Genomic DNA, 129,784 nt, shown 5'->3' on the forward strand with positions numbered 1-129,784 from the left:
GCAGGAGTACCAACCAGGGCCTGCTTCCTGGGACAGGATTTCTGTGAGTAGCCTTGGCTATCCCTGAACTTGCTCTGTACATAAGCCTGGTACAACCGAGCTCAAGGTTCACCTTTAAGTCTCCCATTGTGTGTTTGTTCATCTGTGTACAGTGAACACATTTTCACATCACTTCTTTGAGTCCCTAAGTAGATTGAATTGTTTTGACACTTGGTAGCTTTTCTTTACCCTCTGTGGGATGTTTTATAAGTTGGTCTGTGTCTGGGCCAGTTTTGTGTGAATGTATCTTCCTCCACAGGAGGCAGAAACGCTTCAGCTCCTGAGAAGACCCATTCACGGACAGGAGCCAAGAGCAGGGCTACCTTACGGAAGAATGTCCTAACATCTGGTAAAGCGCACTTTACCAGAGCTACGTCTGGGAGGAAACTGGACAAAAAATCTGAAGCCCTCCAGAACCAGACATATGGGAAATCCCGCAGGAGGCAGCCAGGCCTCAAGGAACAGGGCAAGAGTGCAGCAGAGGGACACCCATTCATCTGCGGCATATGTGGGAAGGCACTGAGCTGCCATAGCCGGCTGGCGGCTCACCAGACGGTACACACAGGAACCAGGTCCTTTGAATGCTTTGAGTGTGGCCAGACATTCCGCTGGGTCTCAAATCTTCTGCGCCACCAGAGAAATCACACCAGTGAGAAACCCTTCTGCTGTGAGGTATGTGGACAGGCCTTTAGCCTGAAGGACCGCCTGGCACAGCATCAGAAGATCCACACGGAACACCGGCCCTATGTGTGCAGTGACTGTGGGAAAGCCTTCAGTCAGAAGTCAAACCTCTTGCGGCACAAGCTTGTTCACACGGGAGAGAGGCCTTTCTACTGTGACAGCTGCGGCAAGACCTTTCGAACTAAAGAGAACCTCAACCACCACCAGCGGATTCACAGCGGAGAGAAGCCCTATAGATGCGGTGAGTGTGGAAAGGCTTTCAGGTGGCCAAAGGGCTTCAGCATCCACCAGCGGCTGCACTTGACCAAGAAGTTCTATGAGTGTGAACTGTGTGGGAAGGGCTTCCGCCACCTGGGTTTTTTCACAAGGCACCAGAGAACTCATGGGCGAGGAGAAGTGTAGGGTCTCCTGTGGCAGCCCGGCCTCCTGTTCTCAGCTGTGGGGAAGAACTGCAGCAGGTGCTGTCAAGGAAGGCCAGATGGCTGGTTCTCGAACCAGCAGTTTTCACTCCTTGCAACCCTTGTGGAAATTCTGACACAGGGACAGGATCAGTTATGTTGTCAGAGCCAGCAACGGCCATTCCCTTGGTGCTCCTTGCCTCTCTCTGGCTATGTTTCTAAGGAATTCGCAGGGCCTGAGTCTTTTCTATGCACTTTAACTCTTCCCTCCCAGCACTTCCATGTCTCCTGTCTTGTGGGACGGAGGTTTGAGGCAAAACCTACGGTTGGAGATGACAAGATGGCCCAAAGGGTAAAAGTCTGTGAAACTTGAATTGAGTTTGATTCCCAGGGATCCATATGGTGGGAGGAGAGAACCAAATGCCATAAGCTGTTCTCTCTGACTTCCCTCATGTGTGTGCATACAGACACAATAAATACTTATTTGGTTTCATTAAAGTATAACCAGGTTATTTCACAGTCGAGCCTTGCCGGGAAAGTAGATGAGCCCTTGCTTCACGGATGACCCTGTGTACCTGCAGAATGACCCCACTGGACCATCACAGGGTGTGGCTACTGTGGTGGCCGTCAGGTTGTTCTCAGAGCTGTCTGCTGTCTAGACACATACCAAAGTGATGGCTTCACCTGCCATTGCCCTCAGTGCTCCTCGTTCAGCTCTGACCCTAGCGCCCAGGGTCATGCCCCTAGAATTAGGCTGGGCCTTACAGCAGTGTAAGGCGGCTGTGCACCCCAGGGGATCTTCGGTTCTAAGTCAGCATGTCAGCTTTGCAGTCAAATTTGTCTGCCAGGTACAGGTCATGGATACAACCCTGCAGTCCACAAGCTTGATCAAGGGACCAAGCACGGTTTCCCCCTTACCAGGTCATCTCCAGATCCAATGACAGATTGGAGCAGAGAGATCAGAGCAGTGACAAGCACCCACTGCTCTTCAGAGAATCCAGGTTCCAATCCCAGCATCCACATGACCCCTTCCAGCAGTCTGTGTAACTCCATTGCCAGGGCTTCCAACACCCTCTTCTGGCCCCTGTCACAAGGCCACAGATGTATGTGCAGTTTATAGGAAATGGGGACCAGAAGATCGTACTAGAAGATAACCCAGTGTATCAGATGGAGCTGGGGATGGCTTTGAGCTTAAGCCACTGCAGGTTTTTAAGATTCAAAAATAAATTTTTATGTATGCAACGTGTGTGCCTGGTACCCACAGATGTCTAAGGGACTCAGATATCCTGGAATAGGTTTACAGATGGTTTATAGATGAACACAACCTAGGACCCACACAAGTGCTCTTCTCCCCCAAGGCATTGCTCCAGTGTAAAAGGCTTATTTAGGCCAAGCCTTGATCCTCCTGAATGGGTTTGGGGCACCGCCGTACAGCTGACTTGTAGGGTTGGGGCTCAACACCAAGTGCACCAAGGCCTAGTGCATTCTGGTCCACTTTTGTGTGATTGCAACCGGGCTGGGTCACTTGTGAGTTTGCAGTTCCATCATAGAACTGCTAAGTCCACAGTTTAAGTCAGGAGCCTGCATTTCACTTCCTAAATGTACATAAAAACGTGGATAAACAAATACAGTTTCGCCTTCCACCTAAGGCCTCCCAGGCAGATAGGTGTCTGTTCCTGTCCTGGAGTTGGGAGGGGCCTTCTTAGGTGGGAGTGGGCAGAAAGGCCTGCTGTGCGGTATTTCCCTTGTATCTGAGGAGTGGGCACCGTGACTTGTAGTTTTTCTTGTAGTTCTGAAGAGTGAACCTACCTAAGAGCCAGGCATGTACTGCTGAACTACTGCTTCCCCTGCCCTCTGAGGCAGTCACATTGTCCAGGCTGAGTTGAACTTTCCATCCTCCTGCCTCAGGCCCCAAGTGGCTGGGATTGCAAGCCTAAACCACCAGTCCCTTGAGTTCCTCTCTAGACCAGCTGGCCTCTATCTACCTTGTTTAGTGTGTGTGTGTGTGTGTGTGTGTGTGTGTGTGTGTGTGTGTGTGTGTCTGTCTGTGTGTGGTAATGAGCAGCAGAGTGCTTGTGTCTCTCTGCACACTCACTGACCTCAGCAGGTGTTTTTTTTTGTTTTTTTTTTTTTGTTCTTTTTTGGGGACTGAACCCAGGGGCCTTGGGTTCTGCCAGTGCTCTCGGACTGAGCTCATCCCCAACTCCTTGTTTGAAGGAGTGTTTTAAAAAAAGCAGTCAAGTGGCCAGCAGTGTCTCCTGTCACATCAGCCCTGTAAAGGTGTGCACATGGGGTTACGTGGTTGTCCTATGGGCCGGATCCCAGCCAACACTCACTTGTTTAGCCAGCAAGCTATAAGAAACATGGCAGTCACTGGTTACCTTGATCCAAAGATGAGGTCCACAGATCGAGGAAACATACATCTCCAGTAGGACCAGCACTGCTCCACCCATCCCAGCATCTGGAAGCCATAGCTAAGCAGGTTCCTTAGGTAGAATACCAAGTAGATGAGGATTTGGGGCTCATAGCATATTGTGTGCTGTGTCCACTTTTGGAGCCTTAAATCCACAGGAACTCAAGATGGGAGAGAGCACAGGTCCATCCCTAACAATCAGCTTGTGTTTATATCTGGTACCTACATTGTGGCCTCTCTAAATGACAGAAAGAACTGGCTCTTGAGTGACTTAATGACTTAATGTTGGAAGCACATTGGATCCAAAGGTTGAAAGGCATCTTTTTCGAGGTGCCAACCACCTCTTCACAATGCTGTGGAAACCGAGATCCACTCACAATGGTAACTTGGAGACCCTGGATGGCTGGGGCCGCCTCTCACCTGAGTAGAGTTGTTACTTCACGTGCCCATGTCCAGCCAAAGCACACTCGTGAGGGCATCTGACAGCCTGCCTCAGTCTGCAGTGCTCGGTGGCAGGCAGCTGCAGAGCCATTTCCCATTTCAAATCTGAGGGCAGATAAGGCTGAACCCACAGTGACATCCATCTTCCATGCTCACTGACTACCTAGCACCAGAAGCCAGTGGGGTACACTGGAGCTTAGAGTGTTCTGGTGGGTTTGTCCCAGCTTGGGGTATCCTCATAGAGGGGCTGGGAAGACAGATGGCCAGCAGCACCTTACCCCTGGGTCTCCCCTATCTACAACTGCAATGTCATTTTGTCTCACTTGTTTGAGATAGTCTCTTGCTGTGTCGCCCAGGCTGGTCCTGAACTTGATCCTTTTGCCTCCTCAACCCAAGTGCTGCCGTCACAAGCCTGCACCACCATAGCCATCTGCAGCTGACTGACCAACTCAGCCTTCCTCATGCTGTGACCCTTTAATACACTTCCCTATGTTGTGATGCCCCATAAAATTATTTTTGTTGCTACTTTACAACTGTAGTTTTGCTACTCTTGTGAATCATAATGTAAATATGTGATTTCCAGTGGTGTCGGGTGACCCCAGCGAAAGGGTTATTTGGCCCCCAAAGGGCCACAGGTTTGATAACCACTGGTCTGCCCGGTCCTGAGGCTTCATCTAGCAGTTGCTGTGGCCAACTCCTCCCAGTGTCCCTTACATCTCCCTCGCATTCTCAGTCACAGGCCGTGGGGAAAATGACAAAGCCTTATACAGAGGAAGAGGAGAAACCATGGCTTTCGTACCTTTAAAAAGGTACTTAAGAGGTGAGAAGGGCCCTGAGTGTCTCACGACCTTTGAGATGCTGTAGTGGTTACCTCTCTGTTGCTGTGGTAATGCAGCAAGGCCAACAGTGCTTAAGGAAGAGTTTACGTTGACACCGTTCCAGAGCGATCAGAGTCCATCTTGTCGGGAGGCATGGCAGTAGATGCAGGAAGCTGAGAACAGCCATCCACGACCACATACACTCAGCCAAGCTAACATTGAAAGTAGGATGGGGTTTTTTATGGAAAATCCGCCCCTAGAGACACACTTCTCCAGCAAGGCGGTGCCTCCCAAACGTCCCAAAACTGCACCGTCACCCGGAGGCCAAGGGCTCAAAACACCGAAGCCTACGGGAACCATCTCATTCAGTTTGCCACAGAAGCCGTGGTACCTGTCATTGACAACCCCAGAGTTCAAAGGAAGGATCCCACTCAAGTTTAACCTGGTGAAACAGTATTTTACTTTATGGGGAAGCTTCACACTGAGTCCCACCTTCAGTTAACACCCCACCTATATACGCTGGGAACTGCCTGCAGCTGAGGTAATATCAGATGAGGTTGGGCACTGGCAGCAGGGAATGGCCAGAATCTTATTATTATTTTTTTTTTGGCAGTTTTTGTGGTTTTATTTGAACACATAACAGGCACACAAGCCATCTATTCATTCTCTTTGCTGCGTAGCCTGGCGTTGGAATTGGTGACTCTGATTGGCCAGAATCTTAGATGTGGTCTGATGACCTACCCCTTTGCAGAAAATGTTGGTAGGATTGAGTTGGTGAGGATGTTTGGGTAACCAACTCAATGGCGGTAGTAATACCTACTGAGTGTTTCACACTTACACTGTAGCATCTGAGGGCTGGGGGATGGCTCACTGGATAAAACACTTCCTGTGCATGCATCTGGTCCCTAGCACCACATAATATGCTGGATACCCACATACCCATGCTGGGTATGTGGCTCACCCATAATGGTGGAGATGGGATTCCTGGGGGCAAAGTTGCTGAGCTAGCTTAGTAAGTTCAGCCAGAGACCTCATTCATACAGCCGAGGGTGATCAAGGAAGACCCCTGATGACGTCGAATCCTGGCCTTCACAAGCATACTCACATGTATGCCAACATATATCTAGACATATGCAGCACAGAGATTTCAGTGTCTGATGTTAGATCTGTCAGAAGTCTGGTCACGAGGCGTCTCTTGGACACCAGGACATACAGCCTCATGGTCTACCTGGTCCTCTTTTCATTGAGCAATTCTGGAGGCCCTGCAACTAGACTATTAGATAAAAGATTCCTTGTAGGCAGCTGTAGAGACAGCTCAGTGGTAAGCGTTTGCTGAGGACCCAGGTTTGGTTCCCAGCACCCGCACAATGGCTCACAATCTGTAACTCCAATTCCTGGGGATCGGACTCCCCCTTTCACCTCGGCAGGCACCAGACACGCATATGGTACACACATATACACGGAGGTAAAACTCCCATACATGTAAAAATCTAAAGAAGTCTTTAAAGATTTATTTATTTTCTGTACCTGGGTGCTCTGCATGTACAGGTGAAGATGTCCAGTCTCATTGTAGATGGCGTGAGCATCATGTAGGTGGTACTCAGAATCTCTGGAAGAGCAGCCAGTTTTCTGGACAGCTAAGCTGTCTCCCCAAGCCATAAATATTTTTCTTTTTCTTTCTTTGGTTTTATTTTTGAGACAGGGTTTCTTTTTGTAGCCCCTGGCTGTCTTGGAATGCACTCTGTAGACCGGGCTGGCTTCAAACTCAGATGCACCAGCCTTTGCCTCCTGAGTGCTGGGATTAAAGGCATGAGCCACCATCACCAGGCAAATTACTATTATTAAATACAGTCTTGTTAAACCCTAAAACTGTCTCCTGAGGGGGCTCTAGCATTTGCATGATCCCTCACCTTGGGTGAGCGGTTGACATTTGATTAGTTATGCCTAGGAAGGAATTCCACATTGACCTCTTAGTGAGGCGCCTCCACTTTGCTAGTCCCATCCAATCTTGCCCAGGAACAGCTGCATCAGAGTTCTGTCTAGGTGACCTACCCTGGTGCAAAAAGATGGAAGGTCCATGGGGATTTCTGCCGACGGCTGTGTTCCTGGACACGTTAACTTGAGGATCCCTAAGGCAGTGGCAGAAGTATCCAGGCTCTGGGCTTCCTCCTCCTGCATCTGTCGCCTGCCCTGAACTTCCTGGACGGGAAAGGTGCCCAAAGTCAACAGCGTCCAAACCTCAGTTAAGGAGCATCTTAATGACTGGCCTTGCACAGTAAGACAAGGGCTGGAGAGATGGCGGTTAGGAACACTGGCAGTTCTTCCTGAGTTCAATCCTCGGCGGCCACATAGTGGCTCACAACCATCTGTAATGAGATCCAACACCCTCTTCTGGTGTGTCTGAAGACAGCTACAGTGTACTCATATGCATAAAATAAATAAATCTTTAAAAACAAGTTAAAAGAAAAGACAAGACCGGGGTAGGTAGGTGGTGGTGCACACCTTTAATCCCAGCACTGAAGAGGCAGAGGCAGAGGCAGGAGGATCTCTTGGGTTCAAGGCTAGCCTGACCTATATAGAGAGATCCTTTCTTTTTTTTTTTTTTAAAGATTTATTCATTTATTATATATAAGTACACTGTAGCTGTCTTCAGACACACCAGAAGAGGGCATCAGATCTCCACAGATGGTTGTGAGCCACCATGTGGTTGCTGGGAATTGAACTCAGGACCTCTGGAAGAGCAGTCGGTGCTCCAACCACTGAGCCATCTCTCCAGCCCAAGAGATCCTTTCTTAAAAAAGAAAAAGACAGACCAGCACAATGGAATGTAAGATGCGACCCAAGTAAGGGCCATAGCTAGCTATAGACAGCAGAGGGACAAGTGACAGTCTGGCCAGTATGATTTAGTTTATAGTATTCTCTCCAAGATGCATTTCCTAATTTTAATCATGTCTTGAAGAAAGTTGGACAGGGCTTGGGATGCATGTAGCTCAGGTGGTCGGTTTATTTATCATCCATAGAGCCCTGGGTTCAACACCCAGCACCAGAAGAAAACAGGTCCAAGTCCTATCCAGTAAACACACAGGGATTTGAAATTAGGGGGCATGACAGAGATCTCCGACAGAGTCCCAGATGACTGAAAGTTCCAAATACACATGTCCCTGTTCATCTAGATAGATGGTAATGGGAATCCCCAATAAGTCTTACAGTATTCCCTAAATTAGAATATATATGTATGTGTATGTATATATGTATATATGTGTGTATGTATATATGTGTGTGTATATGTGTATATATGTATATGTATATATTGGGAAAGCCCAGGAACTTCTCCCCTGTGCTGAGAACAGAATCTGCTCTCTGCTGCTGAAATTACACTACCTAACTTCCCCTGAGCATTACCTATGCCTGCCTTGCTGGTTCTCTACCCAGGCTGGCTGTTGGTGGAAGAACATTGAATTCCAGCAGACAAGGAAACATCAAGTTCACTTGTGGCTCGAGCTGCAGGCCTCTGCTCACTTAAAGTACAGGGTAAATGACAGAGCGTCACGGAGTTCATTTTACACTTTTATTAACATATTTATGCACCAAGAAATCTTCCAAAGTATGTCTCCCCACTCCATGACCTATTGGCCTGCCCCCTCGTGTATGTTCAGGCTTGCTCCAAGACAGTTTCTGTGTTGTCCACAGTGTTTTTTGTCTCTTCCAATTGTGGGCTGAGAGGGAAGTGATCTTCCGACAGCCCTGAAAAAAGCTTGGAGCTGGATTTTGCAGCTGTGTCAGTTTCTGAAGACATCTCACGCAAGGAGGACTGCGGAGAGAGTCGAGAGTCCTCCCGTTGCCGCAAGGTACCTGAGGTCATGGATGGAGCTGTGGAGCCCTTGCGTGACGGGGTCACGGATGAGATCCGCGAGCCCCTGCGTGATGGAGTCAGAGATGAGACTCGAGATCTTAGACCGGATGAACTCCGGGGAGCAATCACAGACCCAGCCTTAAGAGACCGGCCCGGGAAAGACTCACTGGACAGTACGGATGGACTCCTGGAGGCTCGGTGCGACTGATCCACCGATGGAACCCGGGAGGACGGAAATGATTGGGGTGGAGCCTGGGCTCTTAACATGTGTTGTGTTGAGTCCAGCGCGGTGACAAATGACTCAATGCGCAAGTTAGGTTGGTGGCTTTGGGGTGGCTGCCAGAGTGGTGGCCCTCCGGGACCCCTGTGCAACCAGCCGTGCATTTGATCCAGGTTCTGCACGTCCACGTGCTCCCGGCGCAGCTGCTCCCGCTGCTCCAACAGCTGCTGGCGCAAGTTCTGCAGTAACTGGGTCCTCTGGAGAAGCCTCGTGAGTTCTTGTCGGAGACGCCCATTGTCTGCCTTGAGGGCCTGTGCGTGGGAAATAAGGGAAAGCGCTGCCTCCCGCTCTGCGCGACGTGTCAGGGACTGCACGAGCAGGCGTGCCTCCCGCTCGAAAGCAGACTTATCATCCAGGAAGCGTTGCTTCACCTGGTGGAGGAGCTGCGTGTGCTCCACGCGCATATGCAGCAGCTCACGCTCCAGGGTCCGGATTCGTGCCAGCTGCTCCAGTTGCAACTCCTACATGGGGTGAGGTGGGGCGGGGGGGCGCCGATCAGAGCACCGGTAGGGAGCGTGCCCACCCCTCTCGACCCTGCCCGGTCCGCGGGGGCGCGCGCACTGGCCTTGTAGGGCTGCAGCTCCTGCACCTGCTGTGTCATGTTTTCTGCGCGCTTCTTCATTTCCTGCAGCTGTGCACGCACCCCGTCCTCGCGGCCGTGGTAAAACGACGCCAGCTCCGCTCGCTGCCACCGGATCTGCGCCAGGTCTGTGCGGTTCTGGTCCTCGAGGCGCACGATGGCATTGGCGCAGCGCAGAGCGTGCGCGCTCACATAACCGACAAAAAGCCGGTTTTCTTCCTTTAAGCGCTGCGCCTCGCTGTTCAGGAACGCATTGCTCTGCAGCACCTCGTCTATCCGCTGCTCACAGACCACCAGGCTCTCCGAGAGCATCGCATACTCGCGCTGTAAGTACTGCGCGCGCTCCGAGAGCTGTGGCTCCCCACTTTGGCCCGCCTGCTTGCGCCCAACGATTTGTCCGCGCTTCTTCTTGGGCGCCATGGCTTGAGGCCCAGGCCAACTGGACTCATGAGAACACCGTGCTCCACCCGCTCCCCCAGCTCAGTTACTCCCCCTCCTTAACCCAAAAATTCTGAAGAACCACACCCTAGGTTCAGGGATGTGTCTTCAGTTTATGAGGTTCAGAGCAGGCGGGATTAAGGATCAGAGAGCACCGTAGCCAATCTGTATATGAGCACTCCCTCTGGACCACGGCTTTCGCATCCTGGTGCGGACCTCTAGGAATGTTGACGTCGAGCATGCACATCCTCTATGGAGACAGAACTTGGTCACGGTGCTTCGCCCCATTCTGTTGCTCAGGCAACGGCTTGATCCAGTCTTTCATTCCCTATGGTTTCTTATATCCTTGCATTACTCTTTAGTCATAGCATTGAAGTCAGGCAAAGGTTCAAGACACTGAACTAACTTCCGACTCCCCACCCTTCACTCACCAGGATTTTAGTGCTCTAGCGTCACTCCACCAGACGCTCTTCAGGTACCACAGCATAAGGGGACTCTTTCCCACGCTCCCTCTGTCCAGCATTGAATGAACCTTCCTCCACCTGTCCTTGTGAAGTCTTCATGCTCTCAGGACGAAGCCCCCAGACACACATTTGTTTGTTTGTTTGTTTGTTGTGGAGACAGGGTTTCTCTGTATAACGGAGCCTTGGTTGTCCTGGACTCACCTTGTAGACCGGACTGGCCTTGAACTCGCAGAGATCAGCCTGCCTCTGCCTCCGGAGTGCTGGGACTAAAGGCCTTCACCAACCACACTCATCTGCACACATCACTTAGGGGACTCTTGGCATCCCGAGAGGCCTTGGTGGAATGCTACTGCTGGGAGGCACTAAGACCTTTCAGATAAAATGCATGATAAACACCAGTCTTCATTTCATAATTCGAGTGCTGGAGACTCAGCAGCAAATGGGAAATTTTATTTTACAACCTTGCAAAGTCTATGCAACCTATTGAAAAAGGCAAAAATAGGGGCTGGAGAGATGGCTCAGTGATTAAGAGCACTGACTGCTCTTCCAGAGGTCCTGAGTTCAATTCCCAGCAACCACATGGTGGCTCACAACCATCTGTAAAGAGATCCGATGTCCTCTTCTGGTGTATCTGAAGACAGCTACAGTGTACTTATATATAACAAATGAATAAATCTTTAAAAAAAAAAAAAGAAAAGAAAAAGGCAAAAATAGGGGCTGGAGAGATGGCTCAGTGATTAAGAGCACTGACTGCTCTTCCAGAGGTCCTGAGTTCAATTCCCAGCAACCACATGGTGGCTCACAACCACCTGTAATGGAATCCAATGCCTTTTTCTGGTGTGTCTTAAGACAACAAAGTGTGTACTTACATAAAACAAATAAATATTAAAAAAAAAGAAAAAGAAAAAGGCAAAAATAGCTAGTCTGCAAATTTGGTTCAAAACAGGGGTTTTTATACTCCTATACATTCCTCCCCCTCCGAATTCGTCATTGTCTAGGTTCTTCAGGGAGGTAAAATTTTCCCTACTCGTCTAGCATAATTCACATGCAAACTTTCCCATCCTTCCGGGGCTCAAAATCTGCCCCTCATTTCCACTTACATAGGCTCAGTCCCTTAGTAGATTGTAACTTTTAATCTATGATAGACTAAAAGGGGCCCATGTGGAAAGGTAACATCTGCTAGCTAGAGAAGACAGGGGCCTAGTGTCTCCTGCTTATCTGTGGGTCATTAATGAATGCTAAATGCCCCTCGGGTTAAAAATGGACCCTTGGGCTGGAGAGATGGCTCAGTGGTTAAGAGCACTGACTGCGCTTCCAGAGGTCCTGAGTTCAATTCCCAGCAACCACATGGTGGCTCACAACCATCTGTAATGGGATCAGATGCCCTCTTCTGGTATGTCTAAAGACAGAGACTGTCAGTGTACTCATAAACAATAAATAAATATTTTTTTTCAAAAGGACTCTTTTGTCCATTTTTTTTTAACCAGTGCACTTTTCCAAGAGGCCCACCCATCATACCTTCTTAGCGTTTTTTGCCAGTAGGCCAGTCATGTAGAGGATACAAGGGGAACACCAGGATTTTGATGTCTCCCTTTTTGCTATTGACTCTACATGGACAGCATGTTTACAGGATTCAGGCCTGATCAGAACACATTGGCAGTCTGCCAGTTTGCTAGTGGATACCGGAGGTGACGGTTCAATGGGAGATGCGGGCTCAGCACAGCGGCAGGTAAACCAGTGGCTTGCTTTGACTCTGTGCATCAACTCCATCCACCATCACCCTTGTCAACAGACAAGATGACCAAGAAGTACCCTGAGCACACAACACCCCATGTGTTTGCAATGTTTGACCAATCACAGATCCAGGAGGCAAAAGAGACCTTTAACATGATAAACTGGGCTGGGCAGTGGTGGTGCAGGCCTTTAATCCCAGCACTTGGAAGGTAGAGGCAGGAGGATCTCTGAGTTCAAGACCAGCCTGGTCTATAGACTTGAGTTCCAGGACAACTTCCTGAACAAGGAAGAACTGAGAATTTGTACAGTCTGTTTGCCTCACTGGGGAAAAATCCAGTTAGTGGCTATCTGGATGCCACACTGAACAAGATGCCAGGCTCCATCAATGTCACCGTGTACCTCTGTATTTGGTAAGATGTCACCTGGTAATAGATCCTGAGGAATGCTTTTGGTAGCTTTGGTGAAGAAGCAGCTGGGCCAAGACATCCCGGGAGACCATACAGAGGAGGAAGTGGGTGAGCTATACAGAGAAGCCCTTGTTCACAAGAATGGATTTCAGCTGCATGGAGTTCACACACAGCTTTCAAGAGGGAGCAAAAGACAAAGATGACTGGCTTCCAGATTGGCAGACAGACAAACATTCCTGCTGCACCTTGGGTGTTTCCTTAGAGTTACAGCTTTTTCTTGCCTTCCTTGTTTTGTATAATTAACCGTGTGGGGGCGCATGTGAAGGGTAGCTTGAGTTTGATGAGCATGTCTCACCAAGGCCTTTCCCTCTTCCCCTCTTCCCTCTGCCTTGCTAAAAACCATTAGATTACACTCCTAAAGCTAGATATCAAGGTCTGTTCCCGGATTTGAACTTCTAAGGTCCAGCTATGAAAGAATTGAAGTCCAGCAATCAAAAGCCCCCTTGGGCCCAATTAGAATTAAACACCTCATCTTAACACAGTGCTTTCCCTTGTACCTTTATAAAACACCACTCTCCTATCCTCTATCCAGAAGCAGCCCTTCGTCCTATTTCATTCAGGACAAACACCCTTTCCCCCTCTCCTTTGTTTCTTCCCCCTTCTTCCTTACCCTCTGTTGCCTGTGTTTGAATCTCACTCCCTGTCCTTCTGTCCTTCTGGGTCAAATAAATCTCCTTTGTGCCAAGAACTGGGCTGTGGGGGGCCTTTTGAGCCGATACTTTGTCTTTTTCAATGTGTTTTTTTTTTTTTTTTTTCTTTTTTTTTTTCGGAGCTGGGGACCGAACCAGGCCCTTGCGCTTGCTAGCAAGCGCCTATCACTGAGCCAAATCCCCAACCCCCAATGTGTTTCTTTATAATCAGACTGGAAACAGGACTGTCCTTTCAACCTTCCTGTCTCTCCCAGATAACCACAGCCCATACAGTGCCTTCCTTTTTCAGAGAAAGTTCTTCACTGATTTTGTTTTCCCCTGAGTTGATAAACTTTTAAAAATGGAAATGGTTCTCTAGGGCCAGGTAAAGCACCACCTCGGGTGCTGTGTGTCTGTTTCTCTGCCAGCTCAAAACCTCAGCCTTCAGGACAGCTCTGAGGGAAAACTTACAGGTCTGCTTATTTTGCTCCCTGTTGTTAGCGGTAGAATTCCTGCTCAGGTTTGTCCACGCTTACTAACACACTTTCTTAAAAAATCTTATAAACAGATCTGAGGACCACTGAGTTTATGAAATATATATATATATATATATATATATATATATATATATATATATATATAAAGATTTTAGTAGCCCTCCAATTGTGGGACTCTTCCTGGGGAGACATGAACAGAATCTGTTCCACCTAGGTCTAGCTTCATGAGCCACTGAGTTTACTGGGGTTACTTATAGGAACATAGACCATTTAAAGGCAACTGCATAACCCAAAGCCCACTCAGCATGTGGGAAGGAAATCTGCATCCCTGGGAGTCCCTATAGGGCTTTCTGGCAGCCCAGTAGGCTAGAATGGGGGCTTGAATAACCTTGGGCAGGTGGGGGGATCTCACTGTGAATGGGCAGTGAGGCTTAAGTACCTTGACATGGGCCACTGTGTATCTTGGAAGTTTCAGATTTCTGGAACCTAAGTTTCTTTTACTTCCTGAGCTTTAGGAGTTGCCTCCTTTCTCCAAGAGGCAGTGTTTCAGTTCTGTGGAATTTGCTACACTCACTACAAAGTATTCTTAATGCTTTGAGAACTTGTTATTAATTAGGACTGGCTGGGTAGGTAGGTGTGTGTGTGTGGGGGGGTCACCTCATAAAAATATATAAATACCACTGGGTGTCAGGGTTTGATCCTGTGATCTTAGCGCTTGAAAGATGGTGTCAGGAGGATCAAGGAGCTAAAGGCTAGCCTGGGCTACATAAGTCCTTGTCTCAAAAATAAAAATGTATAAGTAACTGGGTGGTGGTGGTACAAGCCTTTAATCCCAGCACTGGAGAGGCAGAGGCAAATAGATCTCTGAGTTCGAAGCCAGCCTGATCTACAGAGCAAGTTTCAGGACAGCCAGATCTGAACAGAGAAACCCTGTCTCAAAAAAACAACAACAACAAAAGACAAAAAACAAGTATAAGTAAAAATAGAATGATACTAAGTGTAGTGGTGTGAACAGGTATGGCGTCCATAGACTCCTGTGTTTGGTTAGGAGATGTGGCCTTGCTGGAGTAGGTGAGGCCTTGCTGGAGTAGATGAGGCCTTGCTGGAGTAGGTGTGGCCTTGCTGGAGTAGGTGTGGCCTTGCTGGAGTAAATGAAGCCTTGCTGGAGTAGGTGTGGCCTTGCTGGAGTAGGTGAGGCCTTGCTGGAGTAGGTGAGGCCTTGCTGGAGTAGGTGTGGCCTTGCTGGAGTAGGTGAGGCCTTGCTGGAGAAAGTGTGTCTGTCAATGTGGAGACTGGCTTTGAGGTCTGTGCTCAAGCTTTGCCCAGTGTGGTACACATTCTCCTTCTGCTGCCTGCAGATCGAGATGTAGAACTCCTTCCCCAGCACCAAGTCTGCCATGTTCCCACCATGAAAATAATGGACTAAACCTGAGAACCTGTAAGGCAATCCCAATTAAATGTTGTCCTTTATAAGACTTGCCTTGGTCATGCTGTCTGTTCACAGCAGTAAAACCCTATCTAAGACACTAAGTTCAGGGTCTGGTGAGATGGCTTTACAGGTTACAACACTTGCCACATAGTCTCATGACCAGAATTTGATAGTTCGAATCCACATTGTCCTGTAATGTTCTCACACTTGATACACATAAATAAATATCAAATTTAAAGACAAGGAAGAACCTGTTTTAGTATTAATATAACTTGACTATAAGAGTTTTGTAAGACAACTAGGTATTGGTCTTAAAATACTGTCTTTTAGGCTGGAGAGATGGCTCAGGGGTTAAAAGCACTGACTGTTCTTCTAGAGGTCCTGAGTTCGATTCCCAGCAACCCTGTTGATTCACAACAGCTATAGTGTATGCATATAAGTAAAAGAAATAAATCTTTTTTAAAAATACTCTTTTGCTATGAAAGTTGTACCCAATCTGTTACAGAAAACTGGGGAAAGCCAAAAAAACCACTGGGGAAGTGATCAATCCATGCCCTGTCTATGGCCAGACTGCTATAGTTGACTTTCCTCTGAGTCAAACATCTGCCATCTTCAGGAGTCCAGCCATGGCCACTTGCAAAAGACCAGTCTAGCTGGGCTTCTTGACTGTCTACATCCCCTCCTAGAGGGACAAGGACTGTCACGGGACCCTCACCTGAGTATGCAGCAACCTGTTGTCTGCAACTCTGCCCTTAGTTGCACATGGCCTAAGGGAGGAGCTAGAGGCTATAGGGAGGGAAAGGACTAGGACAGAGGGCTCCTCTAAGGAGCGATGATGGGAAAGCCACCAACCCTGTTGAGGAAGATTTTCCAACGCAGCCTTTTGGTGGGGGAAGCACCCTTGCCCCACTGATCCACTCATCCAGGCTCTGTCAGGAAGCCCAATAAACTCAGTAGTCTCCCCAGAGTGAACTCCTGTAGAACTGCGCTTTGGTTTATCTTTGGGTCTTAGGGGGAGAGAGGGATGTTGGTGAGGCTGCCTCCAGATCAGAATTTTAGCAGCAGGGGTTCTTACATGTTTTCTTCTCCTCATGACCTGTTCCTATGCAGGTCAGGGCAACCGATACACGTTTTAACCAGCTTTCATGAACTTTTGACACCACCTGATTAAGATAGCTGCAATTCCAAAAATGATTGAGACAAATCAAAAATGTAAGAGTCAAAGTATTGGGGTTGGGGATTTAGCTCAGTGGTAGAGCGCTTGCCTAGCAAGCGCAAGGCCCTGGGTTCAGTCCCCAGCTCCAAAAAAAAGAAAGAAAAAAAAAAAGAGTCAAAGTATTCACCAGGCATGAATTGATATTTTAAAAAAAAATTATTGAAGAAAATATGGAGCTGGAGAGCTGATATCCCAAGGTGCAGCAGGAATGTTTGTCTGTCTGCCGATCTGGAATCCAGTCATTTTTTGCTCTTTTGCTTCCTCTTGGAAGATGTGTGTGAACTCCATGTAGCTGAAATCCCTTTTGTTTTGATCAACAAGGACTTTTCTGAAGAGCTCAATAGCTCACCCACGTGAGACAACTTATGGAAGGAAGGGTTTATGTGGGGCTTCCTGTTTCAGAGAGTTAGAGACCATGGTGCATTAGCAAAGACAAGGTGGCAAGCCTCCATTAAAAGTGCACATTTTCTGTTTTCTGGCTTTTGTTTTTGTTTTGGGTCAAAGTCTCACTATGGAGCCTTGGCTGGTCTGGCATTTGCTGTGTAGACCACATTGTCCTCATAGAGATCAGCCTGCCCGTGTCTCCCTGAGTGCTGGGATTAAAGATGTATGCCAACACCACTGGCCTGAGAGCTCTGACACACCTCCTTCAAAAAAGCCACACCTCTTAATCCTTCCCAAACAGTTCAGCCACCTGAGAATCAAGTATTCCAATGCCTAAGACTGAGGGGAACATCTCATCCAAACCACACATTCTTCTTTTTTTTTTTTTAACTACATCTTTTCTTGCCTATCTGTCCTCTATTCTCCTACAAGGCACGAGGCATATTGTAATTAGTGACCCCATGATCAAAGAATGGGCTGAAGCCCTGGCAGGGCAGAGGAAAGGTATGTGCTCTTCCCTTCTGAGTATCAGATTATAATTATTCTTACTTAAAATATTGGGATATTTAATAGGCATGCAGGAGTTGGAGCCTGAAGTTGACTACCAAGGAAAAGGAAAAAAGATCCCACAAAACCTTCTTCTGCCTTACACCTGGTGGGCATTGGAATAAAGAACTCCACCAAGTTCGGGGAAGATGGAGATCTCACACAGGACCCTACAAAACTTCTGAGACTCCTTTCTCTTTTGAACATGGAGGAATCTTTTTTTCCCCTATTTTTTTTTTCTTTTCTTTTTTTTTCAGAGCTGGGGATCGAACCCAGGGCCTTGTGCTTGCTAGGCAAGCGCTCTACCGCTGAGCTAAATCCCCAACCCCTTTTTTCCCCTATCTTTATTAACTTGGGTATTTCTTATTTACATTTCAATTGTTATTCCCTTTCCTGGTTTCCGGGCCAACATACCCCTAACCCTTCCCCCCTCCCCTTCTCAATGGGCTGTCCCCTCCCCATCCTCCCCCCATTACCACCCTCCCCCAACAATCACGTTCACTGGGGGTTCAGTCTTGGCAGGACCAAGGGCTTCCCTTCCACTGGTGCTCTTACTAGGATATTCATTGCTACCTATGCCGTTGGAGTCCAGGGTCAGTCCATGTATAGTCTTTGGGTAGTGGCTTAGTCCGTGGAAGCTCTGGTTGGTTGGCATTGTTGTTCATATGGGGTCTCAAGCCCCTTCAAGCTCTTTCAGTCCTTTCTCTGATTCCTTCAACGGGGGTCCCGTTCTCAGTTCAGTGGTTTAATGATGGCATTCGCCTCTGTGTTTGCTGTATTCTGGCTGTGTCTCTCAGGAAAGATGGAGGAATCTTTAAGACAGTGTCTATCCCATTTTGCTCAGGCCCAGACTTGAACAAAACCCTGTGAGACAATAGAGGCGACCTGGACCAGCTACCTTTCCCCAGACAAGGATCAGCTAAGCTGTCTCTCAGTGAGATCAGCATCAGAGAAGGAACCTGAAGTCTTGAACAGCACACTGGTGTTTACATGGCGGTCAGTTTCTGGAGGCAGAAACTGAAGCAAAAGCCATGGAGGAGGCTGCTTGCTTGCTGCTTGCTCCCACGGTTTGCTCAGCTGCTTCCTTACAGGACCCAGAACCAGCAGCCAGCCTGACACAGGGACTCCCTCAGTAAAGGATTTCTCTTCCCAATGGCTCTAGTTTGTATCAGGTTGACAAACAGACTTCTAAGCTGAACACTCGTTGATTTCTGTTCCTTAATTGTTTAAAAAGATTTATTTATTTTATGTATATGTTGTTGGAATGGTGGATATTGAGAGCCATCAATGAACAAATGAACAGCGTTTGTTGATTCCTGTTATTTTATTGTGTGTGTGTGTGTGTGTGTGTGTGTGTGTGTGTGTGTGTGAATGTCTGTTCATTCCTTCTACCCCCTCTCTCTCTTTTATTTATTTATTTATTTATTTTTTTGCTGGTCTGAGGTTATTCTGTCACCCTCTTCAGACACACCAGAAGAGGGCATCAGATCTCATTACAGATGGTCGTGAGCCACCATGTGGTTGCTGGGATTTGAACTCAGGACCTCTGGAAGAGCAGTCAGTGCTCTTAACCACTGAGCCATCTCTCCATCACACACACACACCCCAGTTGTTTTTTTTTGTTTTTGTTTTTGTTTTTTTTTTTTTTTTTTTTTTTTTTTTTTTTTTTTTCCTTTTTTTTTTTTTTTTTTTTTTTTTTTTTGTTTTTTTCAAAAAAACATTTTTTTTTTTTTTTTTTTTTTGGTGTGTGGTTTTTTTTTTTTTTTTTTTTTTTTTTTTGTTGTTTTTTTTTTTGTTTTTTGGTAGTTCAAAAAAAACTTCTGTGATATGAGGGAACCTGAGTGCATGGCAAGATCCTGCAAGCCGCCCCTTTGTTTTGTCAGTTTCCTGCCCTCCAGCAGAAGGGAACAAATCCACCAGAGACTGGCACAGAGGGATGACAGGCCTGTGGAAAGCCATGTCTCTGTGCAAAGCTGCACCATCAACTATGGCATCAGCTGCCTTAGCTCTAATATACTGGTGTCCCCTTTAGTGTACAACTATCATCCCCACTTTGTTTTTTGGGGAACAGTTATCCCCTGAAACCTCTGAGAATAGGGTGATGGTCTGAGGATCTTTCCATATGTAGATTTCTTTACCGTGAGCATGGGTCCCAGAGAAAGTGCCAGAATTTGGTACATCGGGTTGATGAATGAAAAAAGAAACAAAAAGGAAAGGACGTGACTGCTCCTACGTGTGCAGGGAAAGCATAGGAGAACATAGCCAGAGGCAGACACATCTGGGAGAGTCTAGAGTGGTCACGACCCTGAACCCTGTGGCGGGAGGGGGAGGGGAGGGAGAGCACAGGAAGTACAGCAGCCAGGAGGCCAAAGGTACAAAAGGAGAGCAGGTAATCAAAATATCTGGATTGTATAGGGAGGAGCCTCTGTGGGACGGGAAGCCCAGCCCCTGGGCTGGAGAGTTCTGGGGTAGAGGGTGGGGTATGCCAGCCACACCCTGTATCTGGTAGAGACTGAGATATGTAAATAGGCACCTCGGCTGCTTGCGCCTTAATTTTTTTTTTAAATGAAATTAGAAACTCACAAACTGAAGAAGGCACAAATCTACTGTCAATTGTTTTTCTCAAGGCCAGAGAAATGGGTCAGTAGTTAAGAACACTTAACTCTTGTAGAAGACCCGAGTTCGGTCCCTAGCACACAAAGGAAAACTCACGATCATCTGTGGTTTTGGTTCCAGTGGCTCTTGTGCCCACTCTGGCTTCTGCAGGCACCAGGCACACATACAGTGCACATACAAACATTCAGACAAAACACTCATGCACATAACATAAAGTAAAACCAATCTTTAAACAAAACCCGCTAGGGCTTCGAAACCCAAACCGAAACTGGCCTTGAACAGAAATACTTTTCAGCTAGCATAGATTTAGATCTGGCTGTCCTGGAACTTGATATGTAAATCAGGCTGGATTCAAACTCACAGAAGTTTTCCTGCCTCTGCCTCCCCAGTGCTGGGATTAAAGGTGTGTGCTGCTCAAAGAACCAGAATGGGGGCCAATCTTGGGCCAGTGGGAAAATTCCTACCACAAACCTCTGAGCACACGGACCCCTCCCTTCCAGGAAGCAAAAAGCTGGGTCTCATTCAGGGGGTTCCAGAAGGGGTTCAATTCGGACCTCACACCACCATACCCAGTGAAAATAAATCATTTTTAACATTCCTATATTTTAAGGAAACTTGTACTGTTACATTGGAAACGTTTTCCCCAATTTTCTTTTTTTCTTTTTTTCTACATGGAGATGTTTAATGAGAGAAGAAGAGTAGAAAAGGGGAGGAACAAAGGCCAGCCAGGAGTATGAGGAGGGAAGGGGGTGTATGGGGAGAGAAAGGATATGGACAAAGAGGGCATGAGAGCAGAGAAGAGAAAAGAAGAGAGAGCAAGAGAAAGAGCCCAATTTTCTCTGAATGCACTGTATCCTGTGTTCCACCTAAACAAACTTGGAGATCCCAGTACAGTTGTGCTTGTGGGGTGTTCTCTTTCTCTCTGTCATTGTAGAATTTTGTTCTTTTAGACAGGGTCTCTCAGTGGGACGTGGAGCTTAATTAGACAGGCCAGAGAGCAAGCCCTGGGGATCCAGCTAGCCCCACCTGCAGGCAGTGGGATCGGCTCTTCCATGGTTCTGGGGATCACACTCAGGCCCCTTTGTCCTCACATCTGTACAGGTACTGAGGCAGGAAGTGAGGTTTTACTCCAAACACCTGGGGAATAACAAGGAAACGACAAAGTTGTGTAACAGTATGAATCCGGTTCTGGCTTAATCCCAAAGAGAAACTGGCCCGAGACAGAAATACTTTGCAGCCAACACAGAGTTTTAAGCTAGAACATTCCGCACTTGGACTTACCCGTAAATCTCTTTTAGGTCCCAGCCCCAGGTTACACTCTGGGCGATTCAACACATTTTACAGAAACTGTAAGCTTGGCCGTTTTGGGCAAACGGGGAGATTAACGTAGCAGAGATAGTTCCCAGTTATTTTGAAATAGATCAGTGTTGTTTCTAGGTCATTGTTAAGCAGCGTCATCCTGCCTGGAAAGATTGCACTCCTTTTGATATGGAAACAGATCCAAATGTCTTCGAGAACAAAACCTAATAAAAATGTACCCTCCCTAACCCTAAGTACACTAGAGTACGCTCTACGTTTCTTATCTTTCTGCAGTTCTTAAGAGGTCTGCTTAGTTCACTATGTATCTTCCAGTCATATTGGAAGCAGGTCTCCTTGGCTAAATTCTATTTCTGGGTAATGATATATCCTGAGCTTGTTTACTGACGAGTCCTTTGTAAATTCTGCTTACTGTCTCTCACTTTTTTGTCATCACAACCTCCTGAGCTATTTCTCCAGCCCCCAGTGGGGCATTTAGTCCTCCCCGGGATGCAGGAGGAGCACACTGTTTCTGCCAGTGGTCAGACAGACCTCACAGACCATGCCACCAGAGAGGCATTATACTTTGGCCACCAGTTGCCACAGGCCTGACGTGTCTGCTACCATGGTTGATGCAGACATTCAATGAAGCAAGGCAGAAAGAACAGGAAAAGCTGAAAGTTCTCTCTTCTTCTTCTTCTTCTTCTTCTTCTTCTTCTTCTTCTTCGTCTTCTTCTTCATATTATTATTATTACTATACTATTATATTATCATTATTATTATTTTATTTTTATTTTTGTATTATTATTATTATTACTACTATTATTATTACTTCAAATTGCGTGAGTTTTGCCTGCATGTGTATCTGTATGAAGGTGTTGGGATTCCCCCGGAACTGGAGTCACAGAAAATTGTAACTGAGCACCCATACAGCCACCAGGAGGAATCGAACCTGGATCCTGCAGAAGAGCAGTCAGTACAACTGAGCAACCTCTCCAGCCTCAAGAAACTCTCTTCAAAAGCTGTAGAACAGGGTAATTTAACTACTCAATCCACTAACTAAATGATGATGATGGTTTCTTGTGTAAGTTTGAGGTTTATAGGGTTTTTTTCTTGTTTTTTTTTTTTTTTTTTTTTTTTTTTTTGGGGGGGGTTGTGATTCACATTCACTGTCTTTTACACAACGTTTTGTGTAAACAATTTTACACAAATATTTATCTACAACAGATTTAAAGTTTGCTAAAAAAAAGGGGGGGGGGGCTGGTCCCTAAACATGCTGGCAATCTGACCGTGAATGTGAGACCCCAGAGCTCTGCCTGATTCTCTACTGTCCCCTAAGTGACATTCTAGTCCAATACCTCTTGTGTCACCTGCTCCCTCCACCATCAAAGCTCTCTAATACACACAAATTAACTCATCTACACCCAGGCTCACATAATTCCTGCCCTTGTTCTATGTACCACTCAGACTTGCTTGGCCCTGCTTATGTGACTCTGAGCTGTGCTTGTGGAAATGGTCCTTCATTCTCAGTGACTACACTGGGCCAGGCCTCCCCAGAGCTTCTGGTGGGAACAACAGAAGGGCCCAGAAGTAGGTGACTGACAAGTGGGGGAAGAATTGGGATCACTCTCCCTGTGGCTTCCGGGGGCGCCCTGGTGGTTACCTGCCTTCAGGGATGAGGTCCCTGGACGTCACCCAGTTTTTTTAAGGAAATTGAGGCAAAGGAACCTGGGAAGGCATAATCGGCATCTTCCATCTTTCGTTTTGTTGAGGGTGGTAGGGATGGAACTCTGGTTTTCACGCATGCTAGGCAAGCACTCTACCACTGAGCCACATGTCGTGCATTCTGGGTCTCTCCAGTCAGCCCAGGCTTGCCACCCCTCCCACATCCTAACAAAGGCCTGAATCCAGTTCCATGTACCGTGTTCCCTGCTCTTGTGCCAGCATAATCGCGACCTCCTGGTCCCTTACAACCTCCTCCCTTTCATCATTGTGCCCAGTGTTTTGGTCCTCTGGGAGGCCCATGCCTTTGGGCTCCATTCAGCTCCCCTGACAAGCAGGCCTGGAGCCTCAAAGCGTTGGGCCACTTTCCTAGTCACCTTCTCTAGTGCTCTTCCACCAGGGCCTAGGGCACCCACTTCACCCGGATCTCACCAACTTTTCATCCACTATTGCATCCAACAGCTTCGCTCCTGAGAGAGCCTGGCTCTGATTTCCCGATACTCAGCACCCTCTTGTGCCCTGAGATGTGCACAACTCAGGGGCTAGCAGAGCTGCCTCCCCACCTCAACCTCCACCCGGCGTGCAGCACTGACCAGGAAAAACAAGTGGACAGGTGGGGCTAGCTGCAGACCCCGCCCATTGGCGCAGGCGCAAGGGAGGAGCACCGCGACTGCCGGTTCCCAAGCCAACGGATCAACAGGTCCAGCTCCAAGGAAAGAATCGGTGGACCCAAAGAGCCAGCGTCTGCCTCTCACCATGTGTGCTGCCGAGGTGGACCGTCATGTATCCCAGAGATACCTGATCAAGCGGAGGCTTGGGAAGGGGGTGAGCGTGGGGACATCCTGTCATATGAGGGTCACTGCAGTCACTCACGGGTCTGGTCAGCCCCACTCAAGATCTAGTTCTTCTGATAATGGACGCTGATGCCTTGGCTCGGGTACTGCCTCATCCGAGGCTTCTAGTTTCCATAAGGAAACTAGGAAACCAGGTGGCACTCGAGAACCAAGCCCCGAAAGGCAGGCTCAGGAAGGTCTGAGTGGTATATAGAGTGAGAACAGGAATTGTGTGTGAGCATGGGTGTATTCGTGATTGTAACTGGGTCTGAGCATATTGGGGTTATATGTGTGAATGTGTGTGATTGTGCGTGTGTTCTCTGTGCATCATGGAGGGGATCAAGTAAACATCGATTGCAACAGCCCTGAAGCAAAGACCTGTTGGCTGTTGGAGACCGTTTTTATTCATGAAGGTAGGAAGAGTTGGGAGAGTGACAGCGATGGTCCCCGTTGTGTGGAAGGGATCTGGGAACCTTCAAGACTCTGACTTTATTTAATTGGTGAGCTGTAGCACTTGTTGGTAACGCTTTACAAAGCTCATCCTGTTAACTCTGGTGAAGCTCCTCGGTTGTAATGGGTGGGAGTGGCTGAGAAAGTAGGGAGCCAACCTATAGCAAGGCTGGAAGCCAGTGCACAGCTTAGATGGGAGAGAGGGAAGCCAGCAGGTCCTGGATACATTCTGAAGGTTAATTCAGCAGGTGGAATAGGGTTGTAGAGAAAGGGTCAGAAAGTGTGGGGAGCTGGAAGAGTTAAAGGTCATTGCAGAGACAGCAGGTCCTGCCCAGAAGTGTCCACTCGTGGCTTCACAGCTACATAGGGACCTCTCTAGCTCTCACCCCTTTTCCCACTTCAGAACATGCTACAGTTAGTTGTTGTAGGCTCTGTCACTCTGGTCCTGTCGCACTCTGACCGCTCCCAGTATTCAGAGCTGGATGGAGCTGCCTGGCTGGCTGGAATGTATATATATGTGTAGTAGAGAGCCCTTGTTCAGCAAGTTGACCATGTGTTCCCCAGGCCTACGGCATCGTATGGAAGGCCATGGACCGGAGGACTGGTGAGGTAGTGGCCATCAAGAAAATCTTTGATGCCTTTAGGGACCAGACAGATGCTCAGGTAAGTGGGGGGGGGATGGGGGGTGGAGCATAGAGGTGTGGGGAGGGGAGGACCCATCACAGCAGGATTCCTAGCATTTCTGGGTCAGCCTGGCTGAGCATTTCTGTTTCTTACAGAGGACCTTCCGTGAAATCATGCTTCTCCGGGTAAGTGGCCCAGGCCATCTTGCCACAACATCCTTTCCCTGGGTGTAGGTCCCCAGAGACAAGGGAGAAGCTGGCCCCAGTGGCCCAGGGTGGAGCCCTGGTTTCCCTGCAGCAAGTCTGTCTTCCTAGGAGTTTGGGGGCCATCCCAACATCATCCGCCTGCTTGATGTAATCCCAGCAAAGAATGACAAGGATATTTACCTGGTGTTTGAGTCCATGGGTGAGTGAGACCTTGGCCAGACCCCAGCCCTCCTTGAGTGGCCTGCCTCCCTCCTCATGCTCCTTTGCTGCCTGGCCCCTGCTGTATCTGTCACTCTCATCTGTCCCCTGAACCTGAGCACAGAGCTGGTGAACCCCCTCTCCCTGCACCGGTCTGGCAGTGGTGCCCCCTCCCCCTCCCCCCTGCATAGAATCCTTGCTTTGTCTTCCTTTGCTGTTCCCCCATCCTGCTCAGCGTGCATACCAAGAACGGCATGAAGTGGGATGAGAGCAATTCCATAGACCACTATGGTTCCGTTGACAGTGAAGATGGGTGGAATGGCTGGGTAGCATGGCAGAGACAGCCCAGGATGGGCTGAGGGCTGGTGCAGGCTCAAAGTAGTACAGACCTGCACTCTTCACCCTCCAGACTGACCTGCGTCCCCTTCCCCGGCTCCTGCCCCTTCGCAGACACTGACCTGAACGCGGTCATCCAGAAGGGCAGACTGTTGGAGGACATCCACAAACGTTGCATCTTTTACCAGCTCCTGAGAGCCACCAAGTTTATCCATTCAGGGCGCGTCATTCACCGGGACCAGAAGGTTGGGTCCACACCGTACCCACAGCTCCCCAACTGCCCTGTGCATCAGCCTGCTGGGTCTCAAGCCCATCCCTTTTCCAGCCAGCCAACGTTCTATTGGATGCTGCTTGCCGGGTGAAACTATGTGACTTTGGCCTGGCACGCTCCCTCAGTGACTTCCCTGAAGGGTCTGGGGGCCAGGCCCTGACAGAGTATGTGGCCACACGCTGGTACCGAGCTCCAGAGGTGCTTCTGTCTTCCCGATGGTAACAGCCGGACACCCAACCTACCTCCTCCCTTCAGGCCCCTGTGTCCTGGTCCTGCTTGGGCTCCCTTGAGTACTCGCTGCTCTATCCCTGCACTCCCATCCTGCCCTCCGCCCCTGTGCTCCCTGCCCTTGCACATGCCCCTTCCTGCCCCAGGTATACCCCTGGGGTGGACATGTGGAGCTTGGGCTGCATACTGGGAGAGATGCTTCGAGGGCAGCCACTGTTTCCGGGTACATCTACTTTCCACCAGCTGGAGCTGATCCTGGAGACCATTCCATTGCCCTCCATGGAGGGTGAGCATGTACACTGACCTCAGGTCCTGACCTCAGCAGCCTGTTCCTAGGCAGAGGATAATGAGTCAGAGGGCACAGCCCCAATATTGTGCATAGAAGGGAGTCATCTGCCCCAGAAAGACTGAAAGGGCCCGGGGGATTGGAGGGCCCAGAGAGCGGCTGCTGGGGGCGGCTGATGTAGAGAGGCCAAATTGGCCACAGGGACAAAGTTAAACAGTAACGGGAAGGAACTGACTGTGCAGAGGCTGATCAGAACAGGAATGACGCGTCTGCACTGGCTGCTGAGAGCATTGGTGTGGAGAGAGGGACATGGCAAGAGAGAGATACCTTCAAGGCCCAGCGGGGCAACTCTGTTCTCTCTGCAAAGTCGTGGTTTTTGGGTAGAAGCAAAGGGAGGTGTAACCCTCCCAGCATCCTCTGATCATATTGCAGTGTTTGGTTTCTAGGTAAGGTACAGCTAGCGGCACTCACAAGCCCAGACAGGACACGGGGCTGGCTTTTAGGGGTCTGAGCCATTCTAGACCACAGACTCTGTGCAGAAGCAATGGCTTCCCCCTCCACCAAACCTGCCTGCTTATACCTCCTTCCTCCACCCACCCACAGAGCTCCAGGGCCTTGGATCAGACTACAGTGCTTTGATTCTGCAGAATCTTGGATCCAGGTGAGTGGAACACTTAGGCACAGGGAAGGGGTGGCAGGTCGCAGGAGGGGGCTGCCATCTTGCAGCTGACACGGGAGCCAGTTTGTACCAGTGTAGAGCTCTGTGCTTAGCCCCAGCTTCTTAAAGCTTAGTTGTGAAGTGGGGTGGGGTGGCGCAAAATCTAGGAGATCGACAAGGAAAAGGGAAAACTAAGAAAACTGAGACCCATTTCCCAGAAATGAGAACACCCCAGCCTTAGAAAAGGGGGGAGCGTCCCACTGCGCGGGGAGGAGGGGGTGAAGTGATGACCCCTCGGAAAATTCGAAAAGAGGACTCAGTGGGATTTACACGAGCAGAAAAGCAGAGATCACGTACAGACAGAAGGTTCCGCGGGTGGGGCCCTAGAGAGGAGACGACAGGCGGCTGCCCGCAGGCCACGGCAGACGCTGGACGCCCTCCTGCCGCCAGACACCCCCCCAGAAGCCCTGGACCTCCTCAAGCGACTCTTGGCATTTGCTCCGGACAAGCGGCTTAGTGCAGAGCAGGCTCTTCAACACCCTTACGTGCAGAGGTAAGACGGCAGGGGTGGAAGCCCTGCCACTTGTGTCCCCATCGCACCTGCATCTATTTTTTTTTCCTGGCTCCTCAGATTCCATTGCCCCGACCGCGAGTGGACACGGGGGTCCGATGTGCGGCTCCCGGTACACGAAGGAGACCAGCTCTCTGCACCAGAGTATCGCAACCGCCTGTACCAGGTGCTGGGGCTATGGACTCCCGTCGTCCGCTCTCCACGGACACCCTCAACCCCAGTGTTGTCCACCGGCACTGCAACGACCCCAGTGTTGTCCGGCCTCCTCTGAGCGCCCCTCCCATTCCGCAGATGATCCTGGAGCGGAGACGGAACAGCCGCAGCCCTCGAGAGGAAGACTTGGGGGTTGTGGCCTCGCGGGCAGAGCTCAGGGCTTCCCAGAGGCAATCGCTCAAGCCCGGAGTCCTCCCCCAGGTCTTGGCGGAGACGCCTGCGCGGAAACGCGGACCCAAACCTCAGAATAGCCATGGTCATGATCCCGAGCATGTGGGTGAGCTTTGCCTGCCTCCCAGGCACCCCTGGCCCCTTCTGTGTAGGGCCACCAACGTGTGCACCAGCGGGGACCTAACTCCGGGGGTTGCTCTTACGACCCCACAGAAGTTCGCAGGCAGAGTTCAGACCCCCTGTACCAACTTCCGCCGCCAGGCAGGGGGGAAAGGCCCCCAGGGGCCACAGAGGAGCCACCCTCCGCACCCTCAGGGGTAAGTCGAGGCTGGGTGGGCACGGAAGAGCCGCTTGCGGTCCCTTTCCGTGACCGACTGGCGCACCCCTTCCAGGTGAAGACTCACGTTAGGGCGGTGGCGCCCTCCCTGACTTCACAGGCCGCGGCTCAGGCGGCCAATCAGCCTCTGATCCGCAGTGATCCGGCCCGGGGCGGTGGGCCAAGGGCTGTCGGCGCGCGACGGGTGAGCCCGGCCCCGGCCCTTCCCAGCTCCCTCCAGTGCGGTTCGTACCCCCCCAGATCCCTGCTCCCCTCTTCCCCCTCCTGAACAAGACCCTCGCCTGCGTGCAGGTCCCTTCCCGCCTGCCCCGGGAGGCCCCGGAACCCCGACCCGGCCGAAGGATGTTTGGCATCTCGGTCTCGCAGGGAGCCCAGGGCGCAGCCAGAGCTGCTCTTGGCGGCTACTCCCAGGCCTACGGGACCGTGTGCCGCTCCGCGCTGGGCCGCCTGCCTCTGCTCCCGGGACCGCGTGTGTGAGCCGCCCACCAACCTCCTTGCGGCAAACTGGCGCCGGCCCCCAGACCCCAGCGCATCATCTCCCTTCTCTGCCTCCCCGCCTTCGAGTTCCAGGAGGGTTCTCTGAGCCTCACTCCCCTAAGGGGGAGTAGATGGAGGTTTCCACTCCACCCCCAACAATTTATTCCAATAAAGTTTTATCTTTCCTAGACCAGCTAAGCCATCTTTCACCCACTACTATCCTCTTGCTACCTTTTGTGAGTGCAGCCTGTACCCTAACCCCGACCCCGACACCCACCCACACACACAGTGACCAACTCCTGGCCTGTCTCCAGGTCTTGGTAAAAAGGAGGTCAGGAAGACACCTTGAAGATCTTGTGGGGCTCTTCTGTGCAAAGGAACTTGGTGTGGGTTCAGACTTGTGTAGTAACCCAAGTTCTCGACATAGCCTCTGAAGCAGGACTGGCGTAGACCACAGGGAAGCCATTTCCCACCACCAGCTAGAGGAGCTGTCTAAAGCTGCTGGTCACTGTAGGGCAGATGGCAAAACGGACAAGGCTTGGGGAGGGCAGACTTGGTGCCTGCATAGTCGTGGTAACTGTGTGAAATGAGACAGATTTCAGAAATCAAATAACTGAATATAGGAGACGGTTAGGTATGATTCCAACGCGGCAGGGAGCCAGTCAGAGCTGGAGCCAAAAGGTTTGTCTCCTGCTGTGGCTAACTGCCAGCGGGGTCTGTGCATGGTTTCAAGAGTCTGCCGCATAGCTCCAAGTGGCTGACAAACAGAACAAAGGAGTCTGTGAGGGCAAACGCTGGAAACCAGTGTGTCTGCAAGGCCAAAACTGGCTATCAGGGCAGGAAGGGTTCGGGCTGGACAGGAGCTCCAAAGATAATGGTTGAGAGGGGTCTGTTGGTTTTCGAGACTGGAGACCCGGATGAGTGTGGATAGCCCACTGACTCAGATGTTTGAATGGGGTTGGCAGGTATGGGAGAGGGCACAGAGGCACAGGACTCATGGTTTTCCAGAAAGGAAACCAGGAAAGCCACGGGGTTAAAGACTGGCATACCCTGGACAGTTAGACCTATTTATGTACATGGCCGGTGTACTTTTTTTTGCCTTTTATTTTTGCATAGAATCTTGCTGTGTGTAGCCCCGGATGGTCTGGAGCTTGCGGTTCCAGGCTGCCCCAGACGGTAGGAACCGAGTTTGTGTGTAGTGTTTATCGCTAACGTCAGCAACCACATGGTGGCTCACAACCATCTGTAATGGGATCTGATGCCCTCTTCTGTTGTGTCTGAAGACAGCGACAGTGTACTCATGAAATAAATAAACCTTTAAAAAAAAAAAAAAAGGAGAAAACATATCGCTAACGTCAGAACACAGGATACTGTGATTCAGGAAATGTCCTTCTCAGAAAGGTGTGAAGGACCGTAGCCAGGGGGCTCAGAGGGCCCCAGGAAGGACTACCAGCCTCCAGTTTTCCATTGCAGAGCTCAACAGGTCTGAGCATGAGCAGTGACGCACAGGACACCAGACCATATGCCCTAAGACAAGCCTAGCAGTGAGCATGTCAAGACTAGGAAACACTCCAGCTCATCCCGTTCCCAGGGGACCATGTGCACCTGGCCAGGAACTTGGGAATCTTTGAGTGAAATGTTACAGCACAAATTGGATCACTGCCCAAGTCCCTGTATTCTCCCTTCTCCAGCTGCTGGAGTCAGAAGTACTTACAGTGGCTTTGTTCTGGAGTCTTTGCCCCCTTGAGATTCCTTAGACAAAGAGGTAAACTATTTGGAAAGAATAGTAGACAGAAGAAGTTGTGTGTGTGTGTGTGTGTGTGTGTGTGTAGGGACTCTATATGTTTGGTGTCATTCCAGATCAAAATGCTTAGCGGTGAAAGAAAAGTACCCAGGGACATACAGCCTCTTTCCAGACTTTGGATTAGGAATTTACTGAGGCTTGGGGGGTCACAGAAAGTCTGTTCAGATTCCTTTATTGTACTGCAAAGTCCAGTGCTCCCCAGTCTTGGCTCCTCTTCAAGTGCTACCCAGAAACTTGCTGGAGAGGGCAGATGTGTCTTGAGGCGCCTCTCTAGGTGTTTGGCAACTATTTTCCAATGGTCTGTCCTGTCCAGCGTCCCTCTCTTCCCTTAAACTGCCTGAGGCCAAGTCTGCCATCCGCATGGCAAGAGGGCAGATGCTGAGAAAGTGCTAGGAGGCAGCGAGGAGACAGAGCGGGAACAGGCAAGGTGTGTTCCAGAGAGAGACGGAAATGAGAGGGTGGGAGGAGGCGGTCACCAGAGGCAGTGGAACCAAGAGCTGTGAGCTGCAAACCCTGAGAAAAAAGCCCTGAGATAAAAGGCCTTAAGAAGGAATCGAGGCACAAAGCGATAGAGTTCCTGAAGAACTGGACAATAAGGCAGACAGATAGATCCCTGAGGTGAAATAAGACCCAAAGTAGACCTGAGCCCAGGAGATGGTGGAGGCTGAGGTGGGGGAGGGGATCAGGAAAATGCACCAGGTGGAGGGGCTGAGCCCCTCGTGGAAAAGCCAAGAACAAGAGGCAGTGCTGTAGCCAGGCGAATTCAAGTGGAGCTCAGTTGAAGTTGTCAGCCAGGTCCCAAACTGCTTTGACACCGACCTGGCAGCCACCTCTCCAGATGGGCATTGTGGGTACGGTATGGCAGTGATGCAGAGTCCTGACCTCCAAGACCAGGAGATCACTTTTTGCTTTTGAATGTGCCCAGGATCTTGGGAACAAATTTGCCCATTTTACTGTCCCTGGTGTCCTCATCTGCCAAGTTGTCTCCTGCCGCACTACTGCCAGCGTCTTCCTTCTTGCAGAAGACTTCGAAGCGACTGTAGACACGCTTCTCTTTGCGCATGCTCTCCATGCGGCGAAGGAGCCGGTCACGCTCCTCTGCACTGGCTGGCAGGGTGCGACTGAGCCGGCCTTGTGTCCCTAGGCTGTCTGAGCGGAAGATGGCTGAACACTTGTCCTTGTCAGACATGTCTGGTGCCAAGTCTCCTGCAGTTGTTGGGCGACCTACATCAGAACTGTTATGGGCTGGACCTGGAGCAGGGACTGCGCGGTGCTTCTGGCCATGGGCACTGATTTGCTCCAGAATGGCCTTCGTGTCATCTCGCAGGTTGCTGCTGTACAGAGCATTGGCAGTAGCTGAAGCTAGGCGGACCCTTGAGCCTCTCTCCTCTGCAGCAGCCTCTGTGCTGTCACCTCGACTCAGCGAGGGCCGCCGGGGACTCTCAGGCTGCCCATTCTCCTGCGGAGCTGGGAAGCTGACCTCATCCTCTCCGCGCCGCTCACTTTTGGGGCTCAGCAGCTGCCTGAGGCGGAGAGAACTCTTTCGCAGGACTTCCATGGGGCCGCCAGACACCTCCTCTGTAGGCCCAGTCTTCGAAGACTCCCCAGCGAAGGTGAGACTGCCTCTGCGCTCGGGCACAGGGGGTACTGGGCTACCCCTGCGCTCTGGCACTGGGGGCACCGGGCTGCTTCTACGGTCTGGGTAGGTCGAGGTGGGACTCCCCTTCTGCTCCATCAATCCTGTGGTTGGGCTGCCCCTCCGATTGGGAAATCCAGACGTGGGGCTCCCCTTACGCTCAGGGTAGGCTGGAGTAGGGCTCCCCTTACGCTCAGCGTAGGCTGGAGTGGGGCTCCCCTTGCGCTCAGGGTAAGCTGGTGTGGGGCTCCCCTTGCGCTCAGGGTAAGCTGGTGTGGGGCTCCCCTTGCGCTCAGGATACGCTGGGGTGGGGCTCCCTTTTGGCTCAGAATAAGGCAGCTGGTGTGTCCCAAGCCCTTCTGGCGGAGGGCTATCTCGACCTTGTGGAGACAAGGAGCGGCCCTGGGCAGAGAGGAAACGTGATGGCAAGCGGTCTGTGCCGCCCAGCGTGTCGAGAAGTTGCGCGGCAGTTAGCGAAGCGGCTCCTGGGTGTCGCTCTGCCTCTTGGTGCAACTGCTGGGCAAAGGAGTCGCGCAGGTCAAGCAAGCAACTCTCAAGGCTACGGCGCTCAGCTCCCGCTCCTCCTGGTGCTACCACCTCCTCCCGCCAGGCCTGGGACACTACAGCCTTGCTGTGGCTGGAGGCAGTGATGGCACCCCCTGCACCGCCAGGGTCTCGGGCAGGGCCCTTGTATTTCTCCAGTAGCTCCGCCACTTTGGCTGAGGCGCTGGAACGAACAGCCTCTCCGCTGGGGCCCAGAGTTTCACTGACTGTTTGCTCTTTGTGCATCAGCTGTACTTTTTCAGTGGTGGCTGCTGTGGTCCCAACAGTACCCTCAGCCTGTGACGCAAAGATGAGTGATGAGCGCAGCCTGGAGCTGCGCTGGATGAGCGGGTTTAAGCGTGAGCGGAAGGAGTCCTGCTTAACCAGGCCTGTCTCTTCTGGGCCCTCTCGCTCGGAGCTGTCACCACCACCGCTTCCTGAGCCTGGCTTTGGTCCCTTAGCTGGGAAGGGTGCAGGAGTGCGGAAGGTGGAGGGAAGTAGGTCCCGGCCTCCAGGAGCCAGCACCTCATCTTCACAGGCCTCAGCCTCCATGGGTAGACCCTCCTCTCCACCATCACCGTGGCAGCCGCTCAGGTAGGAAGCCAGACGCCAGTGACGCAGCCCAGCCCGGCCCTCGGGTCCACCCCTGCGCTCAGGCTCTGCCTCCGTAGTGGTGTCCAGGCCTTGCCTCAAAGTTGCTTGGCATGGAAAACGCTGGCCCAGATTGGGACGCGTGGCCCCACTGGGCTCCAGACCACGGGGGCTGGGTCCAAAGGCGGGATCTGAGCCGTGGCGTACCTCCCGAGATGCGCTGGATGGCACATATTCCAGTCGTTGGTGTATATCAGCACCGAGTTCTGGGAAGCGGTGCCCAGCACCTAGTGCAAAGTCGTCAGGGTCTGCAAAGCCAGGTCGGCCTGCTCGAAGCTTCTCGAAGAGGCCCTGTGGGCGCGCGGGAGCAAACTGTGGGTCCCATTGGTAATGCTGCTGGTAGAGCTGGTCCCGTTGGAAGTGGCTGGTCTGGAAACGGAAATCATCACCGTGACTGAGGAATGTTTGTCGAGACACCTGCCGTGCAGCTGCAAAGTTCTCCACTGCTCCAGCTCCATCCGCTGCTGTATAGCTGTGCCGCTTGATGGCATCCATTTCCAGGTGCCGTGACTGGAAGAAGCCCCGGGGGCCCGAGAGCTCTCCAAGCGGCCCAGCCTCACCTGGACGCATCAGTGGCCGGAGCCCTGTGTGAGGCTCCAGAGCACCCCCAGGCATCCGCTGCAACTCCTCTCGGCGGAATGCCGATAGGAAGTGGCGGTCAGGGTCTAGGAAAGAGGGGAAGCCCAGGCCTTCTTCCCTGGGCGGTGGGAACAGGAGGTGCGCCCGTTTAGGGAAAGAAAAAGGTGTTGGTGCTCCAACCCCGGGGACACCCACCAGGGGCCCAGCCCCGGAGTATGGAGCAAGCGCATAGGCATCCATGCGGGCTAGCGCCCCAGCTGAGGGCACCAGAGGCTCCGACTGTGCGAAGAGAATGCGGAACTCTTCATCGAAGCTGGAGACCAGCTCTCCCTGGAACACATGAGCCAGGCTGCGGTGGATTTTCTCGAAGGACCACATGAAGCTGTGAACAGGACGGCAGGAGTCAGGGAGAGGAAGTAGGGCCACAAAGGCTTAAGGCACCAGTTGGATAATCAGGGATCTGTAAGGATTTGGGCTGGTGGACTGTGGCAAGGAGAGTTTTATAGGAAGTGGGGCCACGGGGGAGGACTAGGCGGGAAGGGCCAGGGCTAAGGGAAACCCACTGGTCATACCTATAACTACCGCTCATCACTACAGCACAGTCCACAAGCAAGAACTTCTCCTTCAGATGGCCCTTGAAAGACTTCCCAGTGCGGCAGTAGTAAGTAGGGCCTGCCACTGTGCGCACGCGCAGGAACTGGAAGAGAGGGGAGTCAGGCCTTCACCAAAGGTATTTTCCCTCCACTCCCCTGGCTTGGTCACTCACATCCACGTGGTGCAGGTTGACGCGACACTTGTCGGCCATGTCTAGGAAATGCTGGGCGTTCATTTCATCCAGCAGAATGTAGACCGGGACTCGCCTTGCAGCAGCCTCTAGCACTTCACTGAGCAGATCCACGTCAGTGAACATGTCCATCACCACAGCCACCACCTGGGAGGCGGGTATCAGGTCAGTGGGGAGGGAAGAATCTCGCCATTCTGCCCATCTCTGGCCACATTTTTACCTACAAGCACTGTAAAATGACCATTGGCCTGTCCCAGGAGAGAGTGGCCATGAATGGTAGAAGGGACCCAGCAGAGGGACACAAAACAATTGACACTTGGTAGCCTGCAAGGGAGCGTGGAGCAGGGACTATACTTTTAGGGTGCTTCATTCAGAGGGGGCATATCTGCATCTCTGTGTTCAGATCCCAAGTTGTCAAGATGGGTAGTTAGGCCTGGGGGGTTTTTTCAACCTCCTGGAGCAGGGGCAGAAGCTAGGCCTTTACCGTCTGGCATTTCTACCTCTCTAATATTCCTGGGTTTTGTTCCTGTTTCTTAATACAAGACTGGATGGTTACTGTGTAGTCCAGGCTGGCTTCAACCTCCCCTCAGTGCTAAACACTTGGGTTTTTTTGTTTTGTTTTGTTTTTTTAGTTTACCAACTGCTTGGGGGTGGGGGTGGGGGTGGCTCTCAGCTGAGCAAGGCCCTAAGCTTCTGGGTACCGGCCATGGTTCTAGACAAGTGAATGTCTACAGAGCCCACTAACCAGGTCCCCGGTGAGAGTGAACAAACTCTACAGGGCAACCTTACTGCTGAAGTCTGGCTGGCCAGCCCTGGCACCCCAAGTACCAGGGATGCTTTTCTATCTCCCACACCCTCCTATTCATGCTTCAAAACCCAGCTCAGGCTGCCTTCCACCATCCGTCACCTGCTGGGCAGAGCGGATCATCCTCCGAGCTTCATCTTTGATGCTGGGGCTGTCAGGTGGCGGCGGCTGTACCAGTGTGGTGACCTCGGTGCCTTGGAAGCCAAATGTCAGGGGCCAGCCCAGGTCCAGCTCAGGCACAGCCTGGTCTGAGTTCACTGGCCAGTAGGTGCCTGAGGAACCGTCCATGTCCACATCAGGAGGAGCGCCTTCAGGGGGTTCCCGGGACACATACTGTGGGGGCTGCAGGTGACGGCTCACATGTTCCAGTTCCTCAGGGCACAGGAAGTCAGGTGCCCCTTCAGATGCCAAGAAGCGGTTGTAGGCTTCTTGCCCACCCTCAGTCAGTGCGTCCACCGCTAGGCGATAATATTCTTTGTAGTGAGGTGGCAGGTACCCAGGTGCCAATGGGTTGTCCCCCTGAGAGCTGCTCTGGGATCGACGGGCCATGTTGGGGCCGGGGGCCTGGAGGGGCAGGAAAATGCATTAACTGGGGGCAGTAGGACCCACTTACCTATTCCACAAGTGGACACAAACAGGTGATGTAGCTGCTAGATCTTGGGTGTAGCTCTTCCAGGCCCCAACAAAGACAGGCTACGATGCAACACTACAGGCCATAGCATGCCCCTAGCGGGGAAGACATGGGCCAATGGTACTTAGCCCCAACTCCCCCTCCTGGGGCTGACACCTTGTTTGCATCAGTCTCAGGGACTGCCAGGGTTTGCCCCATTCCATACAGGTAAGAGGTCCCACCTAGCCTCATTTCAGAGTCATGGCCCATTTACTTTGTGGCTCCCTTTTCCTATAAAAATAAGTTCTGGTTAAGATACAAATGCAGCCTGGTTAAAGAGATTATCCCTTTTTTGTCCAGAGTCTCCACTGCCTGAAGATCCTGGGCAGTGCTCTGGCCTGTCACCTTCACTGCACAGCTGGGAGGGGTGGCAGGACACCATACCCGGCCCAGGTGAGCACAGTGGAGATTGACTCATCCAGGGATGATGGCCTTAAGCCCCACCCACACCTCTTTCCTCAGTCCACACCTGCATCTGCCCACAGTCCCTTCACTGAGCTCCCTGCCCCGACTCCTCAACCTCCAACAACCTCTACAAAACTTCACTCTCAGCTAAAACCTCCCTGGGCCACAGTTTCTTGGGACCAGCCCCTCCCTGTCGGGTCTCTCCTTTATACCCTTCCAGACTCACTCACCCATCCGGATGGCGACAGAGACATTGCCAAGACCCTGGATCACCACCCTCTCCCCAATACACTAAGAATGACTCTTTATGAAATGGCTGGCGTGTGTGAGCACGCACACATACATGCACACGTGCGCGCGCACACACACACACACACACACACACACACACACACACACACGCACGCACGCACACGCACACGCACACGACCTTTGTGCCTTGGAAACCAAATGTCAGGGGTCGGCCCAGGTCTAGCCTGGTCTGAGTTCACTGACAAGTAGGTGCCTGAGGAACCGTCCATGTCCACACCAGGAGGTTCCTGGGCCACGCGGGTGAATAGCAGAAGCTTGTGTTTGAAGACGGCATTAGAAGTGACAACCAAACCCCAGGAAGCCCGCTGACCTCTGGCCTGGAAGTCGCCTTAGGTCACGCTCATACTATTCCCCACTGCTCCTCAGGTTTGAAATGGCTTTGGACTCATGCCCTGCCTAGCACACAGGTTCCTGGATGTTAGTCCAAACTAGGAAAGTATTTCTGCCTAGGAGGAGTGCCTTGAGGAATGGGCCAGTGATGTGGACAGAATGGCAGCTCTGGTATTAGGGGACACTTGCTCAAAGACGTTGGGGGTCGGCGGGACTCCGCTGTGTAAGACCCAGGGAGTTAGAGTGTCTGCCACCCCTAGGGGCATGGTCTAACACATTAGCAAGTCCAAGTGTGACAGAGATTGGAGGTGGGGACACTCCTATGTCTACTGGCCCAAAGAAGAGTACTCTGACTTCCCTCTGGGGCATTGCCCTGACTGGAGGCCATTGGTTTTCCTTCCTGTCTGCAATGTGAGGTGTGGCACACTGTTCTGGAGAGATCAAGGCAGACCCCCTGGGGTCGAAGGCTGGCCGGGACAGGTCTCATAGTGTACCCAGCTTTTGTAGGCAGCATTCCCACACTACCTGGGGCACTAGCATGCTCACTCTGGGGGGCACTCCCTGGTATAAGGAAGACAGATATTATGGGGCTGGGAAGTGGCCTTCATCCGGAGCGGCCACTGTGATGACCTCACAGCAGTCACACACGACCTTAAATGCCCTTGTACCCTTTCACCGGTACACATCACCCCTTGACTATGGACCAGGCGGTGACCACTCCTGTCAGCAGTGAATCCAAGAGCCTGCTCACTGACATCTGCCTATCCAAGCGGGGGCCCTGCTTAAGGAAGGCGCTTATCCCACCCAAACCAGTGACTCAGCAGGAATTTTTTGCTCCTGACCTCCTACCTGAAGCTAGTCCCCAGGCCCTTCACCACTAATAGCACAAGAAAATGACCCTTCCCCCTCCTGTCTGGCTGGAGGTAGTAGTGTTCCTGTGTCTGGAAGGGGGATCACATAGGGGAGGACCTTAGGCTACTACACAAAGAAGATGACTGTGATCAAGTAGGACTGAGCTGGTAGGGGACAAGAAGCTGGGAGGTGGGATTCGGCTCAAAGACCGGAAGTCGGATGAGTTATACAGCTTTCGGGTTAGGCACTGCAAGGCCCAAGGGTGTTACTGTACCCCAGGAAGTTAGCGGCTACCCAGGCCAGGTATCTTATCTGCCAATCCAGTCCAGGGATATGAGATCAGTTGTTTGGAGAGTCCAGTTTTCCCTGCCCTCCATACAAGGATCCAGTCCTAGACACCCTGGTTCATGGCGGCTTGGGGAGAGGCTCCGGGAAAGGTACAGGTCATGTCCCGACAACACCTATGCCGCCAGAGCGAATCGCACTCTTCTGCCTCCTACTTGACAGCGTGCCCCTAGGAAATCCCTCACCCAGTACCCCGCAGCGCAGTCCCCCTGTCTCCGACCCAGCCCCACGCACCCGCTCACTGCACCGCCCGTCCCAGGTCCAAAGACCAGACCCCGGTGCCACCGCGCGGAGGCCCGAGCCTCCCGTCCTGTGCGCCTCGCCGCGCCATGCCCAGCCCGCTCCGGGAAGGGAGCCCTACCTGGCCAGGTGAGCGGGGTTTCGGCACAGGGGCAGCAGGAGCCCACCGCCGCCCAGCGGCCTCGCGGTCCCGTCCGTCCGACAGCCACTCCCCGCCGCGGCCCGCCCGCCCGTTCGGCCTGATTCACGCTCCCGCCCCCGCCCCGCCCGCGCTCTGCCTCCTGCCTGCCCGGGCAGCACCTGGGCGGGGCGGCCCCACCCCGACGCGCCCGCATTCCTGCGCCCTCCGCGCCCCGGACCCCGGCCGCGATCCCGGGTCTCCAGTGTGGTCTCACTGGCGCCCCCAGCCCACACTCCAACCCCGACCCCCGAGCGCTCTGGTGGAGTCCCAGAGGTGCGCTCCGGACCCTGGCCAGCGTCGCTCCGGACTGCTAGAGCCTCTTCTTTCAGGACGCCGAAGCCCCTTGAACCCATTTGCGAACCGATCGCTCGAAGCCCCTACGGCCGACCCCTGACCCTCGCCCCGGAAGTTGGGGTGATTCGGAAGTTCCGGCTTAGTCGCTAGGAAACTGGCCAGCTCGACTCGAGGGGCGGAGCTTCTAGCCTCTGTGTAGTGAGAGGCAGGTGAGGCAGGTGAGATCGCAGACAGGGGGCCTGGGTACCCAGCTCACTCAGGTGACCGCCTTACCTTACGCAGACACACCTCTGGTTTCCCCAGTGCACTCCCCTTAGGCTTATCGCACATGAGACCGATAGCATAGGAACTCCACGGGCCTCCCCACTCACATGCCTAACCATATAGGATCCTGCACACATACCCATATACATAGGACCCCTCAGGCACAAGGGAATCTGGGACGATCCACAAGCAGATGTCCCTCTGCCGCACAGAATCCCGCACATCAATCCCTCCCAACCCCTCATCTCACATGAGGACCACTCTCTAAACTGCCCCAACAGTGGTCGGTCCTGGCACCCACGGAGCCTTTCTTTGTAGACACCAACTGAAGGTCCTGTCTTAACGCATGCACTTTGAAGAGTCTGCACCCAAGATGCTGCAGGTACTGGACCCTCTACAGACAGGGAACCTCATGCTCATATCAACCCCAGCACATCACCCGTATACCTAAGGGCTTAGTTCCTCCTAGGTCCCTAGTCTACCCAGCCCTCCCTCCAACCCTCCTCTACTTATGCCCCACCCTGAACTCCAAACCAGCTAACTCGCTATCTGCCACTTCTCCTGTTCCAAATTCTCACTGTCCGCCACCTGCCTGAACATTTTCTGTAAGACAGCTTACTTTCAGGTCCTATTTTTTAGGATAACAGTTCATTAACTCCATTTCCAAATGTACTATGGCATCCTGTGGGCACATAGGTGTATGGAGTCAGCAATTGCACTACACAGTTTCCTATCCATTGGCCCTGTGAGGGTTTCTAGGAAGACCCTCACCACAACAGGAGTGGAAAGAAAGTTCTTCCAAGGAGGAATGAATGGGGGCCAGCCTTGTGTGCTGGGGAGAAGAGCACTGCTTCCAGAACCAGACAGCAGAGTTTTCCAAGGCCAAGAAGAAAGAGGGCTTAAGGGTGGAGAGGGGTTGTGTTGACCCAAGTTGACGGTAGTTGAAGGCAAGCCTGCAGCGTTCAGGCTGTGGAGCTTCTAGCCCAGTGCTAGAACACAGCAGGACGGGCAGATCCAGAATTGCAGAGGAGGGGTATACAGCATTGCGAGAGACATCCTCTTGCTAGACATCCTCCCTCGAGCTACTGGGCACACATTCAGACAACCAGGGGCAGGCAGGTGGACCAAGAAGCTGGCTGGGGAATGGGCTGGAGGTCTAGACTCCTGCTGTGTATTAAATCCAGGGCCAGGGCAGTATGTCCACTGCCTTGTCCTCTGACCTCCTGAATGTACCATCCCTGGACTTTTCCTTCCCACCCTCAGGAGAATGAGCACTAAGAAGGGGGGGCCCAAAGGTGCAGCAAAGGGGCAGGCGTCCCTCTCTGGGTCCAAGCTTCGAGCTGCTGCTGGTGAGTGCCCCCTCTGACCTTCCGGGCACTACCCCAATGCTGACCGTGAGACCACTAGACACATAGAGCTCCTCAGAAACCCTTTCTCTCTAAGTGGTTTCCACGAGATCTTTCAGTTGGGTGCGGGTCTGATAGATTTGTGAGCTCAAAGCTCAGATGTCCACTGTGCCCTGAACCTCTAGGGCTGGGGTGGGGTGTGAGTACAGTGCTCAGGAGGGTACGATGTTAGGGAAAGGGCTCAGGAGGAGATTGGAGGGGCAGGTAGCTTAAAGACAACAGTGTAGTAGGCCATTGGTGGTGCACACCTTTAATCCCAGCACTCAGGAGGCAGAGGCAGGCAGATCTCTGAGTTCAAGGCCAGCCCTGGTCTACAGAGTGAGTTCCAGGACAGCCAGGGCTACACAGAGAAACCCCATCTCAAAACAACAATGACAACAACAAAGCAATATCGACGGAAAAGCGGGGCTTGAATCCGAGTTGGGCGTCTTCGTGCTAAGTGGTTGCCTGGCTCCGCAATCCTGCCTTCCCCTTCAGACTGTCTCTCCATAAGCACTCCCAGGATGAAACGTTACAGCTAGCCTGGGCTGGCTCCTGCAGAGCATCAGAAAAAGGACTCCCTCGCCCCGCTGCCTACCCTCCCGCAACCTTTATCACTCCTCCGCTCTGAGTCCCATCCATTCTGCCAGAGCTGAGGACATCTTTCCAGACTGTCTCTTGCGTAGCCTGGCTGGAGTCTTTGCCTGCTGCCCACCCAGACCCCCACGCAGCCCTGCATCTTAGACCACACAGTGCCAGATTTCCTGGAGCTGACAGGCAGTGGTGACTCCACACCACGCTGGGGTAAGATCCTAGTTGCCCAAAATAACCCCAGCTGCGTCTGAGGCCAGTCTTCCTCCTGGAATGAGGATAATGGGCACCAGCAGTGCGTTCTGCCTCTGTGATCTCAAGCCCTGGGAACCAAGCTGCAGTAAACACGGGGCAGGGCGGGTGGACCAGACGAGAAGTTGTCCAGGATCCTTGGGGTGGGGACTGCCCCTTGGTTCTGATGTTGTCTATCACCTGTGTACCCAGCCCTCATCCCACACCCTACTATGTGTACTGCCCTGGACAGCTCCTGTAGCTACTTATCCTGGTCCCCTGACACCTCCATCCCCAAACAAGTTCCCTCCCTCAGTGGCCTTGCCTACCAAGCATCGTGTGGTCTGGGCAGGCTTCCTGTGCTTCATCTGGGCAACATTCTCTGTAGTGAGCACTGGCCCCTCTTGGTATACAGGCCCACAGACCTTCCACAACCAACCTGGCCTCCCAACCGTCACACATCAATAAGATGCTTGAGTGCCTCACTGTACAGTCACTGCCCGAGCCCCTGCCCAATACCCCTCTAGGCCTTACCTGGCCTTGGGTTTGCAGTGCCTCGACTCCCTCACTCCGGAGCTGCTCCAGGGCCACAGCCAGCTGCAGCCCCTCCATGTGCACCCAGGCCTGCTCCTCCTGCAGCTGCTGCAGCCACAGCTGCTCCTCCTGCAGCTGCTGCAGCCACAGCTGCTCCTCCTGCCACAGCTGCATCTGCAGCTGGACCTGCCGCCTCCGGTCCTCCAGCAGCAGCTGCTCCTGGGCTAGGCACAGCTGGACTTCGTGGAGTCTCAGCAGTTCAGGGCCCAGGGCTGGTACAGGGGCCCCAGCTCCATAGCCCTCCATGTGCTCAGGAGCCAGCACCAGCTCGGATTCCAAAGCAGTGGCCTGAACTGGCCTCGGGGCTGCCTGTAGCTGCTCTGGCCTGGTGGCCCTGGAGTGTCCCTGAGGAGCCGGCTGAATGCTGGTCACGTGCTCTGTCGGGGCCACCCCCACCTGGTCCTGAGGGCCCCCTGTGTTGGGGGGCGGGGGCTCAGCCTGAGGGCCCTGCCGCCCAGCTGCCCTCTGGGCCCTGCCCACCCTCTTGCCTCGGGGCTTTCGAGCTCGAGCTCGTTTCCCAGACATGGCCCTGGATCCAGTGCCTCTTTCACCAGATGTCTGCTCCCCAGGGGCCTGGCTCATCAACTGGCCTGGTTGGGGAGCTCAGCGGACACCCCAGAGGCCACAATAGGTTGCTTGCTCTCAGCCAGGTTCAGCCCTCTGCTCCCGCTGTCCCAAGTAGCCGAGCTGCCCCTTGGCTGATCTCCGCACCACGGCAGCAGAGCCCAGGGCCCTGGCTCTGCCGATAGGCCCCACAGGTCCCACTCTGTGGCACTGGGCCACACCAGAGAGTTTATAGAGACTTTGGCGGCACAGTGGCTCACCCTAGCCGAGAAGGCTGACTAACATGCTGACACAGGGTGCGGGACTTTACAGGCCACAGACTTCACTGGCCAGACTGGGAGGGAGACTGAGAAACTGGGGGCGGCTCTCAGTAGCTAAACTGCTGCTTGAGAACTTGCCTGGTCCTGCCTGGGCGTCACCAAGCCGACCCCCCACCCCCTTACCCCACCCTCCATCGCCCGGTCGCGGGAAACTCAAACTGGCCACAGGGCCAAGAGCTGCATCCCAAATACGCCAGCCTTAACTGCCCAGACCCTCACTGACCCATAGACCATCCCAACCCAGCTGACCACTGGAGCCCCAGGCCTACCCAGATGAACCCTGCTGGGCAGGAGCTTGCCAGAGGTGAAGGGCCACCATAACCCCAGCATGAAGCACTTGGGCCACACCGTGGGCTGGCGAAGACACTGAGCCTTCGAAAACCTAGATAAAAGTCTAGCTTGGCTCCTGGGATGGGGTGTGGGACCTGACTACTGTCATGACTGGAAGTCCAGCATCCCCTTTAAATTAAAGCAAGGTCCAAGGGACCCTCGCACGGCCCACCTGTTAGTCCCAGGGGTGGAGCTGGGGGGTCCAGGACCAACTTTCATCTGAGGCTTCCTTCCCAGGCCTCCTGTTTCGAGGAGTCGCTCCAGGTGACATCCTCCCCAGTGGTTCCCCCAGCCCCAGCCCGCTGACTCACACCCACGCCCAGAGCCTCATCCCAGCCAACTCTGCTTCACTGGCCTGACTGGTTTGCCTGGCCCAGCCCTACCCAGCACCCCCCCACACACACACACACAATCCACCCTGCCCTTGCCCAGAAACCTCAGGAGCAGACTGAGAGCACCTGTCTGGCTGGAGCAGAGTTGGAGAGAGGCTTTGCTGAAGGGCTTGGAAAGTGGCAGGGGCATTGTTGGGGGGCGGTGAGGGCAGCAGTCAGGACTATGGGGGGTGTGCCCTTTTTTGGGACTTCCACGTGCCTGGGCCTGGGGTTTTGCTTCCAGACACAGGGGTAGATATGTCTGTTGGTTCTTGATGGTGCCAGGCTAAGGTGTATTTGCTGTTGGAAGACGATGCTCATTAAAACTGCTGCATGTGCTGGCCTCGTGAGTCCTTCCCTAATAGCCTGGGAGCAAGCCTAGCTGGTGTCCCATAAACGCCACCTGAAGTTGATGGGCTGAGGAACGACTCACATCCTTACACTTCTGCTACCTTCCTTCAGGGAAGCCGAGAGATAACCAACAGCTGCATAGGAAGGCCAGCGGTGCAGGCAGAGAGTCCTTTTCGGAGAACACCAAGGCCCCTGCAGGTGAGAACCTGAGTGTCCTACATTGGCCGGGGGAAGGGGGACTGGCAGTAAGGGGACTTGCCGTGGGCCCAGATTATGCACGGTATGTGCACGAGTGTACACATGCACAGGTGTGTATGCATAAACGTGCAAAAGCATTCATGCCTATGTGTGTGCACGCGCGCGCGCGCGAGCGCTCGTATAGTTAACGCAGCTGTCCAGAAACAGGCAGAAAACCCCGAGTCCTATGTCTTGCAAGCCCTCAACTCCAGTCTACCTCGCAAAGGTCTCACTGAGTCTCCTGAGCTGAGCCTGTCGCCCTCTGGTGGCAGTAAAATGATCCAGCCACAGCTGTGCTTGGGGAATCCCACCATGGAGTCCAGAGTCCTGTGTCTGCTTCCTGGGCTCCAGCGTTTATGGACAAGAGGGACCTGGTCTGGTCAGCCTGCTCACCCCCTGGCTCTGGTCCCAGCTCTGTGTTCCCAAGGTGCAATTAGGTTAAGATCTCCGTGCCGGTGCCCCAACCCACCTTCAGCTGCCCCTCCACTTTTCTCTAGATGTCTCTAGCCAAGCTGCTCCAGTCTCATTCCTCCATCCGCGGTGCTCCCAGTGGCTGGTGCCTGGACCCAGTTCAGCTGGCCCCAGTGTTCCATACTTTTCCTGCCTGTTTCCTGGGTCTACTTAAGCTTCAGGCGCCTGCTCTCCTTGGCCACTCTGCCTCCTTGCTGTGCCCTTTGCCTCTCCCTCCAAAGTTCTCTCTGGGAAGCTCTGGGAAATGCTGTACCGTGCTGCTTGTGAGCACCTGTGTCCCTGGGGGACCCAGCCTTATCCCGAGGACAGGATGCACGTGAGGTCTGTAGGTTGCTCTAGGATACTTGTCTATGCCTAATTCAAAGGGCCTGGGTTCCCGAGACCCATCCGAGACAGATGTGTGGGGATGCAGTCCCCGTGGAGACTCAGACCAGAGGGGACGCCAGATGGGAGGAGCCAGGATCCTCCAGGACTAGTGCTGTTTCCCACACTGCAGCAACTCTTCTGCTCCCCTGTTCTTGCGTATCCTGGGAAGACCTGCAGTGGTTGGACAGGACAGCCTCAGGAATGTTACCGCTGGGGTGCCAGGAGTGTATTTGGGGTTTTCTAGAAGAGACCTTCACTTAGGCCAGGGTAATGATGGCTTCTTTCACAGCATCTGGTGCTGGCTCAGAGCTGGCCAGTGGAGGGGAGTGAGCGTGGCCTCCGCCTGCAGCCGAGGCTCCTGGGCTTCTGGGTGGTGGGAACGAGTTTATATCCACATGCTGGCTCCATCGTCTATGCAGCTGGCTGCTATCCCAACCTGTTGTCATCCCAGGGCTACTCTAAGGGACCCCGAGGCATTCCGTTATCCGGTTTTCCTTTTGCTGCTCAGCCCTGATCTCTGTGGCTTTCTGATTTTCTCTGGGCCGTCAGCCGGAGCTGATGGCCTGGGGAGAAAGGTGGTTTGGCAAGGGTAGTCTGGTCCGGGTCAATCTTACAAGAAGGACCCATGTTGGGAGAGCACCCCTGCCACCACAGCCACTCTGTTCACAGCCTCCTGCCTGGTGGTTGTCAGGTGTCTCCGAATTGTAGATCCCCTCTAGGGATGTCACTCCGCACACCACTGTCCCTATAAACCCGTCTCCCAGCTTTCCTCAGACCTCTCCTCCAATCACTGTTTCCAGGCTGATTCCTCTCAGTATTTCCAGGAGCCTGTCTTCAAATAGATCCCACTTCCTGCCCAGAGCAGTGGGAGGCCAAGTGCTCCTAAAGGGGGCTGCGTCTCCCTGCCATGCCTCAGGAACTTCCGGCATAGGGGGTATAATCGACGACAATTCATCTGGGCCAAGGTGTTATACCACGCCTGGCCTGCCTTACCACCGTCCACTCCCACCTGGAGGCACGAATGAACCACAAAAGACGGTGTGACACCCATGTCTAGGCCCGGGTTGGGTCAGAGTTGGTGAACGAGGATGCAGACAGGACAATCTCTCTTCTAACTTAGGGTGTCCGTGTGTGTCCCAGACCTGTGGACTCCAGAGCCCCAGTGCAGATGTTCAAGGACTCTGTCACACCATTTCCTTGTGCTGCCGTGACCATTACCATAAGTGGAGATTCTTAGAATACGCAATGTGCATCCATGCTTGCTATCCAGAAATCCCGTGGGTTGGCTGCCGGATAGCCACACCAGGAGGTGGCACAGAGCCTGGTCCTTCTAATGACACTGTGGCCAAATCTGTGTTTCCTCCTTCTCCCAGCTTTAAGACCCCTGCCCTACTAGAGGGCCCCTGCCCTCGTTTCCGAGTAGCGTCTATCCCCCTTGCATTCCCTGCCTCCATCTTCCTGCGCGTGCACTGGACTCTGCGGAGACTGGCACATCGCCTCCAGGGTTAGTCAGTTTTCCTGTCTCTCTGACAAAATGCTTGACGAAAATCAACTCCAGAGAAGAAGGGTTTATTTTTGGCTTATGGTTTAAAGAAACCGAAGTCCATCACAGCAGGGAAGACATGATGGCAAGAGCCCAAGGCGGCGGTCGCGTTGTAGCCACAGTCAAGAAGCAGAGAGGGATGAATGGGTTAGGTGTGGTGGCTCATGCCTTTCATTCCAGCGTTTGGGAGGCGAAGGCAGGCAGATCTCTGAGTTCGAGGCCAGCCTAGGCTAATAGTAGAGAAACCCTGTCTCATAAAATATAAAACAAACAAACAAAAAGAGAGGCCTGGGAGGCAGGAGGATGCCTGGTATTCTTTTCCTTTGGTATTCTTTTCCTTTCTCCTATTTATCCAGCCAGTGACCCTGGTCCATTGTATGATGCCGCCAACGTTCAGGGTATGTCTTGAACAAACTTCCAGGGGTGTATCTCGCGGGAGACCCAAAATCCTGTGAAGTTAGCAAGATTAATCGTCACATCTCCTTGGTGGTCAGCAACCTGAGGTCATCCACCACTTGAGTCCCTTTTGGCCATAAACTCAACACACTGACCAGTTCCGGGGACCAGGATACAGGCATTTTTTGGGAGCCGTTGTTAGGCCTGCCCTGGCCTTCACGAACTTTTACCCCAACAACAGAGAAGCTGTGAGCGGCCTCAGCCCCAGGTCGGAGGGGGAGAGTATACTCTTGCCTTTGCCCCATGAGGCTCAGCCGCCTTTACTCTTCCCGAGGACATAGATAGGAGAGTGTGTTTGCCACTTTAGCAGTCCTGTCTGTTAGCAGTCCTGCTGTCAACAACCAGGAGTGTGCGTGGATCTGCCCAGGAATTGCCTCCTGTGATCACCATCAAAGCTGATCTGCTTTTCACAGAGGCCAGAGAAGTGGATTTGAACAGGGGGTGGTGGTATCCCCGATTCCCCCAGGAAAGCACTTTGTACAGGCTCATCACTCCCGGAAGGGGGGGTTCTCACTGGGCCCCACCTTCCATGACGACCCTTGTTCCACTGACCAGTGCTGAGCCGAGTGGGCCACTAAGTCTGCCCATCTGGACACACAGGACAGTCCCAACGCAATGTTGTACCCGCTGGAACTGGGCCTAGCCACAGTGCCGCCTGTCCTCTGCTCTGCACACAGGACAGGTTTGAAATCCCACTCTATAAACAGAGTCAGTTGTGAATCTGCTTATCAGTTCACACGATACTTTGGTGACCTGCTTAGTGTTTTCAGGATCTAAAGGCAAATCGTCCTCCCTCTCTTATTCGATGCCTTTCTTTTATCTCACCTGGTTGCTGGGGGGGGGGGCAGTTCTGGATTAGATAGAAGAGAAGCTGTCTTTCTTCTCCCCAATCTTCTGTTGTTGTTTATTTTTTTTAATTAGAAAAAATTGACACATCGCTTCTCGGCCTTTTGGCTAAGATCAAGTGAAAAAATTGACACATGTTGGTGTTTTCCCTACACATAGGTTTGTGCACCACATGTCTGTGGGGGCCATAAGAAGGTGCTAGATCCCCTGGAATTGGGGTCATAAGTGGTTGCTACCACCTTTCTGGGTGCTGGGAATCGAACCTGGGTCTTCTGCAAGTGCAAGAAGCAAGTGATTCTTGCTTTTCCCTTTCATTTTCTGTCTCATCTTTATTTCCTCTCCTCTACTGTCTTCGGGTCGAGTTTTCCTCTTTTTTTTTTTTTTTTTTTTTTTTTTTTTTTTTTGGAGCTGGGGACTGAACCCAGGGCCTTGTGCTTGCTAGGCAAGCGCTCTACCACTGAGCTAAATCCCCAACCCCTTTCCTCTTCTTCTTTAAGTCACAAAGGTGGGCTGCTGGTTTGAGATCTGCCTTGTTGAGTAATGCAAGAGTAAATCTCTAATTCCCTGGTTTTCCCGTGCCGTGTCTCCTCCCGTCCCTAAGACTCTCCTAATCTCCCTTGTGAGTTTGTCCCTGATCCCTTGGTTAAGAAGGTGGAACACACGGGGTTGGGGATTTACCTCAGTGGTAGAACGCTTGCCTAGGAAGCGCAAGGCCCTAGGTTCGGTCCCCAGCTCCGAAAAAAAGAACCAAAAAAAAAAAAAGAAGGTGGAACACATTCTCTGCAAAGGAGTCACTGAGACCCCTGGCCTGTGTTCCAAGATAATGTCCCCTGTGCCCTCGGGCAGTGTGTGGGGTAGTCCTGGCTTTCTTGGGGTCCCCATGGTTTTCTTGTTTTATTTTCTTTCTCCACCTCCGCCTGGTGCTCTGCCCGTGTTAGGGACACACGGGCTTCCAGCTCTTGTCCTGCAGTTTGTTTCTTCCTTGACGCTGAGATTCTTTTCTCTCTGTACATTGACGGTTCACCATTACGTGCAGGCATGTGTAGAACCCTCATGTAGTAAAGCTTTTGGTTATATAATGTTCTTTTTCCCTTCTCTTAAACTTTTTGTATTTTTATTATCGTACGTTACTCATAGATAATCATACAATAACTGTACATTCTGACATTTGCACATAAATATATAATGTTACTTGATCATATTCACCCTCGATGCTCTCTCTCTTGTCCCCCTCCCAGCTCCACCAATCCTATCTTGTTTCCCACCAGTCTCCTTCTGTTTTCACATGGGAGGGGAGGACACATTTCCCTAGGGTCGCTTACAGGAGTGTGGGTGAGGGACTATTTACAGGAGCACGGCCACCTTATCGGTGGCTACACCAATGAATAAAATGTCTCTCTTTTCCCCAGCAACCATGAACTGACCAGAGGTCTCGGAGTGGGGCCTTGTGGGTCCCTTCCCTTCCCTACTGAGCAGGTCTTGTGTTCGCTGCTGTGAGTTAAGGTTATAATATCCCCGTCCTGCCTGGAAAACAGCATCAAACAACAGGTCGCCCCTTTTCATTGATTGTCATTCTTGTATCTCTTCTGCAGTGTTCCCTGAGCCTTGCCGCGGACCATGTAGGTGCCCCGTTTATGACTGAGCATTCACGAGTCTCAGCGCAGTAACCTCTGTAGTTCCTGCTGCCCATTACAAAGCAACGACAACTTTTCCAACTAGAGCTGACAGCAGCACTCTATGCACAGACATAACTTCTTAGCCACATCATACCCACTTAGCAAAGCAACAGCAGAGTCTGCCACACTAGCGTCCATGACCTCACCGGCCATGGCTTTTGGCCAGGTCTACAGTACCAGATGAGAGCTCCCTCCTGTGGAGCAGGCCTCACGTCCAACCGGAAAGCAGCGGCTTACTACACAACAGTCTTGCTGCTATTGCGCCCACCGATGGACACGTCTTGCCTGGACAGTCTGCGGTGCCATAGTTAGGGCCCACAGCGGTGGTAAACTGTCCATGGCAAATCCGCTCCAAGAAGCCTGCACACCGTTAAGAGGGTGAACCGGCGTGGAGAGAGTGCGCTCAGTTGCAGCCTGATTTCTCTGTCCTGTGACCACAATATATGCTGTCTTCGGCAATGGAGTCTCATTTTTAAATTACTTTATTAACCCATTTGTACACATATGGGTGTTAGAGGACACTTTTAGACGCTCACGCTCTCCTCCTACTACTTAGGTTCCGGTGATCAGACTCAGACTGTCAGACTCGGTGGCCCCTTCACCTCCGAGCCACTTGCTGGCTAAACAAGGTCTTTGCGCATCTTTTTCTCAGAGCTGAGGACCGAACCCAGGGCACCACCGAGCTAAATCCCCAACCCCACACTTTTTTAAAATGTAAAGTTTGCTTCATCTGCTAGGCCCTCATATTCTCTCTCCCTTCCTTCTTTCCTTTCTTCCTTTTTTAGTTTTTTGAGACATGGTTTGTTTATGCAGCCCTAGCTGTCCTGGAACTCACTTTGTAGATCAGGCTGGCCTTGAACTCAAAGGTCCACCTGCCTCTGACTCCTAAGTGCTGGGATTAAAGGTGTGTGCCATCATGCTGAGCTTTTTTTGTTTTGGGGGGCTTTGGGGGGCATATTTTCTTATAGTAAACATTTCTTGTGTGTGTGTGTGTGTGTGTGTGTGTGTGTGTGTGTGTGTGTGTGTGTAGGCAAGCACATGTTTGCCACAGTGCATGTATGGAAGTCAGAGAACAACTTGGAGGATCTGGCTCTCTTGTTTCACTGACTGTTTGGATCCTAGGGATTGAACTCGGGTCATCAGACTTGGTGGCAAGCTCCCTTAACCACTCAGCCATCTTGCTTTCAGCCCCTCCCCCACTTTCTTTTGGTAACTGGTTGTGGTGGTTTGAAAGTAAATGGCACCCAGAGGCCCACAGGGAGTGGCACTGTTCGGAGGTGTGGCCTTGTTGCGGTAGGGAGGCTTTGTCGGAGGAGGTGTGTCACTAAGGGGTTGGCTTTGAGGTCTCTGAAGCTTCAGAGAGTCTCAACTTAGAAGCCACTTGTCAGACTCCAGATAACTACGCCTGTCAATCAACAGCCTCAGCTTCTCTGCCTACTGCCCAAACCTGAAGATGAGGCCTCTCTGTGTCTCCTCCCTCACTCCACTTACCAAGGTCACAGGCCTGGACATTCCCAGTATACACCTAGGGTCAAAGCACCTCTGAGCTCCTTAACTTTACCTTCTGCTCCTATTGTATATCTGTTCCAGCAGATTTCCAATTAACTGGAGACTGCAAACTGTTCCAAAACAGCCTCCAATGAGCGTGCCAGCCATGGTCACGGTGTCTCTTCAGGCAGTAAAGCCACAACTAAGGCACACTGCAGTGAAGTTCTGAATGGACCTGTATTGTTGACAGGGGCGCAGCCACCACAAAGATCAAGGCCTCGAGACCCATGGGAAATGGACAAAGCCCCCATAGAAGTCAGGGTAGGGGAGAGCTTCTTTCTGTAGTCGAAGTATACCTGTGCACAATTGGGCTGCGTGTGTAAAACTAGCAACCTCAGTTTCTTCCTGCTGGTGTTCACACTGAGGTCCAGGTTACAGCCCCACCAGAGTGCAACTTCTCACCGGACCACGGCGTTTCTGCACGTGCGTCTCTACCATTTCTTCATCCCCTCGTTGGCCTTAGCCAGGGTGCCAAGGCAAAGCTGCCCAGGATGTGGCACCCTTTTCTATCATTTTATAAATAGAGAGAAACTTTGGGCTACAAAAACTTCACTGCTGTCTGTAATATGCACAGAAATCCTCGTTCACCAGTGTGAACATCAGCAGGATTAAAGTGAGGTTGCTAGTTTTACACACGCAGCCCAATTGTGCACAGGTATACTTCGACTACAGAAAGAAGCTCTCCCCTACCCTGACTCCTATGGGGGCTTTGTCCATTTCCCATGGGTCTCAAGGCCTTGATCCTTGTCGTGGCTGCGCCCCTGTCAACAAACAGCTGGAGTACACTCATGCCTTTGAGTCATTACAAAAGCTTGGGGACCCCCAAAATGATTTGGGGTTAAAAGCACGAACACTCTTTCCTCTGTCCCGGGGCTGGGTGTATAAATTGGTCAGTGATGTTTTCAGCACAATGGGAGGCACTAAGTCTATACTTGTGACTAGGATAATATTAGCAGTGCTTTACCAGGGCTAGATTAATAGCTCATCATAACTCCGCGGATGAATGCCAAAACTCTGAACTTTTGAAGTCTTAATATAACAATAGCATATAGAGAGGGGAAGAAATTTGAACCATTTCTCATTTTTCACATACTTTAAATTACCCCACCCCCGACCTTTACAGCTTGTGTGTCAATGACTTTCTTAGACCACCGGAACTTAGAAGCCTCAAACCTTTTCTTTTTCCACCCAGTCATTCACCGGAAGATAAAAGTGGCTGACCACTGAGAGCAGCCGTTGCAAAGCAAGCTCCTTTAAATAGGGGAACAGTAAAAGACTGATCCTAAAACCTGCTTAGGGGGTTTATCTCTTTTCAGAGTGAAGTCTGCCAGCCAGGGAAACCTTCTGGGAGTCTTATTTTTACATCTGAAATGGATTGCGCAGGCAGCTGCTGGGTAATGGGGAACTGGGCGCTTGCTGCTTTTAAACTGCTAAGTTTGTCCATCGACATCATCAGAGATCTGAGAAGGATAAATTAGAGCAAGGATTTCAACCCAAATGGCCTCTGTATGAGTTAAAATGACAGAGACTTAGCTGCTACCTGGACAGTTACCCTGGGTTCCCTGGTGATAATCTCAATGACTTCCTTGTGGGTGGAGTTTGTCTGCCTTTGGAAGTCACAGAGGACAGCCTTAGCCTTCAGAGGCCAGACCCAGAAGGTCTTGGGAAAACGGATCTACCTTGGTGAGGCAGAGGAGGGTAGTCAAGCCAACAGTGACTACAGTGTGGGCAGGACCTTGGCAGTAGGCAAGGCATGGGACAACTCTTTTTCCAGTGGTTAGTATTAACACAGTCCAGTTGTGTGCCCTCTGTTCCCAGGGTCTTCTCTGGAGACCTTAGGGTTGTAACTAGGAGTTGGCATTTCTGTCTATCACAGGAAGGTTGTTTTTTTTTTTAAGATTTATTTATTTATTTATTATATATAAGTACACTGTAGCTGTCTTCAGACACAGGAGAAGAGGGCATCAGATCCCATTACAAATGGTTGTGAGCCACCATGTGTTTGCTAAGACTTGAACTCAGGACCTCTGGAAGAGCAGTCAATGCTCTTCACTACTGAGCCATCTCTCCAGCCCCAAAGTTTTTTGTTTTGTTTTTTGTTTTGTTTTTTGTTTTTTGTTTTAAACACATTAAATGCCTTATACAGCAGATCTCTGGGTGGGGGGGAGAGGGGAGGAGGGGCAGGGCAGTGAGAGCCATCTAGTAGGCTTAATAAGCTTTTCTTATTTTTATTTACTTGTTCCAGTTAACCTTGAAAACATTCAGGAGGCTAAATAAAGCTTGTTCTGTAAATGAATTATATTTGTACTTGCACAGTTCTGAGCACATTACAGAATTTGATCATTTATAAAGTGACTGGCCATTAAATGCATGTCTTAATTACCCAATTACCCCTAGCAGTTTACAAGTTAGTAGCTTTCACAAGATCACGAGTTTATCCCTGTTAAGTTTGAGTTGAAGATTTAACTGAAGATCCTTTGGCATCAAAATAAAAATCTAAACCATGCATACAGTTTGCAGAGAGACCGGGACTGTATTCTCTTTGGTCCTTTCATAGTGTACCTTTAAAAAGTATCAGTTTCTTATATGACTCAGTTTATTCAAACTGCTAAAACCCAACAAAGCTGGCCAAGACAAAGAGGCTAGACATTATCTTCAATCAGTCACTGTTAACCTGAGCAAACCTTAGGAATTCATATCAAACGTACCTTATTTATCAAACACATGTTGTTCCCTATTTAAAATTTCCTAGAATCATGGGTTGAACACTGCAAAGGCAGAAGAGATTAACTGTAAATCTCTTAGTTGGCTTTTGTTAACCTGAGTAGACTCCTTACAGCCTTAGGAATTCATCACCATACAACAAATCTATTCTAATCCAATGTATTTTGGAGACCTGTGTCTCTTCAGTTTAAAAAGGAGACACAGTGACGATCGAAAGGCTCAGTAGCACTAACAAGTTTTTTTTTTTTTTTTTTTTTTTTTCCGGAGCTGGGGACCGAACCCAGGGCCTAGCAAGCCCTCTACCACTGAGCTAAATCCCCAACCCCCGCACTAAGAAGTTTTAGGGGTGCTGTCTTAGTTGGTTTATACCACGTGGTCATTCTTAATCAAGATGGGGGAGAAGCTACATGGCACGTACTCTTTTTAACCTTAGTAAAAAAGTGGCTTACAGTCACCTCATCATGATGAGGTCATCAGCTGAGATGGAGGCAAGCCACAGGGTTGCTATTACCTGTTTTCTTAAATAAGAGTTCAATTCAGGGGCTGGGGATTTAGGTCAGTAGTAGAGCTCTTGGCCCTGGGTTTGATCCTTAGCTTTAAAAAAAAAAAAAAAAAGGCAAAATAACAACAACAACAACAACAACAACAACAAAAATCCACCTTGCCTGGCTGTTGTGGTGCATACTTTTAATCCCAGCACTTTAGAGGCAGAGGCAGGAAAATCTCAGAGTTCCAGGCCAACCTGGTCTACAAAGGGAGTTCCCAGCACAGCCAGGGCCACACAGAGAAACTCTGTCTCCAAAAGCAAAACGATATCCCCACCAGAACCCTCCAAACCTGAGGTAGAGAATTTACATAATGATCTTAGAAGATTTGCTTTATTTTTGTTTTTGTTTTGAGAGCACAGAACAAAGAAATCACAGACAGAAAGGATTTTTAAGAGTGGAAAGGAGAAAAGACTTCCGGATAAGAGACTTGGGGAATTATTTATTTGTGCAGTGGCATATGTTGTTACAATCTGCAAGAATTTGGAAACAAAGTGTCACTTTGTAGCCAGCACTCAGGAAATCAGGCCAACAATTGACAAACGGAATCTCAAGCCCTCAAATCCTTCTTACAGCAAAGGAAACAGAGTGGGGAGAATGGTGGGCCTATGGGATCGGAGAAAACCCTGGCCAGCTACACATCGGACAGAGGACTAGTAATTTCTAACATACAAAAGAACTCTTTTAAAATTAAACTTTTTTTTTCCCCCCCAGAGCTGGGGACCGAACCCAGGAGGGCCTGGTGCTTGCTAGGCAAGCGCTCTACCACTGAGCTAAATCCCCAGGCCCTAAAATTAAACTTTTTAAAATTAAAAATAGAACTTCCCTCTGTCCAGCCATAACACTCTTGAGGACAATCCTATATCCAACCATAGGGATACTTGTAAACCCACATTTGGAACGAGCCTTAGATGCTCATCAAGTGATGAATGGGAACATGGTGCCTATACACAATAGAGTCATATTCAGCTACACAGAAAAATGGACTCTGGAAGAAAATGGATGTAACTGGAAAATAATACATTAAGTGAGTTAACCCAGGTTCAGAAACAAATGTGTTCTCTTGTATGCGTGTTCTACCTTCTAATTAAAAGAAAATTATGTTATGTGCTCGTATGTGTTTCCCTTCATGTATGTCTGTGCATCACATGATGTCCGTGGAGGTCAAAAGTGGGCTTCAGGTCCTCGGGAACTGGAGTCACAGATGGTTGTGGGCTACCATGCGAATGCAAATCTATATCCTCTGGAAAGGCCGTCAGTGCTCTTAACTACCAAGCCATCTCTCTAGCCCCTACCTTCTAATTTTTATATATGTACATTTATGTGGAAGTGAGTGTGTTTAAAGCCAAGAAACTAGAAAGGGGCCCATGAGATGGGGGGAAAAGAGGCTTTAGGTTGTGGGGACCAGGATAACAAAACACACGTGGTATGAAGGGGAGAGGAATACTCAGGGTTAAAGGCCTAAATGGGGAGAAGACAGAAAGAGGAAGTGGGAACTGATAAGCCAAGGCTGAGGTTGTGTGAAAAAGCCACAAGGAAACTGATACCTGGTCGTCTAGTTTAAACCAACATTCCCTTTTTTTTAAAAAAAAAAAAAAGGAGTTTGAGGACTGGAGAGGTGGCTCAGAGGTTAAGAGGACTGACTGGCTGTTCTGTGAGCAACCTCATGCTGGCTCACAAGCATCTGTACTGGGATCTGGTGCCCTCTTCTGGCATGTCAGCTTACTGCAGGCAGAATACTGTGTATAGATAATAAATAAATCTAAAAAGAAAGGAGGAGGAAGGGGGAGGAGGGGGGAGAAGGAGGAGGAGGGGGAGAGGAGGGAGAGGAGGGGGGGGGAGAAAGGAAGGAAGGAAGGAAAGAAGGAAGGAAGGAAGGAATAGAATTTGAACGGAGGTCTCATGGTTAGATAAGGCTGCTTCCAGAAGCTATAGATTGTTAAATAAAAATTCCAGTGCCGGAAGTAAGCTACCACACAATGATTTGTAGGTTACGGAGCCTCCTGAGCTCCCACAATAATACGTGAAATGCCAATGCAGTTGACTGTCCACCAGAAAGAGATGCTAAGGACCTAGTGCTGAAGACTTTTTCCCTGAAGACACAGAAATCAAGCCGGGGACTGAGCTGGAAGCCCCCTCCCTGCTAGTTCACTCTCTAGTGCTAGAAAGGGCTGTGCAGGTGGCTGGGTGAGGATTGTGACCAAGAGTCTAACACTGCTGTGGACCCTAACTATGACACCACTGTCTGCCCAGGCAAGACGTGTCCATTGGTGCAAGTCTGTTCTGGGCTAACCAACTGCTTTCTGGTTGGACGTGAGGCCTGCTCCACAGGAAAGAGCTCTCATCTGGTACTGTAGACCTGGCCAAAAGCCATGGCCGGTGAGGTCACGGACGCTAGCGTGGCAGACTCTGCTGTTGCTTTGCTAAGCGGGTATGATGTGGCTAAATAGTTATGTCTATGCAAGGATGAACACTGCTGTCAGAATTTGTTAGTGCCTCACTCACGGTTCTGTTTCTCTGACATGACACCATGACCAAGACCAAAGCAATTCTTACATTTAAAAAAAAAGCATTTCATTGAGGGCTGGAATAGTTTCAGAGGGCTAGTCATCATGGCGGGAAGCATGGTGGCACACAGCAGACATGGTGCTGGAGAAGGAGTACATCCCGATTTGCAGGCCGAGAGAGACACTGAGTCTGACACGGTCTTTTAAAACCTCGAAGTCCACCCAGTGTGACACACATCCTCCAACAAGGCCACGGCTCCTTTTTTTTTTTTTTTTTTTTTTTTTTTTTTTTTTTTTGGTTTTTTTTCAGAGCTGGGGACCAAACCCAGGGCCTTGCGCTTCCTAGGCAAGCGCTCTACCACTGAGCTAAATCCCCAACCCTCCTTAATCCTTCTAACCCTTTCAAACAGCTCTCTTTTTCAGGGACGGGGCAAAGACATGATCCTATTGGGCCCATGCATGTGCAAACCACCACAGTTAAACTGTTGTTGTTGTTGTTGTTGTTGTTGTTGTTGTTGTTGTTGTTGTTCTGTAGCAGGCAGCACCAACTGCAGAGACTCACAACTGGTCAAAGTACTGAGACTAAAGGGGCTGCGGACCTCTCAAGCCATCAGCATCCTTGTCAACCTCTTGCCAGGCTCAGGGAGCATCCTAGAAGAGAGGGAAGAAAGAATGGAAAAGCCATGAGATGGGGGTGGTGGTGCGGAATGCAGTGTTTTTCTCATATGCTGTTCGTGTGTGTGTGTGTGTGTGTGTGTGTGTGTGTGTGTGTGTGTGTGTGTGAATTTTAATGGTCATATTATCTGGAATTTGCACTACTGTTCTGGACATGTTTACTCACACCTCTGTCTTCCTGTGTACTTCATTCTCCTTTGCCCGCGCTCCCCTCTGTGGGAAGCATCCCTTTTGTGTGCGAAGGCACACGCATGCCACTGCTTGGGATTGTGCCCCTTTTTAATAAAATTGCTGCTGCTTGCATATATATTTTTCCCTTTAGCTTTGACACTTCTCTCTAGTTTTGTGTGCTTGCTAGCTTTTTACCATAGCATCTCAACATTGTGGCTCGATATCTTTTATTAACTTTCAAAACTCTCTTCCAATCAAATAAAAGAGCTCAGCTAGGGAGTTCATGCTGTGCACTCCGTTGATCCCAGCACTGGGGAGATAGATAGAGGCAGGCAGAACTCTGTGAGTTCAAAGCCAGCCTGGTCTGCAAATGGAGTTCTGGGACAGCCTGTTGGAAAGAGAAACAGACAGTCTGTTACACAGAGAAACCATGTCTCAAAATGCTGTTTTCCAACACGGATAATCTATGAGTTATGACAACTCTACCTGCATCAAGCCATTTTCTTCTGTCTCTGTCTTTTTTCAAATAGGTTATTTATATTATGTTCTGGGTTACTGGTTCTGCCTTCAGCTCTTTCTTGTATGCCATTAACACTTAACCACTAAGTTCTTAATTTGATTTGTTTTTGTTTGAGACAGGGACTCACTACATAGCTCTGGTTGGGCTGGAAACTCACTATGTGTACCAGGCGGGCCTCGAACTCACAGATTCACCTGCCTGAGTCTGGTCTCCAAGTGCTGGGATTAAAGGCATGAGTCACCATGCCGAGACCCAGCTGAGCTCTTAAGAGTTTGTTTGCTTATACTCTTAAAGTTTATAACTGGGTCCTGTTGTCTGACAAATGTTTTCAATCTTAATTCCTCAAACATCCTTATGTTCTTAGTCATCATTATCCTATGTCTAAGAATGCTCTTATTATTGGGCTCTGGATCTATTTCTAATTTTGGGGGGCAGGGGTGTTGAGACAGGGTTTCTCTGTGTAACCCTGGCTGTCCTAGAACTCACTCTGCAGACCAGGCTGGCCTCAAACTCAGAGATCCATCCATCTGCCTCCTGAGTGAAGGAGCTGGGACTAAAGGCGTGTGCCACCACCCCTAGCTACCATTTTATTTTTTTAAGCACATCTTCGTTCTCCAGTTGCCTACTTTGGAGGGCCTTTGGCATGCCCGTGAAACATTTGGAGGAATGTTAAATATCGTAGTCGATTTTCTTCTTGCTGCAACCTATCTCAAAACAAAACAAAATAAAACGGGGCCTGGGCACAGCTTGCTTAGCAGAACTACCAGAGGCTGAATCAAAAGATTCATTTCTGGGGACCAGGAGATGGCTCATTCAGGAAATAGCCTGCTACACATGCATGAGGACCCAACTTCAATTTTGAAACCCATACAGTTCCAGCCCTGGAGAGTCAGAAACAGAAGAACCCCTAGGGCTCATTGGCTATTCAGCCAAGGGCACCTCACACACACGAACGCACAAGATTAATTTCAGGGGTTTCTTCTTGCTTGGGGAAATGGTTTGAAGGGGCTCTCACCATGTTGCCCAGGTTAGCCTCCAACCCGTGGGATCAAGTGGCCTTCCTGTCCCTGCCCCTGGAGTACCTGGTTCTGCGGTGTGGGCCTCAGGATTTTTTATTTATTTATTTATTTTTTTGATGCTCTAAGCCCGGTCCTTTCTGTTCACCATCTGCCTGTGCCCTGGAGACACCAGGTTATCAGGCGGCTTTGCTGTCTGTGCCTTGCTCTGGTTCTCTTCCCCCTGGCTCCTGCTCCAGGATGTTCATCCCTGGACTGGATTACCAGGGACCTCCCCTCTCCGCAGAGCCGCACACTGCCCACTCTTCGTGTCTGTCTGTCCCTCTAAGTCTTCTTTTCCATTGCCTTCCTTGCCTGTCCTGACTCATTTTCCACTCAGGCTGTCTCGGAGTCCCTGTTAGATGAGACCTGCCCCTAACTCTTGAGGGGAAGGTGCTCGTGACACTTGGCTTGCTGCTTGTCTTTTCTTCAGCTTTCTGTGAATGATGCCGATCTCACTGCTGTGGCCCTACCATGACAGACATACAGACATACAGACAGTCAGGCAGGCAGACAGGCGCGCATGCACGCATGCCCGCGCATGCACACATGCCCATGCATGCACGCACGCACGCGCACACACACACAGGAAGGGGCCCAGACTGTGGGATGGAACAGCCTCCATGGCTTTACTCACCAGTGGTCAGCTAGTGACAAGAAGGACAGTATGGTGTCCTCTGGCCCCTTACTCCTGGAAGCCACTATGCCAGGCCAACATGTACAGCTCTAAAATGGTCTGACTATGGGGTTGTGCCCATGTTCTAGACTCCCTCCTCCTTCTGAGTGTCCTGGCCCATAGGCTGAGACCACTTGAGAACATTCTCTACTCGGGGCAGTTTACGGCTTAGCCACACCCACCAGGCTTTAAGGATTTGTTGGCCAAGCCCAGTAAGGGCCGCTGGCTCTACTGGGTGAGCTGGGATGACCAGGGGCTGTTTTTCTGTCCTTCCTACTGGGCTTCCTACAACTTCTTTCTAGCTGTGGATTGCTAGATATTTTCAGGCCCAGGGGATGTCTGTCCTTCTCTCCTTCTCTGGCTCTACTGAAGGAACTTTATTGAGACTCAGCTGTTTAGGAATTTTTATCACTGCTATTGACACTGTGTCTACCACATAGCTCTGACTGGTTTTAAACTACTGGACTCTGTGGGTCCTCCTGCTTCAGCCTCCTGAGTGCCGGGAAGCGGCATGACCATCACTGTATGTGTCCTTCATGCTTTCTGAGAACTACTTCGGTCCTCTCTGTGGCCCCAGCAACTGATGGTGGCTAGGAAAGAGGACTGATGTCCAAATCCCCACACTCCTCACTCCAGCGCCAACCAGAGAGGACAAAGCTGCTATTGTCATCCAGTGTGCCTTACGGCGACATCTGGCGCGAAAGGAGATGGCCCGTCGTTGGCAGGAGCGCCAGGAGTACCTGGATGAGATGGAGAAGCTGCAGAGAGCGGTGAGCACGGCCCAGGCACAAGACCCTGAGTGCCAGGACCTGAGTAAGAGGGACGGTCTAGACAGAGTGTGAAGAGGAGCTGCGGCTTTAGGCGGGGACCTCAGGGCTACGGCCATGATGTGGGCTACACAGTGACGGTGAACTGCAGCAGTGTCCTGGGCTCTGGGGACAGTGACCGCGGGCCATGTCTTGCAGGCCTACCTGGCCTTGGTGCGCCAGGAGCAGGAGGCAGCGCGGAAGCAGCGCGAGAAGGAGGAAGCAGAGGAGCGCGCACGGCGGGAGGAGCTGCAGCGCCGCCGTCGCCTGCTAGAGGCCGCCTTCGAAGGGGACCTGGGCGAGATCCGCCAGGTGCTCAAGGAGGTCTGTATCCCGTAGCGGGTGGGCGGGGCGAGTCGGGTGGGCGGGGCGCTGGGCGGGGCGGACAGGTGACTGGTCCCTGCGCCCAGGTGGAGCAGCTGATGACCAAGGAAGGCGTGGGCTTCGACGAGGACGGCAAGGCTCGGCGGCTGCAGAGGCGCGTGGCCACTGTGGAGTGCGAGGACAGCCACGGGAACACGCCTCTATCCGAGGCGGCGGCGGGCGGGCAGGTCCCGGCCATCCAGTTGCTGGTGGAGCTGGGTGCCAACCCCAACAGCAAGGTGGGCGTGGTGCGCACGGCGGACCTGGTGGCCTGGTCCCCGCACGTGCTCAGGGATCCCCTTCTGCAGGGCGCCTTCGACCGCACGCCACTCTACCGGGCAGCTTTTGGGGGCCACCTGGAAGCCGTGGAGGTGCTTCTGAAGAACGGAGCAGACCCCCGGGTGTACGCGGATGACGGGAGCACTCCGGAGCAGGTGCGGCCCTGGCATGCGCATCCCCACTCCAAAGGTTTCTGGTGTGGTGGCGGTGCATATCTGTAATCCCAGCACTGGGTAGGCGGATTAACAAAAGTTCCAGGCCAGAAGCGTAATAGAGAGACCCTCTCTCATAAGGAAAACAAAAGTAGGGATACCGGGATCCCTAGATTCTGCGTGTGGTTCCGTCCCACCCATCAAACTCCCATTTCTGAACAAAAGCTGGCTGCCAGGAAAGATTTCTGTGCAGGGTTTGTCTTAGCTCCTCCGTGCTCTGGCCACCTGAGGATGCAGCTACTGTGATGGTAGGAAATAGTCCTCAGAGATCGGCCAGGCATCGCAGGTGCTAACAATTTGGGATGCACCCTCTGGTCTGGGTCTGTTCCGGTTTCTTCTGTTCCAGTCAGTGGAAGGAATACTATTGTCCCATGCTGATTGGGAACTGTGGGTCCAGAAGGTCGATAGGGAGGCTCACTCAGCAGTGGGGGCAACTCTGAGAAGCCAGGCCAGGAAGTGCCCCCACCTTCTATTTGTTTATTTACACACAGGCGCGCGTACGTGTGCGCGTACGTGCGCGCGCGCGCGCACACACACACACACACACACACACACACACACACATACTTCATAGTCCAGTTTAGCTGGGAACTAACCCTAATCCTTCTGCCTCAGACTCTCCAGTTCTGGGGTCACAGGAGTTTGATACCTCACCTGGCATTACATTTATTACCTTTAAGTCACTGTAACTTAAGTCTGGTTACCCAGATCCCACCCCTAAAGTAGAGGGTGCCACCAGAAATGGTAGGATAGGTGTCAGGCCTGCTGGCAAACATTTGCTTCTGTACCCCTGAGGAAGGGGACACCAGAGTCTTTGCCCAGCCTGGCACCCCCCAGCCTCAGGTGCCACACCCAGCTTTGCCTTCTGTGGACACTTCTCTGGGCCTAGCCTACTCCCTCTCCCTCTTGGGTTAGCAGGTAAAGTGATGTCAACCAGGGTCAGGGAGTTCAGAGAGTGCTCCGAGAGCCAAAGTCTCTTGGAGGCCAGAGAGGCCAGAGGACAGTTGGGAAGCCACAGGCTGGTAACTGGGGAGCTCCAGTAATAGGGAGGTGCCTAATTCTTAGCTGTCAGGAAGGACACTCATCTTAACACAAGGAACTGGAGCCACTGGCAGCCCACAGGTCATCAAACGAGTTCTGACCTGATTCTCATACCTGACACGAAATTAACTCAAGCAGAGCATAAACAGTGACGCATTGCCCCTTTAGAAATAGGGAAATAGCTCTGGGCCCCAGGGCATGTTGAAGCATTCTTAGATACCACACCAAGAAGACAAAGGAAAGAAAGTTGGGCCTCACCGAGATGAGAAGCTTCCCTGCACACACCTGCCTGGCAGGGGAGATGCCTGTTGTGGTGTCAGGGTGGTTTTCCCAGGGCGAGTCTTCTCCTTGGCATTTCAAATGTGCTGACCTCTGCAATTCCCCTAAATGGGGGAAATGAGTTCACTGTGGTAGTGGGCACTGTATTTACACTCTCCCATGGAAAGTGGAAGGAAAGAAGGAGGAAGGAAGAAGGAAGGAAGGAGGAAAGAAGGAAGAAGGAAGGAGGAAGGAAGAAAGGAGGAAGGAAGGAAGGAAGAAGGAAGGAAGAAGGATGAAGGAAAAAGGAAGAAGGAAGGAAAAGGGGAGGAAGGAAGAAAAAAGGGAGAAGGAAGGAGGAAAGAAGGAAGAAGGAAGGAAGGAGGAAGGGAAGGAAGGAGAAAGGAAGGAAGGAGGAAGGAAGGAAGGAAGAAGGAGGAAGGAAAAAAGGAAGAAGGAAGGAAGGAGGAAGGAAGAAAAAAGGGAGAAGGAAGGAAGGAGGAGGGGAAGGAAAGAGAAAGGAAGGAAAAGGGAAGGAAGGAGGAAAGAAAGAAGGAAGGAGGAAGGAAGAAGAAGGAAGGAGGAAAGAAGGAAAAAGGAAGGAAGAAGGAAGGAAAAAGGAAGGAAGGAGGAAGGAAGAAGGAAGGAAGGAAGAAAGAAGGAGGAAGGAAGGAAGAAGGAAGGAAGGAAGAAGGAAGGAGGAAGGAAGGAAGAAGGAAGGACGGGAGAAAGGAAGGAGGCAGACAGGCTTCCCTTCACAAGACCTGGTCAAGGAACAATGGCCAACTATGGGGAGAGACTGGCCACAAATCATATACCTAACCAAAGACACTTCCCTGGGGCTATAGAAGTAAATCTCATCTCTGTAGCAAGTAAACCTGATGTCCAGCCATGATGGCCAAGGATGTGCTGTCTCCCCGTGATGGATAGGGAGAGGAATGCTCTGCAGAGTCTGTGATGCCTGTAGAGTAGCACAGAACTAGGATGTCCTGAATCAGCACACAGCGTGACAGCTTTAATGAAGGGAGGGGTGAGCCCCGCGCTGGTGAAGGTGTAGACAAACTGGATTCTCACACCTTGCTGCAAACAGGAACAAGGGCTCCTCCCTCTGCAGACTTTGAAGATCTAAACACACCGCCTACCTCAGCAATTACGTTCTTGGGCACTTAGTTCAGGAGAGTGAAGCTTATGTGCACACAGTAATGTCCACTGGAGCCTGCATGGAAACAGCTTCAAACTGGACACAGCCCAGATACAGATACCCTTTCCAGGTGAAAGTTGCAACACACGCAGTGTGGACCACCTTTCAGCCACAGAGGATAGAGGTCGTGGTGTGTCAGCAACTCACAGAGCTCTCCAGGAAAACAGAGAGAGAGAGAGAGAGAGAGAGAGAGAGAGAGAGAGAGAGAGAGAGAGAGAGAGAGCGCTCCTGCCACAGCACTAAGTACACCCTTCCATCTCAAACCAGCGAAACGATAAAATGAAAGACTGATCGCTGGTTTTTACAGGAAGAAAGGAGAGGTGGGTGTGGCGACGGGGAAGGACAGCAGGACGATGACAGGGTGGGACAGAAGCTATGTTAAGTGAGTGCAACTCGTTCTCATATTTGCTGGTCTCGGGCATCGGTTAACAGATGTGCTATGTCTTCCTCTCAATGAGCTGCGTCTTCGCCCGGCTCCTTCATCCACACTAAATTACTGACCTGCCCACGTGACACCCGTCGGTTCCAGCTCGTCACGTCACCCTCTTGGTTTCTGTCGATTACAGCTCTTCCGCCCACAGACCAACCCTCAAGTTCGTAAGCTGTCTCCACACAGCAGGAGGTAACGACCCAGCTCTGCAGGACTAGAGATAACCATCGAGTTCCTTGGCAAGATCGTGCCACACAGTTCTCAATAAGTATTCCGCTAGATAAACAGCCATGATTGATTCACTATCTGAACTTCTGGCTCACACAGACAACCGTCCATCTGTGTGATCATTTACCTGAACGTTCATCCCTTCTCTTGCCTTGCATCCACTCCCCTGTCGTCTCTTTGATTTTTTTTTACTCATCTTGGATCTTATTCTGTAAAATACAGACCATCAGCTGGGTATTGAATGCATCGAAGTTGTGTTTGTGGCTCTGTGGTTCACCACAAGAAACAGCCAGCGGAAACCATATCAGAAATGCGGCCGTGCCAGAGTCCTACCTCCTGCCCAGGGGACTACATGGTGGATGGATTTTAAAGGGATACTTTCCTTGCTTCTCCTGTCCTGTATTTACTGTACATTTAAACCACCATTCATTCATTCATTCGTTCATTCATTCATTCATTGACCCATTTAGTTGCCCACCTATCCATTTTTAGGCCCAAATCTCCAGGCACAGTAGCTTAGTCCCACTGCTTTGGATCTTACGCACATGAGTTCATGCCCTATTGCCCTATTGTGGCATCTCTCGTCATAAACTGTGTCTGTGTGAGAGGCGGTGATTTGCACAGAGTCATATTTTACCCCCTTTCACTGGGATGGAGAAATGGGTTCACTGGTCTGAATCTTGAATTATTTGATGCCTTGTGCTGGACTTGGAGTTCCAAGTGTGGTTGTGGTGTGCTGCGTGCATCCTTGAGTGTGTGTCTCCCACGAACATTCACACAGTTCTATGACTGTAGCAGCCCATTCACTCCGACCAGCAGTGAGCGGCTTGAGGTCCCACCACTCAATATTCATTGCCATGATGTGATTCTTGTGAATTTTGAAGACCTATAGTGGATATCATTGATGTATTCATGATAAAATACCATGACCAGAAGCAACTTAAAGAAGAAAGTCCATTTGGCCTTGGTCCTAGGGGAAGTAGAGTCCATTATGGGGAAGGCACGTTGTGGTAGCAGGAACAGGAAGCCGACTGATCACATTTTTATTCACACACAGTAAGAAGAAAGTTTAAGAAGTGGGAAGAGACCATAGCCCCTCAAAGCCCACCCCCAGCAATAACTCAGCCTCGTAAAAGGTACCATAACCTCCCTAAAGAAGGACAATTCTTCAAGCAACCACATTATCCCCCACCCCATCCCATAGGCTCATTCATGGCCATCTCTTGATGCAAAATGCATTATTCCAACTTCAGAAGTACCCGTAGTCTTTCACGGTCCCAACACTGTTCAAAAACCCAAAGTGTCTGGCAGTGAGATCTTGGTGTGGCAACTGGGGAGACTCCTGTGCTCGTCACAGCCAACAAGAAGCTCAAGGAAGGAGTCCAGACCGAGAACACAGAAGATAGCTACTAGAGAGGGAGTCTGATACTTTTATTCTGGAATTTTGTTATAAGCCAAGAATAGATTCTCAAGTAGAAAGCTGCAATTGGGTCCCAGCACACCCTGGCTACTCCCCTGAACCCCTGAAGTTTTCTATGGCTTTCATTTTCTACCTTCATTGCATACAAAGTACCTGGTGTGTGTGTGTGTGTGTGTGTGTACACATCACGCTTTTTTTTTGTCTTTCTTTTGTTTTCAGGACAGGGTTCCTTTGTGTAACAACCCTGGCTGTCCTGGAGCTCACTCTGTAGACCAGGCTGGCCTCGAACTCAGAGTTCCACCTGTCTCTGCCTCTGAGTGCTGAGATTAAAGGTGTGTGCCTTTACTCCCACCGAACTTGAACTTCTTCTCTTAAACTAAATGGCTGATGTATTTTGGCTGATACCTCTTCAGACACACCAGAAGAGGGCATCGGATCCCATGACAGATGTTTGTGAGCCACCATGTGACTGCTGGAATTGAAATCGGGACCTTTGGAAGAACAGTCAGTGCTCTTAACCGCTGAGCCATCTCTCCAGCTCCCTTGCTCTCATTGTTTTAGCAAAAGAACTCATACAATGTAAAACTCTCTGCATAGCTCCTTCTGGTCTGAGAACTTCAATGTCTTTCATTTATCACTGAAAAACCAAGGACAATTTTGTAACCTTTTTGTACGTGAGCTGTTACATTTAGAGCACTCTGTCTTTGAGTAGGGCTAGATTATTCTTGAACAAAATGTTCCTGGATAATTCTCCTTTCAAGTCAAGCATCTTGTTTAAATAAACTTCTTGTTTAAAAAGAAAAAGTCCAATATCTCTTCTGAGACACAAGGCAATCTCTAAACATGACCCCACTGGAAAAAAAAATCAAAAGAACCAACAACATGCTTTCAATGGACAAAGGCAAGAAATGTGGGCCATCATTCCAAAATGGAGGGATGGGAACACAGCGAGGAAGTCCTGGACCAAAGGAAGACTGAAACCCAGCAGGGAAAACGTGACCACCTGGAGCTCTGTGCCCTCTTGCTGGGACATTAGCTGTATCAGATGACTCCTCCAGCTTTGCAGACTGCAACATCTGCACAGATAGGGCTGCTGTATCTGCAGCTCTCCTCAGCAGATGTCTCACGGCTCAGGCATCTCTCGCATCCCAGGGTCTCCAGTTTTCATTATCACACCTTCATTCACGGGTCTCTCAGAGCCCCCTTGTAGGGACTTTAACTCTGCCTGGACTCAGCAGCTCTCATGTCCCCAAGGAAGACAAGCATTCGTAACAATAATTATACAACTTGATGGATGGCTGTCACAAGACTAAATGACGCACAGAATCAAACTTGGTGGGCTGTGGAAATTCTAGGGTTTGGCATGGGTGGTGCACACCTTTGACCCCAACACTCAGGAGGCAGAAGCAGGAGGATCTCTGTGAATTCGAGGCCAGCCTGGTCTATATAGGAAGCTCCAGGAGAGCCGGAGCTTACAAAGAGAGAGCCTGTCTCAAAACAATAAACAGATAGATGGATGGATGGATGGATGGATGGATGGATGGATGGATGGATGGATAGATAGATAGATAGATAGATAGATAGATAGATAGATAGATAGATAGATAGGCAGGCAGGCAGGCAGGCAGGCAGACAGGCAGACAGGCAGACAGACAGACAGACAGACAGACAGACAAGTGAGAAATCGAAAGGAGTGTGAAGGAAGGGAAAGGTCTTCATGTTTGGCTATGAAAAGGTTTGAGGTGATTCCACAAACATCATCTAAAGGGAGAAAAGGCTTTGGATGCTTCCTGTGAGGAAGATCGGGGTAAAAGGATTATCTTATATGAGAAATAGCTCTGCATACCTACTAATGAGGCAAATAAAACAGACAACCCGAGAGAGAAGGAGAAACTCACCCCAAAGCACTTCTTCACAAAGATACCTAAACCTGGGCTGATGGATTCCTCGGTGGGTAGAGGTGGCTTGGCAAAAGAGTCTGATCCCTGGGACGTGGCGGAAAGAGAGTACCACCTGTCGCGAGCTGTCCTCTGAGCACACACACAAGCAGGCACACATGGCAAATAAGCTTACGCAGCACAAATAGACCTCTTAAATAGTGGCACATGTCTGTAATTCCAGCACTCAGGAGGCTGAGGCAGGAGGATTGCCGTGAGTTTGAGACCAGCCCCGACTACACAGCAAGTATCAGGCCAGGCAGAGTTACAGAGCAAGGTCCTCATAAAAGCAAACGAACAAACAAATCAAAACAAAGCAAAAACCAAGGGGCTGTAGAGATGGCTCAGCAGTTAAGAACACTAGATGTTCTTCCAGAGGACCCGAGTTCAATTCCCAGTAACCTTATGGTGGCTCATACAGTCAAATGGCCAGTAACCATAAGGCAGATTTCCTCACCAATATTAACAGGGAAATGCAAGTTAAAATCATAACTGCAACTGTTGTGGTTTGAGTAAAATTCCATTGTCCATGTATTTAATACTTGGCCCACAGTTGATGGGACGGGAGCTTCTGTTTATTATGGAGTCTTTCGAGGAGCCCAGTGGACAGAACAGCCACCACCCTGAATATCACTTGCCTTTGTCCCAGAGGAGAGGTATCCAGAACACTCAAAGCAAATCACTTGCTGTTTATTGGCCAGGCCCGGATGTTTGGCGAGCAAATCCACTGGGAGCAGTGGCACACGCCTGCAATCCCAGCACTGGGAGGCAGAAGCAGGTAGAGCACTGTGAGTTCGAGGTCAACCTGGTCTACATGGACAGTACAGCCACAGTTACATGGTGAGACCTTGTCTCGAAGCAAAACAAAGTAGGCATTTAAGATGACATATTCCGGGGTTGGGGATTTAGCTCAGTGGTAGAGCGCTTGCCCAGGAAGCGCAAGGCCCTGGGTTTGGTCCCCAGCTCCGAAAAAAAGAAAAGAAAAAAAAAAAAAAAAGACATATTCCATGGTGGGTGATGGACCTTAGTTGGTGAAGTTCTTGCTACCATGCCTGCTGCCCTGGGTTCCATCCCCAGTACCACACATTCCAGACCTGGTGGCACAGGCCTGTAATCCCAGGACTCAGGAGGTGGAAGCAGGAGGATGAGGAATCTATGGTTATCCATGGCTACCCTGGCTCAAAAAAAAAAAAAAAAGTCATATATAGGGTTGGAGAGATGGCTCTGGCTGCTCTTTCAGAGGATGCAGGTTCAGTCCCCAGCACCCATATATATCATAGCAGACGAACAACCTTCTGTAACTTCATTTCCAGGGAATTCTAGTCCCTCTACTGTCCTCTGCACTTAACAAGCACACACATGGAGTTCAGATATACATACAGGCAAAACCCATAAAATTAAATTACAAAGTCACCCAAGGCTCAGGGGACGTTTTAGAATAGGGGACAGAAAGTTTGCTCTGAGATTGTGTCTCCTTGGAATGCCAGACGATGTATCCATACAGTCCCACCACAGCGACGCCCAAACATGAGCTGAGCAGGGACCATAGACATGCTAATGGGGACAAGGAAAAGCCCAGGAGGCCTCAGCCCTACCCAGAGAACTGCAGGCAACTGAGGAATGCTGAGAGCAGGAAAGAACACAGGGCTACCCAACACCAAACGGCCAGCCCTGAAAACATACGGACAAGTAAAGACAAGAGAGGACATGAGTTTGAAAGAGCAAGGAGGGATTATGGGAAAGGTTTGGGAGAAAGAGAAGGAATACATGATATCTCAAAACCATCATATGTCCATTCATAAATTCCTTCAGCTATCCATGTCTCCATCCAACTGTCTGTCCACCTATGCATTTATCTATACCTTAATTTATTGGTGAATGGACATCTTTCCTGTCTCTCACCTATCCATTCACGTCAGTATGTGTAGACACACATACAATAGATTCTTCCATTCACCGATTCTCCTGGACACTGAACTGATGAAACAGCTGTGTTGGGCAACATTCTAGGTGCTTGGGGGGGGGGGGAAACACTTCAACAAACGCCCAACAGATAGTTTTACTCCATAGTGTAAATGCCATGAAGGAGTGTGAGACGTGGTGGGGTAAGAGGCTGTCCACTTGAGTGGCCAGGCATGTGGCGGTGGTTTCAAGGTGTCCACCTCCAGGATATATCTCCCCAAGGAGACGAGGGCGTGAGGGCCATGAATGTCCAAGGATGGCACGGAAATGGAAGGCCCTTCACAAAAGGAAGCCTGCTGCCCCGGGGAAAGTGGGAGGACCAGGTGCCTGGAGCTCTGGATTGGAGCTGATCAAGGACAAAGGGTGTCAGCAGAATACCGTCTGCAGGCGGTGGACCAGTGCCATCCGATGCCACTCAGTACCAAGGGAGCTCAGAGTTTTGAAGGGCGAGGATGGTCAAGAAAGGCCCAGGCAGCCCCTGATTTTGTCTTGGCTGAGGCCCTACAGTGACTGGGTGATTTGTAGGATATAAAAAGCAGGCAGGCAGTCTCCGAGTTTCTAAAAACTAAACTTAGGCTACATTTAAAGCAGTTGGGACATTTTGCATTTGTCTCTACTGGGCTTTGAGCCAATGTGAAGCCAATGAGATGGGGATCAACAGACGGGCTGACTTTCCAGCACGAAGGGGCTGGAGAGATGTACTCCTTATGGGTCAGCCATGTCCTCAGCCTTACAGAGGCTCACAGCCCTCTCCTGTAAACCTCTCCTCCGCTCTCTGTGGGTGATGGTCAATTCTGCCAGGTCCCATCATCCCCGTCCTTACTGTGACCCCCTCGAGCATCATCGCAAGTGTCAGGATTACAAGTGTATATATCATCACACCCAGAAAGGCTGGGGTCTTTGTGGCTCTTAAGAGCTGTGTCCTTGAAGGGTAGATCTACAGGTGGGCAGCAGACGAAAGCAGCTTGAGGCAGCTTGAGACAGCGGGGGTCTGTGCCTGTCATGTGGATAGCCTAGAGGCCTTATTGGCTTTGCGTGAGTAGGAGACAGAGGCAAGGAGCTTGGTCGGTGGGCAAAAGTGGCCCTGGAGGCTCAGCCACTGGAACTGGGTCTGCTTGAACCTGGATTGTGAGTCCAGGGGACCTGTGGTCTATCAGTTCCCAACCGTGGCACCCTCACCTTTCCAAATCTTCTGAAATGGAAGTGCCCCTCCCCTTCCTAGGTTGACAGAACACTCAGGACACACGTGGCTCTAAGCATCACATGCCCTGTCATTAGGTGGCCTCACTGGCCGCGGTGGTCAGCGTGCTGCAGTCATGGGACCTGAGCCTCACAGAGGCTATGCTCCAAAACATGGAGGCAGAGCAGCAACGCCGTGCTCAGGAGGCCCAAAGGCACAAGGAGAAGGAGGCCAAGCGGTGAGCAGGAGGGCGGGCGTGCCTGGGCTTGGGTTGGAGGTTTGTGGACAACAATGAGTGGAGGGCTCTGACTGGCACGCCTCTTTCCTCTGCAGCATCACTGCCAAGGTGCAGCAGCTGGCTAAGGAGCAGCAGAAGTGTCAAAAGGAGGTGATCTGCGACCCAGACCTCCCTGCAGGAAGGGGACCCTCGGGGAGGGCCTGAGAGCTGTGGGATCGGGGTGGGGAGAGCTGCTGGGGTCCGCAAGGCCCGTCTGCCCTCCAGCTCCAGCAGGCCTACTGTGAGCTCAATCGGAGGATCATGGAGCACGACAAGTGTGAGCGGAAGGGCCTGGGCAAGACCGAACTCACACTAGAGGTGGGGCTCTTACAGACTTTGTGCTCCCTACGTCTCCCCGTGCCCTTCGTCAGCCCGAGGGCTCCCCTTCCAAGGGAATTCCAGACATCTCTGCCCTCCAAACCTAACTTAGTAGCAGTGGCCTCCCTGGGGGCACGGGCAGAGCCGGGAGGTCCTCCGCAGGCACTAAGCTCATGTGTCTGGACAGCCAACCCCACCCCCACCCTTCCACAAAGTCTGTGAAGTAGCTCTGAGGAGACAGGAAGAGCAACGGTCAGCATAACCCCTTCTTTAGGCCATCAGGGATGCAGAGACCCAAGTGGACAAGTTGCGGCTAGAGGCGCAGAAGGCTGAGGAGACACTGGCCATGGCCAGGCTGGAGCTTCGGGAACAGGCCCCGGAGGGTGGGCAGGGCTGTGGTGGGGAGCTGGAGGGCCTGAAGAGGCAGTGCCAGGGAGGGGACTTAGCAGTGGGATCTTCCATGCACGGCAACTAACACCTTCACAGACGAGGAGGTGACAGAACCTGGGTTGAAGTGCCGGATCGCAGAACTTCATGACGTGCTGATGAAGGATGTAGGCGACCGCGTCCGTGCTGATGGACGGTCAGTACCCAGGCTAGGTGTGGGTACGAGGCAGGGGTGCCCGTAGACTGCAGTAACCAGGTGGCTGCCTTCAGGTGGCCTCTTGTCATTGACCCTTCTGGACAGGCAGCCACTTTCTTGAGATACCAGGACACCAACTATATAGACACCTTAAATCCGGAGCACTTGAAACCAGAGAGGATTCGGCTGGCCCTCCTGGGGGCACTCAGGTGTGTCAGGCAGGGCCCAGGACAGCCCCGCCTGGGCCTTACTGCCTCCTCACCAGACACACCTACAGGTACGGGAAGCCACTGGTGTTTGACCTGCGTGAGGTGAACCTGTTCGAAGTGGTAAAGCAACAGCTGGAGGAAGTGCAGCCTGGCCTGGCAGAGGCTTTGTTGAATCGTGGGCTGCTGGCAAAGGAAGGCTATCTGTCACTGCTTCGGCCAACAGATGGACCCGAGTACGACCCCTCCCAGTTCCAAGAGGCTCGCCTAGAGAACTTCCGCCTCTTCTTTGTCACCAAAGTTCAGTGGCCACCAGCTGACCAGTTGCAAATCCTGCTCCCAGTGCGTGTACAGATGCAAAGTGGAGGATTCTAGCCATACCCCAATAAAGCATGTGGCCAAGGCATTTATGTGCACAATCCCATATCCCCAGCCAGTCTGGACCCAAGCTAGAGGACAGTGGCTTTTAAATCCCCTAGGGAACTGGTGCCAGGGGAAGGGAGGGTATGGGAAGGCAGTCGAAAATACTGGGGCTTACAGGCAGGAGAGTCAGTAGGAGCAGGTAGGACAAAAGGACAACAGAAGTAAAACGTAGTTAACTTTATTCTTCTTAAACCACAAAATAGAGTCTTTGGTTGTACAAACATCACTAGTTACAGTCTCGCCACGAGATCCCGGCTATGGGGGCAGTTAATCAGAAGCCATAACTCCTGAGGGGTCTCTTTAAAATGCTAACACCAAGGCTAAAAGACCTGGGGTAGGGGAGGTGATGAAGCTGGCAGGCTCCCCACCCTAAGTCTGGGGAAGCACCTGGCCCTAGGAGGGCACAGGGCCCAGGCCCCGGCGTCCTGGCCGCATGGCCCGACGACTACTGCATAGCGTCATGTCTTCAGGGCCCACAGTGCCAGGTGAGGGCCTGCCAAGGAGCACCAGAGCCACCTCTCCATCTTCTTCCTGTGGGCCTGGTAGAGAGGGGAGGAAGGCCATGGCATGAACCAAGGGTGGGCAGACCTCTGGGTGCTCAGCACTCACCCCAGACAGGTGACAACTCACCAGGACTGGGAGATGGGTCCAAAGTCCTCAGCTCCTCCACGAAATCTGGTGACTGATGGGGAGACAGGCTGGTCAGGGCAAGTCCCAGACCTGCCTGAACTTACCCATGCAGGCGTGGCTGTCTGGGGCTAGGCCCACAGAGCCTAGGTCATGGTCAGAGCACACTGGGCTGACACCAAGGTGTGTAGGAAGGCCCCACACACAGGAAACAGAGTAGGAAGCACACAGAAAGGAGTGGAGGAAGGCAGGTGACAAGCAAGGATGGGGAGGTAGGAGCGTGCAGATGGACCAAGTGGCCCCCAGTACCTGGATGTCATACACAGGTCTGGAAGAAGGCAGGGCTGCGAAGGCCCTGTAGTCAAACTTCTTTCCAGACAAAGGCTTGAAAAGACAGCATGAGGGGAAAGGCAGAGTGCAAGGGAGGTGAGGCTGGTGGGAAGTCTAGAGCCCTGCTGCCTCAGGCCACAATATGGGGAAGGGTCCTAGATGTAGGTTTCTTACCAAGCGTCCAGGGGAGGTACTGGTCTGGAGGCCAAAGTCTAGGAGAAGGAGAGAGCGTTAGGAGTTCTCGCAGCAGGTGGAGCCCTCCATTGGCCCCCCGGAAATACATACCTTCTAATGGTGTAGGTGATGGTGTGGGTGCAGGTGAAGGGGCCTCAGCCAGCCGCTCCAAGGGTCCTCTCTTACCACGGCCTTCCTGGGACTTGCTGAGGACCATCTGTGCACGGAGGGCATCCTGCTCCAGAGACTTCATTCTGTGGAACCAAAGGGGATGATGCTGAATGGACCTTGTGTGCGTGGGTAGGGTCTGAGAGGGGGTAGGGAGGCACTCACCTGGCTGCTCTCCACAGTGCTCGCTTCTCGGCCTCTAGAGCCCTTCGCTCTGCAGGAGACAGGGCCCGCTCTGGGGCGGGCAGCTCAGGGCTCTGCATACGCAGCCGCTCCTGATGACGTCGCTCAGCTTTGGCTGTCCTCACAGGGGCGCTGCCTCCCAGGGGTGTGGGTGAAGAGGGGCTGAGGCTGAAGGAGCAGCAGGACACAGTGTGGGAAAGGAGATGCAGCAGCCATGCCAGGTGTGGGGCTCAGCCTCCTGTACTCACCCTCCTGCATGGCTTGGCCCGGCCCAGGGCTGCTCAGCCTCCTGCTCATCATCCAGGGACTCCCTGTCTGAGGCGAGTCCCGTGTCAGGTCCTGAGGTTACTGCCTCTTCCCGAAGCATCTGTGCCCTCTTCTGCTGCAGCTTGCGAGCTATGGACAGGCAGGCAGGCAGGCAGATGCATCAGACAAAGCTTGGTCATCACTCTACCCAGGCCGCTCCTCAAGTTAGGGTCCTCACCTTCCTCCTCCTGCATCTTCCGCAAGTCGTCAGCACCCACCAGGGACACACGCTTTGGGGGACCCTCTGCTTGAGGCACCCGTACCTCCAGCTCGAAGTACTTTTGTCGTTCACGGAAGGACAGCTGCTCTGGGGAGGCTGCAGGACCAGGTGTTGGAGGCTAGAAGGGGAGCAGGCCCTCAGTCTTGACTGGTATTTATCTCGGGGCACTCACCTTGGGTCCCCACTCTATAGAGCACACAGTGGCAGCAGGGTACACTGCACACACCTGGGTAGCACTGTTCTCAGGAGGATGTACGGTGGGCACAGCTGCGAAGGCCCTGTACGCCTGCTTCACATTGGCTGGCAGTTCGTCAGGGGAAGGCGGCTGGGGAAACACCCACAAGTGAGGCTGCGGCAACTGTCCCAGTGTAGTCACTGCCCAGACCCAGCCGCGTATCCTCCCACCGCCTCTGACCCACCCCGATCCTGCTCTGGAAGGAACTTTGCTACCCTCACCCACTATGGAACAAGACACTCACAGAACAGGGACCATCTCTGCCCCTGGGGGCTGGGGAGTCCCTTGGCCAGGCCTGAGCCAATGGCTGGATCACCCCCGGTTTTGTCTGCAAAGGTGAAGGGGATGGTGGCAGAGGAGGAGAGAGGAGTCCAGGAGGGAAAGTGGGGAAGATAAGAGGGGTGGGGGGGGGAGAGAGAGAGATTGAGAAGAGAGAAGAGAAAAGAGCTGGAGACAAAGTAGGCTAACAAGGGGACACTCACCCAAATATCTATCTTGGCATGGTTGAAGCTAGGAGCTAGGCTGGGAACAACCCTGTGCCCACCCACTCCCACCCTATAACGCACTGTCAGGAATGCTGTTCCATGAAGTGGGGAAGTTGGGAGTAGGCGGGACCCTCAGACAAGGACAACTGTACAGAAAAGATCTTATGCTCGTCTTGTGGAACACTTGACTCCAGCAGGGTCCCCGCCTTCATCAAGGCCAGGTTTAAACAGAAAGGTATCCCTGGACCAAAAAAACATAGGACAACACCCCCCAAGGGACCCTGCATGCCAGTACCCATCTGCTGCCCCAGTGGGGCACCATTAACTGGGATGCTCACTTGCTGACTGCCAGGGGAAGAGGGGGCCTCAGTCATCTTCCCTCCAGTGGTCGCACAGGGTCCCTTGAGGAAGAGGGCAGTAGTTGGGAAGGAGAGTCACTTTGGCTAGCAGTGTACCAGGGAAGAACAGGTCTAAGCATTTATCCTGGCAGCATAGAGACAGCTCCTGTGTACCCCACCCTGACCACAGTCCAGGGATGCCACCAGTTAGGCTTGGATGACCAGAAGGCCTCCGTACAAGGCCGGACAGAAGTGTTCCTGGCCCTTTTCTGCTCTCCCCAGGGCCTAGGCTGGACAGTTAGGTGCCTGCTCACAGCAGCGGGTTACTGCCAAGGGTACAGCCCTAAGTTTCCAAGGAGAGCTGGGAACAGATGAACAGACTGAAACCAGATAGTTGGGACCCAAAAGCCCACCCATCACCAGTACCTGACCCAGGCTTTGTTCTCAATGAGCCAGAGAAGCATCTCAGCCTAGACCTGTACCCTTTCTCAAACCACGCTGGCTTCTTTGCTAGGGCTGCTGGGGAGGGGAGTGATGGCACCCAAAAATCCCAATGTGTTACTTCCATATCCAGGCCCTTCCAGACCCTTCCCCATCTCCCCACTGCTCAATGTCCTGGCCAAGCCCACCCCTTAAGCACTCACATTCTGGCAATGATCTCCCAGCATCTTCTGGGAATGAGAGTTCTAAAAACCTCCCGGAGAACAATGAGGACCAAATGTCCTTTCTGCCTATCCTCAGGCCCACAACTGTCTTGAAGGCTACACCCTAGCTGAGGCCCGAGTGGCCACTCCCAGACCAGCTGTTGGTGCCGCATCTCTCCCACCCACAAGGCCTCTTTCCACAGCCTGCAGCTGCTGCTCAGCCCACCCGCTCCATGGTGACCAAGTACACGAGAGCCCTCCAGGATGGTTGTGAGGAATGACAGCTGCCCCGTCTTCCCAGCAGCTTCCCTGCAGCAGGTTAAGCTCTGCGGGGCCAAATATTTGGGGGAAGATACTAGGAGGAAAGTGATTAGGGGCTTTCAGAGGCTACCCTCTTTGCACCTATGAGAGCGAACCATAGCAACTGCCACAAAGTTAGGTCAAAAGCTTGACAGACAAGGGCTGGACATGGAGGTCAGAAGTAGGGTGCTTGACTACTGCACTCAAGACGCTCATCTTGTATCCCCAGCACTGCCAAACAAGAGCAACAAAAATCTCAAATGTGGCCTAGCTGGGAGACAGAGCTCCAGCTCTGACATGGACAAGCCATGCCTGACCCAAGACAAAGGCTCTCTGTGTGATGACCTTGGGACTCAGGCAGCTGCAGCAGCTCCCACAGGGAAGGCAGAATAAGGTTAAGGCAAAGAGGAGACTGACAGGCAGATGATAGGTTAGGGCAGACAGGCCAAGGCGAGCAAACATCAGAATGCACCACTCACTCTTTGCAAACTCCCAGCACTGGGCACAGCAGCCAGGACACGGTAATCCAGCTTGAGGGGCTCTTGATTCCGACCCTGGAGAATAGAGTGGACCACAGTGCTAAGAGATTTATGTTCCAGGGATGTCCGCCTGCCACTTTTGGGATCTGTGCAATGTCCTGACAGGAAAGGCTACCCAAGGCTCAGAGCTGGGCCCGTGTGGGACTCACCGTGGTCTCTGCAGACTCAGGCTCCCAGGGTAGGGTTTGACTGGCCAGCTCTTTCTCCTGTAAGCACAGCAGACATGGTCAGGAACTTGTAGATCAGAGCCAGTCCCAGGTGTCAGCCACTTTTATCCTGACCTTGCCTGGGCCTTCAGGACTCAGCTCCCGGTCAATGGATGAAATGCTTTCCAGACTGTTCCTGTGGCCAAGGCCTGCTGCAAATGGGTTGGCTATGACACCTGGGGACACCTGAAATGAAAGAAGTAGGCTGAGAGAAGAGACCTGCTGGCAAGGTCCCATTTCTGAGGCAGGCTGAGGCCTGGACTCAGGACTCAGGACCCCACATCCTCAACAACCTGTTGGTCTACCCACGACCCTTGTGTACCTGTCCCCAGCATTCCAGGGACAAAGAGTAGTTGTGGTCCTCGGTTCATAGAGTCACTGTGGATGTCAAACATGTTTGCACATGACAGCAGTGTAAAGCAGCTATGCTCGGTCACATGGCTTGGCATGGGGATAAAACAAGCTGAGTGTGGTCACTCTGGGAACAAAGGAGGAGTGGCCATTACAAAGGGGTTTGGAAAGGAGCAGCCAAAGGCTTGGCGGCAGAATGTCACTCCCAGATGGGTAGGCTGCACTGAGAATGTGGAGTCTGGGTGCTGAGTAAGACTTCACAGACACTGTAAGGGGAAATTTAACTGGCTCTGGACTGGAAATGTGGGAAGGTGGGGGGAATATGGGCACTAGATACACGTGAGTGTTTGCGTATGAATGATGCTGGCCAGGGAGCAGGTACCCGAGAGCACACGTCCTGGCCTAACTGTGCTCAGATGAAGGGTAAACACAGGTGACAGAAGTGTGTGACACTACCTGCCTTCTACCCCACGAAGAACAAGGGACTAGCTCAGTCCTCTCTCACCAGGAGGACAGGAGTAGGAGGCAGCAAAGTCAAAGGCAAGATAACAGCACATGGCTGCCATGAGCGGTCCTACTCTGCAGTGTGGCCACAGACACAAACCTGGCTGCTCAGAGAGCACTGAATGACAGACTCAAAGCACAGAGCAGCTGCTCACAGCTGGGAGGACGGAACGTGAGGCCAAGAGTGACAAGCAGGGACACAAACAGCACCAAGTGTGTTTACAGAGGTCCACTGAACACACGAGCAGCTAAACACAGAGAGCAGGGTGACTAGAAATAACAACACTGGGTAAAAACAACCATGATGGTAGACGAATTGGCCCTCAGACTCCGACAAAACGACTAGATCAAACCAGATCAAACAATAAACAAGGTGTCTCCCTTCTTAATTTCCAGAATAATTTAGTCAAAAAGACACTGGAGAGACCCAAGAGAGACAGGCTCAGTGGAGTGGGAGGGACTGTCACACAGAGGGACTGAGCAGAAAGTAAAAACAGCAAGGATGAGGAAGTCAGGTTTCCCATGTCAGAAAAGGCCATTTGAGTATGAAAGCTGACCTGTGGTGTTGACTGGAAAGATGGACAATGCCCTACATGACCTGAGGCTTCCTATGGCCCCAGAAATAACCACAGTAACTACTCACACACTGTCCCGACTCTGGCCACAATACCCCAAGAGCACTGCACTAGACCTTGGCTTCTAAACATCACTGCTCACTAAGAGAAGTCAGCACTCCTGGGGGAGCAGCCAACCCCACAGCTGGGCAAAGTGTGGGACAAGCCTGAAAGTCAGGAAGTGCTCAAGGCAGATGGATGGATCACAATGACCCGGCCCAGCTGATTCCGTAAGACACTACTGAAATAATGTGACTATTAAAATAACCCTGACTGAAGAGGTAGATCAGCCGGAAAACCAACTGCAGGGGACCTGGGCTCAGTTCCCAGCATCCACATAGAGGCCCATACCTGTCTGAAACTCTAGTTCCAGGGGAATCCTAAGCCCTCTCTGATTTCCATGGGCTCATGCATGCATGTTGTGAACACACATTCATGTAAGCTAAACAAAACATCCATGCATACAAGATGATAAATCTTTAATAAAACAAAACTATGACGAATACATAGTACGCCTGTGGAAAGGCAAGTCTGGGCTGACGGGCAAGAAGATGGGAGCGAGACGACACTATCAGGACGGAGCCAGTCCTTAGGGCAAATGCTCAGGGACAGGCACAAGAGCAAGATGTGAGGACTCACTCACGCACCAACACAGGCGTTCAGACTGACTGGAGGGTGAGGACAGGAGAGGCAGGTGTTCTTCAAGGTGGCTTTAGCCGGGGCGGGGGTGGTGAAGCAGTTTCTACTGTGGGCATCACTGCTGAAACCACTGCCAAGTCACAAAGCCCTGAGTCCAACCATTGCAAGTCAAGCACCATCTGGATTGGAAAGACAGGCCAGTGTGATGAGAGAGATGACCCACAGGGGAGCGTTAAAGAAGCAAAAGTATTATCTTTACACCAGACACACGGGAAAGCAAAATAAAGTTCCCTTTGAGAAACCGTATGACTGAGGCCCTCTAGGGCGGTACTGAGATGGGGGTAGCTTGAGCTAGCCTGTGACATCCCTTTCGGGACCCACCAGCTGCTGTGGGGAGTCGGGAAGTCCAAGAGCTGAAGGTCTGACAGCAAGTGAGAGCCTGCACCTAGGTACCCTGCAGGGGCCTGAGAACACCAGCCCTTAGCACAGGGCAGGCAAGTCAGCCAGCACCCAAAAGCCTGAGAGCAGAAAGGCTCAGAACAAGCCACTAAACAGCGGGCAAACTGATCCCACAGGTCAAACAGGCCCGGATGACTCAAGTGGGTATTTTGAGAAAAGTGCCTAGCCAGTAAGGCAGCTAGGTGGGGAGTCTGGGGGAGAAAAGCAACTCCTGCCAAGACTGACAACCTGAGTTCATTCCCTAGGACTGACACAGTGGAGAGAAGCAACTCCCACATATGTCCCTGAGAGGACCAGGACAAGACACTTACTGACTTAGGACAGGAAAACAGTTCAGAAACATTGTAATTGTAAGGAAACCATCTGCTCCATTGTTAGTGTTCAGTCAGCTACCTGCAGCCTATCTGAAGAAAAGCTGGGAAGACACTGGGCAACAGTGTCCACACTTTTAATCCCAGTGCTCAGGAGGTAGAGGCCAGCCTGATCTACAGAGCTGAATTCTGGGGCAGCTACATAAAAGAAACCCTGTCTTTAAAAACTTATGGGGAAGGGGGAAAAAAAGAAAAAGGGGAAAAAAAAAAAAAAAAAAAGAGTGGAAAACGCAGGACGCTACTCTCACAGCCTTCCAGAGGGAAAGTTTCTGTAAGAAAAACTGCTGAGAACTGAACGAAGCAGAGAGGTCAACTAACCTGGGCCCATGGAGGCTGACAGAGACTGAGCCACCAACCAAGGAGCATGCAGGGGCTGGGCCTAGGCTCCCTACACACTTACAGCCGCCGTGCAGCTTGGTCTTCATGTGGGTCCTCTACTAACTGGAACAGGGGCTGTCTCGGACTCCGCTGCCTGGCACTGGATCCCCTCTCCTACCTGACTGCCTGGTTGGGCCTCAGAGGGAGAGGATGTGCCCAGTCCTGCTGGGACTAGATGTCCCAGAGAGGGGTGGTCCCCAAGGGAGAGGGACTTGTAAGGGTGGGGTGGGGAGGGGAAGACTGTGATCGAGAGTAAAGTGAAGAAAAAAATTATTGAAAAAGAGAAAAAAAGAAAGAAAGAAAAGAAAAAAAGAAAAGAAAAGCCAGCTGGGCATGGTAGCGACCAATTTTAATCCCAGCACTTGTGAGGCAGAGGCGGGTAGGTCTTGGTGAGTTCAGCGTCAGCCTGGTCTACATAGTGAGTTCCAGGTCAGCCAGAGCTACACAGAGAGATCCTGCCATTTTAAAAATGAGGACAAGAACAGAGCCTATACACAGCCCTAAAGGAAAAGCCTTAATTCATAAAATCTGTAAATGTTTGCAACCAAAGCATCCATTCTAAAAGGGAAGTAAAACCACAGGCTGGAGGTGCTGGCACACAGACCTAACGACCACTGAGAGGGTCTTAGGGGACTGCCAACCTCGGCTACAGTGAACCTGTTTCACACAAACTCTGGAGCTAGAAACACCAGGAAAAAGCTTAGTGGAAGTAAAACAGCTTCATGCTGGGAAGCACAAGAGGGGTCTGAGGGCTAACAGTGGAGTTCTGTGGAGCCCTCCCTAGTATGGGCGAGGCCCTGGATGACTGGTGGGGAGTCACCACCACAGACTTAGGAAGGCGGTGTGCACTTGCAACAAAAGAGCAGCCAAGGCATCCTGAGATGGGACAGACGGAGGGAACCGTGGTCACAGCAGATGCTGCTGTGGGCAGGAAAGGGCTCCTCAGAGGCTCTTGGTCAGCTGCCCAGGGCCCACAGCTCCTCACTAGCCTTGTTCTTCAGGCAGGATTCAGATGAAGGTCCAGCTAAGACAGGCTTTGGCAGGACTCTGCACACGTAGATAAGCAGCTGCTTCCCTACACTCATGAGCCACCTAGTACTGTAGAAAAGCCTGGGTTACAACACCAGGGACCGGATGCATAGCCCAGGGGACCCAGGACCACACCAGCCCTCCAATACTGAAGTTCCTGCTCTTTCCAGAGAGCTTCACTCTGAACTCAAGAACTATAGTCTGAACGAAGCAGCGCCCTTTTAAATACGTGTGCTAGTGTGGGGAGACGAGAGCACATCTTCTCTAGGACTTCCCCAGGACACAGGATTCCCCTGGGGAGAAGGGGGACGAGGGAGGAGCACCTTACACAGGCTCCATCTAGTCCAATATCCACCTTGATGGGAAGACAAAGGGTAACGTGTGTCCCATCCAAGTGAGGCTCACAAGCTACTCCTGGATAAAGTGCAAGAGTGGTACCCAGAGGTTATCTTTCTGCCAGCATCTGCCAGGAAGTCACTAATCCAAAGATTCACTGCAAAAGAAGACCAACCAACCTAGGATGGCTGCCTGCCCCTAAGGTTGAAGGAATAAAAGTGACAGGGAGTGGTAATAGAGATGCCAACACACTGGAGACCAGCATGGCTCCCAAGGATGTCTGGGAAGAGCAGGCAGCCAGTGCACATAAAGATCCCTCCAAGACTTCCTTGCACCTACAGGTGAAGATGTTGAGGGGTCCCAAGGACTGCAGGGAGAAAGCAGGACAATGAGGAAGCATGAACCGGGAGAGGCTAGAGGGAGACTTGTCCAGTGTTTGCCTCCCGGGCCTACGCCTAGTTCTGATGGCTGGATACTCTGGTTCTGCTCCAGGGTGCAAGAGAGCAGACGTTCTACCCTGTGCCAGTGCCCTATGGCATACAGAAAGAAGCCAATAACCAGAAGGTGGGAGTAAGCTCCTCCAAGGGACTGCCAGAGGGGCACCGTAAGGGTCAGCAGAGCTAGGAAGCTGCCTTCCTGCTTTGGTAGGTTAGGTTCAGGGGACTCTGAGCAGGGCTCCTTGTCCTTCCTGCTAGCTGCCACATGCTCTCAAGTACTACCTTCTCAGGACCTGATCACACAGGGACAGACACTCCCACCTCTGCACTGCCTACCTGCCCAGACCAGAGTCTCCAGTACAGTGACCAGAAAAGGACCTACTAAACACAGCACCCACCATTCCTACAAGCTCAGTACTTTCCAGACTGAAGCAGAGAGACTGCAGACTATGAAGGTCAATGCTAGGACAGCACCTAGTCCCCAGGGTAGGCAACTAACCTCCAGGGCTGTGGTGGTGCTGGTGTCAAAGCCATCACAGACAAGCACGGTGAGGGTGTCACCCACGCTGCGCAGCAGCTGCACCGCCTCAGCATGCGTGAGGCCCAGGAGGCTCTGTTGGTTCACTTCTAGCAGCCGCAGCCCCACACGCAGCCGCCCGTCGCGCCCGGCAGCTCCTGTAGGGCTCACCTGTAGGGAGAACAGTGTGAGGCCAGCACAAGGCACCTAACCATGGCCTCAGGAAGAAAGCCCTCACCTTGGAGATAAAGATGCCCTCATCTGTAGGATCACAGGGGTTCCCCGCATGACCCTTGGCGCCTCCTCGGATGCTGATACCCAGCTTCTCTCCAGGGGCCTTCTGGATGCAGAGTTCCCGCATGCCTGGGGGTGGTGGGTCCCTCCGTACAAGCAGACACAGCTCCAGGCAGGGCCTGAGCAGGGCACTAACTGCCTCCTGATGTGTGGCCTCCCGAACATCCTGCCCATTCACTGCTAGGATGCGGTCCCCAACCCGAAGGCCACAGCGAGCAGCAAGGCCCCGAGGAAGCACCTGTGGGGGAGGAGAGCGAATCCAGTAGACCAGGCTGTACTGATGGCTGCCCCAAGTGCCTGGGCTGGCTGCTTCTTGTAGAGTTGCCTGCCAGGCCTACTTACCTTGGAGATGAATACACCAGGATCCTGGACACCAAACGGATGGCTGGAGTGATCAGAACCTCCTACAATGCTAAGCCCCAATGGGCCACCAGCCCTGGGCAGGCAAATTTCCTGGGGACATAGGGTGGAACTCAGTCAGAACAGGGCAAGGATTAAACGGACTAACATAGTGGCCATGGGCTCTGCAAGGATGGGATAGATGGGCCTATGCTGCCCTACCTACCTACCTGCCAGGCAGTCTGCTACCCAGATATGCACACAGCCTGACATCTATACATCCTTATGGACTACAGCATGCAACAGAGCAGGCTGCGGATAGAAGATTATGCTAGGACAGATGGCAAACACCATGGAGGCTGACTAGGACACCTTAGCTTCTTGGGCTCGTGTAGGAAGGCTGTGTACTGAGGTGTCAAGGACACCACAAGCAAACAACCCACAGAATCCACTAACCAGGGCTCCGAAGAGCTCACAGGGAGCCTCAATGGGTCTCACTTAGGTCCTTTGCATGTTATGGTTGTGCAGCTTAGTGTTTTTGTGGGACTCTTAACAATAGGAGTGGGGGCTGTGTTTGACTCTTTTGCCTGCTTTTGGGACCCCTTTCCTTCCCTGAGTTGCCTCCTCAAGTATTAATGTGAGGGGATGAGCCTAGTCTTATTGCAACTTGATATGCCATGTAGACTTGGTTGCCATCCCTGGGAGACCTGCCCTTTCCTGAAGGGAAAAGGAAGGAATGGATGGGGCGGGGAGAGGGAAAGAGGTGAGGGAGAAACTGGGAGAGGAAACCACAGTTGGGATGTAATATATGAAAAGAATTAATAAATAAGAAAAAAAAAAAACAAACCCTGAAATTTAAAAAAGAAGAAAGGCCGTGGACTACTTTCTGCCTGGAGTAGCCATTCCACTTATGACCAGAGGATCCTGGGAGGGCTTTTGCTCTCCACCTGGACGCAGTGGACATGGAGCAGGCTATGGGCAGGTGTCTCACCTCCACAGGGTATGGTCCTTCCAAGGCAGTGGCCAAGAGGCTAGGGGACAGTCTAGGTAGCAGAGGTTCTCCGGGGATGGCAGTGGTCATGGTAGCAGCAACAGTAGCAGTAGGGGTTGAAGAGGAATGTGGTGGGGGGCTGGGTGGATAAGCCCCTCCAGTCTCCCTCTCCAGAAGCAGGGAGATGGTAGGGGAAGCAGCAGTCAGCAGGGAGACAGCATGATCGTGCCGTGCCTCAGTCATGTCCACTCCATTGATCTGCAGGGACACTCATGTCAGAGAGGGTAAGCAAGACAAACAAAAGGCACTAGTCAGGCCATACCTGGCCTCACTCACCGAGAGGACACGGTCGCCAACCTGTAGAGTGCCTGCCCGGTGGGCAGCCCCTCCCTCTGCAATGCGAGATATAAAAATGCCCTGTAAGGACAGAGAAGCCACACTGAAGCCATGATGATGGAAACCTGGCCTGCCTCTGCTCATCAATCAGGGATAGCTCCCTCTCATCCCAAGCCACTGTCTCACCGCATCGCCAGCCCGGTAAGGTGTGGAGCCCTTCCCACCAGCAATGCTGAAGCCCAGCCCCTTTTCACTGCGCACAAGACAGGCGGCGTGGCGCTGGCGGAGGGGTACAGGAGTCTCTGGCTGAAGCAGGGGCAGGCGCAGGCCCCCTCCCCGCCACTCCCGGGGACTATAGTCATCTTCAGGGCGGAGGGGGGTGATGGTGACTGCGTTCTCAGGCTCCACCATTCTTTCCCTCCACACTCGCATTTGCACAGCAGCACCGGCCCCCCGAAGTGCTTCCACAGCCTCATGGTGTTCTGCATCTTGCAAGGCCACACCATTCACCTGTGGGCCAGAGGACAACGGCCGTGGAACAAGCCAGCTTCCAGGCAGAGCCAGCCCAACACCAGACTGTGTGCCTATGCTTTTTATGTTTTTTCCCATGCTGTGGTCCAGGCTAGCTAGCCTCTACTGATGCCCACCCTCATTCTCAGCAAGTGTCATCTGCCGAGCAGAGAACAGATAATGTATTAGGTTGCCAGCTCCACACGCTCCTAGGTAGAGCCCGGACCAGAGCTGAGCAGGAGAGCAGCGGCTTCCTCTTTAGAAGCCCAAAGCCCTTTCCTGTCTCCACAGGAAGGTCAAAGCTTTTCTGGGAGTGCTCCAATGGCAAGCAGCCAGGCAGAAACCTCCAGGGCTTCCACAGAGGGACCAAGTTCCTACCAGACTACTGAGGCCTAACCCCACCAGGCTGCTTAGAATTGCCTAGTGCCTCTTGTCTAGCTTGAGGACTGCTTCTTTTTTTACACCCTATCCTCTGTAGAACTGGGGATTAAACTCAAAGTATCATGCATAGTAAATCTGTGATCTACCACTAACCTATATCCCTAGGCCCAGATGGAGAGGGAACTCGGCATGGAGGACTTCTAAGCCTATTGTTTAAGAACTCAATAACTTTACCCAGTTATCTTTGGGCCCTAGGCTTCTGGATGGGGAAGATAGGACGTTCTGATTAGGACAGCCAAGTGTCTCAAAAATCAGGACTACGTGGACCTTGGAGGGCACAGCTGTCCCTTGCCACAAGGCAAGGGGGTCACTACTTACCTCGAGAAGTTTGTCACCGACTCGGACTCCAGCACGGGCTGCAGGACCCTCCTCAGACACTCGAGAGATGAAAATGCCCTAGAGGACAAGCAGAGGAAGGTACCTTCTCCTTATAGGTGTGAAAGGTGCAGAGGCCACCGGGCAGCAAGACAACTACTTTCTACAAAGACATCCCTGGCCTGCCCTCTGGAGAGGATGCAAAGACCAAACACATGGAAAAGGACAGTGGGCTTCTTGGCCCAGAGGGCTGTTCTCAGCTACTGGGAAGGCTTTAGCTCATGAAGCTAGAATACAAAAGTCAAGCTTGGAAGAGACTTTTTTTGACCCCAGAGCTGGCATGAGAAAATGGGGAAGGAAAACCTGTCTGTAGAGGGAACAGCTCAGCTACCCTGTTAGCTGTTCTCAGACTCCTAACATCCTGCTCCATGACCACCCACTCATGTGTTCAGTGCCCTGGAGTGACCTGCGAAGCACATTCTAAAGGACACTAAGCAGGCCATATGGTGTTGACCACTGATTCCCTAAGAGAAAAAAGAAGTTCCCTGAGACAAGAGGGGCAGGTGTGACAGGAGAGCTCACGGAGACTGGTCACTGACAGACAGCAGCTGCTCACCTCATCGTCTCCTTTGTAGGGGGTAGAGCCCTTTCCCCCTGCGATGCTGATGCCCAGGCCCCCTGTCTGCCGCACGATCGTGAGTGTTAACTGGAAACAAGAGTGGACATAAAGTCTGAAAAGACCTAGGACACCCTGGTGACTGCAGCAGGAAGGGTTGGTGTAGACAACTGCATTCAGTTCAGCCCTGGGTCTGTGCCACTTGGGTAGCAGAGAGAAGCAGGGAGGCACCTGCGATCCAAAGGCAGGCACAACTTCTGTGAGCTAGTCCATGCAGTATGAAGCTAGCTGTCTTCCAGAAAGTGAAGCCTGGCCTTGTTTCTATACATAAAGATACCTCAAGGTTCGCAGTAGGATATAAAAATGGCCCCATAGTTCCACTCATCCCCTACAGGGCAGGCTGCCCCAGTGTGTAGACATGCTTGTCCTGTCAGGGGACCAGGAGGCCCTAGGGAAGTGGAACCAGAACCCCAGTTCTGTGGCAGCTGTCAAGAACTCTTCTGGGAGAGGGTGTGAGTTGGAGTCATGGAGGTAGGGAGAAGTGAGAGCCCGCAGCCCAGGAAGCAAAAGTCAGCAGCAGCCCCGGGCCCAGAGCAAAGAGCAGCAGCGAGCAGTACAGACCTCTTCCTCCTCAATGCGAGCAGGCTCTATCAGCAGGTTATTGGCCTGGTCAAACGACACCCCCTGTTAGGACAGGAGCAGCGAGGCATGCAGGTTAGCCACCGCTGGGACTGCCACCACCTTCCCCAGCCCTCACCATGAGTGGACAGGACAGAGGAAGATCCAGTCAAGCCCCTGTGATCTGGGAACTGCCACCACCTTCCCCAGACCTCACCATGAGTAGACAGGACAGAGGAATATCCCATCAAGCCCCTGTGATCTGAGTCAGGGCCCCCACGTTTGTAAAATCATGAGCATTTCTGCAGACCACATATATGGTGTGGTTTGGCTGGCTAGGATGAAGACTCCAGAGGGCCAGGTTTATTCCTGGCTGTCTCTGACTTAAGTCCAAAATTATCCCAGAGATCGTATACAACAGCCTATACTCTTAGGGAAGGAGTTGGACTTTTAATAGCTGGGGCTTTCTCTGGCCTTGAGGAGTCCTCAGTGAGTAGGTAAGCTCTTTTTGAACCATCAAAATCAAACACGAGGATAAGAAAGAGATGCCACTGTCCTACAGATTTGCCTGGATCCCAAAAAGACTTGACAAGGCACAAGAGCTTCTACCAGGCCCACAGGATGGGCCGTGGGCCAGCAGCAAGGCCTTAAGGCTGGTCACTTCCTGAGGCAGGAAGGATCGCGAGAAAGCCAGCAGCTCCTGAGGAGGGCCTTGTTCATCCCAAACACAGGACACAGAGGGACCCCTGGGCTCCCACCCTGCCGGGCAGACCCAGGGAGCTGCCAAGACCGTCAAAGATCAATGGCAGGGACTCCTTGGACTAAATGGCAAGCATATGTTGACAGTAAGGCCAATCACAGCAAACACATTCATTACCCTTCTCCTGACACCAAGGAGTCTGGACCAGGGTCTGACCCGTGTGCCTGTCAGATTAGGGCTAGAAGTTCTCCATGCTGATACCCACCAGGTTCCAAAGCAGCCTGCTAACAAGCCAGCAGAGCCTGGGTCACATAGAGGTATGACAAACCTTGACAGAGGGAGCAGAAGCCACAGCCTCTTCTTTGTCATCTTCTTCCGTGCTGGCCTCGCCTTCTTCTTCATCCCTGTTCTCCTCCTCCTCTTCCTCCTCATGGGCTCGAGGAGCCCAAGGTGTGTGTGGGCCATTGTGCCAACCCGCAGTGGGGCCCTCCCTGTCTGTCTGCACCCCTTGCAGCAGGGCCACAACAGCTTCGGGCTGTGGGAGCTTAGAGATCTTGAAGTGCTTCTTGTAGTGGGGTGTGTCTTTGCGGATGAGCCTCTGCCGGCCACTGGGCAGCGGCCAGGGAGCCTCGGGCTGTCCCTCTTCACCTTCACCATCTTCCCTAGGGATCAGTGTGTCCTCTGCAAAGTGCACTGTGGGCTAAGTGGGAAGAGAGATGAGGGTGGCAGCTGGGCCCTAGCTCAATCCTCCCAGGGCCCAGCATTAGCCCTGCAGGTTAACAGCTTGAGGCTGACCTGTTCTCTGCTGTACATGTACATAGAAGATTCACTGCCAAGATCAAAAGATGCTGCTCTTCCCAGACACACATGGTAATGCAAATGGAAACTTAACCACATGGAAAGACCTAGCAGGGGAGCATTATATTGGGACTAGTAACGTGAGGGAGGGATAGCATCTAGGGAAAGCCCACAGGTACTAAATCTGATAGTACTGAGCTTGGCTGAGAAGTGAAACCTACCCTACCCCGGAACCTCTTTCCCAGGAACCTTCAGGACCACTACCCCACTTTGCAAAACTGCCTGAGGAAGCCCTTAAACATCTCATTATTGCTCAACCAGTAACTGGTGTGGCCCCAATCACACGACTGGCTCTGGAAGACACATAGATGAACAGTACTGACCCCAGAAAGCCCTTCTGCCCTGCGGGCTTTCTTTCTGTTTGCCCTTACCTCATTATAGTCTTCCTCTGGATACTCTTCCTGACCAGGCATGGCCTCTTGCTGGCCTAGCCCTTGTACCTCAGCCGGGAGGGTCTCAGGTTCACCATCAGAGGCTGTGCTTGCCGACGGGACAGAGTTACCACTCAAGGCAGACTCTGCGCTCAGCCTCCTCTCCTGCAGCAAGTGGTGATGTCAGGCTGCACAGAAGTTTGTTACCCAGAGGCTACACCCATGTGGCAGATCTCTACTAGGCTTCCTGCTGCCCTGGTTGTAAGAGCCCCAGCAGGCTCCCTTCTTGCCATTGCTCCCAGTCTGAAATCCAGTCAGGCATAGTCATGGGTTCTACGGCTCAGACCTTGGCAATGTCTTCTCCCACATTCAGGAGAATAAATACAAAGATACCAGGAGAACATAAACCTGAAATGAGTTCTATTCCTACAAAGTTGGGAAGTAGCCACGCATAGTCAGTGTACGCCCTGTTTGTCTAGCCACTATGTCTAGGTACCTAGAAATATGACACAGCCCCAGTGATAGAAGCTTTGTAATAAGCAAATGACCTGCCCTGTTCTAACACCTAACCCCTTCCCAGGTACATGTGGGAAAATGAAGGTAACAGAGCCTTCCTTCAGCCCAATCCCTGGTCCACCCCCATCTTTTGCCACCATGGCGTGCCTAGCATTTGGCCCTGGGAAGCCCTAACCCTGGCTCTGCCTCACTCCCGACTCCACAGGGAAGGACTACATGAGGTCCACCCACCTGTACCTTCTGGCCAGCACAACCCTCAGCCACACCTGCCCGTGTGGTTCCAGTTCCGCTCACCAGCTCTTCTCCAGGCCCCGCCCCCATGAAGCCTCTGCCTCACGGCTCCCACTGCCAGGATGGATGGACACCCATGGCTGCTCATCCCTTCCTGCCTACCTCCTCTGAAGGTGAGGGTGGGCTGGGGTCAGGCTTGCAGACGAAGGCTTCGTTCCGGCGCTCCTCAATGCCCCTCTTCATCACCTTGAGCTCACTGGGATGAGGTGTGGCCCTACGCTGTAGGCCCTGCCATGGGGACAGGGATGAGGAACAGAGGCCGGGAAGGGGTCAGGCAGGGGTAGGACAGAAGTGCACAGCCCACAGTCCCCACCCCTCCATACCCGCTTCTCAGCTGCAGCTTCCTCAGCATCTTCTTCACCTTCAAGGGGGTCCTCAAACTGGATGACACTGACACGGCTCAGAGGGGCATCACTGCAGCTCTCTGAGGGACTGCTCTGCTGTCCAGGGTCTTCTGTGGGAGGCAAGAGTCAGAGACCCATGCTGGTCTCTCTACTTCACTCACCCACCATTCAAGGCTGAGCCAAGAGCAACCTACCGAGACTTGGCAAGGGCTGCTGGGGCAGCAGGTAGCAGGTAAGCACCTTTTCACCAGTTTGGGCATCATCCTCGGTCTGGAAGCGGAGCATGGGTTGTGCCTGGTTCTCAGCCAGCCACAGTGCCTTGAGGTTGAGGTGGGTGAGCGCAAACGGCAGACTCCGCAGCCTGGAGACCAGGCAGGCATAGTCAGCACACATAAGGATGCCGCCTGGACCCCAGGAGTCACACGCACACTCACCGGTTCCCAGCTACGTCAAGCACATGCAGCTCAGCTGTATGGGCAAGCTCAGGAGGAAGGACAGCCAGGCGATTGTCTCTCAAGGAGAGGACACTAAGGGCTACGCAGCCTCCGATTTCAGGTGGCAGCACCTCAAGATGATTCCGGTCCACATTAAGGTTCGTCAGTTTGGTCAGTTTGCCCAGAGAGCGGGGTAAGGCCTGGCCAGGAAAAGGAAGGAGCTGAAGCTGACAGAAACCCCCTGGGGTAGGAGGAAAAGAGAGGCCTTGGGAAAGTAAAGGTCTCCTTTAAGGTAAACTCCCTAGTTCATTGGTGTTCCCCATAGCCCGTAGGAACTATGGTTAGGGGATCTAGACATAGAACCAGTTGGCACCCTGTCCCCCTCTCCCCCACTTAAGGACAGCGTATACCCTGCCAGGCTACTTGAGACCTCAGACTGTCCTCTCTGACTCTCTCCCATAGCCACCCAGCCCAATCTACCAAGGTCATGTTTCTGTGACCCCCTCCACTACTCACACCTGCTCGTTCGTTTCCATACCACTCTCTTCTCTCACCATGAGTGGGTACCCCCCACACAGGAAAATTCCACACCATCTCTTCTCTTACTACCATGAGTGTGGGTATCCCACACACAGGGAAATCCCACACCACTCTCAGCCTGAGACTAATACCACTACAGACATCTCTAGTTTGGGCCCTAGAACTTCTGTTCACCCTAGTTATATGGAGCACACACGCTCCTGTCCAATTTGCCTTTGCCTTCTACCCAGTCCTCTCTGAGCCCATACTGCATGTCTGAAAAAGCATACCCTGAGCTCTTTAACCCTTATAGGGTCCGAGGCAATCTCATATGCCAGTGAACTCTTTCTCCTGACTAAGAATGCCCCAGCAAGCATCTCCCCTGGGATAAGCCGCTGCCATCAGGTGCTTGTGTTGCCCCTACATATTAGCACTGACTGCACTTATCACACCCTAAGAGGCTCTGTGCCTCAGGGCTGCCAGCCCTACCGTTAACAGGTTCTCTGTGAGGATCAGTTCCGAGAGGTTCTCACAGTCCCCTATGGCCTCAGTGACCTCGCATAGCCGGTTCTGGTCCACCTTCAGGATAGACAGCTGCTTCAGCTGACCTGGCATCAAGGAGACATGGTGACTAGATTGAATCAGGTCAAGAGCACTTGAGTATGTGGGTTCTCCAAATGGACACAGTCTGGTTCCACATTCCAGCGACAGCGGTTTCTCTGAGTACTCTAAGATCTCCTATGCTCACCACACCCCTACCCTTCTTACTGTAGACCTGCTCAGCTTCCAAGACTCTTCCCTACCCACTGACCCCTGCAAACCTATATTCTCAACTCTTGTCATCACAAACTACCTTGACACTTGAATAGTAATTGGATGACAGGGTATCTTATCTCAGCCTTATCTTACTTAACCTGCCCTCTTTGGATACCTCTAGCCTAGGTCAAGTCAGGTCCTACCTAAGCCCCCACTTGGCACCTCACAAGGCCATTGATGAGAGTGGCAGTCCCCAGGACCCTCTGGGCACACTGACCAATGCCCTCTGGCAGCCGCTGAAGCAAGTTCTGGGAAAGCAGCAGATCTGTGAGCAGTGCCAGCCCACCCAGCTCCACGGGTAGCTCCTCCAGCCTGTTCTCTGACACGTCCAGGCATACCAGCCGCCGCAGGTTGCCTAGCTCCTGAAGACAGACAAAAGGTCAAAGGGCAGCAGGTAGGGGGATAAAGACAGTCCCACCCTCACTTACCGGGGGCAGCGCTGACAGTTGGTTTCGGTCTAGCCACAGCTCCCGTAGGTTAGGCAGAGCCCCCAGAGTGTCAGGCTGCAAAGAGGGACAAAGACAGGAGAAACCAGTGTGAAACCCTCTAGGAGCAGCTGTTCCACACCACACCCATGCTTCCCCAGGCAGCCCTCACTGCACCAGCACTTCCAGGTCATTGCCTCCCAGATCCAGCTGTTCTAGCTTCACAAGGAAAGACAGGGACCTATGGAAGAAAGAAGGTCTGGATGTGGCCACTCAGCTCAAGCCCCAGCAGAGCTCTGGCACAGTCGGGGTGGGAGGCCCCAAACTTACGCAGGGAGAGATTTAAGCAGGTTCTCCCGCAGTTCCAAGGTCACCAAATTGGCCAGGCTGAAAGAGACCAAGGGCCAAGGCTGAGGAAGGCAGGGCCAAGACAAGTACTCCCTATACACAGATCCACTCATCAAGGGGACACTCACTTGCCCACATCTCCAGGCAGTGCCTGCAGGGACACATCATTCAGAGCCAGGTGAGCCAGGCTGCGCAGCTGTGTGAAGCCATCGGGAAGCCTGGGGAAACAAAGTAGCAGGCCTCAGATACCCACCAAAGAGTTCTAGAACCTCCCACGGCTGACCCCCACTATGGGGTGGCACTTACCTGGAGAGGGGGTTCCCGCTGAAGTCTGCAATCTCCAGAGCCTTACAGAACTTTATGCTCTCGGGTATCTCAGGGATATCTGAGTGTGGAAAGGGTTTGCCATGAGGAAGGCCCACCTCAGGAGCTCCCGGGAACTCTCAAGCTCCACCCCATGTTCACACAGAGTGCCACCCTGGCCTGCCTGCCTGCCTGCCTACCATTCCGGGACACATCCAGCTCCACCAGTTGCATGAAGTTAGCCACTTCAGGAGGCAGCCGCTGGATCTCGTTGTCACTGAGGCCCAACTTCCGCAAGTTCAATAGCCGGAAGAAGGGCTGTGGGTAGAAGAAGATGTGAGTGGGTGAACAGGCTCTACAAAGCAAAGCCTTAAGGGTAGAGAAGAGTTTGTAAACCAGGAAATAATGGCCACACAGTCCTAGACCTCTGTGTGTCCCAGGTCACACAAGTTTCTGGGGGGTCTAGACATGATACCCAGTGTGCTGAAAAACCAGACAAAGAAACCTGAAAACGCACCCCTGCCCACCTGATGCCTGGTCTCCCTCGTGTCATTTGTCACTGTACCACTGCTGTTGTGTAATGATCCTCTGTAACTGCTGAGCGGGACTCTCCTGAGATACCTGCAGCGTCAGATCTATCCTGTCATCTCTCAGCAGAGAGCCCACCTCACTGTTACCTAGATGTCACCCAGATAACATGCCCCAGGTGAGACATCATCAGCTCCCGAATGCATAGTCCCTGCCCCTCTGCCCTCTAGGTCACTCTCAGTATCCTACCTACTACCCAAACTACCTCTTCTCAAAGAGCTTGGAGCTCTTCAGGAACCCCAACAATGAACAAGAGTTGGACAATGAACGGCAAGAGCTTGACAAAGACAGAACAACAATTAAAAACACCAGAGAGCAGTGGGGTGGGTTGTAGGTGGTACACATCTTTAGTTCCAGAAGAGACAGGTAGATCTCTGAGTTCTAGGCCAGCCTGGTCTACAGAGTTCCAGGATAGCCAGGGCTACAAAGAGAAACCCTGACTCAAAGAAACAACAGAATAAAAACGCAGCAGCAGCAACAATAACAGGCACTAGAGAGGAAACAACAACAGCAACAGGCACCAGAGAGGAAACACAAGGGCAAAATATCGAAGATTCACACATGGATACCATAAAGAACAGAGCTGTCACAAATACACCCAGAGTGCCACGGGCCGTCAAGAATATCAGACCACTCAGTCCTCTATCTCAAAAAGTAAGTCCTTCGTGACCTGCCTCCTTTGGTCTTCTTTCTAGTGTGGCCTCGGAACAACAACAAAAAACCCCAACAACAAACCGACAGGAAGGAACACAGACAGTGAGAGGTGGGCTCTCCGCTGAGAGATGACAGAATAGATCTGACACCGCAAGTATCTTCGGAGAGTCCCACTCAGCACTGCAACCCGCCTCCTCCCCAAACGAAGGCAGGACACAGTGCAAGAAAACCAAGTCCCTATCCTTAAAGCAGCCCAACAAGCAGTAACAGTTGCTAGCCCAGGTCCGCCTCGCACCCTGAATCCATCCTTCCTGTGCTCTCACGGGTTTCTCTGTTGGCTCCCCTTTTAGGTTCAGTATCCACCCAGTCCCCAGACAGGCTGCCACCAGGTGCCAACACAGGCGGCTGGGGGAGGGTGGGGCTGGCTGGGGCGGGGCTCTGACCAGTAGGAACCTGCAGGGCCGGCTGGAGGTTGCGGTGCCTAGCCCGGGCAGCTCCTGCTGAGGTCTGCTCTAGCCGGCTGCCCCAGAAGTCATACACTACCCAGAGAACTGAGCGCGGGGCAGCAGGTGCGGCGGCTACTCACCTTAGGTAGCTCGCGCAGCTGGTTGGCGTCGAGGAGCAGCTCCTCCAGGCTACGACTGTAGCGGTAAATCTCCTCTGGTACAACCTGCAGCGAGCAATGCCGCTTATCCACCGACTCCACGTGCCGGTTGCAACGCCAGAGCGGGATGCACTTCAGCATGATGCGGGCCGGCAGTGAGCGCGGGCTCGGGAGGCGCTCGGCGGGCTCGGGCCGGGGGGCGGGGCTCGGCCCGCATGAGCGCCGAGCGCGGGCGGAGCGGCGCGCGCGGGGGGGGGGCAGCCCGGACCCGGACTGCGGCCGGGGTCGGCGCTAGGCTCGGCCCGCGTTCAATACGAGCTGTAGGCTCGAATGGCGGCACACAGCTGGCAGCGCGGCCTGACCCGGCAGCGCTTTCTTAGGCGGTGGGGGCGCGGCGGCGGCTCCGCATCCCGCCCGGCCTGCTCACCTAGCAGCTCATCCGCCCGCAGCACCGCAGCCGGAACCGCCGCCGCTGCCCGCGACAACCGCCCAGCCGCGTAGCCCGCCGGGAAGCCTAGGCCCGCCCTCTCTGCTCAAAACTACAACTCCCAAAGGGCGCCGCGGCATCTCCGGCGACCCGTAGCAGTCTCGCGCAGGGCATGTCGGGACTTCCGGGCCAGTTCCGGCATGACCCATAGTAGCAGCTGTAATAACTTAAGATTCCCAACCGCCCGCAAAAAGCTCTCGGTCCTGGATACTACAGATCTCGGATCCGGACTGCTCTCAGCGATATTCACGTAGGGAAGGACTGCAAGCCATCACTCCCCACAACTGGAGATAAAGCAAAGCCTGTCCCAAACCTTGGTCCCTCCTGTTCATCCCTGCACAGCATGCTTAACACCCTCCTTGTCCCGGGTGCCTTGAACCCAGGTAAGACATTCCACACATAACCAGCCTAGGTCATGGGACCAACTTCAGACACAGGGACATCAGGGCCAGCAGTATCTGCATCTTTATGTACACTACAGGGTGGGCTGGGCAGAGTGCCTGGTCCCAGGGACACACCACTTTTAACACTTTACAAAACCCAAAGGAAGGAAGGGGCAAGTGCAAGTCCAGGAAATGAGGCCAAAGTCACGCAGAGAGGTCGCTGTTATCAAAACGCTCCTGGTCATACACTTCAGCCACCACCTTGCGACCACCAAACCAGCGCCCATTGAGGGCCTGGATGGCCTTGTGAGTCTCTGAAGCCATGGAAAATTCCACAAAAATCTTGACGATGATTTCTGCATCTTCCTCCTCGCCCTGTTTTTCTTGGTAGATAATGACCCGGTTCACAGCACCAAATTTGCCACATTCCTCTGTCACCTCTCCCTCCAGGTCATCATCAATGTCCTTGGGATCCACCATGTTTCGGAGAACCATCACTGTAGACTGTGGGAAAGAGAATTGAATGCTGTGATTGTGGGAAAGATAACTGAATGCTGTGACCTATCGACCACTACGTCCGTACTACCGTACAAGCAGCAATGGCACCAGTGCACTACCTACCTCCTGTTTTCTGAGTAGCTTTTGCATGACCATGTGTCGAGCACTGCTGCCAGAGATGCTCATGTGCTCCTGCTCACTCAACATCTCTGGCCGCTCTGACTCTGGAAACAGCTCCTCCTCTTCCTTCTCCTTCTTGGGTTCCAACAGACCCAGCGTTGGCGGGCTGGCTAGGATGGGGTTCACCACTCCCACAGAGGGGATGGTGACCGGAATAGGAGGGCGGGCTGGTGTCACACCTGCAGCAAAACCAACCAAGTTTAACAGCCACGCATACACCCTCTCTCAAGAAGGAATAGAGATAGTTGGCTATAACCAGCCTGCCCTGGGTTCAAGTGATTACAATGAAGTAAGCATGGGTTAGAAAGCTGAAGGCAGACCTTAGAGGAGAGGGGAAAGGAATGGTGGAGAACCTGACCCATCCAGACTTACCTGTGATGACTCCAGGGGCTTGGGCAGCCATGACAGCCTGGGGTAGGGCCCCTAAGGGCTGGGCCAGTGTCAGTGCTGGGGACACTAGTCCTGGTGTGGCTAAAGTACCCAGCACTGCAGCTCCAGCCACTGCTTCCTGCAACCGAAAGGCAACCATAGTCAGTTTATAGTCCGAGTCCTCCACCCAAAACCATCTAAAGAGCCAGTTCCCAAAGGATTAGTGGGTCTGTCCACCCACTGTCAAACACACATCACTGCACCAGCTCTCACCTGAGCTGTAATCTTGGCTGTGGCTGCAGCTGCGGCCACAGCAGCAGCAGGCGGGAGACCTCCAGGCGTGGCAGGTGTTAGCAGGGGCATTGGGGGTGTGACGGCCTTGCCCACCCTCAAGTACTGGCCACCCAGATCAAAGAGGTTCATGGAGGACACAGCATCCTGGGACGACTGGGCCTTCTCATATTCTGCAGGGCAGGATGAGCAGTGAGAAAAGCCAGCCCCAGTATGAGGTGGGCTTCCTCTTCTCCTTGGCCCTTCCCAAACTCACCGATAAAACCATAGCCCTTGTGCTTGCCAGTTGTGGGGTCCCGGGCCAGCGTACAAGACTTGATCTTGCCGAAGGCTTCAAACACACTCTTGATATCATCATCAGACAGGTCCTGATGTACAGAGGCCACGTATATTCGGTTGAAAGCCCTAGCCTCCTCAGCCAGCTGGTCTATGATGGGTTGGGCTTGTCCGATGTTGCTAGGTCTTCCCACCTGAAGGAGGTCAAGAACAAACATCAGCCTAGGCCTGTGGTGACTGCTTGTATGTAACTTCACAAAGCACTCAATTACTCTAGGCCCAAGACCAAACTTTCTTGTCCTTACCTTGATGTTCCTGCCCCCAAGCATCACAGAGTTCATCTGCTCCAAAGCCAGCTGTGCAGCTTCTGGGACCTCATACTCCACGAAGGCAAAGCCCTAAATAGAGGAAGGTGTTATAAGGCAAGGAAAGCAGATAGAAGAGCAAGCTAGGGCACCGGGATAGCTCTTATCTGCTTACCTTATGCTTCATGGTAACGGAGTCCCAGGACATATCAATGCTCTTGATGGGGCCAAAGGGAGCAAAGGCCTGGCGAATAGTGTCTTCTCCCAGCTCATAGTAGATGGAACCCACATACACCCGGCACATGATAGCCAGTGCCCGCTGCCGCTGAGCTGCCATCTGCAGCAGGACAGAAGGAGAGAGCCACTGGCTTGTCAGGAAGGCAGAAGACTCAGCAGCCCTCTCCCATCCTGGCCCACCCGCCCAGTGCTGCTGTGGGAAGAACTCCCCACGCAGCAGTGAGGTGCAGGTTGGGCCCTTGCAGCCAGGGTTTAGGGGTCAGCAGGACCCCACCCCAAGGAAGGCCAGGCCCAACAGCAGGACATGGAAGTACCCAGCCCACCCAGGTCCCAGACAGACTTTGGCAGCAGAGCTGACAGGTAGTCAGAAGGCAAGGCTGAATGACCTATAATTCAGCCCACTTCTGTAGTCTGGAGACCAGGTACCTGGGCTGGGCTGGGAGATCCTCCCACTAGCCCATCCAAGTATTGGGACAGAAGAGGGAAGGAGGAGCTGTCCAAGCCAGACACACCTACTGGCATGGAGGCCAGAAAAGAGGGTGGCAGAAGACAGGGCAGCCAGTGCCCAGAAGAGATCCCAGGGAAGGAATTTGGAGCCCAGAAAGGGGCTCTCTGGAGAGAACAAGGAGCAAGTGCTCATGCAGGGAGACATAGGTGAGGACTCAGTGTGCTCTATACTTTCCCCATCCCAACACCTCCCACAAAAAAGAGCTGCTGGGAGCACATGACTGTAGCCACAAGAGCTGGCCCAGGTAAGAGCATCACGAGGCAGCAGAGAACCCAATGAAGAAGCCTCAGGGATCCTTAGGGCTGGGAAGCTGGCAGGACTAGCAGTGAGCTGGACCACTGTAATGAGGGACCAACCATGCCCTGGGAAAGGCTCCTTCCAACACTGCATAGATATGCCAGCCAGGGGGTTCTAGAACTACACATAATGGGCCACAGGTAGAGCCCCATGGGCCAGGCCTCCTTAACACAAACAAGGGCTCCTCTCACCCTAACAAAGGTCCCAGTGGCAAGAGACCAATTTACTTCTTCAGACATTAGCAGGCCTAGTACAGTCCAGTCTCCCTAAGAGAGGACTAAAAGGTCCACTAACACAACTTTATCCAGGTGGGGCCTATCTTTCCTCACATTAAGAGCTCCCTGAATCTGGGACCATTCCCTCAAACTGGCAGCTAACAAGCCTCCAGCTACTGTCCAGATGAAGGACCCCAATGGTAGAGCCACCCCTTCTCTAAGCCCCACGCGGAAATGAAGCCAATCTGTCCTTCAGGTCATACTTTGTCAAGAGAGTGCCAAGTCTCCCCTTCGAGGCGAGACCACCCAACTACAGGTCTCTCTGACCATATCTCCCAGGACTCCACAGAGGGTCAATAGCTCCCTTTCAGACATGCTTTCCAGAGTAGACAGAGTATGTCTCAAATGTGAGGGCAACTCATCCAGGGGTGGCCCTCCAAGTGGATACCCCAGAGAAAGGGCCATGTCTTTCCCACAGGATCTCCCCACACGATAGGGCCTGGCCACTTCAACTTGCCTCTGGGCAAGGAAGAGCCATCTCCTTCCCAGACTCCTCTGCTTAATGCAGCCATGACCATGTGACCTCTACCCCTTGCTGAGAGCTAGGTCTATGACCCAAATTATTGTTTGCCCTTCCCTCTCTTGCTCACTCAGGCCCCCATCCCCCATCCCCTCCATCCATCCTCCCTCCAGAGCATGATGGGGCCACAGTTAGGACCCCTCTCTTATCAAGGAGCTTGACCCCACCCCAAGAGCCCGGGCAGCCTGGAGACTGCCGGAGCTGGAGGCCCACAGGTACATCCCCCACATGGGGTGGCAAGGCACAGATGAGCTGGCATTGGCAGCTACCCTCCCTGGCTGGCTGCCGCGGCTGCCCTCCGCAGTTACCTGGCCCTCAGAGCAGATGGAGGCCTCCCCAGGGGCGGTCCTGGGGTGAGTGCCCACACCACTGGCCCCACCATGCCTGGCGCTCTGCTGTGCTCGTCCAGAGCTGGCGGGCAGGGCCGGCCAGAGGAGCAAGGTCCCCAGCAGTGGGCTGCACTGCCCCCCTCTAGCCCTGACTAAGGACATGAGCCCCAGAAGAAGTGAGCATTTCTATTGACCGATTGCAAAGGTGAGAGAGGATCTCCAAAGCCCATTGTCACTGCTGCCATCTGAAAGACAGTAAAGACAGAGTTCAGTCTGTTGGAGCCGAGCAGTCTCCCGCTCTTGTCAACACCTCACGCAGACAGCAGCAAGGCGCGGAGTCCCCGCCCTGCCAGGGAGGCCCGCCTGCCTTCCCACACTGCTGGCCACTCTGGCTGGTCACTGGCACCTGCCCAGGGGGGCTTCAGAGCCCCAGGTGCCCCGCCCCACAGCCTTTGCAGCAGGACCGGCGAGGGCAGAAGGAAGGGAGGTAGGAGAGGGATGGACAGAGCACAGTGAACAGCCAGTATCAATGTCTGAGGGTTGGACCTGGGGGTGGGAAGGCTCAAGGCCCAGGAACCTGCCAGCTTTACATAGGCTTCTTCCCATAGATAACACAGCCTCCAGCCTAGAGTAGGGCCCAGTGGAGCACACCCCTAGACTGCCCCTTCAATCGAGGGCCCCAGGGATAAAGGCCTGACCATAAGGGCAAGGAGGATCACAATCTACATGCTGCCATCATGGCTGTACACAGTCTGGGTGACAAGGGTATGGTAAGACCCAGAGGATCTAGTGGGAAGACCAAGAAGGAGAACTGGGCAGAGCTACAGAGAAGGAGTGGGAAGGGTGTGGAGATGGGGCCTTATCAAGCAACCGGAGGAAAGGCCAGGCCACTCATGCCTCAGAGAGGACCCTGGTGGTCCAGAGAATGAATCTTGAGAGTCTGAGAGTGATAACACCTTCTGGGGGGCAGTCGGCCACAGGCACAGGAGGAGGCAGAGAAGAGGAGGAGATGGTGGAGGTAGTGGGGAGGGGCAGTGGAGACTTCCTGGCCCAGGCTGGGCAGAAGGGCCTCCAGCAGAGCCAGCCCCAAGATAGTGGCTGTGGCGTGCAGGAGGGTGGTAGGGCTCACCTGCAGGTTGGTGAGCTGCTGCTGCTGGTGGGCGATGGTCTGCTTCACCAGCACACTCTTGATGCTCTGCTCCATTGCATATTTCTTGGCCTGTAAGAGATGGCAGTGAGGAGCACTGGGGGGCCCAGCCTGCAGGGGGGATGGCCTGCCTTACCAACCCTGGTTAAGCAGTTGTGCTCAGGAGATGCACTCTCACCTTCTGGAGGGCCTCCTGCTGCTCGGGCGTCAGGGGAGGCAGCCCCAGCTTGGTGCCTGTGCTTTGCCCATTTTCCATCTTGATGGATTCTGTGCCCTGGAGTAGGAAACAGGGGAGTTGTTCAGCAGCAAACTCAAGATTTCTCATGTCATCCCAGAAACTCCAGAGGCCATTTATCCCTAGTCTCTTGAACCAAAGCAAGAGATAAGCCCCAATACAAACTACTTCCTGCCTGGTTAGAATACAGGCCTTTCCTTCAGACATTGCTATACCCACTCAGGCCTTTGTCACAGACATGACTCGTGGATGGGACATAGTAAACTAGGAAGGTACCCTGTAGGGCAACACAATGGCCTCTTCATGCAACACAGGAGAGCAGTCTGCCTGCCTTCGTTGACAATTTGATCCCAGAGTCTCTGTCCCAAGTCTTGTAGAACAGCCAACCTTTATTGTCCTCCAGAGCCCAGAAAACAGAACCAGGACCAAAGACTCATTACTCATAGGCTACCAGACACTCTAACCTCTTGGTTTTCTCAACAGGCTACCCCAGAACAAGTGAATGCAAGGGACCTTCCCTCCAGCAATGCTCATCTCAGGCCTGAAGACATTCTTTCAAAGCATACCTCCCAGAGGATGGGTGTTACTCCTCAGTTCATGAGCCCTATAAGGGGCTACAACCTACTTCTATTAACAGAGCCCCACCCTAGCCAAATTAATGTAGAACAGGCAATGCTGGCCAGGGGGAGAGCTTGACACCTGAACACTACTAGAATTGTGTTTTAAGTTCCCATCAAAGCCATTTCCAAGTTGTCTGCAGGAGAGGAACACATTCATGTAAACAGGGAAAGCATAACGTCAGAGCCAGCAGACCCTGGGAGTAATGGACAGAGACAGCCTATGTAAATACTGGTTCTAAATACCTCTGCTTACTCTTCTAGGCTTTAAGACAGACACGACCTTTGAGAGCATCAGCAGAGAAAGAAAGGAAGGTCCTCAACATAGGAGTAACAGACAAGGACTGGAACACAAAGAAGACAGATCAGGTCTGACTGACTCAAACCCCATGGACCCCATCATGGATGCTGGAGTGCTGATGAGTTTCTGTTCAAAGGTCAAAAGGTAGGACACTTATAAGGCCCCTCTGGGGTAGTCTCAAGAAGACCCTAAAGGCACTCAAGAGCTGCCAATGGATGGGACCAAGACTGCAGTCTGGCTCATACTAGATCTGTCCTCTGCCCTCTCAGCTGGCCCCAAGCCTCTAAGACTGTGACACTAGAGTAGGCTGTCACCATGGAAATCAATGCCAGTTCTTCTCAGCCCCCTAGAAACTTTTCAATCTCTTCTTTGTCTTGGTGAACAAAAGGCCCTTCTCCCACCAACCAACAGCACACTGGCCAGCCAGTCAGGACAGAGCTTCAGCCCCCACGACTGCCTAAGATCTACTGATGCATACCAATATCTCTGTCTGCACCCCCCAACCCCCAACACACATACCAGTGCCTGGAGGACCTAACTAGAGGCTACCACAGTATCTTGTTGAAACCTTGTAGGACTCTTGTGGAGGCGGGAATAAAGGATCTATCACCTAGCAACAACAGAGTCCAGCGTCACATCCCAGAAGATGTGCTCCCATGGGCCAGTAACTAGAGAAAAAAATCCATCTATACCCACCCAGAACTCCAGAGAGCGTGAGGGGGAGGGGGTCCCCTAACACACGTGTGCTTTGACTTACATATTATTTTGCTGTTTCACTTACATGAAAACAAAGAGATAAAATGAAAACCCCTATTTCTAGCTCTAGTCACAACACTGCCATTCTGAAACAGAGGGCCCATCCTTCTGTACAATGCTAATGGCTCAGAGCCAGCACCACTGAGGGCTGACCGCATTTATTCCCACCATCCCCATCTCTTCCCCCTGCTGCCTGGCTAGCCAACTGTCGGGCCCTGCCAGGCTTAGGCTAGATAGACTCTCACAGAAAAGAAACCAAACAGTAGCAGGCTGAGGAGGGGACAAGGCTAGGCCCCAAACTTTCCCCCACCCAAATCTCCAACTTGGCCCAATCAGGTCTCTCTAGGCCCAGAAATGCATTGGCAGGCAGGCAGGCAGGCGAAGGAAAGTCATATTTAAGGTTAATACCTGTGGAGGTTTCCATTTGTCTCCTGCTGCCACCACTGCCGCCGCCGCCGCTGCAGCCGCTGCTGCTGGCTCCGACCCCCCTCCTTGTTGGCCATTGACCTGCTGCAGGCAGGAGGGAAATATAAGTAGTCATACAACCTATCACCCAGACCCTCTCCTCGTCCAAAGCTGAAGGTTGCCTTCCCATCTAGAATAAGGGAAGCTGGGCAAGGGTTAAGAAGGTCCACTGAGTCTTAATCACCCCCACCTTGCACTGCCCTTATACCCTCTAGCCTGCCAGCACATACACAGCTCCCCAGGTATGGACAGAAAGCAGAGCAGCAGCTGGGCCAGGCCCAAGTTGACAGTCTCCTGGCATGAGACAAGAAGAAAAGGACAGAAGCAAGCAGTGTTCTAGCCCAAGGCCAAAGAAAGCCACCCTTCTCTGCTGACAGACTGAGCCATATTAGATGTCAGGGTGACCAGCTGGCTGTGTTCCCCCATCCTTCCCATGGAAGCAAGAACACTGCTTCCATCACTTGGGCTAGGCCTCTTAGCTCAACATCCATTCCAGTAATTTCATGAGCTCTGGGCAAATCCAGGCCTCCCTCACCCAGCAGACAAAGTGAAAAAACTGTCCTAGAATGACAGCTGAGAGCTTGGCTCTCACCATCAGAAGGGACACAGAGAACACCTGTCCAAGGCAGCCCTCAGGAGGTGGAGCTCTTATCAAGCCTGTGGTGTCCCTGTCACCTAATAGACCTCAGGTAAAGGTAGGCAATATAGTAAGGAGTGGGATGTGATAGAAGGGCCCTAAAGTCCACCCAACTTCTCAGAAGACCGCAGTAACAGAAGAATGTGCTTACCCTACCATGAGCTAAAGTACATGATCCACAAGTACCAAAAGACATAGAAAGATAGTTGTGCCCATTCTTGGAAAGAAAGCCAGAGGCTGGCAACTTGGACAAAGTCCCTCAGGTCATCAGGCTACTGGAGGGACTGGCAGCAGAACCTAATGCACTACGAAGACCTTGTGATGGAACCAGAATCTATGGCTAACACAGCCTATTTGTGGTAGCTCCTGGTGCTACAAACATTGAGTGTGCACTTCTGTCTGTTCCACTGTGACTCAGAATGATATCCCAGAGAAAACTAGAGGAGTGGTGACTCCTGTGGCACAGGTATCCGCAGAACAAGAGGCTGCTTCTCAACACCCACAGTGAAAGCATGCTTCAGGCATGAGCCAGACACTGAGATTGTTGTCCCTGGGGCACATGTATGACTTTCTGCCTCTCCAAATGAGTAGCCACCTAGGGACAGGAATAGTGCTGAAAGCAGCAGACAATGCACGTGCACAATCCCAGAGAAAGCTCACCTGTGGACACTACATAGGACCCAATTTAGCCTATTTACCACAGCAGAGTTCTCCAATAGAGTCTAACACTCTGTTCTATGCAGTCACTGGGAGAGCCTAGAGAAAACTATCATTTGTTATCATAGCTGGTCACACTAATATGCATCTCAGCCTTGGTGCATGGAGAGAGGGGAAGATCCCTTGAGGGGTTTGAAGCTGAGTGTCTCAGGTATGCAAGCCAAGCTCTGCCCTTCACCAGTTCAGAAAAAAGTTATTTCGATTACAAAGCATATTAAATAACCTGAGCAAGTCACCTAAAATCTAGGCCTGAATCTCCTCTTATGCAGGGGCATGGCCTATCTTTCAGGCAGCAGCCAAGAGTTACGGAATCATTTTCCATGAAGTCCCTTAAGACTCTGCATATGGGGGTTGGGGATTTAGCTCAGTGGTAGAGCGCTTGCCTAGCAAGCCCAAGACCCTGGGTTCGGTCCCCAGCTCCGAAAAAAAGGAAAAAAAAAAAAAAAAAGAAAGACTCTGCATATGGAAAGCAAGCCACAGGTTCTAGCAATATTAGTACCATTGAGAGCAGTGCCAGGCCCCAAGAATAGGACTGGCTGAAGGACGCTGTCTTCCATCTGTTCAGGTCCCTTCAAGGGTATAGTGCTACTTCCTGGGTAGCCAAGCTTGTGCTGAGCACTGTGGATGTAGCAAAACAAGAGACAGACAATTCTCGGGGACTCATGGTCAGATGCTAGCAAAGACTATTCCAGCTGCTTCAGTGGTAAGACTACTGTTTGAGCCCATCTCAACAATGACACCAACTTTCAGTAGTGTCGGGCTAACCTTTCAGTCATCAGGGGCTACCCAAAAATGAGGTATTCGCTCTCCACCAGTGCTGTTCAAAGTATTTTATATTCTGCCCTCCCCCTTCTTCTATTATCTGACAGTCACCTAAGAGCAGCCATCAAGCTCTCAACTCTCTGGTTGTCTTTACACCAAGACCATTTACACCTGTAGCTTCAAGAATCGGAGTGTTATTATTTTTTTTTTCTTTTTTCTTTTTTTCGGAGCTGGGGACCGAACCCAGGGCCTTGCGTTTGCTAGGCAAGCGCTCTACCACTGAGCTAAATTCCCAACCCCGGAGTGTTATTTTTTAAAAGGTAGCCTTGATGTGAGTGGTACACACTAGATCTATCCCTCGCAGGCTGGAGCAAGTGCCCCTCTCCCAATATGAAGGTGCAGTCCCCAGCTAAGGCTGAGGAATGACAGCCTGTCTACACTACTTGACCCTACTGTAGTCTGACCTGTAGGCATCTGCATAAGTGGTCTCAGACCTCTGAATGAGGGTGGCAGCTAATAAAAGACTGGACTGCAATGGGGGTCCAAGAGATAAGTAGTTCCTAAAGCAAGTGGGGAGGAAGACTTGTGGTAGTCACTCTTGGTACATTCCTGACTGACCAGAGAAAACGCTGAGCAGGGCTGAACAAAACAAGGGGTGAGCAGTGTCTTATGATGCCCACCAGACCAGTGACGGAGGTAGGCACTGATGGGGGTTCTCCAACAGAGCCAGGGACAGAAAGACTGTCTGAAAGGTGTGGAGGATGTTTTCCCCCTCCTGAGTGGTAATAGAATGGGAAACCCGTTTCTCTGTGCACCATGGCGTAGAGCAAGTGCCAGTGGGCCCGCCCCTTCCGCGTCCCCAAAAAGGGGCGCAGTCGCGCAGGTCTGAAGCAGGCGCCAGGGCTCCCAGACGCCTAGACAACTGTCGCCCAGCCTTAGCAAAAAGAGGACCGCCCCGCCAGAATCCAGCTGGGCAGCCCGCGGCCGGCCCACCCCGCCCAGCTGCCGGAAACTGAAGTCCTCGAGCCGGAAGCTGCAGCCAAGCCACAGCCGCGGCCACAGCCGCGCGCTCCCGCTCCGCCTCCGCCCCGCGTGCCGGTGACCACCAGAAAGTCCGTATGAGGCCGGGTCAAGCCAATGCGCACCCAGGGGCCCCTCCGCACCCAGTTACGGCCTACGACTCACTCCTACCAGTTGACGGCCGCTCCCGGCCGCGAGGGATTCACTTACGAGAGCTATAGTTGCCGTCGCCATCTTGCGTCCGTCGCGGCCGCCGCGCGCGCCACAAGCATCAGCTCCCTCCGCAGTCTCGCGCGATCTGGGCGCCGGACGCGGAATTCTCGCGATACACGACCTAGCTACGTGAGTGGAGACCGGAACGTATTTCCGGGGCGGAGCAGGCATTTAATGTACCGGAGGAGAACGGATCCGGCCCGGGTACTGAAGTGGAGACCCGGAGAGCTCTCCCGCGTTCGGGGGAACGGGGAGGGGTGGGCGTGGTCAGCATTTTTAAATCAGTTCCGTCTGCCTATTTTACTAGCACCCTATTCCATTTAAGTTCATTCACTGAGAGCGAGAAAGAGGCCGATTTCTTCTTTTCGTAGACAGCTGAGGCAGAAGACAAAAAGATTGATGCATCCATCGCCTTTGCATTATCCATCTAAAGTCAAGAGTCCTCATTTATTTTGAAATATGATCTGTCCTAGTGAGAAAGTAGCCTTTTAGAGCGTTTGACTTGCAGATAGACCCAAAAGATGGTTCCCCAGCCAGTCCTGCGGACATAAATGTGCACGTTAGTCCCAGAGTCCTGAGCTATGTATAAATCTATTTTCATCTGTGCTGCGAGGAGTTGCTCTGACGTTTACCTTGAGCTTCACTCAGTACCAAGATCCTAAGGCTGCCTGCAAGACACCAACCACATCTGTAAGCTCAAGCACCCTCAAGCTAAGCCATTCTGTTTTTCAACCCTGTGTTTTTCAGAATTTAATATAGAGATCTCTAGCAAAATATGGCAGGATACTTCCCTCCCCTTCCGAACCCCCTTTAAACAGGCAAGACCTCTATTGAAAGCCTAAGTGGGCAGAGAAGTGGAATGTTGGGGAACCAGAGGAGGGCCTTAGCAGACTGGTTTGTGATGCTTGTGTCTAGAATTCTCTGAAAAAATAAAGATAGGGAAAAAAAATGTGGGTGCCTCCAGACTTCTATCCCTGCAACATGGTGCTAGTAGGTCTGGCTCTGCCAACAGTGGCTGGACATAACCTCCACTCTGGGAAAAAAGCATTGAGACCCAGCTTAGCGTCTCACTCTTAAGCACAAGAGCATGAGGAAATATGACACAGAAGAAACCAAGGCAATAAAGGAAATGGAAGAATAAGACTAGAAACCGAGAAAACAATACCATCAAAGATACCCAAAGTTGTTGCAGCCCCAAAACAAAAAAATAAAAGCCATGAACTTAGATTTCTTCCCAATTAAAAAAAGAAAAAACGGCCAGGTGCTAGTGGCATACTCCTTTAATTCCAGCACTCAGGAGGCAGAAGCAGATCTCTTGAGTTTGAGGCCAGCCTGGTCTACACAGTTCAGGACAGCCAGGGCTACACAGAGAAACTCTTGTTTCAAAAATCAACCCCTCGCCCCAAAACAAAAAAAATCTGCAAATGAGCAATTCAATAGGTTGTAAAATAAAGTTGAGGCTGGGTGTGATGGCACCTTTGATCCCAGCACTCCAGAGGCAGGGGCAAGGAGGATCTCTGTGAGTTGGAGACCAGCCTGGTCTACCATTCCAAGTAGTTCAAAGCAACTTCCAAGACAGCCAGAACTATGTAGAGAGATTCTTTCTCAAAACAAAACTAAATACAAAAAATCCCATAAGGTTGAAAGTTGCAAGAAAACAAACTATAATAATCACATTGGTCAATAGTCAATACTTAGAATGAGATGGGCCCACTAGAGCCTCTGCAAACAGACAGACAGACAGACAGACAGACACACACACACACACACACACACACACACACACACACACACTGGAAGATGTTGAGTGGGCTGGGTCTCACCACCACCACCAGGGGGAACCCCAGGCACCACCCTCTGATAGTGATGGACCTAGATTTTCAGAAAAATCTTTGGCAAGCCAATAAAAAACTTTCAAACTCTCTGAGATGTTAAATCTGTCTTCTCTGGAAGAACAGCCAGAGGCCATACTGCATGGTGTGACAGTATTTGGCTGCTTTCGATATCTTGTAAGTCAAGAATGAAGAGTCAATGATTTTTTAGCAAAAACCTGGTCTACCTTTCCACTTAGTTCCAAGCAAATTCCAAGACAGTCATGACTAGATAGAGAGATCCTGTCTCAGAAAAACAAAAAAACTGGTCAGGCTAGCCTTAAACTTGGAGATCTACCTGTCTCTGCCTCTGGAGTGATAGTGTTTACCACCACAGTGTAGACCAGGTTCTTGGAATCCTGCTCATGTAAGATACCAGAACCCCAGGAATTCAGAGTTGTTTTTGGAAATAAGTTTTGTCTCCCTGCTCTACCAGAGGCCACACCTGCCAACAGAAGTCCGGATGAGTGCCTAGGACACTTGTCATCAGAGACACCTACCTCTGCCAGCAGCCGATGGAACAGATGCGGAGGCCCACAGTCAAACATTAGGTGGAGAGAGCCCAAATTGGAGATTTATACCCACAGACTCAGCTAAGCAGGGCTCATAGGGCCTATGCTAGGCCCCCTGCGTATATGTTATGGTTGTTAGCATGGTGTTTTATGGGACTCCTAAGAGTGGGGATGGGGCTATCTCTCTTTTGCCTGCTCTTGGGACCTTTTTTTTTTTTTTTTTTTTTTACCTCCTGGGTTGCCTCGTCCAGCCCAGACATGAGGGTGTGTGCCTGACTGTCATAGCTAGTTATGCTGTGTTGGGCTGATATCCCTGGGAGGTGCTCTTTTATAAAAGAAAACAGGAGAGTGGATGTGATGGGGGAAGGGAGGCTGGGAGGGATGGAAGAGGGAATTGTGATTGGAACGTATTGGAAACAAAATTAAATTAGAAAAAAGTCTTCACTGTGCCCTTGAGCCCCCCATGAGCGGCTCCTGCATTAGTGTGGTTACCCATAACCATCTGATAAATAAATGTAAAACAAGAGAAAACACAAATCCGACATCTCAATAATTTATCCAAGAAATGGAGAGAAATCAATAAACAATTCAAGAAAATGTCATCCCCCCTTTTTTAACTGCAGCAGGTCATAGATAATTTCCAAAACACTAGGCAAAGAAAAGATGAGGAGAAACAGAAGAGCTCTTACACAAAAGGTCAGAATCCAGAAGCATGGCAATTCCAGGAACTAGAAGAATGTAACGTGACACCCTTAAGTCCCGGGGAGAGAGGGTTTTCAGCTAAACAAACGTCTTGTACCTCGGTACATTTTCAAACGCCTAAGATTCCAATAAGGATAAACAGGTCAATTCCGTAATTTCCCATCCGCTTTTCTGTTCCTTTTCCTGTGGGGTAAATGAAGAGGAATGCACAGGAGCCAGAGAGAAGAGAGAGGCATGCAGATCCTGGTGCAGGGCAACGCACACCAAGAACCGAACCACACAACACAAGAACAAGCAGCGGGCTCGGTCAGCTGTGCTGGGTCCTGAATACTGAGGGGAGCCCAAAGACAATGGCAGACACATAACAGAGGAGCAGAGCTGGGGGGTGGCTCGGCAGTGAAGGGGGCTTGCCACCAAGCCTGACGATCTGGGTTCAATCCCTGAGTCCACATAGTCGGGGGAAAAACCCAACTCCTACAGGTTGCTGACTGACCTCCTCATGAGCTATGGCACAACACACACACACACACACACACACACACACACCGTTTAAAAGAACTAAAAAGGAAAATTATTAACTTCAGAGAAAACAAAAAAAAATTGTGCAATAGGCAAAATACAATGTAGGACAGGTTGTTCTCTGCTAAAACCTACACCGATGGAACGGTAATACTCATCGGTGATGCCCATCAAACTGGGCTGATGCTGGGACAGAAGGTTGGCAGGTGACTAGCCCTAAAGACTGCCACGAGGGGACACCTACCATATCAAACCCACTAAGCAGGACTAAAAGCGTGCTGGTGGCTGGGCACAGTGGCACTTGCCTTTCATTCCAGCACTATGTGAATCTGAAGCAAGCCTGGTCTATGAAGTGAGTTCCAGGCCGTGACAGCTATTCCTGGTTGTCAACCCGACTACATCTGGAATGAACTACAATCCAGAAATGGAGGTTACAACTGTGATCCAGATCTTGAGACTGGAAGGCACAGACAGGCTTCCGACCAGGACCTTGGCATGGGGATCTTGAGGCATAGTGGTCATGTAAAGCTTAGGCCCAGGCAAGCTAATGTATACTTTTAATCCCAGGAGACTGAGGCAAGCAGACCTCTGAGTTCAAGACCAGCATGGGATAAAGCAAGGCCAGCACGTCTGTTCGAACCTACTTCTTCAGGAATCCATCTTATACAGAAGAGCAGCTGAAGCTAGCCTTGTGGGTCTGAGCAACTACTAGATTCTTGGACTTCCCATTCATAGCTGGCCACTGTTGGGTACTACAGACTAAGTCATTGCAATAAATTCCCTTACTATATAGAGACATTCCATAAGTTCTGTGACTCTAGAGAACGCTGACTAATACACAGGCTAAGGCTATGAGATTTGTTTTTTTGTTTTTTGTTTTTTTTTTTAAGATTTACTTATTATATATAAGTACATTGTAGCTGTCTTCAGACACACCGGAAGAGGGCATCAGATCCCATTACAGATGGTTGTGAGCCACCATGTGGTTGCTGGGAATTGAACTCAGGACCTCTGGAAGAGCAGTCAGTGCTCTCAACCACTGAGCCATCTCTCCAGCCCTGGCTATGAGATTTGAATTTGTGTTAAATCAGGGTAGAAGATTACTCACTGTTGACCCTGCCCAGCAAGTCAACTTTTAAAACACTATGTTTGCAGTAAGGCACAGTGGCTTATACCTATAATCACAGCACCGGCCTGGTCTGGATTCTGAATTCCAGGCAAATAGGGCTGTATCCTAATGATAAGCTGAACAGCCGGATGGTGGCGCGTGCCTTTAATCCCAGCACTTGAGAGGCAGAGGCAGGCAGATGTCTGAGTTCAAGGTCAACCTTGTCTACATAGTGAGTTCCAGGACAGCCAGGGCTACACAGAGAAACCCTATCATGAAAAAATCAAAACCAAACCAAAAAAATGCTAAAGTACAGCACTGGTGCTTACAAGTTCAGTTTAATTATCTGTACAATCTGTTGTGGATTTTAAAAATAGACTATGTCAGACCATGCACAATGAGAGTTCATTTAATTTATTAAATGTCCCATGACAACTTTGCTTAATATAGGTTTTGGTTTGGGCTAAGGTGGCATGGAAGGCAACATAGTAACGACATCCACCTTCCACGTCTACTCTCTAAGCACCAAGACCCAGGATGATTAGTCTCCAGAGCAAAAGGTACCGTGCAGATGTGGTTAATCTACAGACCCTGAGAAGGATATCATCCCAGGTTACCCAGGCGGGTCCAACCAACTCACAAAAGGCCCCGAAACTCCCCAGCAGTGGAGAACCAGACAGCTAGTCCATGACAAGATTCAACTTGATGCTGCTGGTCTTGAAGGGGATAGAAGAAGAGCTAAGAAAAATTGGTGGCCTCTAGAAGCTGAGAAGGGCTTTAGTTGGCAGCTGTAAGAAAACAGGAATTTCTACCTTACCATCGTAGGGAAGTGAATTCTGCCAATAGCTTGAAGGAGCAGGAGGTGAGCCCCAACTTCCAGAAAGGAGCTTAGCCTGGGTATTAATCTAGTATCAAACTTTTGATGTACAGAACTGTATTTGTGTTGTCTCAAACCACTGGGTCTATGATATGTGTTAACAGCAGCAATGTGGAACTATTAATAGTACAGTAGTGAGCCTTCCTGGTTTCACACGTGAAGTGTTTCAAAAGGAACGTAAAGGCATTAAATTTATATACACATTTAAAAACGTTTAAGACCTTAAATTTGAAGTTGGAAGAGAGGAGGCAGTTCAAGAACCAAGAAATCAGGGTGGTTCTGAGGGGAAGAATTTACCAGGACTCTGAAATCAGCAAGAATGAGAGACAAGTTGGGTTAAGGAGAAAGAGGAACCCACATCCTCAGACTCAAACACATTGACTTCCCCGGGGAGGGGATGCAGTGGACGCCTGACCTCTGAGCCCTTAGGCCAGAGGGTTGATGAACAGAAAGATCCTACCCAAGGGTTTTGGGAGGACACAGGTCCTGGTCTCAAATGTGTGAAAGATCAGAGAGACGGCTCAAGGCAGGTCTGCCAGGCAATCGGGACTGGTCTGAGCGGTGACCATGGAATTTCCTGGCCACAGGTCTAACTCCAAGCTCTCTAATCTATGAGTCTCCAATCAGGTCAGGTTTGGTCTGCCTGATGCCCAGCGCTGTCTGACACCTGAAGGGCCCTATTACTTTTGAGACCAGGCTCCTTCCTAGGTTTCTGCCACCTGAAGGCATGGCTGTTGTCCAGTACCAGATAGAGTGTGGGTCCCCTAACTGACCTGTATCCACTCCCATCCAGGCTCAGGGCTCCATCACCACCCCAGGGTCCCACACTGCTGCAGAAAGCTGGGGGGAGGGGGTAGGGGTCTTCACTAGAAAGACCTGTATTCAGTTCCAGGGAACACAGGCAGAAGGCAGCTTTGAGCAGTGTGGGGCTCTTTGACAAGTGGACAACCCTGAGTCCTGGTATCTCTGCTGGGCTGTCAGGACTGGAAAGGTCACGCTTGTGTCCCACGGTACTTGAGAAAAGTGGTCTCCAGAAAGGCTGCTAGCTTTGTCCGGTCATCCTGCAGTGGAGGGGGTGGGGAAGCACGGTAGTACTGGGCAGCTCGGCAGACCCTGCACCTTTCCAAACCCGAGGCGTACCCGCCCACCTCGTGCAGGAAGCCATAGTGCACTAGTTCGGCGGCGAGGTCCTGGGCACTGTCGGCTGAAGAGAGAACACAGGACAAGTGAGTTGTGGCACTAGCCGGTGCCTGAGCCCCAGCCCACCACCTGATCCCCTACCAGCCTACTTGGGAGCAGATCATAGGTCAGCTGCCGATGTAACCGGTCCTCAAGCACCAAAAGCAGAGTAAGCTGTCGACGGAAGGGCGTGGTCAGGGCGGCGCCAGAGTTGATTGGTCCCCGACTTTCCTAGTCCCACCCAGGGCCCTTGCTCACATGCCACCGAGCCTTGTCCTCGCTTCTTTCCAGGTTGCACTGCATCTGGACCACCTGAGGGCAGGGGAAGTGTATTAGCCACAGAGTATTACTTAACAAAGGAGCCCAGAAGGATCAGCAGAGACCCAAAAAATGGTAGACATCTCCAAGGGAAGTCCGGAAAACACATCTTACTGCACCATCCCTGAGGTATTAGGGAAGGCTTCCAAGAGTAGGCCTTCTGTTGGGTACTGAATGATGAATACAATGCCAGAGGGACAGAGGGACAGAAGGAGAGACAGAGACAGACACACAGAGAGAGGCAGAGACAGAGAGAGAGAGACAGAAACAGACAGCGAGACAGAGACAGAGAAAGAGAACTGTGGAAAGCAAGGAAATGCTGTGTCTCAGGGTGCAACTGTACAGAAAAATGGGGTGCCACCAGGAGCAGGACAGGGACTGAGGCTGATTTCTACTAGCTCTCTGTGCAGCTGGGATCCAGGACATGTAGACGACTGGCATTTGAATTTAGGGTGTGCTGAGGGAGGAAGGAAGGAAGCTAGGATGGGGGGGGATCAGAGTGGTGGCTCTAGATCCAGATGGGGAATGGAGGTGGCCAAAAGCCTATGGAAGAGAGCACGCAATGGGGTGGGGAAGGACTGTAAAAGCAAGAAGCCTCTGGGGGAAAATGGTCAGCTTGGACTTGGTCTCTGGAAGCCTGGGGGAGAACTGGGATGGAGAGAGACAGGTCCCCAGAGGCACCCATTCCCCGGTTGTGGTTAACTCTGAGAAACAGCATAGTACAGCAGGAGTTGGGACTCACCTTCCTGGTCTCCGAGTCAAAGGGTTCTGGGGTTGGAGTTTTGGCCTTTTGGGCCTCCTCCGGGGGTGGGGCCAACACACGAGGAAGTCCCAAGGGCCGAGCAGCAGCGAAATTCATGAGTGGATAGATGCCATTCCTGGAGATAGACGGGGGTAGGTAGGTGGGGACTCGGGTCTGATAGTGTCTTTTCTTCACTCTCATGCCAGCTCTCACCTGACATCCTCTAGGAATTTGTCCAGCTCCAAGAAGGAAACCTCTGAGTACCTGGAATGGTATGGAAGAGGTGTCATAAGACATAAGAGGCATCAAGCCAAAGCCTAGCCAAGCAGTTAGGAGGGGAAGCCTCATTTGGCCACCACTCACCGCCACTGCATTGGGGGTCCATGGGGCTGGGGCATCTCAGCCAACACTGCATGGAGGTCCATGGCCTTGGTCTTTTCCTCTACCACATTCTCAGGCATGAGGTCTGTGAACCACAGAAATGCCCATGGGGATGGACCCAACCTAAGGGTCCTGCAAAGACCCTTCCATGATCTGACCCCAGGATCCTGGTCCACCCCGGCCCTTCTGCCCCTCACACTGGTGCTGGATGAAACAGTGGGCTGCCAGCAGCTTCAGCGAGTGCACCTCAAAGAGCACTCGGTGGAAGAGGAGGTTGTGGGCCGAGGGTCGGCGGGCAGGGTCCCGGGCCAGGCAGGAGAGGATGAATTCCTAGGTTGTGGGGAAGAAAGGTAGTGGTGGGTGGAAAATCCTCGCTCTAGAGGAGATCCTTCAAGACCCTAGACCCCACGGGTCCAATCATTGCATCCTCCCACCTCCGCGATGATGTCCTCCATCATGCCTGCCTGAGAAGGCATCCCATTAGCAGCTCAGGATCTGATTCTGTAAACTTGAGGGCAGGCAGGCCTTGGGCTCCAAACACCCATGCCCTACTTCCATTCACCCTCGTGGAATTCTGTGAGCTCCTAGAAGAGTCTTCCTTTGAGGTGACCTCAGTCCACCAGCTACGCTTTCAGATGCTAACACTTTCAAATGTACTGACTAGACTACACCTCTAGCCTACCTAGAGGGCTTCAAGGGCAAGCCCAAGACCTGCAGCCAGTCCTAGAGGGGTTAAGCTGCTCACCCGCATGTTGGGGTCACTCAGCGAGTGCCTGGCCCGAGCAATAGCTTCTTCTGTGACTCGGGTATCCCCGTTGGCTTGGATCTCCAAGACCGCCATCTGGGTGCAGGGCACAAATTGGAAATGGTGAGATGGAGTAGAGCCCAAAGCAGAGGCTATGAGGAGAGTGGACAGTACCTCCAGTGCACACATCCCAAAGGAGAAGATGTCCACAGCAGTCCCATCGTTGACTTCTGAAATGGGAAAAACAAGGCAGAGTTGATTGGACATTCTGATGTGCCAGCAGGTCAGACGGAAAGCGGCTTTAGGACTCACCGCCATACTCTGGTGGGAAAAAGTGCAGGTTTCGGAGCTCCTCCCGTTCAGTTCTTATAGGGCTCCGGAGATCGTCAGGAAGTGCTAAGAAAAAGTGTGATGCTGAGCAGACCAGTTTCTCCACGGCCCCCACACCCCAGAGACCCCACACACCATTGGAGAAGATGCGGTACCACACTGCAACGGCCGACGCAGAGAGAAAGAGAGGGCGTCAGTGGGGCCAGGAGACTGGGCAGTCTCTGTCCCGGGCTCCCGCAGGTTCCCCACCCCTGCCCCCTGCCCCGCCCCGCCTCGCCAGCACCAGAGCCGATCTTGATGAGGCCATTGTGCTGAATGAAGATCGTGTCGCTGGTCAGGTTTCCGTGGATGATGGGGGGACTGCAGGCGTGCAAAAAACTGCAAGCATAGAGGAAGGGAGGCAGGAAAAACCGGGTCAGAGCGCACCGGAAAGAAAGGTGAAGGAAGAGCAGGGGGCAAGCGCGTCGGCAAGGCCAGGCTCTCACCTGAGTGCAGACAGGATCTGCGTACACCAGCGCTTCCAGGCCTGGCAGCGGACGCACGACTCCGTCGGGTGGGCACCAAGAGGCTGCTGAGCCTGCGGAGCCCGCCCGCTACCCCACTCCTGAACCGAGGCCTCTCGGAGTCCCCCGCCCCACTACTGTCCCTAAGTTCTGCTGGACTCCCTCCAGTCCCCAACCCACTCCCCATACCCGGGCGTTCATGGCCTTGTGGTTCTTCTTGGTCTTTTTGAGGAACTGCTTGAGGCTGCCAGACGACACGTATTCTGTGATGAAGATGACCTGCGGGCAGGCGGGCTCCGCCGTTGCGGGTGGGTCCCCATGCTGCCCCACCCAGCCTGTGGCTTCACTCCGCCCTTCACCCGCCCCTAGCTCACCCTCGCGCGGGCCTCAGAGGCATCCAGCCAATACTTGTGCAGCTTGACGATGTTGGGGTGGTCCACCAGCGCCAGCTGCTCAAACATGGTCTGGATCTTCTCCTGGGGAAGAAGGATGGTCGTGGGGGCAATCAACGGTATAGGGCAAAAGGGGTACAGACAGGCCTCACCTCATGGGCCGCAAAGGCCTTCCTATCCCCGAAGTGGAGTTCGTTCCACACCACTTCTACCCCCTCTTCCGTGTCCATGGCCAGAAAGGTGCTCTGAATCCCGGGCATGTTCCCTTGGTTCACCTAGGTGGGAAGGATGTGTGTCCTGATACGAATAGACCCAGGGTGTGGACGTGGTCTCTGCCACAACCTTCCCCCAGCCATGAATGTGTTGCTAGCCCTGCCCAACTCAGTGGGAAAGCTGGGGAAGGTAAGGCTGGGGAATCTATAACCCAGGGGGAAGAGGGGTGATGTCCAGGGGCTGGGCCAGAAGGTAAAGCAGGTTTTAGAGGTTGGGGACTATACCCAGAGGGGTAGTGGGGCATCCAAGAGGCACGTGGAGGTGGTCCCGGGATGACACTGGTGTTCAAGGTTTGGGGGTTTCTCACCAGGGCTTGGGGCCAAAGGGATCCGAGGGCCTCCAGAGGCCAGAGCGTCCGGGGAGACCCTCATACTGGCTCGGCCCCTCGGATGCCATGGCCTCCATGCTTAGGCTACGGGACGGTGGCGTTACCCGCACCCGTGCCCACCTGCTCCCGCCGCTTCTGCCAGCGGCCACACGGGCTCTCCTCCAGGATGTCGCTCTCGTCCTCGCTCTCGTCCTCCCGCTCGCGTTCCCGGCCTCTCCTCGGCGCCGGCTCCGGGGCCGCCATGGCTCGGCGAGCCCAGGCCGCCGCCCTCCGCGCAAGCCCTCGTCCCTCTCCCGCCCGCCCTGGCCCAGCGCCCGGCAGCCCAACCTGGAGCCCAGCGGAGCGGCCGCCGCGAGCCCTTCTCGGCTCCGGGAATTGGGAGGCGCGGGCTCGCAGCGGACCCGAGGGAGGAGCCGCCCCGCCCCTCCGGAGCCGCCTCTGCGGGCCGGTGCTGGAGTGTAGCTCGATCCAGGGCGGCAAAGCCCCGCCTCGGGCACGCCTCGTCCTCCCAGACCACTCCTGCTTCCCCAAAAGCTCCGCCTCAAAGAGACGCGCCCCTCAAAGGCACCACCCATTCCTGCGGAGGCCTCTCCAAGGTTTCCCAGGCAGCTGTGGTTCTCTCAGCAAGACTATGTCTGGTCTCTTCGGAAACCACTTCTGTCCAACTCTTGGAGCCAATTCTTCCAGCACCGCATCCCGATTCTGCTCTTATGACAAATGTCCTGAACTCCGCCCGATGTGGAGAGTCTGGATGGGGCAGCAAGGGTCAAGGGCATCTGGGGGCAGGCACTTCAGTGGTAGGAAGCCAGCCATATGGTCTCAGAAATGGAGCCAGTTCCCTCCTTAGGTAGCCAAGGAAAATATCACTAAAGATAAACAGCAGCACAGACTGACAGGATGCACTTTAAATCCTGGCCACCTGTCTCTTCCTGACCCAGAATTCCGTGCTTCTTTTTCAGTGCGCAAGCCTACTTTCGTAATGGCAACTTTCTCTTTTCTTCCCAAATGTGACCCTCTCCTCTCCACTATGAAGGACTACGAAGAGGGAGTATTTCTCACCTGACACATCCAGCGGAATTTCCTGAAAACCTCTCTCCACACCTCAACTGCCCTCACTCCTACATCTACCCTCCTACCCACCGTCACCTCCCCTTGCTGTATAGAGACCCTGGCTGCCCTCTCATTTAAACACCATCTGTCCCCTGGCCTGCTCCAGCTCTGCGCCCCACCCCCACCCCTGCTCCTGACTTATGTCATAGCCTGCTTAGAATGTTGCACCTTGCCTTGGTCTTCTACCCATCCTGAAAAAGGGTTAGCTAGTTTAGCAGATCAGGAGGGGTTAACCCTCTACTGGCCCCAGAAACCAGAACAGGGCCAATGCTTGGAAGGCAATTTCCAAGTTCTTGCATTCACCTATTTGTGCCTGTTTTACTGGGACCCTAGCCACATTGGGGAGTCCCTAGCCACACTGGGGAGTCTGTACTAAGAATTCAAATGAGGAGGAGCTCTTGTACCACAGTGTTAGCGGAGCCTCTTGGGGGACCAGGCACTACAGATGGAACCCATTTTTTTAAAAAATGTTGTAACATTGAGGTCTCGTTGGTAAAGAGTACTTCTGCTCTTGCAGAAGACCCAAGTTCAATTCCCAGTAACTGCAAGACAGTCCACAACCTGTTACTCCGCTTCCAGGGGATCTGCTGCCCTCTTCTGGTCCTGATGGGTACCAAACACCCAAATGGTAGTACGTGTACATACATAGAGGTACTCCTTATTGCATAGACATAAGATAAACTCTAAAAACAATTATTCATAACACCTAGGCGAGCGGCACACACACATCAGTGCTGGCAGAAGCACATGCTGTCTAAGAACTGTAGAGGACAGGACACCTGGATGCTTGCACAAGCTTCCCCTAGGTTCCATCCCATAAGACCTTTGCCATGGCTGGTTTTGCCTTTGTAGAGGCTGCACTTGACAGGCCCATCACTCTTTTTGCTGACCGTGTCTTATACATACAATATATTTCCTGTCATCCTTTGAGGCCACTTCCTTCAGGTCTTGACTCCGCAGATGTCATCTCTCTGACAAGACTTTCCTAGGCCCCATGCTTGTACACCCTGTCTCCTCCCTAGCCTCACAGCCTTTCCCATGATATTTGGCACCGGACCTGCCTGTGTTGGTTTGTTTCATCTGTCCATGTTGAAGTGCCTATAAGGGCAGAGTTGTCTGCTCTTGCTGCCAAGGGTAAGCACACACCAGGCCCTCATCAATGGTGCGATGGATGTGTGGGGAAGGACCCAGGAAGGCTTAGGTCCAGAGAGCCTTCTGAGGAGCAACATATGGGCCAAACCTCAATTCACTTTCTTCCCCTGTTCTGTCCCGTAGCCAGTCCTGTGTCAGACAAGTGAGTGCCTTCTAACCCCCAGTGCCTGGGAAATGGCCTTGAGACAAGCTCCTGTTGGATTTAGACAGGACTGTGGAATCCAACATTCAGCATGGAGCCTGAGCCTGGGCTATGTTCTTGGTCACTTCCCTCAGCCACTGCTCCCGATCCAGTTGCCCTCCAGCCTCTGCCTCTGTCATCTCTCAGACAAGACGTCCTTAGGCTCCATGTTTGCACACCTGTGCATCTTCACATTCCACCAGGGGCTTACTATTAACCAGATGTCCTCTGGGCATACCCCTCTCAGTGGTCATCTACCCTCTTGACATCTTGCCTTGTGCTTAAGCACCCAATGCCTTTCTTCTACCTCTTGTAGATTCAACACAGATCCTTGGGTGTCCCTTCCGGGTCTCTCTGAGTCTGCCCCTGCTGAAGGGTAGATCGGTGATCTAATTTCTGAATCCCTGGCCATTTCTTTCCCTCTGGCAGGTGCCTTTCAAGGCTTAGACAGGTGTCCCCTGAGGCTAGGTATTTCAGGTAGGAAGAGAGGAGGCCCCTTGCCTAGCCGCAGCACCTGGCTTTCTGCTTTTAGGCAGTGCTCTCCAGGACTGTAGCCTGGATTTAGAAACTTGCCTCAAAGACCAGAGGAAAGCAGAAGTGGGATGGGCGATGAGACTGTGGCTTCTGTTCTTGCTCCAAGGAAGCCAATATTGATCTCCGGAGCTCCTCTGGGGAGCTCACCTCATGAGGCAGGAAACTACTGCTTCCTGACGACAGTCGATGATGAGAGGGCCAAGCAGCCTCTCTGTAACTTCTTAATTTGGAAGTGGTTCCTGGTGAGTGTGGTGTGTGTTTGGAAGCCTTGGGTACAAGGCTCTCCTCAGTGATGAAACTCCATCACACCCCCCAAACTGTCTCCAAGGAGGACTTGAGCATTACATTTTTATTCATCTCCAACCTGTGTCCAACAGGTCAATTTGCACTTGATCAATACAACAGTACAAGCAGATGCATAGGAAGCTATATGGTGGGCACACCTATCAGTGGATGAGCTCTGAGCTCTTCATGGGTCATCAATAGTCACAACATTCAGAATGCAGGAGACACTCAACAGCCATTCAGCTGCATTTAGAGGAGACCAATGCGAATATACGAGTTATTTCTCTTGTTGAGATGATTTTCTAGATACCACAAGGAAGGCTTATTCACTTTCAACATTGACTAAAAACAGATGGAAGTCTAAGATAACAATGAACTTGTGTAGTAAGCGATACAATGTAACATTTCCCGTCTCCTTAAGAGAGTGAATATTGCCAGGCAGTTATTGATGGGTGGTGTCACATACCTTTTATCCCAGCCATGGGGAGGCAGAGGCAGGCAGATCTATGTGAGTTCAAGGCCAGCCTGGACTACAGAGCAAGTTCCAGGATAGCCAGGCTTACACAGAGAAATGCTTTCTTGAAAGAAAAAAAAAAAAAGCAGAGGGGGTTATTTGAATTATCATAACAGATACCACCAGCGTGGTAACTTAAAGAGCAGAAATTAATTTTCTCATAGCTCAGGGTAGAAGTCCAGGATCACAGAGAGTCGGGGCTTGTCTGCCCTGAAGCTCTCCCCTTGATGTGTGGACAGGTTCTCCTCTCTACATCCTTGAACAAAGCTTGTCTGGATGTGACTGTGTCTTAACTTCTTTCTTTCTTTCTTTTTTCTTTCTTCCTAGGTTTATTTTATTGTATGTGCAGGAGTGCTTTCACTGTGCATGTTTCTATGTGCTGTGTTCATGAAGGGTCCATAGCGGCCAGAAGAGAGTCAGTAGTTACAGACAGTTGTGAGCCTTCATAGGGGTTCTGGGAATGGAGCCTGAGTCCTCTGGAAGAGCAGAAAGTGCTTTTAGCTGCTGTTGTAGTTTGAATATGCTTGGCACAGGAAAGGAGGTGTGGTCTTATTGGAGGAAGTGTGTTACTGTGGGGTGAACAACGAGACCCTTCTCCTAACCACATGGGAGCCAGTCTTCCCCTAGCAGCCTTCAGATGAAGATGTAGAACTCCCAGCTCCTCCTGTACCATGCCTGCCTGGATGCTGCCATGCTCCTGCCTTGGTGATATTGGACTGAATCTCTGAACCTGTAAGCCAGCCCCAACTAAATGTTGTTCTTGCAAGAGTTGCCTTGGTCATGGTGTCTGTTCACAGCAGTGAAACCCTAACTAAGACAACTGTTGAGCCACCTCTCCAGGCCCAACAGCCTCTTCCTTAAGTACATTGGTCAGTACTGGGCACGATGGTGCATACCTATGATCCCTGAGTTGAGGAAGGGGGAATAGGATTGGGATCTCGAGGCTATCTTGAGCCATGACACGTTCTATACTACCTCAGTGACCTCAGTGTATCTTAATTTTCACTTACTGATCCTGTCTCCAAATAGTCATATTTTAGAGAACATTTACCTAAAGGTTAAAATGTCCATATTCGAACTTTCTAAAGAATAATTTTCATATCTAATTTTTCATATGAAAGATCATTCATTTCACATGAAAATCATTCATTCATATTTTTTCAAGATAGGATTTCACTGTATAGCTCTAGCTGTCCTGGAACTGGTTCAGTAGACTAGGCTAGCCTTGAACTCACAGAGGTCCTCCTGCTCTACCGCCCCGGTGTTTGGTTTAAAGACGTGCACCACCACCACCTGACCATCTTGTTACTCTAAAACTAGTATTGTTTGTTAATAGATTATTGCTTAGAAAGATACTTTTGAGGATTTATTTTTATTATTTTTATTTGTGTGTGTGTGTGTGTGTGTGTGTGTGTGTTTATGTGTGTGTGTGTGTGAATGTCCTCTGGGTGCCAGATCCACTGGAGTTGAAGTTTTGGGTGGGTGTGAGCTGTCTGATGTCTGTACTGGGAGCTGAGATTTGCTCCTCTGGAACAACAGTAAGGATTCTCAACTGCTAAGCCATCTCTCAAGCTGCAGAGAACGGTCCTTAACATTGGAACGCAGAAAGACAACGTGTTGGCCTATACCTGTGATCTCAGCACTTGGAAGGAGGAACAGGAGAACCAGAAGTTCAGGAACATACACAATTACATAAGGAGTTCGAAGCCAGCCTAAGCTACATAAGGCTGCATCTCAAGAGACAAACAAAAGAAGTAAACACAAGCTGGAGAGTTGGCTCGGAAGTTTTAAGCACTGACCGTCCCTCCAGAAGACCCAGTTTTGCTTCCCGGCACTATATGGGGGCTCACAACCACCTATAACTCCAGTCCCACCCAGGGAATCTGATGCCCTCTCTTGAGCCCAGTGAATACCAGGCATGTATGTGGTATACAGACACACATGCAGGCGGGATACTAAGATACATAAAATAAAATAATTTAAAAGTCGAACATAGAGTTGTTTCTTTTCACTATAACAAGAAATAAGAACAGCATAAAATCCCCCAAGTTCTTTAAAGAAATAGAGGAAAATACTCCTGGGAATGTGGTGAGGCCCCTTGGCCAGGTGAAGAATGTAAAGAATGTCAGTGACTACAGCCTAGCTGTGGGTGTCACTCCAGCCAGAGTCTCAGCTGTGCGAGCCTCCTTATTTATAAAGGAAAGGTTGCCACACTGCATGCAAACATCCCAGAATGCCCAGAAGAACGTGTGGAATATTTTGAGAGAGTGCACAGACAAGGAACAAACCCTGAAGAATCAAAGAACTAGGTCCCAGGCAAGGGCAGCTTGTGAGCTGGAGGTGTGTGTGTGTGTGTCTCTCTCTCTCTCTCTCTGTGTGTGTGTGTGTGTGTGTGTGTGTGTGTATGTGTGTGTGTGTGTGTGTGTGTGTTCTGGATTCACTGTGTGTGAGGGATTTCCTTCTATCAGCCCCCACTGTTGGCATACCATTTTTGCAGCCTATTTTAATAAGCTTTCCATCTCTCCTCTAGCCCACCACCCACCAGAGGTGGGAAGAGAAAAGTTATTAGGACGTGGGGGAAGTGGACCTGCTTAGCAATAGTTCTTCGGGGGCGAGCTCGATCTTTGGCAGCAGTTCGGTCCCATAACAAACACTAAACAACCCAGCAGCTGCAGACCAGTCCTCTAGGCAGGCAGACAGCACACAGGAACCAGCAGCTGTAGTTCAATCCTGAGGAAACCTCGAGGTGGAGCAAACCAAACCAAGGCTCCGGCTCTCACTGTCTGTGGCATCACATTTATACTCCTTCGTCATGAGTCCTTCACGCGTCTGCTATAGCAAGCATCCTTTCACCTGTGTGCGCTACAGGAAAACATCGTTTCACAGGTCTGCTTTAGCAAGACAGTCTTTCACCTGTGCACCCCGGCAAAACATCACGACTTTCCAAAGAAACTAGAAATTTCCACTACACCCTACAGTAAAAAAGACCCTGGTAATCAACCTGGCTTGATTCACAAACTTTGCTGTAGACCATCAGTGCAGAGACCAGACCTGGTATTCAAACTCACCAGGCTGAAGGAGGCACTTTATACACAAAGCCACCATAAGAATCTGTATCTACGTGTGGCTCCTTGGCTTTCTCTGGGATCGACCCTACCCAACCACCCTTTGCTTCTCTGAGGTTCCTGGAGATCACGGCAGCGTCTGAGTCTGTGGATTCACTGTGTCTTGGTGAGGCTTTGGGGATCAAACCTAGCATCTTGCATATGCTAAGCATGTGCTCTATCAGTGAGCTACATCCTCAGCCCTGGAAACTTCTTTTTGTTCTCTCTCTCTCTCTCTCTCTCTCTCTCTCTCTCTCTCTCTCTCTCTCTCTCTCTCTCTCTGGCCCTGCCTGCCTTGGAACTCACTCTGTAGACCAGACTGGCCCTGAATTAACCCACGAAGATCCACCTGGCCCTGCCCTCTCCTCGAGAGTGCCAGAGTCACTTAATGGTATGTGCTGTCACACCCAGCTTCCTGGAAACTCCTTAAAAGTAGACATTAATGTCTGATCAGCTCTGGCAAACTCCATTTCATCGCCCCTTCCAACACTTCCTCTACTCACTTCCCAGCCCTTCCCCTTCAGGAACGGGTTGGCGTACATTAGGAAATCCTGCCGTGTGCCTCGCTTTCCACCCTCCCTTCGTGCTGTGCTCCCCACGATGCCTGCTGCACCGTCTTGCAGTTCACCCACCTCTGCGGGCACGTTTTCTGACACGCTGGGTGAGTCTGTCTGCTGTTAAACCTGTTTAATTCGGCTTACTGTAGTTTTCGGTCTGAGAGCTTCTTTTCGTAAAATGCCCCCCACCCCACTTTCCTGGTGACGTTTCCTGATGACCACTGTTGCCTGCTCCATTGTTTCTGGGGGCTCTCGTTCCTGCAGCCATCGCTCTTGGTGTGCCCTGGTCTCTGATTATGAGATGGGCACGACTTCATTCTATGTGTTTTGAAGTGGGAATCTCAACATAGTGTTCACGTTGCTTGTGAATGGCTCGGAGGGACTCCTCTCATTTTAGACTCCTAAACGCTGGGACTAGGAAGACACGAGGACAACAAACTACCACTGTGCTTTGACGGCACTGCTCCGAGATTTTACTTAAAAGAATCAACTGAGGGTGCCACAAACCACAACTTCTTCCAGAGGAATCTGATTGTGACGTCGAATGTCGTTGGTCTGGAGCCATGTTTCCTGAATTGGAGACCTTATCTTCTGAACGCCAACAGTGGGTGTATGTGTGAGTGTGGAGTTGGTATTCCTCTTTGTAGCTCCTGGATCCTGGGATGACTAGTGAGAGCTGCCACGTCCGGTCCTCGGAACTTTTAAACAGATGTTGGAAACTCTAGTTTTCCATCTTTGCTGATCTCGAGGCAATCCTGTAGCTCACAATTCCAGCTTCTTCTGTGCCTATAACAGTTACATGTGTAAATGTGCCAGGTCTTTGGGCCACATAAGAATTAGATGCCTCGGGGTTGGGATTTAGCTCAGTGGTAGGCGCTTGCCTAGCAAGCGCAAGGCCCTGGGTTGGTCCCCAGCTCCGAAAAAAAAAAAAAAAAAAAAAAAAGAATTAGATGCCTCCTGACCATCCAGTGTCTCAGCCCTGGTGTGGGAGGAAAGTCATCCATGTGTTTTGCTGCAAAGCTGGGAAAGTCATCCATGTGTTTTGCTGCGAAGCTGTCTGTTCCCACTGTGGCCCCTGCATCAGATGAGTCAGCTCCGACCACGCAAGAACACCTGAAGGGCCTCCCTCAGCTGGGTAACACACACCTCTCTCACCCTTGTTGTCCCTGCTCTGCTCTGCTCTGGGTGGGTCCCTGACCTTTTGGGTTTGTCAAGCGACTCCTCCTGGGCCTGGATAGAGAGGGAAGACTAGGCAAACTGAGTGAGGGAAAGAGGCCAAGCACTGGACTGCCCTGCCTCAATCCATCCTTCATGTCACCAGGAAAAAGGAACAAATCGTATGTTGGCAGGTGGACAAGAAGTCAAGTCTGACCTGTAGGGAATAAAGCAGCCAGAACCAAGTTAATACTTGGCATTCTGCCTTTAGCCTTCTGTGAAATCTCCCTGCCCCCTAGACCCAACACCCCTGTCGTGTGTGTGTGTGTGTGTGTGTGTGTGTGTGTGTGTGTGTGTGTATGCGATGTTTGTTGTTGTTTTGAGGCTTGTTTAAGGCCAAGTTGTCCTCAAACTCACGATCCTCCTGCCTCAACCTCTGAGTGCCGAGATTATAGGTACGGGCTGGTATAAAGTCAGTTTTGAACACAAACTATTAACTAATTTGTGCCTTTGGATTGTTTCTATAGCAACCTTAATTTCCTTGGCCTGATTTTGGAGGGAGGGGTCTTCTATTTAGATAAGAAGAGAAAAACTACAAGCATGTTAAAAGCTGCTTCGTGGAAACACCACTGAAGATGTGATTAGATCACTTCCAGGATACATTAGAGCCCCTCTGAGCTATGTACTGTTATTATATCCCTTTGATTAAAAAAAAAGAAGAGAAATTGGAATGTTAATCCAATCATTGGCCAAAGAGTAGGTGGAGGTTGGTCAAAGGTGGTACTAGGAGTTAAGAAAGTAGTAGCTGGAGCCTGGAGCCGGGAGCCTAGATTTACACTTTTTGGAAGCCATGGTCAGTTTGTGGGCGCAGCAGTCTAAGGCTGGGTGATATTTATTCAAGGGATCTCAGAATAATAATAAGACTTGCTTTAGTGACTGTTAAATGCAGGGGCTCACTATAGTCACTCAGGCTGGCTGCTGTGCCCGAGACCCTCACATTTTGACCCCACTCACCCTCCTCCTTTTCAGACACTCAGCATGCTGCCCACTGACTATCCCAGGACACCGCATGCCTACATGTCAAGATTATCCAAACACTGTGTCTTAGGATCCTGAATTTCCTTGAACAGGAGCAGAACAGCCCGCAACATCCTTTCAGTGGCGGATAACAGCTGGCTGCGTGAGGACACTGCTTGTCATTGGGGCTTACACACCAGCCAGACATTGGAAGCAAGGCCCCTCTTCCCCCCCCCCCGAGCTGAGGACCGAACCCAGGGCCTTGCGCTTGCAAGGCAAGCGCTCTACCACTGAGCTAAATCCCCAACCCCCCAGCCAGACATTGGAACCTGACCTGCCACTACTTTTTAAGTGAAGGTAGTAATCCCTAAGCCCTCCATGTCTGGCCAAGATACAGCAATGTGCCTCAGCCCAGGTCTCACTCAGTTAAGCTCTCCGGACAGAAGATGAACATCACTTTCTGGGCACGGGGGTGAGGGTAGGGGCTCGGAAAACCTGGGATGGTCACAGTGGTGGCAATATGGGAACATCTAATCAAAGAGCAATGGGTAAGGGGGAGCATCCACTCTTGTGCTGTGTCAATGGTCTCCATCAGGGGATGGCACAGTCTGAGCACCGTGGAGGATAAGTTAAAGTCCTGACGGAAGCTCACTTATTCCTCTGCAACCCAGCATTCTCAACCTGTGGGTCTCAACCCGCATATCAGATATCCTGGTTATCAGATAATCGCATTACGATTTGTAACTGTAGCAAAATTGCAGTTATGAAGTAGCAATGAAATAATGCCATGGTTGGGGTGGAGGGGAATCACCACAACATGAGGAATTATATTAAAGGGTCGAAACGTTAGAAAGGTTGAGAACCGCTGTATCTAGAGTGTAACAGGATTCCTGTTTTCTTCATTTTCCCCAACCCTGTGGTGTCAGAGTGGGTGTCATTATAGAGACCCAGGAGCCTCCAGAATCTTTATCTTCATGGGCGTAAGGGTTCAGGCACCGGGTCCAGGTAGGCCGTAGAAGTGTGGCAAGGTCTCTTTCTCTCTGGCTGCTTTGTCCTGAGCATGGTCATATGGAATTGCATGTTAGCACAGGAAGTTAAAAGATGGGGACAGGTCCTGGTATCTAAATGGGGGATAACAAGAACACCTCTGGAGCCCAGGGTATGTGGGTGGGGGGCATCCAAGGAACCTGGCTGGAACTAGAGGAGAGGTCCTTTGCTCACTCACTTCCCCCAGTGCTCAGGCTCATGTCCGGACTGAGGGGCACCCGCTGAGAAAGTGCCCCAAAGTACAGCAGAAAGCTTCAAACAAGAGTGGATACTGAGACCACCACCTTAGTAGGTGGATGTCACCCATGGGCCAAACCTAACCAGAATGAGGGCCAGCTTCACAAAAGGCCAACATTCTCAGGAAGCCTTAACAGGACCCAGTAGGTCATGAAATCATATATGATAAAGGACCAGAAAAAAAAAAAAAAGGCTGTGCATTCTAAGCGCTGGATTGAGTGAGTCTGGAGAGAGACGACGGTTGACACATGGCGGTGATGATGGCCCAGGTGTTAGAAGAATCGGGAGAAAGT

General features: G+C 51.8%; 8 protein-coding genes and 1 non-coding gene across 22 annotated transcripts in view; 4 read left to right on the forward strand and 5 right to left on the reverse strand.

The window, feature by feature from the left end:
- Znf707 (zinc finger protein 707) overlaps nucleotides 1-1,622 on the forward strand; it is a 33,129-nt gene extending 31,507 nt beyond the window's left edge. For all 3 annotated transcript variants that reach the window (XM_032916908.1, XM_032916896.1, XM_032916901.1), the window contains exon 4: nucleotides 299-1,622. In XM_032916908.1, the coding sequence (XP_032772799.1) occupies nucleotides 299-1,122 (824 nt within the window). In that variant the 3' untranslated portion in view covers nucleotides 1,123-1,622. The remainder of the gene's footprint in view (nucleotides 1-298) is intronic.
- Nucleotides 1,623-8,350: 6,728 nt separating this feature from the next.
- On the reverse strand, nucleotides 8,351-9,974 carry Ccdc166 (coiled-coil domain containing 166). Its single transcript, XM_032917049.1, has 2 exons — nucleotides 9,489-9,974; nucleotides 8,351-9,384 (listed from the first exon to the last, which is right to left on the reverse strand). The coding sequence occupies exons 1-2, from the start codon at nucleotides 9,921-9,923 to the stop codon at nucleotides 8,443-8,445; spliced, it is 1,377 nt and encodes a 458-aa protein (XP_032772940.1). The 5' UTR covers nucleotides 9,924-9,974; the 3' UTR covers nucleotides 8,351-8,442.
- Nucleotides 9,717-28,990, forward strand: Mapk15 (mitogen-activated protein kinase 15). Of its 3 annotated transcripts, none has more exons than XM_032916853.1 (15): nucleotides 9,717-9,829; nucleotides 23,404-23,766; nucleotides 24,789-24,887; nucleotides 25,004-25,033; nucleotides 25,163-25,253; nucleotides 25,703-25,833; nucleotides 25,914-26,077; nucleotides 26,234-26,373; nucleotides 26,977-27,034; nucleotides 27,447-27,584; nucleotides 27,663-27,768; nucleotides 27,894-28,092; nucleotides 28,200-28,303; nucleotides 28,379-28,507; nucleotides 28,615-28,990. In XM_032916853.1, exons 2-15 carry the CDS (start codon nucleotides 23,698-23,700, stop codon nucleotides 28,798-28,800), a joined length of 1,644 nt encoding a protein of 547 aa, XP_032772744.1. In that variant the 5' UTR covers nucleotides 9,717-9,829; nucleotides 23,404-23,697; the 3' UTR covers nucleotides 28,801-28,990. The 3 variants fall into 3 exon arrangements, with proteins under 3 accessions (XP_032772744.1, XP_032772736.1, XP_032772751.1); XM_032916845.1 differs by lacking the exon at nucleotides 9,717-9,829 and adding an exon at nucleotides 22,095-22,253; XM_032916860.1 differs by lacking the exon at nucleotides 9,717-9,829 and having other exon boundaries at nucleotides 23,394-23,766.
- A 1,719-nt stretch (nucleotides 28,991-30,709) lies between these two features.
- Nucleotides 30,710-39,011, reverse strand: Fam83h (family with sequence similarity 83 member H). The gene is made up of 5 exons (XM_032917062.1): nucleotides 38,878-39,011; nucleotides 35,705-36,166; nucleotides 34,780-34,944; nucleotides 34,586-34,710; nucleotides 30,710-34,395 (listed from the first exon to the last, which is right to left on the reverse strand). The coding sequence occupies exons 2-5, from the start codon at nucleotides 36,149-36,151 to the stop codon at nucleotides 31,503-31,505; spliced, it is 3,630 nt and encodes a 1,209-aa protein (XP_032772953.1). The 5' UTR covers nucleotides 36,152-36,166; nucleotides 38,878-39,011; the 3' UTR covers nucleotides 30,710-31,502.
- Nucleotides 39,012-46,551: 7,540 nt separating this feature from the next.
- Iqank1 (IQ motif and ankyrin repeat containing 1) lies at nucleotides 46,552-73,355 on the forward strand. The gene is made up of 12 exons (XM_032890762.1): nucleotides 46,552-46,810; nucleotides 60,885-61,018; nucleotides 61,214-61,378; nucleotides 61,465-61,656; nucleotides 61,726-61,851; nucleotides 71,664-71,803; nucleotides 71,899-71,953; nucleotides 72,068-72,160; nucleotides 72,435-72,543; nucleotides 72,647-72,743; nucleotides 72,818-72,952; nucleotides 73,021-73,355. The coding sequence occupies exons 1-12, from the start codon at nucleotides 46,552-46,554 to the stop codon at nucleotides 73,322-73,324; spliced, it is 1,809 nt and encodes a 602-aa protein (XP_032746653.1). The 3' UTR covers nucleotides 73,325-73,355.
- Nucleotides 63,231-63,390, forward strand: LOC116890624. The gene has a single exon (XR_004386769.1). It is a non-coding gene; the product is annotated as a U1 spliceosomal RNA (small nuclear RNA).
- A 179-nt stretch (nucleotides 73,356-73,534) lies between the features above and the next one.
- Nucleotides 73,535-96,491, reverse strand: Scrib (scribble planar cell polarity protein). 3 transcript variants are annotated; one of them, XM_032917137.1, is made up of 38 exons: nucleotides 95,976-96,491; nucleotides 94,348-94,465; nucleotides 94,151-94,229; nucleotides 93,973-94,062; nucleotides 93,827-93,883; nucleotides 93,674-93,737; nucleotides 93,500-93,574; nucleotides 93,289-93,433; nucleotides 92,745-92,863; nucleotides 91,737-91,936; nucleotides 91,497-91,663; nucleotides 91,282-91,412; nucleotides 91,061-91,186; nucleotides 90,152-90,316; nucleotides 89,251-89,622; nucleotides 88,226-88,288; nucleotides 87,605-87,694; nucleotides 86,992-87,069; nucleotides 85,909-86,232; nucleotides 85,723-85,803; nucleotides 85,387-85,644; nucleotides 84,399-84,509; nucleotides 84,001-84,294; nucleotides 83,745-83,933; nucleotides 78,203-78,313; nucleotides 78,071-78,127; nucleotides 77,862-77,936; nucleotides 76,439-76,501; nucleotides 75,860-75,943; nucleotides 75,607-75,705; nucleotides 75,339-75,498; nucleotides 75,103-75,250; nucleotides 74,837-75,022; nucleotides 74,615-74,757; nucleotides 74,504-74,541; nucleotides 74,309-74,383; nucleotides 74,003-74,054; nucleotides 73,535-73,911 (listed from the first exon to the last, which is right to left on the reverse strand). In XM_032917137.1, exons 1-38 carry the CDS (start codon nucleotides 96,132-96,134, stop codon nucleotides 73,766-73,768), a joined length of 4,992 nt encoding a protein of 1,663 aa, XP_032773028.1. In that variant the 5' UTR covers nucleotides 96,135-96,491; the 3' UTR covers nucleotides 73,535-73,765. The 3 variants fall into 3 exon arrangements, with proteins under 3 accessions (XP_032773028.1, XP_032773018.1, XP_032773037.1); XM_032917127.1 differs by lacking the exon at nucleotides 75,860-75,943 and having other exon boundaries at nucleotides 95,976-96,234; XM_032917146.1 differs by lacking the exons at nucleotides 74,309-74,383; nucleotides 75,860-75,943.
- A 431-nt stretch (nucleotides 96,492-96,922) lies between these two features.
- Puf60 (poly(U) binding splicing factor 60) lies at nucleotides 96,923-107,893 on the reverse strand. Of its 6 annotated transcripts, none has more exons than XM_032917073.1 (12): nucleotides 107,816-107,893; nucleotides 104,413-104,514; nucleotides 102,274-102,369; nucleotides 102,078-102,167; nucleotides 101,143-101,193; nucleotides 98,958-99,119; nucleotides 98,783-98,875; nucleotides 98,458-98,671; nucleotides 98,184-98,374; nucleotides 97,914-98,049; nucleotides 97,485-97,720; nucleotides 96,923-97,367 (listed from the first exon to the last, which is right to left on the reverse strand). In XM_032917073.1, the coding sequence occupies exons 1-12, from the start codon at nucleotides 107,837-107,839 to the stop codon at nucleotides 97,068-97,070; spliced, it is 1,695 nt and encodes a 564-aa protein (XP_032772964.1). In that variant the 5' UTR covers nucleotides 107,840-107,893; the 3' UTR covers nucleotides 96,923-97,067. The 6 variants fall into 6 exon arrangements, with proteins under 6 accessions (XP_032772964.1, XP_032772971.1, XP_032772979.1 ...); XM_032917080.1 differs by having other exon boundaries at nucleotides 104,413-104,511; nucleotides 107,816-107,878; XM_032917088.1 differs by lacking the exon at nucleotides 101,143-101,193.
- Nucleotides 107,894-112,852: 4,959 nt separating this feature from the next.
- On the reverse strand, nucleotides 112,853-119,002 carry Nrbp2 (nuclear receptor binding protein 2). Of its 3 annotated transcripts, XR_004389490.1 has the most exons (19): nucleotides 118,719-119,002; nucleotides 118,150-118,272; nucleotides 117,980-118,081; nucleotides 117,795-117,884; nucleotides 117,588-117,628; nucleotides 117,386-117,480; nucleotides 117,238-117,261; nucleotides 117,085-117,168; nucleotides 116,947-117,002; nucleotides 116,773-116,868; nucleotides 116,225-116,357; nucleotides 116,010-116,112; nucleotides 115,860-115,910; nucleotides 115,647-115,782; nucleotides 114,845-114,898; nucleotides 114,697-114,760; nucleotides 114,556-114,611; nucleotides 114,284-114,468; nucleotides 112,853-113,939 (listed from the first exon to the last, which is right to left on the reverse strand). XR_004389490.1 is itself a non-coding variant. In XM_032917157.1 (18 exons), exons 1-18 carry the CDS (start codon nucleotides 118,839-118,841, stop codon nucleotides 114,400-114,402), a joined length of 1,500 nt encoding a protein of 499 aa, XP_032773048.1. In that variant the 5' UTR covers nucleotides 118,842-119,002; the 3' UTR covers nucleotides 112,853-114,399. The 3 variants fall into 3 exon arrangements, 2 of the variants coding, with proteins under 2 accessions (XP_032773048.1, XP_032773055.1); XM_032917157.1 differs by having other exon boundaries at nucleotides 112,853-114,468; XM_032917164.1 differs by lacking the exon at nucleotides 118,719-119,002 and having other exon boundaries at nucleotides 112,853-114,468; nucleotides 117,795-117,849; nucleotides 118,150-118,264.
- Between the last annotated feature and the right edge of the window lie 10,782 nt (nucleotides 119,003-129,784).

The sequence above is a fragment of the Rattus rattus genome, chromosome 1 (assembly GCF_011064425.1).
Source record: "Rattus rattus isolate New Zealand chromosome 1, Rrattus_CSIRO_v1, whole genome shotgun sequence".
NCBI classification, from domain to species: domain Eukaryota; kingdom Metazoa; phylum Chordata; class Mammalia; order Rodentia; family Muridae; genus Rattus; species Rattus rattus.

Bases quoted from the DNA above. Each gene is read 5' to 3' on its own strand.
- Iqank1 (XM_032890762.1), top strand. From the start codon at position 46,552: ATGTGCATCCATGCTTGCTATCCAGAAATCCCGTGGGTTGGCTGCCGG. The intron at 61,379-61,464 runs GTCTGTATCCCG...CCCTGCGCCCAG, and splicing joins TCCGCCAGGTGCTCAAGGAG to GTGGAGCAGCTGATGACCAA. The intron at 71,954-72,067 runs GTGATCTGCGAC...TCTGCCCTCCAG, and splicing joins AGCAGAAGTGTCAAAAGGAG to CTCCAGCAGGCCTACTGTGA.
- Puf60 (XM_032917073.1), bottom strand. From the start codon at position 107,839: ATGGCGACGGCAACTATAGCTCTC. The intron at 102,370-104,412 runs GTATTAACCTTA...TTCCTACTCCAG, and splicing joins ACAAATGGAAACCTCCACAG to GGCACAGAATCCATCAAGAT. The intron at 98,375-98,457 runs GTGAGTTTGGGA...CCTGCCCTGCAG, and splicing joins CAAGGGCTATGGTTTTATCG to AATATGAGAAGGCCCAGTCG.
- Fam83h (XM_032917062.1), bottom strand. From the start codon at position 36,151: ATGGCCCGTCGATCCCAGAGCAGCTCTCAGGGGGACAACCCATTGGCA. The intron at 34,945-35,704 runs GTGACGGATGGT...CCCGCCTCCCAG, and splicing joins TGATCCGCTCTGCCCAGCAG to GTGGTGGCTGTGGTGATGGA. The intron at 34,711-34,779 runs GTGAGTGACCAA...CCTCTCTTCCAG, and splicing joins TCAACCTGCACCACGTGGAT to TTCCTGCGCGTGCGCACAGT.
- Ccdc166 (XM_032917049.1), bottom strand. From the start codon at position 9,923: ATGGCGCCCAAGAAGAAGCGCGGACAAATCGTTGGGCGCAAGCAGGCG. The intron at 9,385-9,488 runs GCCAGTGCGCGC...CACCCCATGTAG, and splicing joins AGGAGCTGCAGCCCTACAAG to GAGTTGCAACTGGAGCAGCT.
- Nrbp2 (XM_032917157.1), bottom strand. From the start codon at position 118,841: ATGGCGGCCCCGGAGCCGGCGCCGAGGAGAGGCCGGGAACGCGAGCGG. The intron at 117,885-117,979 runs GTGAGCTAGGGG...GCCTGCCCGCAG, and splicing joins CCTCTGAGGCCCGCGCGAGG to GTCATCTTCATCACAGAATA. The intron at 117,003-117,084 runs GTGAGTCCTAAA...TTCCCATTTCAG, and splicing joins TTTCCCACCAGAGTATGGCG to AAGTCAACGATGGGACTGCT.
- Mapk15 (XM_032916853.1), top strand. From the start codon at position 23,698: ATGTGTGCTGCCGAGGTGGACCGTCATGTATCCCAGAGATACCTGATC. The intron at 24,888-25,003 runs GTAAGTGGGGGG...TGTTTCTTACAG, and splicing joins GGGACCAGACAGATGCTCAG to AGGACCTTCCGTGAAATCAT. The intron at 26,374-26,976 runs GTGAGCATGTAC...ACCCACCCACAG, and splicing joins TCCATTGCCCTCCATGGAGG to AGCTCCAGGGCCTTGGATCA.
- Scrib (XM_032917137.1), bottom strand. From the start codon at position 96,134: ATGCTGAAGTGCATCCCGCTCTGGCGTTGCAACCGGCACGTGGAGTCG. The intron at 89,623-90,151 runs GTAAGGGCAAAC...CTTCCCACTTAG, and splicing joins CAGAGGAAGACTATAATGAG to CCCACAGTGCACTTTGCAGA. The intron at 74,055-74,308 runs GTACTGGGGGCC...TCTCCCCATCAG, and splicing joins GACCTGTGTATGACATCCAG to TCACCAGATTTCGTGGAGGA.